Below are 144,179 nucleotides of genomic sequence, written 5' to 3' on the forward strand. Positions count from 1 at the left end.
TGAATAATACAATCACACAGACCCTTAGGAGGATTAATGCGATTCCTTCTCATCACTTTATCATCATAGGTGCTTAGTTCTGCCTTCACACCCGGATATTCTTCTACCTGGACATCTTGATGCAGCTCTTGCATCCACCCATGCTTTACATTGTTTTACACTTTCATCAACACCAAATATTCATCCATAGCAATACCCCATTCTTCCTTTTTCAATGCTATACCTTCCAGAATATCACACTTGTCAATCACATCAACCTCTTCACCCAACTCAGTCTCATTAGTAGGTAGCCTGGATAGGCAATCTGCCACCACATTTCGTAACCACTTCAAGTACTCCATTTAAAAATTAAATTCAAGAACAGATAACATCCACCTGGAAAACCTAGGTGTCACACCTCCTTCCAGACCCCAGTCACTTTTAAACAGATGCAAAAGAGGCTTATGGCCAGTCCTAATTTTAAAACGTAAACCCCACAGAAAGTATTTCAAATTCCTGATTCTCCAAAAACATGCTAGAGCTTCCCTCTCAATCACAGAGTAGGACTTTTCCGCACCCTGCAGTCTCCTGGAAGCAAATCCTACTATCCTTTCTTGATCTCTCTCCACGTGACTCAACACTGCTTCTAAGCCTACGTTGCTAGCATCAGTGGTTAAATAAGTTTTAGCTGTAACCTCAAAATGTCTAAGTGAAGGAGCTTGCATAATTTTTTCCTTAACTAGTTTGGAAGCACTTTTGCACATATCAGTCAACTCAAACACAACATTTTTCTTCATCAACATCCTCAAGGGCTCAACTACTTCAGTAAAATTCCTCAGAGATTTTGAGCAGTACTCTGCCAATCTAAGAAACAAATTCAATTTGTCCTTATTTTCAGGACACAGTGCATCACTTATCTCTTGTACAATGCTTTTCTTTAGTTGTGTTCCCTCACTTGATATTTCATTTCCAAGATAAGTGACATGTTTTTTCCTGAACTGACATTTTTCTCTCCTAATAGTCAAACCATGTACGTCGAGACGTCTTATCACCTGTTCAAGCAGCTCATCATGCAGCAACTCATCCATTTCCTGAAATCATCACATTATCTTAATTAAAAATACTACATATTTTCCAACCCTTCAAAAATCTGTTTCATCACTCTCTGAAACACTGCTGACGTCGATGCTGATCCAAATGGCATCCTTAAATAATGAAACACACCCAAGCGAGTAACAAAGATGTAAGGTGTCTGGAGTCTTTATGCAATTTGACCTGATGATTCGCTGCTGACATCTCAACTACACTGAACATCTTCCCTCCTGTCATTGCTGACAGCATTTCTGAAATGCTAGGAAGGGGTTGCCTATCAACCCATATGTTCTTATTGAGATTTCTTAACTTGCCACCTTCCTTAGGAGCAAATAAAATCTGAGCTAGCCATTCTGGTGACACTATGGGTTCAATTATCCCTTGCCTCAACAACTTATCCAATTCTTGTTGCAAAGGCTCCCTCATTAAGGGGCATATCAACAACAACCGGCGATAATTATCTCTAAGCGTACTTAGCGCTAGGATAATTATCGCCGGCTAGCGTGAATTTTTATCGCTGAGATAGCGTGCTATTGGCAACGCTTATCTCAATAGCGATAAAAATCCTCACGCTAACAGGCTAACGTGAGATTATCGCTGGAAACCCAGCGATAATCTCACGTTACCTTGTTGATAGGGACAGGCAAACTTAGCCATGATATCCTCCTTCCATAGGATATCATGGCTAAGTCTAAAAAATACCAGACGTAAAAAAGCAGCGTTATTCGCTGTTAGCGCTGCTTTTTTTGTCTCTAACAGGGTTAGCGACATTCTTGATAATAGGAGAAATGTCGCTAAGCGACATTTCTCCTATTATTTTACTCTGGAACGCCCCCTTTGCATCTCATTAGAGATGCAAGGGGAAGCGTAGAGTAAAAGGGTGCTAACATGCAAATTTGCATGTTAGCACCCTGTTGTTGATAGGGCGCTAGTTTTATCTCTCCTTTTTTGGCTTTTAAAGCCAAAAAAGCAGAGATAAAGCCCTTGTTGATATGCCCCCAAGAGAGGTATGTTCCTTACTTTATGCACACCCAGAATTGCTCCTTTCTTCAGGACAATCTTATGTGAAAATCCTTTGAGCAAACCCAAATCATTCTTAAACACATGAGGATACTTTTTCACTACCCAATCGTCACACGCATCTACTTGGCTCACACGTTGCCGCTCCTTAGTTATCAGCCTGACAGGATTTTCTACATTGGGATTTAAAAATATGCCCAAATCCTTTTGATGGAACCACCCTAATAAATTGGACCCAAAATCAGTTAAATACACTTGACCATACACCTCTTGCCCTTCAAAAGCTATCGTCATCTATCTTATTGCCAGGATCTCAATTTTCTTTCCTCCACATGCTACAGCCTTTATGTCCAGTTCGGACCAGTCTTTATATTAATCTTTAGATAAGATATCTTTGGACACCAAAGTGTACATACTTCGTGAATCCACCAGCATCTTTACTCGTAAATCATGTAAACACACAAGGCAATGTGGTTTCTCCAGCTTCCCACTGCTATCCTTCTTCATTCTGTCAATTCCTTTAATTGTCTCATGCGTGTTATTCTCAGACATCTCTCCAAACATACCTTCAGTTTCCTCATCATGAATAGTCAATACCATCTAAGTGATGTTTTAACATTCCTCTTCAATTTCTCTTACCTTTACTGGAGCAGTTCTTGCCATGCATATTTTAGCAGTGTCCTTTTTTACCACAATTACGTCCCACTATGCTCTTGCCTCACATTTAAAACTAGGGGCAATGCGGCCTGACCCACCAAATTAAAAAATCTTTATTTCCCTTCTTCCAGTTTCTTTTTTTACACCATTGCTGAACATGTCCTTTTTCACGCCACCAGATGTGTTTTTTTCCATGTTTCCATTGGAAGTTCATACCTCCAGAACTGGAGCACGTGCTTAATTGACATCTTGAATTACTTTTGCTGAAACATCCATCTCTTTCAACCATTTGGCAGCTTGTTCCATCCCTTTTACCACCTGGATAGCTTCCATCAAAGTAAGATCTTATGTCAGCACTTTTTCTCTTACCCTCTTGTTGTTAGTACATCTCACAAGCTGATTCCTGATGAGTGAGTCACATGCATTCTCAAACTTGCAAGTCAAAGATAAACCTTGTAAAGTTGTGACATGAGTATATGTTAGACCTGGCACCATCAGCGTGGGTCTCCCTTCAATTTTTTCGCTGTTGCCTCCTATGTTTTTGCTATGTTTTTGCTGGTCTTGATGCTTTGGGCACTTTGCCACTGCTGATCAGTGCCAAAGTGCAAGTGCTCTCTGAGTAAATTGTTGTTATGGATTAGTGACTCCATGATTGGTTATTTAATTTACTTGTCAGATCCTAGTACAGTTCACTATGTGTGCCCAGGCCTGTAAATCAAATGCTGCTGGTGGGCTTGCAGCACTGATTGTGTTACCCACAGAAGCAGCTTGTAAAATATGACTCAGGTCTGCCATTGCAGAGCCTGTGTGCAGTCTGGGACTGCCATGTCGACTTGGTCAGTGCACACACTTGCCAGTCCCTAAACCTTCCCTTTTCTACATGTTAGTCACCCTTACGGTAGGCCCTAGGTACCCATCTGGGCAGGGTGCATTGTATGTGAAAGGTAGGGCGTGTCTTGATGTGTGTGGCATGTCCTCCTGAAATACTGCAAGTTTTGTTTTTCACTATTGTAAGGCTATCTGTTTCCATAGGCCAGAATGGGCAGTTAGTTTATAACATCTTATAAACATAACTGGCCCTAGGAACAAGATAGGAAAATAACGTTTACTATGCCTGAACTCAGAATGTTAAAGTGCATCTTCTAGTGGGGGTGATTTTTACATTCTGTGTTTGAAAATACTACTTTTATAAAGTGAGTATTTTCTTGCCTAACCATCCAGTATGCCTCTGCTAGGTTTGTGTATTGCATGTCTGGCTTGTGAGTGACAGGAACTGGGGAGAGGGCTGCAGCTCCGGCTGTCTGATGAGTCAGGGCTGGGCTGAATGGGACCTGGGCTGAATTTAGAGTAGGGGGAGGAGATTCTCCTTCATCTGCCTGGGTCAGGTGTGCCATCAACAATGCTGTCTCCACCTCCTGCCAGGAAGCTTCACCAGTGGGGACAGAACTGGTTTTGGCTGGGTACAGATACTCTCTGCCTTCAGAGAACAAAGAATGTGTGTGTATAAATAGGGGGACCCAAACTTTTAGATCACTTCTGGGAATCAAGAGGAACCTTTGCCAAGGAGAAGAGCCGGAGAAGCTGAGGAGGAATACTGCGCCTGTGCTGTTTGCTGTCTGGGTTTGGCCTGCAGTGGCTGCTTGCTGACAAGGAAAGGAGAAGGAGGACTTTGTTGTTTGCTTTGTCACCTGCTTGAAACTGAGCTTTCCTCCTGTTCTGAAGTCTCAGGGACACAAAGACTTCACCACCAGCTTCCCTGAATTTCCTTGCTGGGAATCTAAACCTGCAAAGAGGTGCCTGCTGCTGTTTAGGACTACTAGAGACTGTTTGTCGCTGGGAGCTGGAAGATCGATGCAACGAGAAGAAGCGTGTCGCATCCACACCGATTCCCGGCGCATCACCGAGTCACAGGGAAGAAGGTTGCCGCAACTGCTCTTGGTTCGGATGCCTCGCCAAGCAACCAGAAAGAAGCGCACTGCATCCACACCGGGTCCTGACGCATCGCCGAGAAGACCGTCGCAACACCTGCCTTGCAGCTGCAAACGTGCATGCATTGTACCGGATCATCGCATCGCATCAAGCTGCCATTTTGTTACATCGCAACGATCGAGGCACCATCTTGTCGCATCATTACCGCAACACAGTAAGGAACCGGCTCATCACCTCTCCCGAAGCAAGGAACTGACGTATCACCTTTCCTGCGACCCTTTTGTTTGTTTTGTGTGACGCATCTAAGGTCCTTGGATGGAAAAGTGTCGCATTTACAACTGTCATTGAACTGAACTATTTCTACCATTTGAAAGTCTTATTTTTTACTGTATTGTGAATTTTTGTCATTTGGTCTTGTCTAGATAAAGATTACTTATTTTTCTAAACTGTTGTGGTGTCCATTTGTAGTGTTTTCACTGTGTTACTGTATGTGTTCATATATGCTTTACACACTGCCTCCGAGATAAGCCTATCTGCTCATGCCAAGCTACCAAGGGGGTGAGCAGGGCTTATTTTAGGAGTGTATCCCCCTTACCTTGACTAAAAGCAAGGGCCCTTATTTGTACAAAGGTACCTACCTCTGCCAACTAGAGACCCCCATTTCTAACATTGGTGGGCAGAGGCGAGGATCCTGGACTTGCATTTGTGATTTACATACAGTGATTTGTGTACACTACTAGTGAGTGCAGACCATTACGCAACCACATGCTTTTGGTAAAGTTTTTCCTTAGAATTGTTTGCATCTTGAGAACTGACAATTTTCACCATGAGCAAACAAGAATCCATTGCATCTGTTGATATTGAATTTGAAGAAGAGAGGGTCACAGCTTAAAACCATCTGCAAAAAGTTAAAAATCTCCATAAGAGGCCTCACCAGGAAGGAGGAGTTCCAAAAGGCACTGAGGGCCTGGTTGGAAACATGGCATGCCAGTGGACAGACCGAGGTTCCTATGGTGCAGGAGGAGAATTTAGAAGGGCAGCAGGATGGGTTAGTTGACCTAACTGGTGGGGGAGTGCCTCCCAGGAGGGCAGCAGTGTGTCTTCAAAAGGCCTGTCTCCAGAAGAGTTGGAAGACAGGGAGAAAAGCAGAGTGCATGAGATGGAGCTTGCTAAGCTCAAACTGGGGAGCCAGGGTGACATAGTAAAAAAGGTATTGGAGTTGGAGAAGAAGAGATTGGCCATAGAGAAAAAGAAGATGTTGAGGGAACTGTAGCTGAAGACAAAGAGCTTAGAGATCAATCTCTCTGGTGGCAGCACACCGTCAGTACTTGTAGAAAGAAAAGTATATATTCCCGAGGATGTGATTAAGGATTTCCAGAAGCATGAGGACATTGGGAAGTGGTTTAAGGCTTATGAGGTAGCCATGATGTCCCATAGAATCCCTGAAAAAGATTGGGGAGCGGGGTTGGGGGGCCGCTTCATTGGTGAATGAAGGAAAACCTTGCTAGCATTGCCCACTGAGGATCAGGTGTCCTATGCCCTCATGAAGGAAGCCTTAGTAGCCAGGTTTTGGTTGACCTCAGAGCTTTATAGGCAGAAATTTAGGAACTGCTAGAAGCTGGAGTTGTTGTTGTTTGTTGTTGTTGTTGTTGCAGAGTTTTATATAGTGCAAACTTGACCCGAATCCAATCAGGTATCAGAGCGCTTTACATTGCACCAGTTACATTACATTAGGACACACATTCATTCTTTGTTAGGCATGGGGAGATTAAGTGATTTGCCCAGAATCACAGAATGTTCAGCGTCATTACCGAGACACGAACTCAGTTCACCAGGTCCGAGGTCGAGCACCCTAGCCGTTAGGCCAACTCCTCTCTCACCTGGGTGGAATATGTGTCTTTTTTTGCAGAGCATTAGATGGTTGGGTGAAGGGTAGCAAGGCAAATGTTTTTCAGGCGCTCTGTGATTTGATTGCATGGGAGCACTTGTTCAGTAGTTGTTTTCCAGAGCTACATAGCACCTGATTGATAGTAAGCTAACTGATCCCAGGAAGCTTGCTGTGGAGGCGGACCGCAGGGTCAGTACTCGGTCCAGAAGGGTCGTGTGGGAGACTCTGCCAAAGGTGAGCAGGGTCCCCAGCAGAAGAGTGGGGGGACAAGAGTAAACAAAAGGAGTTCCAAAAAGGGCCCCAAAGTAATCCCCAAGGGAACCAAGGTAAGGGTTCCCAGCCTCCAGCTGACAAAAGACGATGGGTTCAGCCAGGTAAGCCTGTGCAGAAGGGTCCCAAAACCTATTTTAGCTGTGGTCAGGTGGTTCACTTCAGAGGAGATCCTAAGTGTCTCAAATCACTGACCACTGCACCCACTGGTACACCGACCCGGGAAATGGCTAGTGTAGCCTTGGGGGAGAAAGTGGGTGCCCAAGGTGGGTGGTGTCCCGTAGTGATGTCCCTGGTCTCTTTAGGAAACAGTGAGATGGTCCCTAGGGCTCATATGCCTGATAACACTATAAAGTACAGGCAGTGGGTGAACATCAATTGCCATAGTGTGGATCCTCTGAGAGACACTGGAGCCAGTGTGACAGCTGTCAGTTGTTGGATGGTGTCTGAAGAGCAGGTGGTCCCTGACACATTCTACCCTGTAGTTGCCGCTGACAACACAGAGTGCCTCTGCAAAGTGGCACAGGTTCCCTTTGAGTGGGGGGGTCTCAGGTACCTTGAAAGTAGCTGTGAGGCCAGCCATGCCTGTTGACTGTTTGCTAGGCAATGATTTGGAGAGCTCCCCTTGGGCTAAGGTGGAGAGAAGGTCTCATTTGGAGATGTTCGATCTGCCTGAGTGGGCATGTGTGACCACTTGGTCAATGGCAGCCGGTAATGGCATTCAAGAGGACCAGGAGCCTGAAAGAGTGGCCCAGGTGCCTGCATTAAAGCGAAGAGGCAGGGGGCGTGGGAAGCCGGCCCCCAAAGTTCCCTCGGGCAAACCTTGAGGGAGATGCCCTGGAACCTACAGGGGAACACGTGGCTGAACTGGGGGACCTGCCTGAGCTGACACATTGGCAGGAGGAAGGAGGCCCCTCCAGGGAAGAGTTCTGCGAGGACCAGAAGAAGTACACTTCTCTTGTGGGTTTGCCACAACAGGCTGCAAACCAGGCCACAGGTGATCAGTTTGGATCACATTGGATCTACTGGGAGAATGGTCTCCTGTATAGTGAGACTAAGGTTGCTGAGCCTGGGTTAGCCCGTGTGCTGGTGGTACCCCAGCGCTTCAGAGCCTTCCTACTGGGTCTGGTTCATGGTGTGCCTTTAGCAGGACATTTGGGGCAAGACAAGACCTTTGAAAGGCGTGTCACCCACTTTTACTGGCCCCAAATGCCAAGAGTTCAGATACTCATTGCAGGACCTGTCAGACTTGCCAGGCAAGTGGTAAGAGTGGAAGGAGGCACAAGGCTCTTCTCGAACCTTTCCTTGTGGTCAGCACCCCCTTTGAAAGGGTGGGCATTGGCATTGGGGGGCCTCTGGATCCCAAGACGGCCATGGGGAACAGGTGCATCCTGGTCTTGGTGGACCATGCCACCCGGTAATCGGAAGCCATCCATCTCCGGACTGTGACAACCCCCGTGGTGGGTCGTGCGTTGATGGGGATTTTCTCCCATGTGGGGTTTCCCAGAAAGGTGGTGTCAGACCATGGTACCAACTTCATATCTAAGTATATGAAGTCCCTGTGGCAGGAGTGTGGTGTAACTTATAAGTTCAAAGCAAAAACCAAAGGAAATGATGGACGGAGTGTTGAACATTGCAAGGACTCACCCCCAGTCAACTGATTTGGGTTTAATCCATCACCGTTCTTTAGCCCACTCTGCCACCCCAGTTCAGACATGGCCATATGCAAATAAGTCTGACCCTGTGCCTCATGGGAACAGTCCAGCCCGAACTGCCAAGCCATGTCTTCCCTGGACCGGAAACAAGCTTCCTAGGACCGGTTTCTGGCATTTCAGCCGTCTTCAGCCAGGCTTGCATGAATCCAGTGGCAAAGTGAGCAAGGGACTCACGTCTGAGCATACCCTGCCAACTTATGGCGAACAAAGCAAAAACCAAAGGAAATGATGTACGGAGTGTTGAACATTGCAAACACTCACCCCCAATCAACTGATCTGGGTTTAATCCATCACCGTTCTTTAGCCCACTCTGCCACCCCATTTCAGACATGGCCATATGCAAATCAGTCTGACCCTGTGCCTCATGGGAACAGTCCAGCCCAAACTGCCAAGCCATGTCTTCCCTGGACCGTAAACAAGCTTCCTAGGACCGGTTTCTGGCATTTCAACCATCTTCAGCCAGGCTTGCTTGAATCCAGTGGCAAAGTGAGCAAGGGACTCACGTCTGAGTTTACCCTGCCAACTTATGGCGAACAAAGCAAAAACCGAAGGAAATGATGAACAGAGTGTTGAACATTGCAAGCACTCACCCCCAGTCAACTGATCTGGGTTTAATCCATCACCGTTCTTTAGCCCACTCTGCCACCCCAGTTCAGACATGGCCATATGCAAATCAGTCTGACCCTGTGCCTCATGGGAACAGTCCAGCCCAAACTGCCAAGCCATGTCTTCCCTAGACCGGAAACAAGCTTCCTAGGACCGGTTTCTGGCATTTCAGCCGTCTTCAGCCAGACTTGCTTGAATCCAGTGGCAAAGTGAGCAAGGGACTCACGTCTGAGCATACCATGCCAACTTATGGCGAACAAAGCAAAAACCAAAGGAAATGATGGACGGACTGTTGAACATTGCAAGCACTCACCCCCAGTCAACTGATCTGAGTTTAATCCATCACTGTTCTTTAGCCCACTCTGCCACCCCAGTTCAGACATGGCCATATGCAAATCAGTCTGACCCTGTGCCTCATGGGAACAGTCCAGCCCGAACTGCCAAGCCATGTCTTCCCTGGACCGGAAACAAACTTCCTAGGACCGGTTTCTGGCATTTCAGCCGTCTTCAGCCAGGCTTGCTTGAATCCAGTGGCAAAGTGAGCAAGGGACTCACGTCTGAGCATACCCTGCCAACTTATGGCGAACAAAGCAAAAACCAAAGGAAATGATGGACGGAGTGTTGAACATTGCAAGCACTCACCCCCAGTCAACTGATCTTGGTTTAATCCATCACCGTTCTTTAGCCCACTCTGCCACACCAGTTCAGACATGGCCATATGCAAATCAGTCTGAACCTGTGTCTCATGGGAACAGTCCAGCCCGAACTGCCAAGCCATGTCTTCCCTGGACCGGAAACAAGCTTCCTAGGACCGGTTTCTGGCATTTCAGCCGTCTTCAGCCAGGCTTGCTTGAATCCAGTGGCAAAGTGAGCAAGGGACTCACGTCTGAGCATACCCTGCCAACTTATGGCGAACAAAGCAAAAACCAAAGGAAATGATGGACGGAGTGTTGAACATTGCAAGCACTCACCCCCAGTCAACTGATCTGGGTTTAATCCATCACCGTTCTTTAGCCCACTCTGCCACACCAGTTCAGACATGGCCATATGCAAATCAGTCTGACCCTGTGCCTCATGGGAACAGTCCAGCCCAAACTGCCAAGCCATGTCTTCCCTGGACCGTAAACAAGCTTCCTAGGACCGGTTTCTGGCATTTCAGCCGTCTTCAGCCAGGCTTGCTTGAATCCAGTGGCAAAGTGAGCAAGGGACTCACGTCTGAGTTTACCCTGCCAACTTATGGCGAACAAAGCAAAAACCAAAGGAAATGATGAACGGAGTGTTGAACATTGCAAGCACTCACCCCCAGTCAACTGATCTGGGTTTAATCCATCACCGTTGTTTAGCCCACTCTGCCACCCCAGTTCAGACATGGCCATATGCAAATCAGTCTGACCCTGTGCCTCATGGGAACAGTCCAGCCCAAACTGCCAAGCCATGTCTTCCCTGGACCGGAAACAAGCTTCCATGGACCGGTTTCTGGCATTTCAGCCGTCTTCAGCCAGGCTTGCTTGAATCCAGTGGCAAAGTGAGCAAGGGACTCACGTCTGAGCATACCCTGCCAACTTATGGCGAACAAAGCAAAAACCAAAGGAAATGATGGACGGAGTGTTGAACATTGCAAGCACTCATCCCCAGTCAACTGATCTGGGTTTAATCCATCACCGTTCTTTAGCCCACTCTGCCACACCAGTTCAGACATGGCCATATGCAAATCAGTCTGACCCTGTGCCTCATGGGAACAGTCCAGCCCGACCTGCCAAGCCATGTCTTCCCTGGACCGGAAACAAGCTTCCTAGGACCGGTTTCTGGCATTTCAGTCGTCTTCAGCCAGGCTTGCTTGAATCCAGTGGCAAAGTGAGCAAGGGACTCACGTCTGAGCATACCCTGCCAACTTATGGTGAACAAAGCAAAAACCAAAGGAAATGATGGACGGAGTGTTGAACATTGCAAGCACTCACCCCCAGTCAACTGATCTGGGTTTAATCCATCACCGTTCTTTAGCCCACTCTGCCACACCAGTTCAGATATGGCCATATGCAAATCAGTCTGACCCTGTGCCTCATGGGAACAGTCCAGCCCCAACTGCCAAGCCATGTCTTCCCTGGACCGGAAACAAGCTTCCTAGGACCGGTTTCTGGCATTTCAGCCGTCTTCAGCCAGGCTTGCATGAATCCAGTGGCAAAGTGAGCAAGGGACTCACGTCTGAGCATACCCTGCCAACTTATGGCGAACAAAGCAAAAACCAAAGGAAATGATGTACGGAGTGTTGAACATTGCAAGCACTCACCCCCAGTCAACTGATCTGGGTTTAATCCATCACCGCTCTTTAGCCCACTCTGCCACCCCATTTCAGACATGGCCATATGCAAATCAGTCTGACCCTGTGCCTCATGGGAACAGTCCAGCCCAAACTGCCAAGCCATGTCTTCCCTGGACCGGAAACAAGCTTCCTAGGACCGGTTTCTGGCATTTCAGCCATCTTCAGCCAGGCTTGCTTGAATCCAGTGGCAACGTGAGCAAGGGACTCACGTCTGAGCATACCCTGCCAACTTATGGCGAACAAAGCAAAAACCAAAGGAAATGATGGACGGAGTGTTGAACATTGCAAGCACTCACCCCCAGTCAACTGATCTGGGTTTAATCCATCACCGTTCTTTAGCCCACTCTGCCACACCAGTTCAGACATGGCCATATGCAAATCAGTCTGACCCTGTGCCTCATGGGAACAGTCCAGCCCGAACTGCCAAGCCATGTCTTCCCTGGACCGGAAACAAGCTTCCTAGGACAGGTTTCTGGCATTTCAGCCGTCTTCAGCCAGGCTTGCTTGAATCCAGTGGCAAAGTAAGCAAGGGACTCACGTCTGAGCATACCCTGCCAACTTATGGCAAACAAAGCAAAAACCAAAGGAAATGATGTACGGAGTGTTGAACATTGCAAGCACTCACCCCCAGTCAACTTATCTGGGTTTAATCCATCACCGTTCTTTAGCCCACTCTGCCACCCCATTTCAGACATGGCCATATGCAAATCAGTCTGACCCTGTGCCTCATGGGAACAGTCCAGCCCAAACTGCCAAGCCATGTCTTCCCTGGACCGTAAACAAGCTTCCTAGGACCGGTTTCTGGCATTTCAGCGGTCTTCAGCCAGGCTTGCTTGAATCCAGTGGCAAAGTGAGCAAGGGACTCACGTCTGAGCATACCATGCCAACTTATGGCGAACAAAGCAAAAACCAAAGGAAATGATGGACGGACTGTTGAACATTGCAAGCACTCACCCCCAGTCAACTGATCTGAGTTTAATCCATCACTGTTCTTTAGCCCACTCTGCCACCCCAGTTCAGACATGGCCATATGCAAATCAGTCTGACCCTGTGCCTCATGGGAACAGTCCAGCCCGAACTGCCAAGCCATGTCTTCCCTGGACCGGAAACAAACTTCCTAGGACCGGTTTCTGGCATTTCAGCCGTCTTCAGCCAGGCTTGCTTGAATCCAGTGGCAAAGTGAGCAAGGGACTCACGTCTGAGCATACCCTGCCAACTTATGGCGAACAAAGCAAAAACCAAAGGAAATGATTGACGGAGTGTTGAACATTGCAAGCACTCACCCCCAGTCAACTGATCTTGGTTTAATCCATCACCGTTCTTTAGCCCACTCTGCCACACCAGTTCAGACATGGCCATATGCAAATCAGTCTGAACCTGTGTCTCATGGGAACAGTCCAGCCCGAACTGCCAAGCCATGTCTTCCCTGGACCGGAAACAAGCTTCCTAGGACCGGTTTCTGGCATTTCAGCCGTCTTCAGCCAGGCTTGCTTGAATCCAGTGGCAAAGTGAGCAAGGGACTCACGTCTGAGCATACCCTGCCAACTTATGGCGAACAAAGCAAAAACCAAAGGAAATGATGGACGGAGTGTTGAACATTGCAAGCACTCACCCCCAGTCAACTGATCTGGGTTTAATCCATCACCGTTCTTTAGCCCACTCTGCCACACCAGTTCAGACATGGCCATATGCAAATCAGTCTGACCCTGTGCCTCATGGGAACAGTCCAGCCCCAACTGCCAAGCCATGTCTTCCCTGGACCGGAAACAAGCTTCCTAGGACCGGTTTCTGGCATTTCAGCCGTCTTCAGCCAGGCTTGCATGAATCCAGTGGCAAAGTGAGCAAGGGACTCACGTCTGAGCATACCCTGCCAACTTATGGCGAACAAAGCAAAAACCAAAGGAAATGATGTACGGAGTGTTGAACATTGCAAGCACTCACCCCCAGTCAACTGATCTGGGTTTAATCCATCACCGCTCTTTAGCCCACTCTGCCACCCCATTTCAGACATGGCCATATGCAAATCAGTCTGACCCTGTGCCTCATGGGAACAGTCCAGCCCAAACTGCCAAGCCATGTCTTCCCTGGACCGGAAACAAGCTTCCTAGGACCGGTTTCTGGCATTTCAGCCATCTTCAGCCAGGCTTGCTTGAATCCAGTGGCAACGTGAGCAAGGGACTCACGTCTGAGCATACCTTGCCAACTCATGGCGAACAAAGCAAAAACCAAAGGAAATGATGGACGGAGTGTTGAACATTGCAAGCACTCACCCCCAGTCAACTGATCTGGGTTTAATCCATCACCGTTCTTTAGCCCACTCTGCCACACCAGTTCAGACATGGCCATATGCAAATCAGTCTGACCCTGTGCCTCATGGGAACAGTCCAGCCCGAACTGCCAAGCCATGTCTTCCCTGGACCGGAAACAAGCTTCCTAGGACAGGTTTCTGGCATTTCAGCCGTCTTCAGCCAGGCTTGCTTGAATCCAGTGGCAAAGTAAGCAAGGGACTCACGTCTGAGCATACCCTGCCAACTTATGGCGAACAAAGCAAAAACCAAAGGAAATGATGTACGGAGTGTTGAACATTGCAAGCACTCACCCCCAGTCAACTGATCTGGGTTTAATCCATCACCGTTCTTTAGCCCATTCTGCCACCCCATTTCAGACATGGCCATATGCAAATCAGTCTGACCCTGTGCCTCATGGGAACAGTCCAGCCCAAACTGCCAAGCCATGTCTTCCCTGGACCGTAAACAAGCTTCCTAGGACCGGTTTCTGGCATTTCAGCCGTCTTCAGCCAGGCTTGCTTGAATCCAGTGGCAAAGTGAGCAAGGGACTCACGTCTGAGTTTACCCTGCCAACTTATGGCGAACAAAGCAAAAACCAAAGGAAATGATGAACGGAGTGTTGAACATTGCAAGCACTCACCCCCAGTCAACTGATCTGGGTTTAATCCATCACCGTTGTTTAGCCCACTCTGCCACCCCAGTTCAGACATGGCCATATGCAAATCAGTCTGACCCTGTGCCTCATGGGAACAGTCCAGCCCAAACTGCCAAGCCATGTCTTCCCTGGACCGGAAACAAGCTTCCATGGACCGGTTTCTGGCATTTCAGCCGTCTTCAGCCAGGCTTGCTTGAATCCAGTGGCAAAGTGAGCAAGGGACTCACGTCTGAGCATACCCTGCCAACTTATGGCGAACAAAGCAAAAACCAAAGGAAATGATGGACGGAGTGTTGAACATTGCAAGCACTCATCCCCAGTCAACTGATCTGGGTTTAATCCATCACCGTTCTTTAGCCCACTCTGCCACACCAGTTCAGACATGGCCATATGCAAATCAGTCTGACCCTGTGCCTCATGGGAACAGTCCAGCCCGACCTGCCAAGCCATGTCTTCCCTGGACCGGAAACAAGCTTCCTAGGACCGGTTTCTGGCATTTCAGTCGTCTTCAGCCAGGCTTGCTTGAATCCAGTGGCAAAGTGAGCAAGGGACTCACGTCTGAGCATACCCTGCCAACTTATGGTGAACAAAGCAAAAACCAAAGGAAATGATGGACGGAGTGTTGAACATTGCAAGCACTCACCCCCAGTCAACTGATCTGGGTTTAATCCATCACCGTTCTTTAGCCCACTCTGCCACACCAGTTCAGATATGGCCATATGCAAATCAGTCTGACCCTGTGCCTCATGGGAACAGTCCAGCCCCAACTGCCAAGCCATGTCTTCCCTGGACCGGAAACAAGCTTCCTAGGACCGGTTTCTGGCATTTCAGCCGTCTTCAGCCAGGCTTGCATGAATCCAGTGGCAAAGTGAGCAAGGGACTCACGTCTGAGCATACCCTGCCAACTTTTGGCGAACAAAGCAAAAACCAAAGGAAATGATGTACGGAGTGTTGAACATTGCAAGCACTCACCCCCAGTCAACTGATCTGGGTTTAATCCATCACCGCTCTTTAGCCCACTCTGCCACCCCATTTCAGACATGGCCATATGCAAATCAGTCTGACCCTGTGCCTCATGGGAACAGTCCAGCCCAAACTGCCAAGCCATGTCTTCCCTGGACCGGAAACAAGCTTCCTAGGACCGGTTTCTGGCATTTCAGCCATCTTCAGCCAGGCTTGCTTGAATCCAGTGGCAACGTGAGCAAGGGACTCACGTCTGAGCATACCTTGCCAACTCATGGCGAACAAAGCAAAAACCAAAGGAAATGATGGACGGAGTGTTGAACATTGCAAGCACTCACCCCCAGTCAACTGATCTGGGTTTAATCCATCACCGTTCTTTAGCCCACTCTGCCACACCAGTTCAGACATGGCCATATGCAAATCAGTCTGACCCTGTGCCTCATGGGAACAGTCCAGCCCGAACTGCCAAGCCATGTCTTCCCTGGACCGGAAACAAGCTTCCTAGGACAGGTTTCTGGCATTTCAGCCGTCTTCAGCCAGGCTTGCTTGAATCCAGTGGCAAAGTAAGCAAGGGACTCACGTCTGAGCATACCCTGCCAACTTATGGCGAACAAAGCAAAAACCAAAGGAAATGATGTACGGAGTGTTGAACATTGCAAGCACTCACCCCCAGTCAACTGATCTGGGTTTAATCCATCACCGTTCTTTAGCCCATTCTGCCACCCCATTTCAGACATGGCCATATGCAAATCAGTCTGACCCTGTGCCTCATGGGAACAGTCCAGCCCAAACTGCCAAGCCATGTCTTCCCTGGACCGTAAACAAGCTTCCTAGGACCGGTTTCTGGCATTTCAGCCGTCTTCAGCCAGGCTTGCTTGAATCCAGTGGCAAAGTGAGCAAGGGACTCACGTCTGAGTTTACCCTGCCAACTTATGGCGAACAAAGCAAAAACCAAAGGAAATGATGAACGGAGTGTTGAACATTGCAAGCACTCACCCCCAGTCAACTGATCTGGGTTTAATCCATCACCGTTGTTTAGCCCACTCTGCCACCCCAGTTCAGACATGGCCATATGCAAATCAGTCTGACCCTGTGCCTCATGGGAACAGTCCAGCCCAAACTGCCAAGCCATGTCTTCCCTGGACCGGAAACAAGCTTCCATGGACCGGTTTCTGGCATTTCAGCCGTCTTCAGCCAGGCTTGCTTGAATCCAGTGGCAAAGTGAGCAAGGGACTCACGTCTGAGCATACCCTGCCAACTTATGGCGAACAAAGCAAAAACCAAAGGAAATGATGGACGGAGTGTTGAACATTGCAAGCACTCATCCCCAGTCAACTGATCTGGGTTTAATCCATCACCGTTCTTTAGCCCACTCTGCCACACCAGTTCAGACATGGCCATATGCAAATCAGTCTGACCCTGTGCCTCATGGGAACAGTCCAGCCCGACCTGCCAAGCCATGTCTTCCCTGGACCGGAAACAAGCTTCCTAGGACCGGTTTCTGGCATTTCAGTCGTCTTCAGCCAGGCTTGCTTGAATCCAGTGGCAAAGTGAGCAAGGGACTCACGTCTGAGCATACCCTGCCAACTTATGGTGAACAAAGCAAAAACCAAAGGAAATGATGGACGGAGTGTTGAACATTGCAAGCACTCACCCCCAGTCAACTGATCTGGGTTTAATCCATCACCGTTCTTTAGCCCACTCTGCCACACCAGTTCAGATATGGCCATATGCAAATCAGTCTGACCCTGTGCCTCATGGGAACAGTCCAGCCCCAACTGCCAAGCCATGTCTTCCCTGGACCGGAAACAAGCTTCCTAGGACCGGTTTCTGGCATTTCAGCCGTCTTCAGCCAGGCTTGCATGAATCCAGTGGCAAAGTGAGCAAGGGACTCACGTCTGAGCATACCCTGCCAACTTTTGGCGAACAAAGCAAAAACCAAAGGAAATGATGTACGGAGTGTTGAACATTGCAAGCACTCACCCCCAGTCAACTGATCTGGGTTTAATCCATCACCGCTCTTTAGCCCACTCTGCCACCCCATTTCAGACATGGCCATATGCAAATCAGTCTGACCCTGTGCCTCATGGGAACAGTCCAGCCCAAACTGCCAAGCCATGTCTTCCCTGGACCGGAAACAAGCTTCCTAGGACCGGTTTCTGGCATTTCAGCCATCTTCAGCCAGGCTTGCTTGAATCCAGTGGCAACGTGAGCAAGGGACTCACGTCTGAGCATACCCTGCCAACTTATGGCGAACAAAGCAAAAACCAAAGGAAATGATGGACGGAGTGTTGAACATTGCAAGCACTCACCCCCAGTCAACTGATCTGGGTTTAATCCATCACCGTTCTTTAGCCCACTCTGCCACACCAGTTCAGACATGGCCATATGCAAATCAGTCTGACCCTGTGCCTCATGGGAACAGTCCAGCCCGAACTGCCAAGCCATGTCTTCCCTGGACCGGAAACAAGCTTCCTAGGACAGGTTTCTGGCATTTCAGCCGTCTTCAGCCAGGCTTGCTTGAATCCAGTGGCAAAGTAAGCAAGGGACTCACGTCTGAGCATACCCTGCCAACTTATGGCGAACAAAGCAAAAACCAAAGGAAATGATGTACGGAGTGTTGAACATTGCAAGCACTCACCCCCAGTCAACTGATCTGGGTTTAATCCATCACCGTTCTTTAGCCCACTCTGCCACCCCATTTCAGACATGGCCATATGCAAATCAGTCTGACCCTGTGCCTCATGGGAACAGTCCAGCCCAAACTGCCAAGCCATGTCTTCCCTGGACCGGAAACAAGCTTCCTAGGACCGGTTTCTGGCATTTCAGCCGTCTTCAGCCAGGCTTGCTTGAATCCAGTGGCAAAGTGAGCAAGGGACTCACGTCTGAGCATACCCTGCCAACTTATGGCGAACAAAGCAAAAACCAAAGGAAATGATGGACGGAGTGTTGAACATTGCAAGCACTCACCCCCAGTCAACTGATCTGGGTTTAATCCATCACCGTTCTTTAGCCCACTCTGCCACACCAGTTCAGACATGGCCATATGCAAATCAGTCTGACCCTGTGCCTCATGGGAACAGTCCAGCCCGACCTGCCAAGCCATGTCTTCCCTGGACCGGAAACAAGCTTCCTAGGACCGGTTTCTGGCATTTCAGTCGTCTTCAGCTAGGCTTGCTTGAATCCAGTGGCAAAGTGAGCAAGGGACTCACGTCTGAGCATACCCTGCCAATGACGGCTGATTAGCCAGAAACCGGTCCTAGGAAGCTTGTTTCCGGTCCAGGGAAGACATGGCTTGGCAGTTCGGGCTGGACTGTTCCCATGAGGCACAGGGTCAGACTGATTTGCATATATCCATGTCTGAACTGGGGTGGCAGAGTGGGCTAAAGAATGGTGATGGATTAAACCCAGATCAGTTGACTGGGGGTGAGTGCTTGCAATGTTCAACACTCCGTCCATCATTTCCTTTGGTTTTTGCTTTGTTCGCCATAAGTTGGCAGGGTATGCTCAGACGGGAGTCCCTTGCTCACTTTGCCACTGGATTCAAGCAAGCCTGGCTGAAGACGGCTGAAATGCCAGAAACCGGTTCTAGGAAGCTTGTTTCCGGTCCAGGGAAGACATGGCTTGGCAGTTCGGGCTGGGCTGTTGCCATGAGGCACAGGGTCAGACTGATTTGCATATGGCCATGTCTGAACTGGGGTGGCAGAGTGGGCTAAAGAACGGTGATGGATTAAACCCAGATCAGTTGACTGGGGGTGAGTGCTTGCAATGTTCAACACTCCGTCCATCATTTCCTTTGGTTTTAACTTATAAGTTCACCACTCCTTACTACCCCCAAGGTAATGGACTGGTTGAGAGATTCAACTGGATTCTGAAGGGCATTATTATGGGTCTTGAGGAACCCATGAGGCATAAGTGGGACGTCCTCTTGCCATGCCTTCTGTTTGCTTACAGATAGGTGCCACAGAAGTCCTTAGGGTTCAGTCCCTTTGAACTGCTGTATGGCCATCCTGTAAGAGTACCTCTGAGTCTGGTGAAAGAAGGCTGGGAGAAAGCTCCCAGAAAACCTCCCCAGGATGTATATAGCCACATGCTGGCCTTTAGAAACTAGACTAGGCGTTACAGAAAACTCGTTCAGGCAAATCTGGAATCCAGCCAGGAAGACATGAAATGGTGGTATGATCAGAATGCCAGTCTGATCGAGTTTCAGCCTGGACAGAAAGTTTGGGTCATGGCCCCAGTGGAGCCTTGTGTTATCCAGGATAAGTGGACCGGACCATTTGAGGTGGTGGAACCAAGAGTGACGTCACCTACTTGATGGACTTGCAGTCTCCTAGGAACCCCTTTCGGGTCCTGCATGTGAACCGCCTGAAGCGCCACTTGGAGAGGTCCGAAGTGGGTATGCTCCTAACAACTGATGCTGGGATGGAATATGTTGGACTTGGCCCTTTTTGCAGGGTCATCCCTGAACTTTTTGCCTTCCTCCTGTATTTTTTATGACCTTTTGTTGGCTGTTTTATGACTCTGGGCACTTTACCACTGCTGATCAGTGCTAAAGTGTATATGCTCTCCATTGTAAATTGATGTATGAATTTGTGATTCCATGATTGATTGGTTTGGTTTAACTGTCAGACCCTAGTACAGTGCACCAGGAGTGCCCTGGGCTTGTAAAACCAAATGCTGCTGGTGGGCTTGCAGCACTGGTTGTGCCACCCACAGAAGCGGCCTGTGAAAGTGTGTCTAAGGTCTGCCATTGCAGAGACTGCGTGCAGTCTGGTACTGTCATGCTGACTGGGCAAGTGCACCCACTTGCCAGTCGCTAAAAATTCCCTTTTCTTCATATCAGACACCCCTATGGTAGGCCCAAGGGCAGGGTGCATTGTAAGGATACGGTAGGACATGCCCTGGTGTGTGTGGCATGTTCTAATAGGGAATTACAGCCATTTTCGTTTTTCCCTATTGCAAGGCTAACTGTTCTCCATAGGTCAGAATGGGCAGTTTGATTATTACATCTTATAATCCTAACTGACTCAGGCAACTGAGAATGATAAAACACATCTTTTAGTGAAGTTAGTTTTAACATTCTGTGTTTGAAAATACCACTTTTATAAAGTAGGTATTTTCTTGTCTAACCATTCAAACCTGCCTCTGCTAGGCTGTGTATTCCTTGTCTGGAGTTTGAGTGACAGGGCTGGGGAATTGCCGGAGACAAGGTGAGTCAGCACAGGGCTGAATAGAGAGATCTCCATGTATTTGGATGGGAGGAGTTGCACCTGGGACCTGAATAGGGCTGTGCTTTCCCTCCACAATGCTGGCTCCACATCTTGTGGTGCGTCTGATGTATCTGCCCTACACTCTAAAAGGAAAGAAGGAGTCAGGTAAACAAAGTGCTCCAGGACTGACCCGAACCGGTTTGAACAAGGCAAAGGCCCCTCTGCCCTCAGAGGTCACAGGATTTTGGGGTAAAAGTATTGGGACCCTGATCCCAAGAATTTAGATCACTTTGGGAAACAAGAAGAAACCTCTGCTGAGGAGAGGAACAAGGAAGAAACTGAGGAGAGACTATCCCTGAAACTGGTGGATTGGCCTGTAGGGGTTGCCTACTGCCAAAGAGAGGAGAAAGGAACTTTCTGTGTACTTTTGACCAACTTGTGAAGGATCTCCAAGGGCTTGGAAAAGAGCTTGCCTCCTGCTGAAGTCTCAGGAACAACAGACTTCAACCACCAGCTCCCCAGAGTTCTTTGGAAGTGCCTGCTGCTGTTTTGGGGCCTTCTGAGGGACTGCGTGTCGCAAGGAGCTGGAAGCACGACTCAAGAAGGAGAAGCATGCCGCTGTCGGAGCTGTTGTCGTCGCATCGCGTAAAGGGGTGTCACCGCTACAGTTGTCGCATCGAGCGGAAGCGCCTCGCATCATCGAATAAGTGTCTCTCAACGCCAAAGAAGCGCGTCACCATCACAGCCATCGTAGCAGACGCATTGCACCACATCAAGAGAAGAGTCTTGCATCAAGGAAGAAGCGTGTCACAGTGGCAGCTGCTGCCGTTGCATCTTGGATGACGCCGCTGTAGCTGACACATTGCACCGCATCAAGGAAAGTGCCTCGCATCCACGGAGAAGCGTGCCGCCGTCGGAGCTGTTGTCATCGCATCGCGTAAAGGGTGTCACCGCTGCAGTTGTCGCATCGAGCGGAAGCGTCTTGCAACATCGGAGAAGAGTGTCGCAGCCAAAGCCGCTGTCGTCGCATCGCGTAAAAGGGTGTCACCGCTGCAGCTGACGCGTCGAATCGAGCCTTCTCACAACATCGGAGAACCGTGCCGCATCTGGAAGATCTTCACGTCTTCATCGCATCAACATCGTTGCAACACTTTCGTTGCCCTGCGTGTCGCATCTAAAGGTACATTAACTTAAAGTGTCGCATTTAAGAACTAAAGAGAACTAAGTTATTCTACCGTCTTAAAGTAACAGTATTGTGGATTTTTTTCATTTATGGTCTTGTGGTAAATCTATATAAAGAATACTTATTTTTGATATAAAACCTGTGTGGTGTCCATCTGTAGTTTGTCACTTGATTACTGTATGTGTTCACAAATGCTTTACACACTGCCTCTGAGATAAGCCTGTCTGCTCGTGCCAAGCTACCAAGGGGGTGGACAGGGGTTATTTTAGGAGTGTACCCCTTTACCCTGACTAGAGGCGAGGATCTCTATTTGTCACAAGTGCATACCTGTGCCACTTAGAGACCCCCAAGTCTAACATAGGTGGTCAGCGGTGAGAATTCTGGACTTGCATTTGTGACTCATGTACAGTGATTGGTGAACACTACTAGTGAGTGCAGACCAAAACGCGACCACATACTTGTTGGTAGATTTCTTTTTGGGACTTTCTATTTTTGAGTACTGCCAAGCTTAACCATGATGGAGAGAACAGAATCTGTAGTCTCTGTTGATAATGAGTGGGAATGGGAAGAAGAGAAACTGGAAAGCTACACTGTCAGACAGCTGAAGTTCTCCTGCAAGAAATTCAATGTTTCCACTACTGGATGTAGAAATAAGGCAGATTTCTTCAAGGGGCTGAAGTCCTGGGTAGAAGCAAGGAATGCCACTTATGATGATAATGCGGAGGAGCAGCTGGAAGGGCCAGTGGGCCCAAGAGGAAGGAGAACCCCTTCCCCTGCCAGTAGCAGTGTTTCTGTTAAGAGTCTGTCTCCAGCGGAGTTGGCAGATAGAAAGGAGTGTAGGATGCACGAAATGGAACTGACCAAGCTCAAGTTAAGTGGGCAGTTAGAAATTGAATTGCAAATTAGGAAGTTGGCCCTAGAAGAAAAGAAAATAGAAATGGAGCATGAGTTGAGAATGAGGGAGCTTGATTTAGAGCTTGAGAGGCTTGAGGCCATGAGTGTCTCAGCCCAGCAACAAGAAGTGTGTGTAGCTCAGACAGTGAGCTTTGCTGAGTTGGAGGTGGAATCCAGCTCAGATGGTGGCAGCAATATTGAGTTATCTAGTGCTGGGAGAGTTGTATACACACCTAGAGATTTGGCGCCTGACTTGAAGGAGGGGGTTAACATACACCAGGAGGTACACGGATATGAGGTAGCTCCAGTAGTGCGCAGTGTCCCTGGGATGGATTGGGGAACTGGCACAGGGGTTCATAGTCCTAGTAGTGGGATGGACACTCTACTGACTCTAGATGAGAGGTGCAGGGAGAGGGGTTCCCCCATGGTTGAAGTCCTGGTGTGTGAGTGTGAAGACTGCCCAGAAGAGTGTGGGTTGAAGGACAGAGACAGTCAGATACTGTCGCGCCAATCTCAGGAGAGTGGTGTGGAGTACGTGTGCAAGGCACTAGGTGGTGAGGTGAAGGATAGTTTGGTTAACCCTTGTGGGGGCTGTGTGATCCAATTGTGGGAGAGCATATTGTAAGTCCCTGTTTTCCAGAGCTATGCCAACACCTGTTGGAGAGTAAGTTCTCTGACCCCAGAGAGCTCCCATTGGAGGCAGACCTTTTGGTGGATTCCAGAGGGTCTGGAGAGGCATTGGGGAGTGACCCTGAGGGGAATGGCTTAGGTATCTTCCAACCCAGAGTGGTGGAAGTAGTTCAGAGTAGCCCAGCTAGGTCCCATTGTATTGGGGGGGATGTAGGGACTCACGTTCTGTCTCAGTGGAGAAGGACTGAGTGTGGGGCTGCGTGTCCCAAGGTGCCCGAAACCCAGTCTCAGGGCCTGGATGGTTCTTTAAGGGAACATAAGGTGGGGAGCCTAGTCTGTCCTGAGGGGCCGCCTGTTGAGGGGGATCCCCTGGTGTCTGGTGAACTGGGAGTGTCTGTAAGCAGGCCTCCATCCGTTCTGGTGTCTGGCAGTGCCACTTCTAAGTGGAGGGTACAGAAGTCCAGAATGAGGGCTGAGAGGGGGAAAGAGTCCCCAGTGGAAGAACCAGTGGGTCAGGGGCCAGCCAGAAGGGCTGCATCACCAGTGAATGACCATGGTGACACCACTTCTGTCCGGGGGATCTTCGCGCACTGTCAGATGAACAGGGGTCGGGAGATCTGCGCCAGGCAGACTGTTACACAACACAGGAGTTATGTGTTACCCTCAGGGGGGGCATGTGTGCTCCCAAGGAAGTCCTGGTGCACTAGGCAAGTGTTCAACCGCATGGGTTGGGCCCTGGGTTGGAGAGCCAGGTTCAGCTGTTGTCTGACCTGGAGGGAGGGACACCTGTAATCAGTCTCCTGACCGATGTAGCTTCTGGGGGTACCGATCCTGATGGGAGGGGGCAGTACTCTGGAAGGGGGTGCAGAGGGAGGGAGTCCTCGCCTCTGACCCCGGTGCAGCCTGAGGGTTTAGACCATAGGTTGGAGGGCCAGGTTCAGGGTGTCCCCCCTGACCTGGGCGCCCAGTTGCAGGATAGAACCCCTGAACTGGTGGGCGAATTGTGCAGGACACCTGCTAAAGCACCCTGACAATTCTGGAAGGGGTATCACTCCAAGTGATTGGGTTCAGAACCCCAAGGAGGAGGAGGACCGGGTGTGGGAAAGCCCACCCCAGTCTCCTGTCCAACCGTCGGGTAGAGGCCCGGGGTTAGTATTTCAGCATCAGGATTTTATACCTGACCTGACAGGATGGAGAGTGGACAAAGTGTGCCAAGTACCTTGGGCTACTGCCCCCCGCTCACTGATGCCGCCGAGGTTTGAGAGCCCTGAGAGGCATATGGCCTGGGTCTCATACCTGACCACTGTCAGTGGCCACTGTGACTTGCTGTCTGTCTGTTGGGACACACCTGTGAGCAGGTTAAGGTTAGGTGCTGCACAGATAGTGTCCACCAAGGAGGAGAAGGGTTCCACATGGGTTAGCTTGGTGGGCCCTGAGAGTATGGACAGAGGAAGTGAAATAGGTTCAGATTGGCGTAGAACTGGAGTCTGCCCCTACAGTTGCGGGCCAGGTCCAGGTTCTATCCCCCAAAGCAGGGAAGCCCATCAAGGTAGTGATTGGTCTACCATGCGTTTTGGCTGAAAGGGGGTTGTGTTGGACTTGGCCCTTTTTGCAGGGTCATCCCTGAACTTTTTGCCTTCCCTCCTGTATTTTTTCTGACCTTGCAAAGGAGCAAGATGAGTCAGTGGACAGTGTGAACCTCTCTACTGCCCTGACCCCTGAGCAGCAGGATGACTGTCATCAACCGTTGGTACAGTTTTCTGTCCTGTTCTCCCTGACCCCCAGTGTCACTCAGTGGTGCGTCCATGATGTGGACACTGGGGACAGTCCTCCAGTAAAACATAATATTTACAGAGTGACTGACAGGGTCAGAGCTTGCATCAAGGAAGAGGTCTCCAAGATGTTAGCGCTAGGGGTGATGGAGTCCTCAAACAGCCCTTGGGCCAGCCCAGTCGCCTTGGTCCCAAAGGCTGCCATAGCTGGTGCCACCCCAGAATTCCGGTTTTCTGTGGACTACTGAGGGCTCAATCCAGTCACCAGGACTGACGCGCAGCCCATCCTCAGAGCTGATGAGCTCATTGATCGGTTGGGGGCTGCCAGGTACTTCAGTATGTTTGAACGTCTGGGTACTGGCAGATCACCTTAACTGATGGGGCAAAAGAGAGGTCAGCATTCTCCACACCAGATGGGCACTACCAATTCCGGGTGATGCCCTTTGGGATGAAGAATGCCCCTGCCACCTTTCAGAGGTTGGTCAACCAGGTGTTGCCTGGACTGGAGGATTTCAGTCCTGCCTACCTGGATGATATTGCAGTGTTCAGTGCCATGTGAGAGGAACATCTGCACCACCTCTGCAAAGTGTTGAAGGCGCTGCGGAGGACAGGCCTCACGATCAAGGCGAGTAAGTGCCAGATCTTTTAGGGTTCCGTGGTGTACTTGGGACACCAGGTGGGAAGCGGCTAGGTGGTGCCCCTACAGCCAAAGATTGATAACATCCTGGCTTGGGAACCCCCCCCCAAGACCCAGACTGAGGTGAAAGCCTTTTTAGGACTCTCCGGGTATTACAGGAAGTTTGTCAAAGGGTATGGCAGCATTGTTGCACCCTTGACAGAGCTGACTCCCAGGAAGCAGCCCAAGAAAGTGAACTGGACTGATGCCTGCCAGAAAGCTTTTGATGCCCTAAATCTGCCATGTGCATGGTGCTCGTGCTTCAGGCGCCCAACTTCTCAAGGGAATTCATTGTGCAGACAGACGCTTCAGAGCATGGTGTGGGGGCTGTGCTCTCACAGTTGAATGAAGAGGGCCAAGACCAACCTGTAGCCTTCATTAGTAGGAGGTTACTTCCATGGGAACAGAGGTGGAGTGCGATTGAACGTGAGGCCTTTACTGTGGTCTGGGCACTGAGGAAGTTGAGACCATACTTGTTTGGGACTCACTTCCGGGTTCAGACAGACCACAGGTCCCTCAGATGGTTGATGCAGATGAGGGGTGCGAATCCAAAGCTGTTGAGGTGGTTCATTTCCCTACAGGGAATGGACTTCACGATGGAACACAGCCCTGGTACCGAACACGCCAATGCTGATGGTCTGTCCATATTTTTCCGCCTTAGTGAAGAGAACTCCCAAGTGGGTGGGTAGTTCTCCCCACATTTCAGCTGGAGGGGACACGGGTTAGACCTGGCACCATTGGCGTGGGTTTCCCTTCCATTTTTTTGCTGTTGCCTCCTATGTTTTTGCTGGTCTAGATGCTTTGGGCACTTTGCCACTGCTAATCAGTGCCAAAGAGCAAGTGCTCCCTGTGTAAATTGTTGTTATTAGTGACTCCATGATTTGGTTATATGATTTACTTGTCAGACACTAGTACAGTGCACTATGATTGCCCAGGGTCTGTAAATCAAATGCAGCTGGTGGACAAGCAAAACCAAAGGGGATGATGGACAGAGTGTTGAACATTGCAAGCACTCACCCCCAATCAACTGATCTGGGTTTAATCCATCATCATTCTTTAGCTCACTCCACCACCCCAGTTCAGACATGGCCATATGCAAATCAGTCTGACCCTGTGCCTCATGGGAACAGTCCAGCCCGGACTGCCAAGCCATGTCTTCCCTGGACCAGAAACAAGCATCCTGGAACCGGTTTCTGGCTAATCAGCCGTCATCAACCAGGCTAGCTTGAATCCAGTGGCAAAGTGAGCAAGGGACCCACGTCTGGGCATACACTGCCAACTGAGGGCAAACAAAGCAAAACCAAAGGGGATGATGGACGGAGTGTTGAACATTGGACTAGCAGCACTGATTGTGCCACCCACAGAAGCAGCTTGTAAAATGTGGCTCAGGCCTGCCATTGCAGAGCCTGTGTGCAGTCTGGGACTGCCATGCCGAGTCCGTAAACCTTTCCTTTTCTACATGTTAGTCACCCCTGTGGTAGGCCCAAGGTACCCCTGTGGGCAGGGTGCATTGTATGTGAATAGTAGGACATGTCCTGATGTGTGTGGCATGTCCTGATAGTGAAATAGTGCCAATTTCGTTTTTCACTATTGCAAGGCTATCTGTTCCCAGAATGGGCAGTTAGTTTATAACATCTTATAAACCTATCTGGGCCTAGGAACAAGATAGGAAAATAAAGTGTAGTATGCCTGAACTCAGAATGTTAAAGTGCATCTTTTAGTGGGGCTGATTTTTACATTCTGTGTTTAAAAATACCACTTTTAGAAAGTGGGTATTTGTTTGCCTAACCATCCAGTATGCCTCTGCTAGGTTTGTGTATTGCATGTCTGGCTTGTGAGTGACAGGAGCTGGGGAGAGGGTTGCGGCTCCAGCTGTCTGATGAGTCAGGGCTGGGCTGAATGGGACCTGGGTTGAATTTAGAGTAGGGGGAGGAGATTTCCTTTCACCTGCCTGGGCCAGGTCTGCCTTCAACAATGCTGTCTCCACCTCCTGCCAGGAAGCTGCACCAGTGAGGACAGAACTGGTTTTGGCTGGGTACAGATACTCTCTGCCTTCAGAGAACAAAGAATTTGTATGTATAAAAAGAGGGACCCAAACCCCAGACCTTCAGATCACTTCGGGGAATCAAGAGGAACCTTTGCCAATGAGAAGAGCCGGGAGGAATACTGCCCCTGTGTTGTTTGCTCTCTGGGGTTGGCCTGCAGTGGCTGTTTGCTGCCAAGGAAAGGAGAAGAAGGACTTTGCTGTTTGCTTAGTCACCTGCTTGAAGAAAAGATCTCCAAGGGCTTTAAACTGAGCTTGCCTCTTATTCTGAAGTCTCAGTGACACAAAGACTTCACCACCAGCTCCCCTGAATTTCATTGCTGGGAATGTTAACCTGCAAAGAGGTGCCTGCTGCTGTTTAGGACCTCTAGAGACTGTTTGTTGCTGGGAGCTGGAAAATCGATGCAACGAGAAGAAGCATGTCACATCCGCATCGATTCTCGGTGCATCACCATGTCAACTAGGAAGAAGGGCGCCACACCGGGTCCTGACGCATCGCCAAGTAGACCATCGCAGCAACTGCTGTGCGGCTGCAAACGTGCACGCATCATACCGGATCGTGGCATCGAATCAAGCCGCCATTTTGTCGCATCGCATTGCATCGGATCGTTGCATCGAGGCGCCATCTTGTCGCATCATAACCGGAACGTAGTAAGGAACCGATGCATCACCTCCCCCAAAGCAAGGAACTGACCCATCACCTTCCCTGCAACCCTTTTGTTTGCTTTTTGTGACGCATCTAAGGTACTTTGTTGGAAAAGTGTCGCTTTTACAACTGTCATTGAACTGAACGATTTCTACCATTTGAAAATCTTATTTTTTACTGTATTGTGGATTTTTGTCGTTTGGTCTTGTTTAGATAAAGATAACTTCCTTTTCTAAACTGGTGTGGTTTCCATTTGTAGTGCTTTCACTGTGTTACTGTATGTGTTCACAAATGCTTTACACACTGCCTCTGAGATAAGCCTGTCTGTCCTTGCCAAGCTACCAAGGGGGTGAGCAGGGGTTATATTAGGAGTGTATCCCCCTTACCCTGACTAGAAGCAAGGGCCCCTATTTGGACAAAGGTACGTACCTCTGCCAGGTACAGACCCCCATTTCTAACAGTACCTATATCTTTTTTACTATTTGTACCCTTGGAAAGAATTTGTGTCGTTCCATCACTACATTAATCTTTGTAATGAATCGTGCATCCAACATTTGTATTGACATCTCATAAACGTTAGTAGGATGACCATCCCCCATACCCCGAGAAATTTCACGAAGATTCTCATAGTCTCGTCTCCCCTGTACTCCTAAATGATATAGTAATATGGCTTGACGCCTGACAGGAACAAATCTGTCACCACCTATGGCCAGCATAAATTTAAAGAGCAATTTTTTCCATTGTTCCCAAGGAATCAGTGGATTACCAGGGTAGCAACAAAAGTTGGAGGTGATGCCATAGCCTGATCATCCCTTCTTATACCTGTAAGAAGAATATAAAACAAATAGCTAAAATAATTATTTAAAACAAGAAGTAACATAATGACATAAAATAACAAGCTAACAAAACTATCCTATAAATCTTTCTTTCTTTCCCCCTTTTTTTTGTTAACTTGAAAGAACTGCCTTCAGTACTTAAAACTGCAGAGTAATGTTGATGAACTGTGGAAGTTCACAGTCTAAAGTTCAAGGAGAGGCCCCCTTGTCTTTCTTCCATGTCTATCACCAAGAACAAATGGTGTTGCAGGGACCGACACACCCACAGAAGAAAATTATATCTACACCGGCATTAGATTAGTGTGCCCGATATTATTCCAATTGCTGATATCCTCCTTAACAGTAAGACAATCATATCTACAGGGGGGGGGGGGGGGGGGGGGCTCGAATAGTGTGCCTGATATTATTTCAATTGCTGATACCCTTCCTAACGGTGATGGGCCATGGTCACGCAGAAGGATATTCAGCTCTTACGTCAGTCATGTGTCTTACGAAGCAGCACGCGCTAGCCTCACACTGATCAACACCTAGCTCTTGTGCCGAATAAACGAATCTTACTTGCTCGCGCAGTAATGCAACCACAGTTTATAATTTCCACATTCAATCAGACAGCCAAATTTGGCCTTTTTTTTATCGTGGAACCAAATTGTTTTGTCCTTAAGCGAATTTCCAGGCAAAGCAAGTAGGAATTCAAAAAGTGTAATCTTACCTAATTCAGAAGATTTACACTACCACTTTTCTCTTTAGACCAGCGTTGAGGACATCACACAATCTGCCTCCTGTGCAGTCTTCAGCTCGTCACCACTTTATGTAGTAATAATGTATCCAATTCCTTCTTTAAGTGTGGTTATTAATTGATAGACGTCCTCAGCAGTTACAGCTGTTCATTTTGAGCTGTCTCACCAGTACTGGTCTTTTCCATTCCCTGACATTACATTGGAAGTTCAACATAAGCATTCCATGTATAGATTACCTCATCAACACTACACCCACCCCTCCCTAGACTGTATTTTGAAGTCCAGAGAGGGTTAGAAAGCCTGAACAAAGGCTGTTTTCCCTTATGCTTGAGAGTGTGATTTTCTAGTTTACTCTTAGAGCATATATGATCAGCTTTCCCTACCAATTTTGCTCTGTAGGCAAACTTATAGAAGTGGTATGTTTTGCGTTAATCACTGTTTTGAGAATCAGTTACGATAACCCATCCCACTATACCCTATTTTTAACACTTAACACTAAGAGCTTCATGTACTACAAAGATTCCTGTTAAGAATTTATAAAGTGCAACACTTAACAATTCACATTTTGTGATTTGTTATCAGGAATGCACAAAAATGGATGTGGTAAAAGCACACTGACTTTTACCAAATGCATTTGTATTTTGCGAGCCAATCTATGTACCAATAGGTCGGGTCTCAAAATACAGAATTGTAGTCACAATGTGAACTACCTCACTAACATGCATGAAAAAGGTGGCAAATTGTGACCCACAACGATTGGCTATATTCACATGCATGGTGGCCTGCTGGGGTCAGCAGACCACTAAGGGGCATATTTACAAGGCTGCGATAGAAAATTATCGCCTAATTAGCAAGGTCACGCTAACGCGTGAAACCTTGCATTAGCGCCCAAATTCTTAACGCCCAGCTTTGCATCTCTAATGAGATGCAAAGGGGGCGTTCCTGACCTGACATGACAGGAGAAATGTCGCTAAGCGACATTTCTCCTATCATCAAGCCCCACGCTATGAAGCATAGCGGCAGGCAAAGTAGCGATAACCCCTGTTATCGCTTCTTTCCTTACGCCTGCTTCAGGACTGACTTAGCCATGATATCCTATGGAAGGTGGATATCATGGCTAAGTTTGTGGGGCCCTATCAACAAGCTAACGCCACATTTCGTGAGATTATCGCTGGGTTTCCAGCGATAATCTCACGTTAGGCAGTTAGCGCTAGGATTTTTATTGCTTTTTAGATAAGCGTTGCTAATAGCACGCTATCTCAGCGATAAAAATCTAGCCTAGCCGGCGATAATTATCCTGGCGCTAAGTGCGCTTGGCGATAATTATCACCGGTTGTTGCTGATATGCCCCAAAGTTTGTGATACCTTTTACATAAATGAGTTCTTTTATTATTACATGCAGCATGTTTTCCAGGACAAAAATTAACCACAACCCTTTTTTTAGAAAGTGGGTCTGTAGTTAGCAGTGGTTTGGATACTGTCCAAGTAGGGACCCTCAATCTAGTCAGGATAAGGGAGTCACATAGCTAAGAAAACCCCTGCTTACCCCTTGGTAGTTTGGCACAAGCAGTTAGGCTTATTTCAGAGGCAATGTGTAAAACATTTGTACGTACACACACAGTAAAGCCGAGCTCAGGCTACAGAGCTCAGGCTACAACATTTTCGTAAGATCTTACCGTCAGATAAATTAAAAAAAGACCAGTTAGAAATGGGAGCATATTCAAGAGTATTTATAAGAGTAGGTGGTATCTTTGTTTTTATAAACATGTAATGAGTGTTTAAAATGGTTTCTTCCCATTGATTTATATAAAATTTGGAGAGCACCTGCGTGGGTCAAGGCTTTATTCCCTAGATTGGTGAAGTGCACCTTATGGAACATGTTGCTACAAAAGCTTCTGCTTAAATAGACACAGTTATCTACAACCTCTTGTTTTTCATGTTCCACAGGCCAATTATATGTAAAACCTATTTGAACTTTGGTTTTGCAATGCAAAAGCATGCCTTGCAGCATAATTACCTAGTCTTCACACGTTTCTTTAGATAGCCAATGGGATTAAATCAAGCAAGATGATATTGCCAGTGTGATGAGAGTATACAATGATTGGGACCCCAGTTGAGGTAAAACGTTATTCAGTTGGACCTATTGTTGTTTAAAATAGGACAAATCGAGTGCAAACAAAAGGGGAGCTAATAGACAACCCATTGTACATTGGAATGTCAGGGAAAGAAGTTTAGTGTAACCCCGGGCGGCGTACTCTGCTCCGCCAGCGGAGTTTGCGGAGTTTTACCAACTCTGTGCTCCCCTGGAAAACATGAAGTGGAGGCAAAACTCCGACTCTGTGGTGGAGTGGAGTACCTCCCCTAGCCCCAGTGCCACGGGCCCAAATAAAAGGGTAAAAAAAACACTTACTTTCTCTCTCGTGGATGCGGGCTGCAGGCGAGGTGGAGGGCGGCCGCAGACGCGAGAGAGGAGGTAAGTGGTTTTTTACTGTTTTTTAATGCATTTCGGTGGGACTGGGGCAGAGCAGAGTTCCACAGAGTTTTTTTTTTTAACTCCGTGGAACTCTGCGGAGTGCCACTACTCATACTCCGCCCAGGCTTACTTTAGTGCCCCCCAACAGGACTTTGGCCCAACTGGAGGAATGTGAAGAGATGAATAGTCGAAGTAAATTAATATTAATAGGTATACCCAGTGGCAACAATTTGAGCCATACATTCAATAAAGATAGACAACTTGTTGGTTTTTAACGACATATGTGCCTAAGATAGACTGTAGCACCCTGATGTTGTTAGTCACAGATCTGTTGGCTCTAAAGCCTGACTGTTCCAGAGGTATACTGTTCGCCTCTTGTGCCCATGTTTCCAGCTGATCCAGGACACCCCGACCAGAGACCTTTCCTCCGGCATCGAGCAGAGCAATGTTTCGATTATTTCCTGAGAATGTTTGACATCCCGTTTTTATGAAGTGATACAATGACGCTTCCTTTCCATGGTTTTGGGACAGAAAGAGAAACATAACAATGCAAGACTAGTGTCTTCAATATTTTGGCCCACAGTTGGACATTTATTTTGTAAACGCAATTGTTATTTAATTTGTACACCAGCTCTTGCTCCGTTTAAGTAGCCAACTATTTGCAAGGCTGCCCGGGGGGTGGCGCAGCAGCCCCCCTAACAGGGCGGCCGCCTTAGTGCCGCATGAAGGCACTGGGGGCAGCCGGTCTAGTCCCTGGGCTCAGCCAGGGAAGACGTCCGGCAAATGGATACTTCTGGTGGAGGGGGCAGGGGTATTTAGGCTGTCCCCGCCCCTTCCTCGCCCTCTTGTCCCTCTCGTCTCGCCTTGGTTGTCTGGCGTATGGATTTTCGTTGTGCGCCATGCATCGTCTCATTCCTGCTGGCCTTTTCGCGGTGAGTTTCCCCGCTATATGGGTGCCACTCTGCCTGTTGTCGGCAATTCAAATGACACCCTTTGTTCCCTTGGGGCATGCCACCCGGCTAGCTGCAGCCGTGCGTCGTTGTAGCTGGCGGCGGGTTGCACGGTGGGTGTGAGGGGGCCTGTCGAAGTCATTGGGAAGTCTTACGTAGTACTACAATAGCCTTTTGCCATTAATGGTAATAAAGGTGCGGGGTGTCCCTTTCGTTCGGAGCATCGGAGAAAAAAGTTTCACGTTGTAGGTGCAATGCTCAGATTTGGGGTTGGAGACTGTGGAGACTTGCGTTGTTTGTGGTGTAACTTTGCCATCTATGGTAATTTTAGTGCAGACCCCAGTGGTTATCAAAACAAACCAACTTTGTTTCTTGCATTCGTGATTAGTGATGTGTAGGTGCGATCGACGCTTGTGTGCCACAGGAGGCAGTGTACTGCGAATCTTTAGTAATGGAGGCATCACTTTTTTTGTTGAAATTGACTTCACTTGCATCTTTGTTCAGACAACGAATTCCTTTCACGGTTCAGCGCACGGCACGGAAGTCTCTCCTGTATGGGGGGAGGGGTAAGGGCTGCTCGCAGCTGGGGTATGGTATTCAGTACCCATTGGGTCTGCCCTGGTTACCACTTTAAACTTAAGGGAGTCCAAAATGGCTCGACTGGTGCGTGAGGCAAAACCCCAGGCAGCTCGGACCCTGCCCGCCTCACGCCGACTGCTAAGCTTGTCCACTATATGTAAGTGTGATCTATCCCTTTGCGAGCTCACACAAATCAGGCGGGATACAGCAGCCGATGGTAGCGGAAACTTGGTGTGAGCTGAGAACGGGAGGCGGGCACTTAAGAGCAGGTCTCTCTAGGGCAGTTCTCCTTGCCGTTGGAGGTTTCACACTTCACGGTTGGGAGTGGTGGGATGTGTGCTTTGTCCCCGGCCAGGCCTTGTATGTCTCTATGCTATTATATTTTGGTTGCGGTGAAATGAGCGTCGGGTTGCTGGGCTTGGGCGCGCTAAGCTCCTGCCCAGTGGTGGTTCATGATTTTTGGAACAGTTGGATGCTATTCCGCCGAATATTGTGCGGGAAACCAGGGATCGAGCCTCGTGGGCGCGTCCACATTCTGTGAGGCCGGGCAAAACACTTTTCCCCGTGCCGGATTGTGTAATTTACATACGGAGCTTAGGATAGCGCTCCTAGTCCGTGTAATGTATATACGGTGGCGGGCAGTAACCTTTGGGAGGCTCGCCTGGGGGTAGCAGCGGTGCTCAACATCGCCAGTCGCTTGCCCCCCCCATCACCACACGGAGCGGCACTGTTTTATTCTCGAGCGAGACGGGTGAGGCGAGAGTTAGTGGGGCAGGACAGTGAGTGAGACATACTTGTGTGTGGACTTTAGAGCCATCCTGATGCCCACTAATCACCTCGAGGGGGTTGAAGTATGTGAGTTGGGCACCTCATCTGTCAGACTACAACCCTCAGAGGAGATACATGGGATTATATGCAGGAGAGTCTTGTCTTGTTGAAATATTCATGTGTGACAGAGGGTATTTATATGTTCTATCATTCAAATTCTATTATTATATAGGATATGCAACATATTACTGTATGATGCAATATCTGTTTTTCAAGGAAGTGGTCTATTACTGTGGTAATAGGACCGAGTACAGTGGCTCAGTGAACTATACCCCCCCACCCTACAGGAACGGGTGTCCGACCTCAGGGTCACAGGTTCAATTGCTCAGCCTTTCATCCATCTGAGGTTGAAATAAATGAGTACCTCTGAGTTGGGTAACTTGAATCATCTGTTATTTAGTGCCTAGTTACCGATTTGCTCAGCCTTTCATCCATAGGAGATCGATAAAATGAGTACCATGGAGTCGGGTAACAAGTTCCAGCTGTTTAGTGCCAAGTTACCTAATTGCTCAGCCTTTCATCTATCTGAGGTCGATAAAATGAGTACCATTGAGTTGGGTAACAGGAACCATCTGTTATTGAGTGCCAAGTTATCGTACTGCTCAGCCTTTCATCCACCTGCGGCGATAGAATGAGTTCCATTGAATTGGGTAACAAGAACCATCTATTATTCAGCGCCAAGTTACCTACGGGTGAGCGCGCTCTCTTGTTGTTATGATTACTTGGGATTGGAGAGGTAGGGAGATTTGGTTAGGAAGTTCGAAACAGTTGAGAATAAGCCTGGATCTAGAAATAAGGAATCAGGATTTCCTCTTGAATTCTGCTGGCTCTGGATTGTACACAGGCGGGACTAGAACTACCCGCAGTTTTATAGGGCCTTCCTTCTCTGTCTGCTGGGGATTTTCCTCCTCAGCCGTTTGCGGTATCTTCGGCTTTTCTTTGTGCCGGGGGGCTGTTGGTGGTCCCGGGTTCCGTTTATAGCATTTATATGCCCAGAATCCTGTAAGCTTGTTGTTGGATAGTAGTGGGGGTCCGGTTTCGCGTCGAGTGCTCCCCCCGGCGGCCCCCTGGGTCCCTGGGCTGCGAGAGCACATCCGGACTCGACATGATCTCAGGCTGTCTGGTGCCCTGTCTCGGCAATATCAGGTTTGTTGCGGCCAAGTTGTCAGCTTTAGTATCCACAAGCCTCGTTGCTGCTTAATTTTCTTATGCAACGAACAACCATTGACGAAGTCTATAGTTCTAACGGGTAGGATTGAGGCCAGTGGTGTATTGGCCACCGGGTGTCACTGCCGCATTGTGTTCGTTCGGCCCATATCGTCCTATTGAATTATCGAGTCTCCACTATTTCCATGGGTGTGTTGCACATTGGTGACAAATGGTGCGATCGGCAGAGTTGGTTGTATTTTGGATGCTGATTTTATTTCCCTCCCTGGCATGAATTGAAGCCGTGTAGATGGCTGCAGCCTGCAGCTGTATTTGTGTTCATCAATCCCATTGTAAGAGCGTTTTTGGCCAGACATGATGTTCAGCAGCCAGACATGTAGGCGCATATCGGGTCTCCCGGGTTATTGTGGCCGGGGACACGCATGTCAGGGCCAGCGGAGTAGCTGAAATCGGGTGGTGTTCCAGATGCCAGGGCCGCCCAACCTAGGTGATGTGGGTACCACCTACTTCTGTGCATTCATGGGTTGCCTAGTTTCTTGTCAGAGGGGTGAGTTAGGCATGCATGCGCAATTTTGAAATGGTTTATTTGCTGCCACATAGCACCTACTTTCGGCATTGAACTGTCATGACTTTTCGCACGGGCGTGTTCATGTGTGGCACGGCGTGCATTCACACACAAGGTGTCTCGGCCTGCAAAGCAAGGCACGTTTCCCAGTAGAGGATCAGCTTTGTCCTAGGGGAGGCCTGGGTGCTTTTGGCAGTTACCCACTGGGAGAACACTAGTCATCATTCTGGTGTTCCCGATTCCCCTAAGAATGATATGCTCCTACCATGCACCCCGGGGATGTTTTTCTTTGCGGTTGAAATGTCTAAGGGTGCCTGGTCCCTCGGGAAGCCGTATGCGTTTCTCTTCTCAGTCTGCGGTTAATTCGATTATAATTTAGGGTGTTGAGGTTATGCCTGTCTTTTGGTTGCCAATCCCAAATTAATGCGATGGGGTGTGTGTTCCATATTGGGCAGGGTGCCAGTGCTGAGATCGTCAACTGTGTCCTCTGGGCAGCACAGCGGTATTAGACTGCCTGTGCAGCCCTCAGAGGTGAGGCGAGAGGTTTAATCTGCTCGGATCAGCACCCGCCTTGGGGGAATTTTGACATTAATGTGTCAGCTAAGATGTGGGCTCACCGTTAAAAGGATTTACCGTTCGTAATGAGCTTGGAGCCCCGTGTCCGAGCTACGGAAACGATCAGGCATAATCAAGTTGCTGTCACGTCGTCCAGGTTCCTTTTGCTCATTTCCAGCCTTCTCCGGTTTCCTGCTTTAGATATGGAAGACTGCAGGGGGAGGGGCTGTTAACCGTTCAACCTTGTCAACGAAGCCGCTGTGTTGCGCACTTTCCGGCTGTGCAGTAACGGCCAGCGCCCCAAGACCGTAAGGGTGTAAGGAAGGTCTGTGCTTCAGGGTCTCGTAGGCAATGAGCCTATTGAGCGGCAGCCGGCTAGAAGGTGGTCGGCTTCACCGCCAGCGCGAGGAGTGTACATCACCAGTCAGGCGGCATTTGGCTGTTGCTTTCCAGTGGGCCCACGGCACGTGCATGTGTGACCCTGTTTTAATCCGTTTCCGTTGGTTCAGCTGGTTAGCCAATAGATGGGCTTGTTGTAGGGAGTGCTTATTGGGTAGCTAATATAGGGATGCATGACATGTGCTCAGTATCGCACATAACATCATTTACATGTGTATAATTGAGATGTATTATCAATGCGCGTGAGATTAACGCCATGAATAGTGATCAGTCAGGCTTTTCAGTGCGCGGAACACCTAGTAAAGGCACGGTGTGCTGGTGGCCGGTCTGCTTGCCATAGTGATTGCCTGAGCAACCTGTGTAGCCCTGCAGATTAGTTAACTGTTAAACGATCCTTGAACCCTGCACAGGGCTCCCTCTGCTCCGTTGGTGTCTCTATGTTAGCCGTTCATTTGGGTGCCCGGTAATTTCATGAGTGAGGCAGTGGAACCTATACCACTAGGGCTATCATGACGGTCTTTTGTTGGATCCTGTTGAAGGTAGGAGTACCCATTTTCGCAGTAACTGTGTGCTCACCTGTGGTAGGATTTGGCTCATAGGTTGCATTCAGCTTTCCTCCTGCCCAAGCTATCCTTCTAGCCTTAGGGGGGGGGGGTTTGCCTCTTTTGGCCACTTGGAGTTCAAGGGAAATAGAGGCGTGTCAGCTCCCCAAGCTTGATTGCCACATTGCTGCGCTTCATGACAGATGTTTAATGTCTCCAGACAAGTGCTGCTTTCAATTTTAGTTTACATTGGTTTGGTGAACACATTATCCTTCACTTGCGGTCGGAGAACGTAGATTATGTGGTAGATTTAGCATTTCATGTCCTAGGACACTGAGCGGTAAGCTGGCTAGCATTAGGACTAATGCTCCGTTAGTAAGGGAACCCCCTGGGTTAGGTGTGCACGGCTAGGATCGGAGGGTAAACAGCAAAGGCTTGCTTCCAAGGTTTGTGAAGTGGATCAGATGGGCCAAGATGTGCTGCATAGCACCACACATATTCTATAGGTCGCAGTTTGAATACTAGGTCCTATGCACAGTCACTGTTAGGTTCTGGTTCCCACACGCTGGCACACCTTCGCGTATATTGTACAGTCGGGACACATGTTATACGTTCCACCGACCCCCCCCCCCCTACGAGAGGTGATCACACAATTTCAGCGTTTTAATTTCCAACGGGCCAAGAGGCGCGAGTTGTGGGGCAGCAAGATTCCTGCAGCAGGGAGCGCCGCCAGGCGGCAAGGACTTGGAGAGTATCTGGGATTTGAAGGTCCCGCTGGGTGCCTGCCACCTGGCCACTGCATGTTGTTGATGGTGATCTCCAAGGGCGTAGGAGGGGTCATGACAAAAATCACCGGGACTGATTCACAGGCGGGTGCGGTGGTCCCGACCTCATTTCGTATGATGCTCCCTGCCGGGTCTGTCTAATGTTCATCTATAAGGGTTTTATATCAACAGCCTCTCTTCTCAGCCAAACTGTGAGCAGTATGCAAGCGGTCTGTGGATCAGTAGGTTGGGGGGAGCACGTCCGTTCCAGTGGTTGTGACTGTGAGTTCTGGTGTGACGCTTTGAGTCCTAGTCCTGCTTGCTGCAGGGCCGGATGAGGGTTGATTCATATTGGTTACGATGGATGAGGAGGCAGAACCCGGCAGCACACTCTGCTAAGCTATGTTCTGGCGAATTGTTTTACCTAAGGCTGAAGCGGGCGCTTCTAGAGCAGGGCCAGATTGATTAGGCCAGGCAGCATGACAAAGGTCTTTTCGGCACTGGCAGAATGGCGCAGACTGCTAAGTAGTGCCATTGCAGAACTAAGATTTGTCCACTTTCTTCTAGGAAAGGATTATTAGCAGGAAGGTAATGAACCATGGTGAGCAGTTGGTTGTGGGTTCATGCTCAACAGGAGCAAGGAAATTGCATTCTGTTCCATCAGGCTACGTGTACCGTCGATAGCACGGGACTGGTGCTGCCAATGTCATCAAACTTTGCAGCCAGACACTGATTAGGCATAAGACATACTTGCGATGGTGCAATGGGCACTCAGCAGTAGAGTCAGCTGAGTGTCATCATACCCTGGTATACCGTCAGTGATAAACGTAAGGTTGTGGCTACACACGAACAGGCACGCTAGGGCAGCTGGGGCGGGAGTGTGCCAGTGCCAAGAGGGTGCGGGTTGCCTGGTTAGGGCTGCTTGTTGGGAGGGAGCACTAATACGGATAGCCACATGAGCACATCTTGCATTCATAGAAGGCTAAATAGATACTTTTATGGCATGGTGCCAGTTGCTTCAGTTATGCGCATGTTCCTTGGCAGTGTCAGGAACATTCAGAATGCAATGTTGGTGGTTAGCCTATTGTCATGCTTTTTAGAGGTGTTTTAGCTCAGGCATGGCCAAGCATGGGTTAGAGGCCGGTGGTCTGCCCTAGGATGCCTGTTAACAGGCAGGTGAAGCAGCAGAACTTAGAGGGGCTTGGGTCTGACGTCTGGTTCAAGGGCAGAGCCTGGTAAGCGCACTTAGTAGCCCGTCCTTGAGTTCGACGAAACAGGTACCATTGATGTGAGTAACTGTAACGGGTAATGTCTCCCGTCCTCCAGCACTGGCTGGCAGCTATGCAGGTTGTGGAAGTGGCCTTCCAACGGGGGCGATTTGGTCCATATGATTGGGGGAAACTCCTGGGAAACATATTTGGGCTACAAAGTAGCAGGAGAACTATTGGCATTCCCAGTTTTCTAACACAGAGAGGTATTTATGCTTTGGTTCCCCCCTGGGTCACGCTGTCCTGTTGGCTCCCTGGTATGCTAGCAGAAGTTTGGGAGGGCAAGGCTTCACATAGGGTGGTGACTGTCGGAAGGCGATGGTCATACTCCGACAAGTGCTAGACTCAGATAACTGAGGAAAGAGGAAGTAGAGCTGGCTTGTCAACTCTAACCTCCACCCGCATTGGCACTTCCTGGCAGGAGTGGCTTGTCATAGGTATTGTTCTTCAGCCATGCAAAGTTAACATTGGACCAACGCCTATTTATAGGTTTCAGGTCATATCCGTCAAAATACACGGGGAGTTTTGAAAGAATGGGGGCACCTGTCTTGATGGGGCATGCTGGCTCCAGTCCTGTATGGGCTAAGACTTGTTTTGGCTGGACCTGGGGAAGCCCGGTTATCAGCATGTTGTAAGTTAAAAGGCCTACCTTGGTGGGGGGCCCTGGTAGTGACGGTGGCCACTCCCAAGGCTGTGGAGGAGTTACAGGGCGATCCAGAGTCTGCAGATACCAAGGGGTACTTCATGCAGCAGCACAGCGTGGTGCTAAGCCAGGATACCCAGGGATGTCTAGCGTTGTCCCCTGGAAAAACTACGGCGCCCCGTTCGTCCTATGGGTGGTTGTGGGTCTGAGCAACCGGGGGCTGCCATAATACGCTCCGCCCACCTCTCACTGGGGGCGTGAGTAAGCAAGTGGACGGGTGGTCCACTGATGGGAGGGGGTGGCCCCTCCCAAGGTTTGGTATGCACCAATTGGCGACTGCCACGGTGTAATTTAGGCTTATCAGACGGGCAGGCTGCATAGGGGTTGGCCTGCCCTGGGATCAGATCGCCCGTAAGATAACCCACCATGTTTGCATATTGGTTATGCTAATAAACCTGCAGCAATATTTCTCCACTTACAAAAGTGTTGTGTGGTTTATTTATGTACTTACTATGTGTTATGTGACAACAGTTGCCCAATATTGGCACTATGATCATGGACTTTGGGGAGGACAACTGATTGCTAAACTCGGGTACCAGTTTATCCTGGTTACTCCTATAAAGGTTCGAAATGTAATCAACCCAATGTAGTCAATCAAGTATACAGAGGTTTGATAGAACGGCAATTACGGCTGCAATTTGCTAGATTGACCTTGAATTATTTTCTTGTGTGTCACGATGAAGACTGCACTAGTTCAGTTTCAAATGTTTTTTCCTTTGAGCACAGCTCCTGTTTCTTTTTTTTTCCTGAGAGATCTAATTATCTCCATACACTCGGCTGAAAATTAAAGAAACTGTTTACGTTTATTTATCTCCTTTGACAGTTGGACTTTTAAAATGCCTTTCCCTGGCTTATTGGGATGAACATTTTTCTTTCCTATGTCTTTTATATGTTGTGCTAGGGCACACATGAGTGATTCATAAGAACTAATTGGGTCTCCTGAGGGAGAACCAAATGGTGCAATGTCAAATGAGGTGACTACATTTTTGAGAAGTTTAACAACAAGGGTTTTTCAGTAGAGGCTAAAAATGTTCTTTTGCTATCAATTAAACAAGTACCTGTTTCTAGCGAACAGTCAGTGTTTTTTTGAAGCGGCTATTCCGTTACAATTCAAAAAGAGGCATGATCACTTTGTATTGTGATTGATACCTTCTTTTTCAGGATAATGTCAAATATCCTATAGGATATTATCATGTAGTCGATGATTGAAGATCCTTTTGGGCGCTCTCTAGTTGTGTTTCCTGAAATATCGGGGTCAACTCTTCCGTTTAGGATTATAGCACCTAAGGGCTTCAGCTCACCCAAGAGGAGATTTCCACGCTTGTCTGCTCTATTATTGCATGGGAACTGGGACTGCAGGACGTTCCAACTTTTCTCCAGTTCAATGTCCCGAAGAATTGCATTGACTTTTTGGAAACTTTAGCATTGTAGTCTCCCGTGATAATAACCCACTGGTTTTCTTTCTAGTTATTGTTTAATTTATAAACTCAAATACATTATTAAGTATGCTGTTATTATGCTGTCCCAGAGGTATATAAATATTAAACAGTGGCTTGTTACCTCATTAATCATTGAGAAGGCAATTCTTCTACTGAGGACAGATATTGCAATATGGAATGAGATGGGTATTCTGGTCAGAATCAGTCGAAAGTACAATGGCAGTACCACCTTTTGCATAATCACGATTAGAGTGGATGGCCAGGTGTAAGAAACTGAGTTTCTGGTTGGCAGAGGTGCACACCCTAGCCAAGCAGGAAAAAAATCATAGTCAGGGTAAGCCAGATACACACCCTAAATTAACCTGTGCTCACCCTCTGGTAGCTTGGCACAGAGCAGTCAGGCTCAAAAGAGGCAATGTGTATAAAGTATTTGTGCAACACTTAAAACAGTAAAACAGTTAAAAACCCACATAAAACATTACCAGACCTGGATAGCAAAAATAAAGCTTAATTTATTGAACAAAATAAGACCAAAATGTCAAAGATTCAATAAGTAGACCTGGGGTTATGCGTTTTTAAAGAATATCCTGAAATATAGTGCTGAAAAGCAGAAAGCACAAACCAGGGCTATCTGGTCGCGCTTGACTGGGACAAATCCAAAAAGTTCAGGCCGAGTTCGATGGAGCGCAAGTCTGATATAGGGACCAACCTTGTCCCCCTGCAAAGTACCTTGGTTGGACCATTGACAGACCCTTGGTATGTAAAGAAGTAGGAAATGCGTCAGCGCCGAAGTACAGCATTTGTAGGCGATGCATTGTCAATTCATCATTTAGCTGTGCAATCAGGGAAGTGTCATTATCGAACCCTGCTGTTGTAGGTGATGCATCATCGCCGATCTACACTTTTGGGGATGCAATGTTTCTGAAGCTGCAAAGTGTCGGCGTCAAAGGAGATGTGTCGCTTCCTACCAGTGCAACAACGGCGATGGGTGGATTTTTACAGTTGCAGCACTTTGCACTCACTTCCATAGGTCCATGACTGGATCGGCACCACTTGGTAGGGCAAGACACTCAGATGGCAGAGTCCAGGTGCTGTTGAAGAGTAGGGTTAAGTCTTTGATGTCCCTGAGACTTCTAACAGGAGGCAGACAGACAAGCCATTTGAGCAACTCTGTTTCAAGTGGTGGAGAGATACAGGTCCAGTCCTTCTCACTCCCAGGCAAGAGGTCAGCAGGTCAGCACAGCAGAGCAGAATCCAGCAGAGTGACAGTCCCTTCAGCAGCACAGCAGTCTTTCTTCCTGGCAGAGTATCCAATAGTGCAGAAGTGTACTGAGTAGGTGGTGTTGATGGCCCAGTACTTATTACCAGTTGTGCCTTCAAAGTGGGGGAAACTTCAAAGAGAGTCCCCTTTGTGTGGGGACAGTACACAGCCCTTTCAGGTGTCAGCTACTCCCTCCCATCTTGCGCAGGATGGCCCATCAGTATGTTATGGCCCATCAGTCACACCTAAGCTCACTTTGTGTGAGGCTGTCTGGAGGGAATGCATAAAACCTAGCTGTCACCCACCCACGTTGTGTATTCAGAGACAGCTAGAAGGCACCAAATGGATAAAGTAAGAGAATGTCAACTTTGTAAAAAGTGGCATTTTCAGAATTAAAACTTAAAATCTGACTGCACCATGAGTTAGGAATTGAAATTGTGATTCCAGAGACACCAAACTTGTGGATCCCATCTCTTCCTAATTGGAAATTGCACTTATTAGATCTATTAGGGTAATCACAATATTAAACTATTGGAGAGATAGGCCTTGCAGTAGTGACACATGATTATAAGAGTATTTCAATATGAGAACATGCAAAACTTAAAAGTCCACACCCTACCTTTTAAGAACACTGCCCCATGCCCTTAGGCTGTCCAGGGCCTACCTTAGGACTGACTTATGTATTAAAAAGGAAGGTGTGGGCCTGACAAGAGGGTTAACTTGCTAGGATGAAAGGTCAGTTTAAAACTGCAGATACAGGCTCTACAGTGGAAGCACTGGGACATTTTGAAAGGGTTACTAAAGTGGGTGGCACAATCAATGCTGCATGTCCACTAGTAGCACGTAATCTAAAGGCCTTGGGTACATGTAGCACACTTTACTAGGGTCTTATAACTACATTTAATATGCCAATTGTGGATAAGGCAATGTTACCATGTTTTAAGGACAGAGTACATGCCCTTTAGCACTGGTTAGCTGTGGTCTGGTGCCTAGAGTCATAGAAAGCCAGCAAAAATGAAGTTAGCAAAACAGGAGTTCAGAAGGCAAAACGTCAGGTAAAACCATGTTAAGGATGCCAGATCTAACACGGTGCTATTAAATACATTGTAGGACTTAAACATGAAAATAAGCAATGGACCAATTTTTCTTGAGACAGATGATGGTTGTTTTTTATTCCCTCAGATAGTCTATATTTCCTTTATCAAGATCATCCAATTTTCAGGATATATGCAAAATTTTATCTCTGTAGTTGGTTTTGAAATGTACTTTCTTTCAGTGGCACCAAGAGCAAGGACCACGAGAAATCAATATTTGATTGCTGGTACACTATTTGCCAAATACTGTGAGGTCCCCCACTAATTAGCGTGCCAAACTTGGAAGTGCCTGTGATCTTTCAGAGGGGTTACTACTTTCCAAATCAGAGATTTCTAGGTCAAAAATACCAATTGCCTCATTTTTCTCCTACATACTTTTATATGATTCCATTATTTGAAATACATCATATCTGTTCTTTCTAAAGAAGCCTTTTTTCCCCAGAATGATATCAGGGGCTAGTCCAGGCCAAATTTAATTCTGCTATAGGATACGTCATTTTTGTCAGGAAATGGCACTCTTCATTGCAGCTGAGCATAATGATTTCAAAAGTGGGAACAGGTGTAGTAGATTCAAGATTTTGACTCTGTTTAAGGGGTCAGCTACCCCTGAAAACAAAGTAGAGAAGTCAATTGTATTACCTGAATATTGAGATTGATCTAAATCCTTATACTTAATAAAAGAAATTATTAGAGGTCTAAATTATTAGTACATCATAGTTGTGGTCCCTCTTTGGTGCAATGCGGTATTTTGTGACCCTTTTCGATCTATGGTAAATAGCTGAAGGTTCTTCTCCTACAAAGAGTGCTTTACTTTTTACTTTTTTCCATTTCAATGAAACATGATTGAGATTGACTCAAGAGAGGGAGAGAGTTAGTATTCCTTGTGTTGGCTCTTTCCAACGCCATTACTTGTTATAGAAAGAACAACAGCAGATGGTGTTTCCAGCATGTGGCCGGAATTAAATGTTGTTTTTTCCAATAGTTTTAGGATTTAATCCAGGATGCCCTTTAACTCTTAACCAAACTTTATTCCGACCATAAAAATGCAAGTGCTAGCAGTACATAATTTTAACAATTAGAGAAAAATTACAATAGTACAATGTAAATAATTTGATCGAAAAAGTGCAAGTGCATTAATGTCGGAACTTTAAGTTTGAATACAAGCCAAGCGATCATTAAAAACAATTACACTAAATTTGTAGAAGAAATGTAACAATAAAAACTGGGCTAGTGTATTGATACAAAAAAATGTAACAAACAAAGCTGATCAAATTAAAGAAAAAAAAACGATTGAAAATGTAAAAACTTTAATAAAAATGGGGTGAGCCTCAAAGCTAAAAACACATTAAGAAGGGTAAGACGCTTCACTACTTTGCAGATAATTAATAATACTGCCTAGTTCTCTTTAGGGTGTTTGCGAGGATTAAGTGGAAACCATAGGGGCATCAATTCGCATCTTTAGTGTGTGCTTTCTGATTGAGTACCCAGCATCCTGCAAACTGGTGCCATCCATTTGCACCTTGGAGAGTTGTACAACTGACAAATCAAAAAAGAAGTGTGCAATGGACTCGGCAGAGCTGGGGCAGCCGGGGTAACGCAGCTGCTTAGTCGTATGCTGTTGCCACACAGATATGAAGGAATTAATAGGAAGAGATCCAAATCTAAATTGGAGATAGCGCTTTCTATCCTGAGGGATCGTAATACCTCTATATATTGCTCGTGTGCGCTTTGAATTTTAAAATCGAAGAATTCTAATGTGAGGCGGCCACCTAGTGGGTCTGTTACATTGGACTGGGCAACCCAGTTCCAGTATTGTAACTTAATAAGGCCCTTACTAGGTAGCAAGCAGGGATCTTTAACAACCCAGGAACTGCCTAGACCTATTAGTGTGAGTAAGGATTTGACTTTGGAAAACCATCCGATTTTTTTGAAATGATTAAGTTTACAAACATCATCAGCTGCTGCAGCATAATGGAAAAGCTCTGGGGTAAGTTTCAAACGTAACCAAAAGAGCAAGGGGTGAAGTCTTACTTTGTCAACGATGGATTGTGTGCTCATATCAAATCTCAAGGGGAGGAGCAGGATGCTCTGGGAAAGAGAACTGAGAGATCTCAGAAATGTGTTCTCCGTGGTGGGTAGACCCTCCATATTATCAAATCCCCCGAGTTCAGCCCCATACAAAGCGGAAATCACTACTTTATGATCATAGATCTGCACTGGTGCTGCTATAGGTCTTGACTGGGAGTGTCTGTGCTCCTTCAGCAGAGCCCCAGTTGACTACTTCTGCTGGAGAATCCGCTTTGTTGCATGGTGCTTCCAGACCATGTCATCAGAGAGAGTTATGCCCAGGTAGTCAAATATTCTTACTCTCTCAAGACGGAGCCCTCCAAGTGGTAACTGTCCTTTAAAGGATTTATGGGGGTTCATCAGTAGGAGTTTTGTTTAAGACGTATTAACCTCCAGGCCTCTCAGCCCACAAAAAGTATTGAAGTGGTCCAACAGCTGTCGGAGACCACTGGGGTCTTGGAGACCAGCAGTGTATCGTCTGCAAATAATAAAGTAGTTACTTTGTCACTCCCCAAAGAAGGGGCACCTGCTGGACCTTTTGCTAAATAATTCACCACCCCATTGATGAAAAGTGTAAACAATGTAGGGGCCAGCATGCAGCCCTGTCTGACCCCTCAGTCCGCTCTAATTGGGTCTGTCAACTGCCCTTGATCTCCCCAACAGACTCTTGCAAAATTATCCTCATGGAGGTGAATGATCAGCTCAAGTAGCGATGACGGAAGGCCCGGCTCATGGAGCACTTGTCATAGTTTGAATCTAGGGATGAGATCAAAGGCTGACTTCAAATCGATGAATGCTATATAGAGGCCACCCCTTTGTAATGTGACTGTTTTCCAGGCCAGTAATGAGAATCGAAAGACCTGGTTGATGGTGCTGACTTTTTCCTAAACCCCGCTTGAAAGGGGGATAGGATGTTGGCCTCCTCCATCCAGTCCATGATCTTTGTGAGAAGGGCACGGGAGAAGACCTTTTGTGCACCATCAGTCATTCTAATTGGCCTATAATTAGATGGTCGTGATTGATCACTTAGATGGTTGTGATCAATCGCCCTTTTTAAAAACCGGGATAACCTCAGCTTCCTTCCATGAGGCTGGTTTTGCAGGCCCAGCAGCAATGCCATTAGCAAGTGCCCAAATATATTTGGCCCAATTAGCTGTGTCAGACGGTAAAATGTCGCCAGGGATGCCATCAGGCCCGAGGACTTATTCCTAACCACAGAGTTTATACTTTGTAAGATTTCTTCTAAAGTAAAAACTGTAGGATTCTGGAAACTGATAGAAATAACAGATTGGCCTTCGGTAGCCAGGGCTCCAGTGTCAGTATATACTGCAGAAAAATGGTCATGCTAAGAGGAAATTGCAATGTTATTAGTAGGAGTGATAGGTCTGTCAGTGTCTCCTCATGTCACCAGAAGCCACAATTGTTGATAATCCCTGTTTCTGCAAGCATCCTTAATCTGGAGCCATCTATTCTCCTCCCAATCCTTTTTAGCTTTAGCCTGAGCTTTCTTGTATGATCTCCTTGCTTCCTTTAAGTCTACCACATTGTTTGCTCTAATGGCTGCAGCAAATTGAAGTCTTGCATTCCTGCATTCTTGGTTAAACCTTGAGGAATGTAGTCTGTTTTTTTAAAAGATTGCTCTGAGGTCTATAGGGTACGCTGAATAATTGTGCTAACTGGTTAAATAAATTGGTATGGCTTGACGTGATCTTGGAGTGCCCGTAATGCTGCTCAAGCAGGCTGAAATCTCATGTAGGCTTTCTAACAGTTTGCCCATTATTGCTTCTAGTTTTATTGTATCAGTGGCTATACATGCCCACTTGAGTCTCCTATTATTATTAGTCGGGTACACCTCCTTTGTTGTAAGACTTGTGTGTGTGCAACCATGATTGGTGTCCCACAAAGGAGACATGACGAGCTCAAGGGGGTTGTGATCACTATCTGTGGTCGATCCAACTTTCATGTCCAGAACCCTGTGCCATAATCTTAGATCCAATAAGATGTAATCGATACGACTTAGATTCGAGGTTTGATTGGATGAAGACAGGAGTAAGAGACCATGTTTCCTGCAAGATACAAATATCAAATTGCTCTATGTGATGGATCCAGTGCGGAAACACCAACTTAGGCCTCACTCCAGCAACATTCCACGATAGTATACGCAGAATGGGAGTTGTTCCTCCCGCGGCTGTGGGAGTGGGTTGAATCTCGTTCGATAATTCTTCTGTTTCTAGATCAACTAGCTGGTCAGTCCCAATTAAAGCCCCCCTACTGATTGTGATGGTAATGAACTGCTGTGTTTCAGGGGGCTTGTAATTAGTGGGCTTTGGAGCCGAGAGTGAAGGACCAGTTTGTTGCCTCAATGGAGATCCTAAATGCACAGCCTTTCTTATGGGGGGAAATGGTGGGTAGGTGGAGCCATCTCGGCTTACCAGTCAGCCGTTGGTAGCTAGGAAAGAGTCAGAAACCAAAAGGAGGCCTTGTTTATTGGTTGCTGACAACTGTAAGGTACTAAAAGGGTTGTATTTTAATGTAATGCTCGTTTGGGTAGGTGGGTATGATCTGGCTTCCAGGGCTATAAGATTGTGAACTAAGTTCTTGTCCCTAAGATGAATTTCTATGGTGTCAGTTTGGGAGGTGTAGCGTGATAGCCTCTTGGGCAAAAGACACACAATTGATGGATGGAATGCAGAACAAATCAAAACATTCATCCCCCAGTCAAGAGATCTGGGTTCAATCCATCATTCTTTAGCTCACCATGCCACCCCAGTTTAGACCTGGCCATATGCAATTCAGTCATGACCCTGTGCCTTATGGGAACACTCCAGCCCGAATTGCCAAGCCAGATCCTCCCTGGACCGGAAACAATCATCCTAGGACCGGTTTCAGGGTTTCAGCCCTCTTCAGCCAAGATAGCTTGATTCCAGTGGCACAGTGAGCCCAAGACCTAGGATGCTTGTTTCCAGTCCAGGGAGGACCTGGCCTGGCAGTTCGGGCTGGACTGTTCCCATTGGGCACAGGGTCAAGACTGATTTGCATATGGCTGGGTCCAAACTGGAATGGCATGGAGAGCGAAAAAACGATGGATTTAGGCCCAGATCTTTGTACTGGGGTGAATGTATGACATTGTTCTACATTCTGTCCATCAATAGTTCTTTTTGCATTTGTGATAGCCTCTTAGACCATAGGATGTCCTCCCTAATGACCGATCTGCAACCCCTCACCTTATGAATCCAATGAACGGCTTTATTTGTCAAAGAATCATTGCCCTCATGCATCGTCCATGAGACAATGTTGGGCACATTTGTCAGATAAATGGACCATGCAAAGTTTTGGGCCAGATCAATCCTGTTACTTATTTGGCAACCAGAGCCTCTTTGCGTACCAACACCACTTTGCATCTCAATGGGTTTGCTCGTATTGGTCAAAGTAGCAGGGAGGAAGGTGGGAATAGACATTAGAGGGACCATGTTAGTCAAAGGAAGGGGTAGTTCCTGTATTTGCCTCTTTGTTGGTTCCGGGCGGTGCTCTTCTGGAGAGCTCTATTTAACATGAGACTAACTTGGTCGTTGAGTGCTAGAACTAATATTTTAAGGAGCATACTTCCGGCCTCAGCTCCAAAATTATCCTAGCTGTGTCCACACACGGTGAGGTGGGCTCCCCAGGAGAGCACCCTAACCTTTGTCTATTTTAATCTTTCTCTAAGGACCCATTATTGGCCTGTGATGGGATAGAGTCTGCCTCCAGTTCCTGCACTTCCCCCTGCTGAGTGCTTGTCAGATCTTGGAGCGGTAAAAACCTATTAGACAACACAATGTTAGTAATGGACTCGGTGTCAGTGCCTACTAAAGATTTTGCTTCGACTGTGGCGGGAAGTGGAGGTGTGCCTGCCTCCATGTTACTAATGCTTTCAGTGGAATGTACATGGGAGCAAAGATTTATTACTCCGCGTATTGCACTTGGTGAACATTGTGGGAATATGCTTTATGGGATTGGATTTGGGACAGGGGTAGTGGGGTGGCTCAGCAGAGCGAGGAGAGTCTTCAATAGGGGCCTTACTGTTATCAGAAGTTAAAATACCCTGGCATTCCACTATTAGATCATCAATGCAATCAAGGACGCAATTGCTAGGTGCAGTCTTGTGAGTCAGCTTGCTTCTGCTCAGCTTGGAACGGGACCCATCCGACCCGCCCCCTCCTTAACAGGTGGACAATTTTCTTTTCCTCATGTCGAGTGCCCTGTGTGTAAGCAGTTACGGGAGCAATAAAGTTAGCAAATTTGGGGGTAGAAAGGATGATAGTCAGCAGTAAGATACAAAGCCTCACAAATGGATCAAATTGTTACAATTTAAGCAGCTCAGAAAGAACAAAGTAAATGCTTAGGTAAAAGCGTTTATTGTCAAAGTCTCAAGTTCTCATTGGAACGCTGTCAGTGAAGGGGAAACAATGACATGAAAAGCCAAGCCACAACAGAGTGTCAGATACCTAACGCTCAGACTGAAAATAGCTCCAGTTTGGAGAAGGTGGAGGGAAAACAAAATGTAGAAAAGCAACCCGACCCAGCACCTCCCTGGGCCTGGCAAAGGCTGCTACAAATGAAACTCCACTTCCTGCTGCTGAGGGCAAGCTAAGAGTAAAAGATAATCTCAGGCCTATAATGAACCAATGACAGCGACAGGGACAAGGGCTTGCCAATAGAAATGATAGCGCAAAGGGGAGTAGAAAGGACTCCCCAAAGGAGAGGGGCCTCCAAAGTTTCCAGGTGTTAGGGGGGGGCCCGGCCTAGCCTCTTCCGGGCTCCAACGTGGATGGGCCCGCCCTTGGCCTGGGCTTCGCCCAGGCACGGCCCGCACACTCCCATGTCACGGAAATGAAGGCGCGCTTTTGAGTGCGAGACTGCTGCCCTTGGCCCTCCTTCTGGGGCGATGAATCCTGGGACAGGAAGTCCCACTCTGGGTGGCACAACAAGGTTGGCGTACTGCAGATGTCCCACGGTGTTCTGCGTCACGGGAATGAAGGCGTGATTTTGAGTGCGAGACGGCTGCCCTTGGCCCCTCCTACTGGGGCGATGAATCCTGAGACAGGGAGTCTAACTCGGGCTGGCAAACCAAGGCTGGAGCACTGCAGATGTCCCGCAGCGTCCCGCGTCGCGGGATTGAAGGCGCGCTTTTGTGTCTGAGACTGCTGCCCTTGGCCCTTCTTCTGGGGCGATGAATCCTGGGACAGGAAGTCCCACTCTGGGTGGCACAACAAGGCTGGAGTACTGCAGATGTCCCACGGTGTTCCGCATCACGGGAATGAAGGCGTGATTTGGAGTGCAAGATGGCTGCCCTTGACCCCTCCTACTGGGGCGATGAATCCTGAGACAGGGAGTCTAACTCTGGCTGGCACACCAAGGCTGGAGAACTGCAGATGTCCCGCAGCGTCCGACGTCACAGGATTGGAGGCGCGCTTTTGTGTGCGAGACTGCTGCCCTTGGCTCCTTCTTCTGGGGCGATGAATCCTGGGACAGGGAGTCCCACTCTGGCTGACACAACAAGGCCTGAGTACTGCAGATGTCCTGCACCATCCTTTAACTCGTTTAGGAGTTCAGCGATGTGGACATAATCTCTTGATGAATACTTATTGGTATTTAAGAGCAGCTCCGGAGTGTTAGAAAGATTTTCCAAAGGGAGAGGACTGCGTTCAAAAAGTGCTAATATCTACTTAGTGGAAGCATATTTTCCAATTTCTTTGGAGCCTCCTTTGTTTCTTTCGCACGATTGTGGTATGTTTGATAGCCTAAATCAATATCCAGTGACTATAATCAAATTAAGTCAGGTCAGAAAGTAATTAGCTTCATTCATCATGCGTACTTCCTTTATTTTGTTCTGGTTACTTATCATTTCCGGTATAGGAGGGGCTGTTGAAAGGACCATTGAAGACTGCTTGTAACTTAATGGACTTTGAGGCTTAAAATTATTGTTCATGTAAAATGACTCAACTGGAGTTGTGGCCCGTTTTTCTTCTCTGAAAGAATGACAGAAATTGGGGCAAGCCAATCAATGCAGCAATATATCATGACTTTCTTCAAACCAAGGGGCATATTATCAACGGCCAGCGATAATTATCGCTGGCCGTGCTTAGCGATAATAATATTATCGCAGGATATCTCTGGAATTTATCGCCCTGGTAGTGCATTATTAACAACGCGTTTCTCCAGGGTGATAAAAATTCCAGAGATAGCGAGGTTATCGCCCTTTTGCAGGGATCATCACTGGTTTTCCAGCAATGTTCCCTGCAAAACGGCGATAACCTTGTGATACGACCCACTGGCTCGTATCAGCATAATCCACCCCCTATGTTAGGGATGGCTAAGTCAGGATTTTAGAAGACGTAAATCTAACATCTGCTAAAATCATGTGGGCAGCCTTGTAAATATCGCGATGTAAACATCAGCGAAATTTTCAAGGTAGTACTTTCGGGGTACGCCCAGTAACGCCCACTTTGCATCTCATTGGAGATGCAAAGGGAGGCATTGGGAAAAAGGGTGCTAACATGCGATTATGCATGTTAGCACCCTCTTGTAAATAGGGTGCTGGTTTTATCTCCGCTTTTTTGGTTTTGTAAGCCAAAAAAGCGGAGATAAAGCCCTTGTAAATATGCCCCCAAATTAGAGATTTTCGGGCCATTTGATAAGCGAGTTGATTTCAGGACTATGTTCCTGCTTCATAGATTTTTTGATAATTATGTTTGTGCTTTAATATTGCATTTAGCGTTTCTCGAGAGAAAGGTGTCGAAGCCTTTCTGGAACTGCCCCACGCACAATCTTCGCTCTCAGATCCTGGACGGGGTAGCCTCGAACTTGGCCTCTCCAGCTTGAGCCCTGATTTGGACATGAATATATATAGTTCTTATTCGATTCTTACTCAAAAGAAAATGTAAAACAAAATTCCACTGAGGTGACCAGCAGGGCCGAGCGCTTTCCATCTTCTTTCCCGATCGGTTAGCAGTGACAGGTCTCGAGACGCACTCTTGCGCACTCGTGCATCGGGGAAGGGGCTCCTTTTCTGGTATCTCATGTAGTTTATACATTCTGGTGACCCGTTTCTGTTAAGACACAAAGGGAATGTGCCGTATTGCAAGATCAAAATGGCTTTTCACTTACAAACTTCTATTAACCTGGAAAACAGAACACAGGTACGGCACATCCAACCAGAGAAGGTCTACAATGGGGTATGGAGCGATTCTTGTAAAATACACCACCCACCCTGCTAGAGTATACTGTGTGCTACTGCTACATAATTACCACCCTCATTATGGCCTATTGCGATGACAGCATGGCAACAAGTTCCTTTTCTTACTGACAGGGCTGGCCTGGCCATAGCGGGCACCTGGCGTTTCCCCGGTGGGCCGCCAGGGTGGCCGGCAATATCAGCCCCCTGTAACCAAATCTTCCAAAACTGGCCCTAAAAAACAGCCCACCCCTCTCCAGCCTCGCCCCCCCACTCGCCTCACACAGTGTGGCCGGTCGAGAAGTTTGCCAGGGCCGGTTTCGGTTCCCAGTCCGGCCCTGCTTACTGATCACACTTACAACAAGCCCCTTATCTTTCTCAGCCTGCTACAATGCTCTTGCAATCGGCTTCAAATGCTATTAAGGTACTATCAGCCCCACTTTCAACAATGACTAACATTTTTATTTTTCCTTCCCCTTTACCCATCCAAAACAGTATCCAAACATGTCCATCTGTCTCTGAATACATGGTTTTAAAAGTGAATTGAGTAAGTGGACCATTTCCACAGAGAACCTCAAAGGAATACTGTTCTTCTTGTGGCCCATCTAAGGATATAGTTAGAAGATGGAAGAAAATTTGTTGGAGGGTAGGTATAAAGATACTTAGCTGACACACAAGAATTCTTGTATAGTGTGCCTTCTGGGACAAGAGAAATATGGATGGATGCAGAACTACGTACAATAACCAGATGACTAAGAAATAAGAATGTGACTGTGAAGTGTTGTGACTCAAAAGCACCATTTATGATTCCATCATACCACACCCAGCAACCAAACATAAAAATGTGAATAACACTGCATCCTCTGTCCTGACAAACATCACCATAAATGCCATTTATGTGAGTTGAAATGCCCAGTCTTCGATGACCCATTAATTGCCCATACCTTTTCACAATCTATTAGATTTATTTCTGATTCAAGATCAATTCTGCATACTGTCAAAATTGGGTTGTTGGTTAACTGGGGTTTTAGTAAAAATAGTGTCAAAAAGCTCAATCTGGCAACTGTGGTTATCTGGTCGTGCCAAACTGGAACAAAGTCACAAGTTCAGGCTGACCACATTAGAGAATGGGCCAGCTAAAGGAACCTGCATAGATCTGCTGAACACAGTACCCTAAATCTCTGTGCACAGTACTTTGTGAAACTTTGTGTTGTCCAGCTTCAGTTCCAATAAATCTGTGCGGTGAGGCTTTGCGGGGATTTGCGTTGTTTTGCATTGGATCAAGTGAGCTGTGCGGCATAGCTTGGCAGGACTTTGCATAGCTTTGCATTGGTTCTGATGAGCTGGCAGCTGTGTGGTGAGACTTTGCAGGGCTTTGAACCACTCGGTGTCGATTCCAATGAGGCTGGTAGCTGTGCAGTAAGGCTTTGCAAGACTTCACATTGCTTTGCATTTGGTCCAATTGAGACCACTGCTGGACTTGGGCTTCAGGCTCACTTCCAAGGGTCCAGGACTGGGTGGCAACACTTGGGAGGGCATGACTCACAGATGGCAGCGTCCAGGTGCTGGGTTCAAGATTGTTGGAATCCTGTTGTGTCTTTGAGGCTTCTGATCAGGAGACCAGCCGACTGGCCCTTGGAGTCACTCCAGGGTCCTGGGTTCAGAGTTGCAGGTCCAGTCCTTCTCAACCAGTCAAGAGGGCAACAGGCAGCAGGTCAGCATAGCAGGCCAGTAGTCCTTTAGATCAGCAGTCCTTCAGAGCAGCAGTCCAGCAGATGGGCAGTCCTTTCAGCAGCAAAGCAGTCCTTCTTCCAGTCAGAGTATCTACAGGTCCAGATGTGCACTGAAGAGTTGGTGTCTGGGGTTTGATATTTATACCTATTGCCCTTCCTCTGGAAGTTGGGAGGAGCTTTTAGAAATTCCCTTTGAAGTCCCCAGGCATCCTGCCCTCCCTATCCTTGCTCCAGACTAACTACAGGGGGTATGCAGCAAGTTTTCTAGTGACAGTATACAGCCTATGTAAGTGTAAGTAGGGCTGTGTCCGGCTCTACCCTCCCTTCCTGCCAGTGATGGCCTATCCAGGCACACCTACGCTCTCTATTGTGTGTGGCTGCCTAGGAGGAATACACAAAGCTCCATTGTCAGTTATATCCAGTAATGTGACCCATAGACAGGCTGGAGCACCAAATGGCTGAGGCAGGACAATGACAACTATCTAAAAGAGGCATTTTTAAAATTGAAATTTACAATCCAACTTCACCATAAGTTAGGATTTTGTCATTACAATACCAAAGAAACCAGATATGAATTGGTTACCTGTTCCCAATTGGAAATTACATCTTATTAAAGGTAATAGGGTAACTCCAATGTTACACTATAGGAGACGTAGGTCTTGCAGTAGTTAAAAACAAATGTAAGATTTTTTCACTGCCAGGACAGTTAAAATTTTTAAAGTGCAATACCTACTTTTTAAATATATTGCATCCGTCTCGCTGGGCTGTCCGGGGCCTAACCTGTGGGGGGAGTTATATGTATTAAAAAGGAAAGTTTAGGCCTGGCAAAAAGGTTTACTTTGCAAAGTCGAAATGGCAGTGTAAACTGCACACACAGGCTCTTAAATTGAAGGACTGAGACATGTTGAAAGGGCTACTTAAGTGGGTGGCATAATCAGTGCAGCAGGCCCACAGGTGGCATTTATTTTACAGACCCTAGGTACCGGCAGTACCACTTTACTAGGGACTTACAGGTAAATTAAATGTGCCAATTGGGTGTACGCCAATTCTACCATGTCTTAAGGGGTGAGCACAAGCAGTTTAGCACTGCACAGCCAACAACAAGCATTGGCATAGCCATTAGGTCTCGCCTTTGGGACCTTATAAATGTTTAGCCAGAGTTATTGGCTTTGCCAATGTCTTTAAGCTATGTTGTAGAGCATTGTGGCTGCTGCGTAGCATCTTGAAAGGTTATAATAAAAAAGTGTTATAATCTTTTTGTTACCCTATATATAACCAGAAAGACATTATGTACAACTAAAAGACCCTATTGAAAAAATAATTAACATACAAAAATGATTTGTAGGTGTTTTTGCCTGCAATGCTGGCAACATCTTCCTCCCTGTGTTAATGCTTTGTTCTTTTAATATTTCGTCGTTGTTAAATGGGGTAGACATATACAACAGGAGGGTTGAGGTTGGGAAATAGTACCTGAACTACAACACAAACAGTGGATGGACAGTAGAGGAGAATCTACAGATGCTAGTTTAAGAAGGCAGACTGAGGCGGTGCTGAGTGATGCTGAGGTGGTGGTGTGCTGGTTCGTAGATAATGCTTAGGTGATGCTGACTGATATTCAGGTGGTGCTGAGTGATGCTGAAGTGGTGTGCTGGTGCGAAGGCGAAGCTGAGTGATACAAAGGTGGTGCTGAGTGATGCTGAGATGGTGGTGTGCTGGTGCGAAGGTGATGCTGAGTGATACTAAGGTGGTGCTGAGTGATGCTGAGGAGGCGTTGCTGCTCTGGTACGTTGAGAGCCCAAGTCTTAAAGGTGATGAGGGTTTAGAAGTAGGCAGAGTTAGAGGAGTGAAACAGTATTGAATTCGATAAGGTGTTTGTGTTTGTGTGTGTTTTGCTGAAATGGGGTACTTTTTATGAGATTGTGGACAGGTGATGTTCCATGACTGTGCTAAGGACTAAAGAGGTGAATGAGGGATAATGTGAGTTTAATGCCAAGAGTTTGTCACCAGGTATCATACTTAAATTGAGGTGCTGTGATGTGTATTTCTGAACCCAGATGAGGTAGGCTGGCCTAGCACATACAGCATATTTCCTTTTTGCAATGGGGGTGCTAGTAGAAGGGATTCTTACAATTATGCATATCAGGGCATGAGCAGAAGGTGAAGGATTTAAAGTACAAGATATGCAGTGCCTGGAACGGCCACTCCGTGTGCTGGTATCGGATTTACTGACATGTGATATTGTTATGTGTCATATAGGTACCCTAATATAGGCTCAGGTAGCAACTTCACCTTTCACCTATATTCTTCCCTACCATTACACTACATAACAGTTCTGGGGACTGACCTTTTACCTAGTTACGGTACTGCATACAGGACGTGGTGTTTTCCTTGTAAACTAGCCCCATCCATTATGTATGAGGATTCTTGGAAACTCAGCAGGACTATCAACTCCTGCATAATAACTATGTACTAGGTTCATTCCTTCCATCATCCTAAGTCTGAAATGACACAGCAAGGTAGAACCCCTGAGGGTACCACTTTGGATATATATACACCATATCTTGCTGAGGTAGTCAGAGGAGAAAAGGACTTCCATGACGACACACTGACGCAAGACACTGGGGTTCCTGCAAGCAGACACTCCAGCTCGCTGTGGTCTGACATCCCTTGCGGGGTGTCCATCTCAAAACCAAGACGGGATCCCACAGTCTCTCACTTCAGGTAATGTGGTTGAATTTATCCTAGAGGGATTCTTGGTTTTTACACCTACATACATACTAGGTACACTTAGGTACATCTAGTTAGGGTCGCATTGTAGGATTGCGCATTCTACAGTCATGTATTTTATATACTTGCCTGTTTTAGCACAATGGTAGAAATCTACCATCCTTTTACTCTGTTAGTGCTTATAATCATTTGTATATGTTACTGTCTAGTGGTTGTTTTCGAACACCTATTTACCACTAGAATGATGCTGGTTCAAGAAATGCTTGTTGAAAACGTCACCACCGTTTATTCTGTGTATATCTCTGAGACAAAGTAAGCATGAGTGACTGAGCGAAAAGTATAGCACTGTTTTCACGATCCCTAATGGGACAGGGTTGTTATGTTCGATAGTTGCCAAGAACTATTCTGTCCTTGGCACGATGTTTTTCTAGTGACACTGTGAGCTAGCTGGTATTCAAGCTAACATACCCGGTAGGGGTGTCTAGAATCAGGTTGACACCAATCCTACTGTGGATGTTCTCTAAACGTGCAGATCCTATATAGGTTTATAGAAACTAAACGAAAATATTGCATTATTAAAAACTGTTGGACACTATCTGGGATGAGCACTAGGGGGCAGTGTTAGCTTCCGGCACGGATGCATAAGAATAATAGACCCTAGTAACATGTTTTTGCTGTCTTATATAGCAAGAATGTGTCTCAAAGGCATGAGAGCACTTTATAGGGAGGCAGCTTGTATTCACATTGACACCTGTAGCAAGGACTGGACATGAACAAATGTGAATTCATTAATTCGATTCAGTATGGGTTGCATTGGAAATAGGCCTTGGCGGGAAATTCCTATCCACTCTTGGAGTTTGGAAAAACTCTGCTCCGTATTTCCTCACTCGCCAATGTTAAGTTGTCGAGAGCAAGCAAGGAAAATCTTACTCCAGACCCCCTCCTGGCGAAATATTTTAATGTTTGTGGTCGTGGATGGCTGCTGCTGCTCGCATTGAGAAAACTTCTGTTCACGATGAGGAAGCTGCAGCTCGAGTAGAACATCTACTCGAGTGGCAGAAAAAAGCATTGCCTCTTGTGCTGTTCATGGTGCTGTTCACACTGATTTTCCAGCAGATCAGAACGCCAATTTCTACTGATTAATATGTGCAAGAAACAACAAGATGTGCATTAACTGTTTGAAACAAAAACACATTTATTGCCTCAAACCATCAGTGCAAATGGTATGGTTCAAATCTCTTTTTTGGGGTTTCTACAAAAGAGAATACAATAAAAAAACAAAGCATTGTTGGGAGAGTACATCGCTCGAACATCTTGTCAAAGGTATCAAAACATACGAATAAACCATCAGCAGCCTTCTTATTGGCAGCAATGGAACTCTATCTGGTTTAGCCAAAGAGTAAATTCCACACTACCCACAATTGGTGTCAGTGGGAATGATGTTAATCCTTTACCTATGCGTACTCTATCCTAGGTGTCTAGAGTAGATTTAATGAGTGGTGGCAAAGAGAACCTGCTTGTCCCTTGACCATTCCAGCAGGAATCAGAGCTGTGTCCCTTGGTAATACTGCATGAGGTGGGGACACCCAACTCGCCCTCCCCTGGGGGTCTATAGCTCTGCTCTTTCTGCATTCGAGAACCACTGTCAGCCCAACCGAAGTGGTGTGTTTCAAATTTTGGATAGTTCCAGCAGGTGGTTCAACTGGTAAAGCCTGAAAAAGAAAGAGTATCTTAGGCAATATTGGCATTTTCATGGCAGCGACTCGGTCAAGCCCAGACAGCCGATATGGTCTCCACCTAGATAGGTCAGCCTTAATCTGCTGCCGTAGGGCTTTATAGTTGAAGGAAGCAGTCACCTTAGTTGTGAGGGCCAATTGGATACCTCGGTAAGAGATGGAGTTAGGTATCCATTGTATGGGGTAACTACTCATGAGGTTTGTCTTGGTGGTCGATGAGAGGGAAAGGTTAAAAGACAGGGATTTGTGAACGTTTGCTCTGAACCCTGCCACTCATCTGGAGGTTTCCAGTTCTCCAAGTAAAGCTCTCAATGATGTGCCTGGCTCCTCCAAAGCTACCAACACATTGTCTGGGTAGAGACTTACGGGGGCAAATTTACAAGCCCCTATCGCCACAGGAACCTCACTTTTTGTGACGTTTCTGTGGTAATAGGGGCTTTGCCTTTTTTACAAGACTGCATTAAGCCACTTATCATGGCTTAACACCGCTTTGGAAACAAGGCCCACTTTGGTACAATGCTTAGCGTGAAAGGGGTGGGCAGTGGGTGTTGTGGAGGGCGTTTCCCACTTCTGCCTCCCCGCAGTCTGTCACACTGGGCTGGAGGAGTAGGCAGCAGCATCTACTGACAGCCAGCATCAGGGACCCTGGATAAAGACATCTGTAGCCCAGGTTGGCTGCAGGCACTCCCAGGAGGTTCCTGGGTATTTTCAGGTGGGGGCCTGGTGATCAAGGTGGGCGCCAAGGGAGCTCCATCATGCAGGCAGAAGGCCAGAAGGGTCATGGAGGCGTTTGATTGGGGCTGGCTAGGTTCAGCAACACTCACTGCTCACAGGAGCGGTCCCCAGCAGGTATCATGTAGTCACTCCACGTGGCAGCTCTCCCCGCACGTAGCTGCCTCGGAGTTAAGCACAGATGAGCCTACTCTCTTGGGTGCATAGTCTTCGCTTCCCCCTGGAACAGATTGACTCTCTCCTGGGTGACCCGTAGCACTCCTCACTGAGGAGAGGGGGCAGTCAGCCACAGAGATAGTCACAGGAGGGAGCCGGGCAGTGAAGGGGTCTGTTTAAATCAGTCCCATCCGTGAGTGCTAGCAGTGTGTTACGAGTCTCCAGGCCTGGGCCGGCCACAGGAGTCAAGCCAAAAGGGCAAGCCGGTCATGGGTCACAAGCTGCATCTGCAATCCACCGCTCCAGATGAAGGGTCAGTAGGGTGTGGCCCCTGATGCACCCTGGTTGTAAGTGCTGAACTAGTAGGCCAGGGGTGTCTCGGTCTAGAGAAGCGTATATACTGCTGCACCATCATGGGTGGGCCGTGCCGCCTCACCATGCCTTTTACCTTAGGTAGCATAGCTCAGACCCTTGTGACTAGGAGTACAACTAGATGGGATGGCGGATTTGTTGTAGCCCTGGACCACCGGTGGAACTTGCACTGACCCCAGTGTAGGCAGTAGAAACGGTTGGATTGGCAGCGGGGTACAGAGAAACTGGGAAGCACGTCTTACCCACCCACCATCTTGGCCACGGCCAGTGCAAATGTTAGAGCAAAATTGCGTTTCTCCCTGCTTGTTTACTGTGCCTACTGGACTCAAAAAGCCAGGATTAACGCTCATTGCCAGCAGCACCAAGAATCAGAACAAATAAATGGGCTGTGACGGAAACCCTTGCTCTAGTGAGAGTCGTAATAAGTTAGATTTACCACCCTTTTGTTTTTAGAACATCTGCCGCCTTTGTTCCCAATGACCTTGCGAAATGTCCTCTTCAAAGGAGCTTTCCATCACTGCAGTTGGATAAATACCAATGAAGCACAATCTTATAGCTGTGATGTTTCTGTTGCAAAAAATATCTTCCCTCTAAAGAACACCTCTGCTCCATCAAGCTAGATCAACACTAAATCAAGTGCCCATAAATTAAAAACAAGTGCCTGGAGCTGTTAAAACAATCAAGTATTGATAAAGGGGTGTATATGCAAGCAAGGCTGGGGTATGGAGTGGGGCAAAAAAGCCTAAAAATATGTACTTATTCCCAGGTCGTCAAAGAGCCTCCCCACCCTATTGGATCAGACCACTCTCCCCCAGCTAAAAAAACACACCATGATGCAAGTGAAGCACTATAACATTTCAGTACCATGCAAAGGAGGTTATCATTGTCCAAAGTAGTCTCAACCTAAAAACTCCATGAGCCTGCACAAAGAAGGGAAGTACTGAGGTTACAGCAGATCGATAGCAGAGGGGCCGGCAGAATCTTTCCCCCATGGGTTCAGGTAAAAAGGTCAAGCACCCAGAGCTGAGCCAAAATGGCTAGTCACTTCAAGTTTTCAGAGCAATTTTGTTTTTTTGCAAGCAAACAATAAAGAAACGGTGAGTCTTCAAAACTAAAAGGGGACACTTTTTTTTTAGTCAGAAACTTTAAAAATCCTTGGCTTCTCTGGAGGTAAAAATACTCTTGGGATTTCAAAGTTTCAGACGTTTTTTGTTTAATCTGTTTAATAAATGGATTGCTCGTGAAAACATTCTGAAGCCCATTAGGATGGCCACCCTAGCGGTGCTGGGACCGGCCGCCAGTGGTGAGGCGGTCCCGCACCTGCAAGTAGGGTGCCACCGCCACCATGGCGGTGGCATCTTCCATTCCCAGCATTGTGGCAGGCGGTGCTCACAGCACCGCCCGCCACAATGCTGGGAATGCACTCTGTGCATTGTCATGCACAAGGTGACAGACACCGCGAGGTGCCTGCCACCATGTCCATGACAATGCAGGGGGGTACCATAGGTACCCCGCCTGTGCACCCCCCACCCCCCCAAACACCCTGGGGGCCCACAACGGACCCCAAAGCCAAAACTGCCTGCCTTTCCATGGCGGAGTCTCCGCCATGGAAAGGCAATTCCCCGCCATCATCCTAATATGGATGGCGGTGCCTGCAAGGCACCGCCACCATATTCCTGGGCTTTTCCAGCCGGTAGGATATCGGGCGGATTGCCTACCGGCGGACGGTCTTCCCATCCGCCGGGGTCCCCCCGCCATCGTAATGTGGCGGGGGTAAAGTCAAGCGGGCGGATCGCCACCGCCATACGGGCGGTGGCGACCCGCCCGCTATCGTAATGACTGCCTATGTGTTTATCCCGAGTGATTTTCTGTACATGTGTTATAATAGCACTGTGGCAATCCATGTTGAAACATACCTTTAAGCACTATTTCCGGCACAGTCTAACATAAGCTGCTTGACACAAAATGGGCTGCTTCACAAGTGTGCGGCACTTTAGAATCACACAAGGCCTGTGCTAGAGTTAATGATGTGGGCCGTGACCAATGAATTGTAAACAATGGTGCTGGTAATATTTGCTGTACAGCCCACAATACTGCCCAGTGTATGCACCCTGTTTAATAGTAACACGGGATCTGGGGTGGTGGCTGATTAGGCAGTAGAACCAACTGGGTCCTCTTGCATGCTGCGTGAGGTCCTGTAAATAAAGTACACAGAGACAGCGATGGCGTTGTATGGTGTCAGGCGCATGACTGATTCTTCAGCCACGCCTAGCACCTTTTTTTTTGCGAGACTTACGCAACGCCTAGGCAAATCTACGTGGGGAATGTTGGCAGTGGTGAACACAGATCACCCCTTTGCCTGAATAGGCAAAATGGGAAACATTACATTCGTCCTCAACCTTAATTAAATTTAACATCACCAAAACACAAATACTTATCTAATGCAAACATGTCAGCACTGCAGTCTCAAGTACCCTCGACCTCTTGACGCCAATGAGCTCCGGTGAAACAGACAGGTAATGAGATTCCAAAGGGCGGGGGAGGAGAAGGGGCTGCTGCAGTACCAAGGGAGCCTGAGATGGCAGGGGGAGGAAAGTGAGCATGTGAAAAATAAAGCGTTGAGCCAGCGATGCACTCCAAATTTTACTAAAATAGTACCAGAACAGAAAGTGAAAGCCTTCAAGTCCTGGGGCAATACTCAGAGGAGTGAACAATGTGGAAAAAAGGTGGGAGCAGGAAGCCAAAGTAACCAATAGCAAGCAAGATGTTTTGTAAGGCAACCATCTAGACAAATCCAAATCGATAGGAGGAGTCAAGCCCCACAAAGTACATACAACAGACCATCCGGCAGTGCTGGCACTGTGGGCTCGACCTAAAAAGGGTGCAGAAAACAGGAGGTTCAAGACAAAACTTTTGGCAATGACCCTGCAGAAAGGACCAAGTCCAACACATACACATACTATAACAAAACACAGTGTTCTGTTTTTCATATTTGTATCAAAAGGTCATAGCAGTAATTCACAGACTATAAACTCAACAACCTCAGTGAATCAGCTTCTAGCAGCAATGCACAATTTTGTCCCTCAAGATCTAAGTGCCTTTATCTCATAATCGATGATGACAGACTGACATTGACACAGCACCTTTTTGGTTCTTCTGGTCAACTTTCAAAAGGGCTGTGATTGCCTTCATTGGGATTATTGGTTCCTTTTGATTTATAAACTGAACCTATTTCTACACTTTATCTCTTATGTCACCTGCTCTACACCGGACCAATGGCACTGGTGCGAGTGAATAGAGTCAGACCCATTCCTTATAGTATGTGACACCCAACAAGTTTGCCCACTGTCACCATTGATTTTTGCACTCGCGATTGAGCCCCAATTATTTACTCATCTATCTTAGCTGCCCCAAACAATCTGGTCCCACAGCAGAAAAGGTATTGAATGAATTTGGAACCTTCTCAGAGCTTATTATCAAGTGGGGCAAGTCAAGTAAATTTCCAATCCTTGGTGCCTTGAATATTACTAATTGGACCATGTAAACCGGTATTAAGAATGAACTACTCAGCTTCAAATACCTGGGAATATTGGTTACCATCAATAGGACGAGGTTGAGAGGGCAAATATCTAACTGATTCACTTAAACCCTCTCCCAATCCTGCTGTCTCTAGTAGGCAGGCTAGGTATTAGCAAAATGATCACCCTGCCCAAATTTCTATAAATTCTTTAAAGCGGTTCATATCAAATCCCCTCCTCTTTTTCAAGCAAGTTAACACCTTTGTATGGTCTTTTAGGAGAAGAAGGGAATACATAGAACATCATTGGCCAAATGATGCAAATCCCCCTTTCATTGAGGCTTGAGAATGACAGACATTATTTAATATTTTCAAGCAGCACACTTCATCCTGAGAAATGAGTGGCTATACAGACCAAAGTCAGACCCTGCATTAAAGACTGAAAGTAGAGCACTCGGAGGATACATAATTGTGACAATTTATTTTGGAAGGTTGACTTCAGAATGAGATTCCCACCTACTACCATAATAGTCTTTCAGAAAGTGTTGGAACTCAGCTTCCTCAAGAGTCCACATTTTGAGGGTTTGATTGGTGGGACAGCCTGGGAACAGTCACACTTGTGGTGTGTTCATAAATAATAATATTAAATCCTTCAGTGAACTCTGTGAAGAGTTTGGCCACTTTTACACCACTTCTTTAGATACTTCTAATTAAATCATCCCTTTTCCCAAACTATGATGGAGTAGATGGACTATCTGTCAACAATCGTCTAGAGGCAAAACTGACTAAATCAGCATTATGTGTGAGGTAAACAAGTCTTGACACTACAGAAGACATTGGTCATTCATACTACTCCTGACACATTCCACACACTTGGACTGGCTTGAGAAGCAGATCTGGTTCTCACAATGGATATGGAGTGGCAAAAGGCATGTTTGTGGGCAAGGGAATTGTTATACCAACTATCAACTAGGCCTGGTGAAATTTATATTCCACTGTCAGAATTCATGTAGTTTTGGGAGTTATGCATTATACTTGATACACAAAATTCACAAAAGTATGCCATTATGCCATACTGTGCAATGACACCATCATTTGAGGCAAAATAATACGTGTGCTTGGATGAACAGCGTGATGTACAAACTACCAGAACAGTAGTGGCTGTTGTTTGAGGCAAAGGTGTTTTGTGTGCTAATATATAACTCTAAATGACCGATTTGCATTTCACATAACTTAGAATATTGTCGCATAATTTTCAAAAAATTTCACATAAGTATACTATAGCAAATTATGAAAATTTCACACACCATTAATATTGGCAAAACTGTGGCTCATATATTGTCATTTTTATATTTTATTCGCTTTTAATGAAGAATTTGTTAAATCATGCCAATTCAGATGTCAAAAGCGAATTAGGAAATGTATTAATGTTTATAAGGGCACCAGAAAGAGTGTGCCCTTATAAACAGAAAAAAGACTCATCTAATGTTTATAGTGATTGTTTGACTTCTTTGCCACTGAGCTGGATGTAAGGAGTACTGACATTATATTATTAAGACTTGTGAAATAAACGTAAGTTACAAAAACCATAATTGATTGTGGTGTGAGGACTAGCTTTCATTGACTGTAATAAGAAAACTATTCGGCAGACGCTGCAACAGGCATAAGTATGCCTTGCTTAAAACCCTGCTTAATAACATGATGGCTTGCACCCTCAAAACATCTCATTAGTGCAACAGGCATGCAGACAAGCGAACAAACATACACATGAACACTCGCACAGATGCATGCACGCACCTACACACACCTACACATACATGCACACACTGGGAGAAATAAATGCATGCCTCCACTGTAAACACAACCACTTATTTTTAATTGCATTTATATAGTCAATTGAAGAAACCTTACACTTGTTTCTACCCTTCATTATGTTGGTATTTGCTAGCACACGTAGTGCTCTACAGTCCATCAACAATTTGATTAAGTCAGCTCACGAGATTAGAATCGTGTTGGTGGAGAGAGATGAAGCGTGCTGTGAACCCTCACATATACAAGCAGTGTTTGATGCAATCACTTACAGATAAGCACAAACAGCAGAATAAAATGCTTGAATTCATCTCATACAATGGAATGTTCTCTCCCATATTCTAATCCAACCAGTGTTTGCTAATTGTGTCTCTACATACAAGGGCCAAACCATATGGGAAACTGACTTGGAACAAGCACATAGAAAAAAAAGCACTACACCGGGACTGTGCACACCACTTTCTTATCATTTTCCATGCATGCAACATCATGTGAATAGCCGAATTATCACCCACATGCACACACAATTTTGATTTTTTTAAGGTTTGGCACACTTCATAACTAAGGCTCTATGCTTTCTGTTTTAACAGATAAATTCACTCCGAAAATCATCTATTTTTTATCATCTGTATTTATTTTTTAAATATGGATAAAAACATAAATGAGGGATTTATCAGAGTAATTCCAAGTGTTGTCAGTCACAGGCCATAAACTGTCCAGATTGACTGTTAAGGGCGTTACAAGAGAAACCGTTTTCTAATCAGGCTTGAACAGCTATTGATGTACACAAGCCTGATACTAAAATATGCATGTCATCATATTAGTTCAATGAGTTATGATCTACGGGAGATCATGTCATTGAAACTTGTCAGGAACTCAAGTATGAGTGTACAATTTATTGGTTAAACAAATTGGAAATGTACTGGTTTCAACTTCAATTTTTACAGAACCCAAAAAGAATATGGATAAAGACAGGTCCATTTAACAAAAATAAATATGGAAAAATACAGAAGGAGGTGCAAAACAAAATCACAAAACGACAGCCCTATGCATATCCCTTCGTTCACATGGGTAGTAACCGCTTGCTTGTCAATAAAACTTGTCATCAGATTCTTGTGAAATCTGCAGTATGACAATGCTCTACTTTGGAGAAACGTTTCAAGAGGTCAGCGGACTTGGCAAGGGAGATTGTAGTCCTGTATCACCTGCTCCACCCAAATTCAATAATTTAAGTGTCTACATTTTGCATTCAAGATTAGGCCTGGGCGGGAAACTCCGCTCCGTTCGCGGAGTTTGCGGAGTTTTCTGCACTCTGCACTTCGCGGAGCTCGCGGAGTGCAGAAAACTCCACTTCGCGTAGTGCAGCGAAGTTTGTTTCCCCACTCGCGATCGCGAATGGTAAGTTCGCGAGTGCGAGTTGCTGCTCGGGTAGAATTTCTACCCGAGCAGCAGGAAAACCAGCACAAACTGCAGTTTGCACTGCACTCCACCACACGCGTAACTCCGCGGAGGTTTTTTTTGTAACTTCGCGGAGTTTTGCCTATTCAAGTTAGTTAGTTTTATGCAATTCTGATGCGTAGAAACTCAAAAGTCGCTGTTTTGTTTTTACCTGCAACTTAAAGTAAGCCATTTTAGTGCTTACAAATACCTGGCTTCTTGGAAGAAACGGGTATGCAAAAGGCAGCTGTCCTATATTAACTATATGGCCCTTATTCGGAGTGAGCTTTTTACAATTTGGGCATAAACAGGACTTTCCTTTGTAACCTATCTTACAAGCAATGCAGTCATTTTGTATGCGCTATTGCTTCATTCAAGATGAAAGCTGGTGTTTCCTAGGGCCAATGCGCCAAATCAGACATGAAGAAATTAGCCTCTGCAAAATGGCCTGGAATTCTGGAATGACAAGTGGAAATCAAAGTGGAAGTATGAATTTTGGAAGTTACTGCTCATTCCATATGGCATGCAAAGAGATTTTCCATAACCCTTTAGTAATTTCACATTTTAGGAATACTAATACACCTGACATTTTAACTGTGGGTGCAAAAAATACTGCATTTGAATGATTGATGCAGCAGTAATGAAAGTATCTGTGTGGCCAAAGTTTGGACATTGAGACCAAAGGTTTATTTAGTGCACGCATAGTTGCTTTTCTAGAAACAATTAAGGGATCACTGAGTCAGAGAACCTCATTCACAAAGCTATTATGGGCCTTATTGTCACTTTGAATTGCAAGAAATTGAATTTGCAGAGGGGCGTGGTCACGGCGCCGACAAGATGGCCACCTGACTCGGGACCTCTGGCGCACCGGAGCTTTCATTTCATCCCGGTCCCGACTTCCTACGCATGCTGAGCGCACCTGAGGATGGATTCAGTTACCGGAAGGCAGCGCACTTCTGGTGAGCGCTATTTTTTTAGTTTTTAGTGCCAGAATGACCCTATTTTGGCTGCGCTCGCTTTTCCCTCAGAGCGGCTGCCATTTTGTCTAGTGCGCATTGCTCGCGCTTGCTACTGGCTTACACCACCTGCTTCCTTCATCCTCAAACTGGCCTTTTGCAGATGCCTTTTTACCACCTGGAAACTAACTTTCAAGCTTTTTTGAGGCTGACTTACCTCTGTGGATGCCTTGGCGTTTATATTCCTACACATTACAGGAATGAGGTATTTTTTCATATTGTGGCTCTCCTGATATAATTCTATGGCTTTCCTCCAGCTACATTCAACTATACCTTGGCTTGGACATTCCTCAAGAGGTTGGCACCAATTTTTGCAGACTTCCTTTTAGTATAGTCCTTCACTTGTTTGCCTTCCATGCTTATTTAACTTTATTTACGTTTTTGGACATTTTTTCCTCATCCATCTCTTCACAATAGATGTCATTATTTCTTTTTCTAGGGTGCATGGACTGCCTCGTCTGTTCCTAAGTTGTTTTTCTAGCCACTCTCCCTGCTCTCCTATGGACATTGTTACTGCGTTGCATGTGAGTGGGCTCCTTCATATCCTGGACTTTCTTGCTCTACAGTCTCCTTACCTACTCCATGGTTGCAAACATCTAGTTTTCTATGAGCAAACTACGCAATCCAAAATTCATCTTTATTCCTTCAGGGAGCACTCCTGTGACAACAGCTTCACTTCCTTCAACTGTGGACTCTCCTCCCACGGCAGCCCTAATGGCGGGAGTGTCTCTCCCTCGCGCATCTTCGGCACAGCCGCTTTCCAATAAATCCTCGCCTCCATCAACTTCTTCTAAGCGTCTGAAACATGACTCCTCCTCAACAGATAAATCACCATCCCCTATTTCCATGGAGATGCTTTTGGAGGAAATTCGTGCTCTTCGCCCTTTTGTAGAGGAAACAAACAATAAAATGCAGTTTCTTGAAGAGAAATGGTCGTCCATGGATAATAGAGTGTGATCTGTGGAGCGACAGATTTCGGATCTTCAGTCTACATCTCAACGGGTTTCCTCTTTGGAAAAGTCTGTTTTGGCGCTCCAGCAACATACTGAGGAATTGGAAAACAGAAATTGGTTTGCAGGAATCTTTGGAAGGGGATGATCCTGTGCTTTTTTTCTCCTCTTTTCTTCCGAAGCTTTTGGATATGCCGTCCACCACCTCTCTTAACATTCAGAGAGCTCATCGACTCGGCGCTCGTTCATCCACTTCAGCCAAGCCAAGGGGAGTCATTATTCTTTTTTTGAAATTCACGGATCTTCTTTCCGTTCTTTCAGCAGCTAGATCCAAGCGTCAAGTCTCCTGGTTGGGGCAGAGAGTGTTTCTTTCTCAGGATGTTTCGAATGCTACTGCCTCTCGACGGAAGGAATTTTTGTCTCTGCGGGCCCCTCTAAGATCTCTTGGTGCTAGATATGGTTTGTTTCACCCATGTACTTTCAAGGTCACTCACCAAAATCAGACATGGACTTTTCAAGACCCTGCTGAACTCAAAAACTTCATTCATATTCGTTCTAATCCTGCTATGGAGACTTCCTCCTCTTCCAGTGGCTGATTGTTTTTTCTTCCTTGCAGGTTTCCTGATTATGTCTACCTTTTTCTTCCCCTACAGGTTATCTGTTTATGTTTCTATCTTTGTTTCAACATGTTAGTTTTTTAATATTAGATTGTAAGTCACAAATTTCCCTATTTCTCGTTTTGCTTTAATCTACTTCATTCCCTTGTCTAATAGTAGTGTATGTTTTTTGTTCTTCATTGACCCTTTTCGACTTCTTTGGTCTCCACGTCCTCATTTCTTGGCATTGTGTATCGTACCTAAATCCTCACCCTTTGTTCCTTTTTGGTATGTTTCTTTGATCTCAAATGTTATTTATTTATTTATCTAGATGGATGGATGTCCTCTCCGTTTGGTTTTCGGACATGTCCTTTGTCCGGTTGCGGTCCGGTCTGGCTTCCCGTTTCGGATGGTTTGTCTTGTTGAGTGTCGCCACTTCCCCTTTGTCCTATTTCGTATTCCCCTCAGGTAAGTTTATTTCAGTCATCCCTCTGGGATATGTACTGGTCTCTTTTTGTAACTTCTTCCCTTTTTTCCTGTTTCCTTTTTCCTTTTCTTTCCCTTTTACTTGTTGATCAAGTCCTGTTTTTCCTCATTTCTCTTTGTCATCGCTTTCTCTATTCTAACCTATTTTCTCGATATTTTTCCCATCCTTCTCTTTCTCGGCTTTTTTGCATATGCATCTTTTTTACTTTTTCTGTCCTATTTGACTCTATGTTTTTTGTAAATTCAAAGTTGTTACTTGGAATGTAAAAGGTTTTATTAATCCTATTAAGCGGCAGAGAATTCTTTCCCATTTAGCTTCTTACAATCCAGATGTGGTTCTTTCGCAAGAAATCTACCTTAATGATGTGGAGTCTCTTAAGTTAAAAAGGAGTTGGGTGGGTACAGTCTTATTTTCACCTTCCAACAATAAAAAGAATGGAGTTGCTATCCTTTGTCACAAAAGGCTTAAGTGTACGGTTCTGTCTCAGGAGACGGACACTGATGGACGATGGATATCAGCCAAACTACTACTTAACTCTATTCCTTTAACTGTCTTCAATGTTTATGGTCCTGTGCAACCGGATTGTTCTTTTTGGCATCTAATTACAAAGAAATGTATCCAATATAAGGATGATTCATTTATTTTAGGTGGGGATTGTAACCAAATTGTTGACCCATTCCTTGACCGTAAATCCACAGTTCGTTTCGCATCACACAAGTCTCACAATTTCTTAATACCATTTCGCAATCACATCTTATTGATTCTTGGCGCCTCACACACCCTGACACGCTGGACTATTCTTTCTTCTCTCCTCCCCACTCATCTTTTTCTCGCCTTGACTATATCTTTCTTTCTAAATCTCTATCTCAGAATGTATTGTCTTCTTCTGTTGAACCTATTGTCATTTCTGACCATGCTCCCATTGTAACAGATCTTGATCTGCTCCCTCCACGTCCTAAGCCCTCCCGTTGGCACTTTAACAGCGCACTTCTCACCGATCCCAATTTTTCCTCCTCTTTTCGTTCCTTTTGTTGAGGAGTTCTTTCTCTTTAACTCTGACCCTAGTGTTTCTCCTCACACTCTTTGGGACTCCTTTAAAGCCACGGCGAGGGGATTCGATATTGACTTTGTCTCCCGGAAAAAACAACTTTATCTTCAAAAGCGGAAAACTTCTCTGGCGCACATGAAAGTTTTGGAACATCAGTTTTACACCTCCTCAGACAAATTTATGTCACCGGATCTCTTGCGAGCAAAGCTGGAGTTCAATAAATTAACTACAGATAATGCCTCTTCGATCCTTCTTCGTAGTAGTGCCCGATACTATGGAGGCCGCAATAAGTCAGGTAAACTCTTAGCTAATTACCTCAAATCCCGTAAAGAACGCACTCTTATTGACTCTATTTACTCTTCTGACGGTGCTCTTCTTCATAAAGATAAGGAAATACTGGATCAATTTCAATTATTTTACCAACAGCCCTACACTCCAGAAAGTCCTCCCACTCCTTCTCTTATTCAGAAGTATTTTGAGAAACTTCCTAAGCCGTCTAACTCTCATTTTAATTTTCCGGATGTTGAACTTGACCTCTCACTGCATGAGTTTCTATAGCTTTGACCTCTCTTACTAAAGGTAAGACCCCTGGCCCTGATGGCTTTCCTGTGGAATTTTACTTGCACTTCTCAGACATTTTGTTGCCTAAACTTTTGACTCTTTTTCAATCATTTTACTCATCTGGCAAAGCAGAAGGTACATTTCAGGATGCTACCATTTGCCTGATCCCCAAAGAAGGTCGCGACCATCAGCTATGTAAAAATTACCGCCCGATCTCTTTAGTTAATGTGGACTATAAAATTTTTGCCAAATTACTGGCGATGCGCTTAGATCCCCTTATGCCTCATCTCATTGGCAAAGAACAATGTGGCTTCGTTAAAGGTAGACTTACATCGGACAATTCTCGCCTTTTTCTTAATGTTCTAAATAAAGCTCCCTCACTTTCGACTCCTCTTGCTGCCATTTCTGTTGATGCGGAAAAGGCCTTTGACAGGGTTGATTGGTCTTTTTTGTTTGCTTCATTACATTGGCATGGCTTTGGTCCCAAATTTATATCCCTGATCTCTCTGTTATATTCTGCTCCCAAGGCCTCGGTGCTTATGAATGGACAACTTTCTTCACCTTTTACTCTTCGGAGAGGTGTCCGCCAAGGTTGTCCTCTCTCCCCTCTTCTCTTTGTCTTGACTCTTGAACCCTTTTTAACTTCCATTCGCAATAACTCTTCTATTTCTGGTTTCCCATATGGTACTAATCAGTTGAAACTCTCTGCCTATGCAGATGATATTTTATTGTTTATTTCTGACCCAGAATCATCTATATCCCCTTTACTATCCGAATTTAACTCCTTCTCTTTGGTATCAGGCTACAAGATTAACTCAGATAAAACTGAAATTCTCCCTCTTACCTCGTCCTGTCTCCCTCATTTTTGTTCCTCTACCGGTTTTGCTTGGAATAGTTCGAAGATTAAATATCTTGGTATTTGGTTTTCCAACTCTATTTCATCCTCAGTTAAATTAAATATGTCTGCAGTTGTTTCTAGGATTGATCAATTGTTTTCGACCTGGAACCCTCTTTTTCTCTCCTGGTGGGGTCGACTGGATTCAATTAAAATGATGATAGCTCCTATTCTAATTTATACCTTCTCCATGCTACCAGTTCATATCCCGGCATTTGACTCTCTCCTTTCGCGATTTCTCTGGAAGAATAAGAAATCCAGAATCACTCTTGCAACTCTTCGTAAACCCAAATCTAATGGTGGAGTTAACTTTCCGGATTTCCGTCTTTATCATAGGTCTTTTTCTTTAAGACAGGCTTCGAGATGGATCTCATCAACTTTCTCCCCTTTCACTCCTCTTTGGCTCCTCATTGAACACTCATTAATATCACCTTTCTCCTTCGCCGAAGTGGTACGTTTTTCTGCCAGAAATCCCTACTCTCTGTTTTCCTTATTCAAAACACTTTTTCTCTTTTAAATTCTTTGGTTCTTCCTTCTGTTATTACACGTACATCTTTTTTAAATACCCCTATTTGGTATAATGCACTTATCCTTTTAAAGAATAGACCCTTTTTTGGGAAATCTTGGAGAGTGAGGGGCGTAATGTGGGTCAACCAACTCTTTGATGGTACCTCACCTTGTTCCTTTCCCCAATTTCAACTTTTGTTTCGTTGCCCTCGGTCCTTTTTGCAGAAATTCACAACCCTCATGGCAATTATCCTTGACCGCTTCTATTCTCTCCCTTCTTCGTCCTCATGAATACCTCCCTCTCCTCTTCTTACTATTCTTACTACACTCCCTAAAGCATCTCTCATCTATAAATTCTTCGTATCTCCTAACCCAAACCGTGTCAAAACTAAAGTGGAGCTTTCTTGGGAAGCAGATGTTTGTTGCACTTGGTCTGTTCCTCTTTGGGATAAGCTTTGGTCCAGATCTTTAACAATTTCCCGTTCTGCTTCTCTTACTCAATCCTTATTTTATCTGTATCATAGACTCTATCTCTCTCCTCTTTCTTTGTCTCGTTTTTCACCCTCTTCTGATTCTAAATGCTGGACTTGTGGTGCTTCTAATGCTGCCCTGTTTCATCTACTCTTTCTCTGCCCTGTCGTTTCTACCTTCTGGGGGAAGGTTTGGTCATGCCTTTCTCGCATCTTCCCTCTTCCTGCCTCTTTCTCAAATCCTTTTCTCTTCATGGGTAGTCTCTCTGAATCTCTAAACTTACCCGTACACCTACACGGTCTCTTTGACCTGGCGCTTGCTCTTGCTTTCCAACACATATCTTCTAACTGGAAATCTCTAACAAACATTTCCTTACAAGGCTGGTGGAACTCCTTATGTCATTTTTATAGATTGGATGTTTCCTTTGCCTCCGCTTGCAAACCTGTGCGTAATGTTGATCTTTTTTGGTTACCCCTCACCACGTACCTTGACCGCCTGGCCTTGAAGAAGCCGATACCTCTCAATGCAGAAAATTTTAAACCCCCTTGAATGACTTGAACTCTCTCCTTCTTGTTATCTCCTCTAGGTTTATCAAAATTTTATTGTGTGTTTATGCTGGTCATTTTGTATTGCTGACATATAACTCGATTGTATTCTGTATTTATCTGATAGTTTATGGTCTGTATTATTATCTTTATCCCTCCCCCTTCTTTCCCTTCCTATCTCTTCCCCTCTCTTCTTTCCTTTAGCTTTAAAATCCTCTTAAAATGCTTTTTGGTTTTGGTTTTCTTGCATTGATGTTAGCAGTATTAAGATTTCTTATTTGATTTATGTATGGTTTCTGTGTATGCCAACATCTCCATTTGTTACCAAATTCTTCAATAAAGCTTTCAAACATAAAAAAGAAATTGAATTTGCATTCATAAACGCCAAATCATGATTCACAAAATTAAGACTTATGGATTCTCACCAATTTTAATTCCATTGCTGATGTTGTTGATGAAGGAAATATTGATGCAGGGGTTCCTCCTGGTATTTTCCTGTGGAGAACAAAAATATTCACATAAAAGTGTAAAATTGCATTTTTTACTTTTCCCTAAATCTGGTAAGAGCGAGGTTTACCATCTTTGGGGCCTCTGCATGGAGATCATATTATGTCTTCGGTTTTCAGGTGTAACCCTGTGAAATTCTACTCATTAAAAATTAATAGTAAATCGTGGACAAATGAAGGGTCTGATTCTGAAATAACATTTTGAAGCTTCACAACCTCAATTGTGACTTGTGTCTAGTTCCAACACCCTCGGTCTTACAAAAATCCCCAAATATATTCATAGCAACATCTACAGTTATAGAATTCCATACCTATTCCCCTGCCTCTAAATTAATCTGTGAGGTCTGTCTACACAATAGGCAAGCCACAGGAGTAAAGGTCACAAAAATGTGCTTTAGTTCACTAAACTTTTTTCTGACATGGAAAACCTTTTGTCCTCTGGAAAAACTATGTTCAATCCCTAAAACCAAATGTGGATTTTGAGCACTCAAGTCTTCCCAAATACAAACTAGCTCAAATCATTTTTGAGGAACTTTCCAGAGGCAATATCATAATGGGCTTTTCTGGTTGCACCAAAGAGCCAAGATCCTGCTTTATGCGTTTGCATTGTGTAAAGTGAAACCCTTTAATCCAATATTTGGGTGAGTTAGAGCTTTCTTTTCAGATAGCACAGGTCAGAAACAGTGAGCAAGGTGTACCTCTTTTCTGTTTCTGAGGTGTGCTGTCTGAAAATAAAGTACTAACTCAAAGAAATATTAGGGGTTAAATGAATTCACTTTAAGTGCTTCAGGCACATAAAATAGGTGCTTGGTTCTGGGTCTTGCCATTAAAGCCCATCCTGTTTTGACCCCAGTTGTTAAGGGGTGAAAAAAACAATGTAGATGATCAAAGAAAAACGTATGACTTGGTGGATGCCATTTAATCAATCAATCAGTCAATCAATCAGGGGATTATAAGCGTGCTACTCACCCGTGAGGGTCTCAAGGCGCTGGGGGAGGGGGGTCCGCAGTTCCGTTTAGCCAAAGAGCCAGATCTTGAGGGTCTTCCTGAAGGTGTTCAGGGAGGGAGCGTGTCTGATGTCTGCCAGTAGCTCGTTCCAGGTCTTGGCTGCCATGTGAGAGAAGGATCTTCCGCCTGTTCTGGCTCTGTAGATGCGCAGAATTCGGCCAGTGTGAGGTTGCAAGATCGGAGGTTTCTTTTGGGTTCGTGGAAGTTGATTCTGTCGTTGATGTATTTGGGTCCACTGTTGTGTAGCCATTTGTAGGCATGAGTGAGGATTTTGAAGGTGACTCTTTTCTCCACGGGGAGCCAGTGGAACTTTTTCAGGTGTTGGCTGATGTGTTTGTGCTGGGGGATGCCAAAGACAAGTCTGGCGGTGGGGTTCTGTGTAGTCTGGAGTTTGCGGAGTAGGGATTTGTTGATGCCGGTGTAGAGGGCGTTTCCATAGTCTAGTTTGCTGGTGATGAGTGCATGGGTGACTGTCTTCCTTGACTCAGGGAGGATCCATTTGAAGGTCTTGCAGATTATGCGGAGGGTGTTGAAGAAGCTAGATGTGACGGTGTTGACTTGTCGTTCATGGTGAGTGATGAGTCGAGTATGATGCTGAGGTTCTTGGCATGGTCTGAGGGGGTAGGCGGGCTTCCGAGGGTGGTTGGCCACCAGGTGTTGTCCCATGCTGATGGGGTGGTTCCAAGGACAAGGACTTCTGTCTTCTCGGAGTTGAGTTTAAGGCAGCTGTTGGTCATTCAGACTGCTACGTCTTGCATTCCTTTCTGGAAATTGAGTTTGGCAGTAGTGGAGTCTCTGGTGAGAGAGAGGATGAGCTGGGTGTCGTCAGCGTAGGATACGATGTTGAGGCCATGGTGCCGGACGATGGCTGCAAGGGGGGCCATGTAGATATTGAAGAGGGTCGGGCTCAGTGATGACCCCTGTGGGACTCCGCAGGTCATTTCTGTAGGGTTGGAGAGGAAGGGTGGTAGTTTGATTCTCTGGCTTTTTCCAGTGAGGAACAATCGGATCCAATCCAGGTCTTTTCCTCGTATGCCGGCATCGTGCAGTCTGGCGACTAGTGTGCAGTGAGAGACTGTGTCGAAGGCTGCTGACAGGTCGAGTAGGATGAGGGCTGCGGAGTGGCCTTGGTCCAGGAGGGTGCGGATGTCATCTGTGGCAGTGAGTAGGGCGGTCTCGGTGCTGTGGTTGCTTCGGAATCCAGATTGGGTTGGGTCGAGGATGGCGTTCTCTTCGATGAATCATGTTAGTTCTCTGTTGACTGTTTTCTCTGCCACTTTCGCTGCGAAGGGGAGGAGCGAGATGGGTCATTAGTTCTTGAGGTGGGTGGGTCAGCAGTGGGTTTCTTGAGTAAGGGCCTGACTTCTGCGCGCTTCCAGTCATCTGGGAAGGTGCCTGTTTTGAAGGTGGTGTTGATGGTCTGTTGTAGCTCGGGTGCGATGGCTGCTGTGGCTCTGTGGTAGATGTGAGGAGGGCAGGGGTCGGTGGGGGCCCCCAAGTGGATGCCTTTCATGGTCAAGGCGGTGTCTTCGGTCATGATTGGGGTCCGGTTGGGGATGGTGGGTTGACTGGTGTCCTTGGGGGGGTGGCTGTGGCATCTGGATGATGGTCAACAAAGTTTTCGTAGAGGGTCTTGATCTTGAGGTGGAAGTAGGTTCCAAGCTTGTCGCAGAGGTCTTGGTGCGGGGTGATGTCTTTGGCTTCGCTGAGTGGGTTGGTGAACTCCTGAATGACACTGAAGAGTTCCATGGAGTTGGCCAGGATTTTGTTGTGGATGAAGTTCCTCTTGGTGGTTCTGATTTCGTTGTGGTAGTCTGTCATGGCGTCTTTGTAGATGGAATAGTTTTTTGTTGTTTTGGAGTTTCTCCAGTTCTTCTCCAGGTGTCTGCAGGTGTGCCTGGCTTCTTGGAGGGCGGTGGTGTACCAGGTGGCTTTCCTGGGGCGCTGTTTGTCGGTGTTGCGTAGCGGGGCAAGCTTATCTGCGCAGCTGGAGATCCAAGTGTGGAGGTCTCTGGCTGCGATGTTTGCATCTGGTGTCCAGGTGTGGTTGTCACGGGTGAGGGTGGAGTTAAGTTACTCGTCGGTGACCTTGCTCCAGTTCCTCAGTGGAGGGTGTGGGGCTGGTTTGGGGGCCTTGGGTTTGTGGATGGTGAAATGTACGTAGTGGTGGTTGGTCCATGGTGGTTGCATTGTGGGGCTGAAGCGGATGCTCTTTCCTGTAGCAAAGATGGGGTTGAGGGTGTGCCCGGCTCTATGGGTCGGTGTGGTGACGAGTTGTTTAAGTCCGATGTTGGCGAGGTTCTCACAAAGGATGGTGGAGTTGGGGTTGGTGGGGTTGTTGAGGTGGAAGTTTAGGTCTCCGATGAGTTTGTTGATGCAATGGCGTGGGGCGCGATGAAGCCGGTGATGGTGGTGGCGAAGGGTGTCCGAGGGCCGGGAGGTCTGTAGATAAGGGTTCCTTGGAGTGTGGCGTTGGGGGGAGGTCTGGCTCGGGAAGTGCAGGTGTTCGGCGGAGGGGAAGGTTTCGCTGGAGGTGACGAGGTGGAGGGTGCTCTTATAGGCGATGGCGAGGCCCCCTCCCGGGTGATTGGGGTGGTCTTTTCTCTGAATCTTGCATCCGTCCGGGATGGCGATGTTGTTGTCGGGGTAGAGGAGGCGATGGTCCACGTCTCCGTGAGGAAGGCGATGTCGGGCAAGTGGGAGTCAAGTAGGTTCCAGATTTCTATGGCATGCTTGTGTACGGAGCATACGTTGAGGAGGATGCACCTGAGGGTGTCACTGTAGCTGGTGTCGGCAGTGTTGGAAGCTGTTGTTGTGGTGAAGGTCTGGTGACAGTGGATGCAGGAGGAACTGGCCGTGGGTCATGTTTGGCGAGGCCTGTTGGCAGTCTCTGGGTCTTCTGGTATTGAGTGCGAGGAGGGTGTTGGTGTCGTAGCGATGGATGGTGGGAGAACCAGGCTTCCTGGTGCTGGTCGCAGTCGGGTCGCAGACGGGCGCAGACGGGCTTGCCTTACGTGCGGCAGCGGCGAGACCCACAGCGGCCACCATTAAGTAGGGGAGGGGGGAAGCAGCTGGGAGGCGGGGGCGGGGTCAACAGGAGCAGAGGATTCGGCGGGAAAAAAATGGGGAGGAACAGCTGATGGCAGTGCAGAGAAAACAGAGGGCACAAGCAAGTCAGGGGCACAATTCAGCGGGAAAACAGAATAAAAAACACCACAAGCAAAGAGAAAATAACAGAAATAAGCAATACAGCAGGGACAAAAATGAAAAAAAAAACAATACCAACACAGCGAAAAGGGCAAAACCAGGGGAAAACACAGAACAAAATCACCACAAAGGAAGGGCAGAGAACAGGAATATGCAATACAGCAATATAGCAGGGACAAAAATGAAAACGAAAGACAATACCAACACAGCGAGAAGGGTGAGAAGGCAGGTGCAGGACCGGACACCAGCAAGGTGTGTGAGGCACGGTGCAGCCTCAAACCCTGCCTGGGCAGGGTCAGAGGCAGCGCATGGCACAGCGGAGCTGCTGGGGAAGAGAAGGACTCAGACCAAGGGTCAGAGATCTTGCTCTGACGGTGAGTTGAGTGCCTTGGTTGAATGCCCAAGGGAACGGACTCCTCCCTGCAACTAAAGTGGCATCCTTGACTTAATAGTATGTGTGAAATGTGTCAAATGTCTTCTTAAGAGAGTGCCATAAAGGAAGAAAAAAACACAATGGGACTGATTACGATGCGGCGCACGTTATTTGGAGCCTTTCCTGGCCACATCTCGTTTTACTTTCTGACTGCTGCATTACAATGTTGGCAGTCGGAAACTAAACCGCCTGGTCATTTCTACTGGCTACTGATGGGCTCAAGGAGCCCGTAGGAAATTTGGAGGCCAGCCCATAGTCCCAAAGGGTAGTCTTTCCTGCCTTTGGGATTAGGATGCACAGTTTCTGGCAGAGTTTCCATGCTGGCCTTTCCGACATAAAAACACTGTCGAAAGCGTGTTTGGGGGCCCCTAGCAGGGAGCCTTGTGTGTGCAGCCTTTGGTTGGGAGATACAGGGGCACCTATGGTGCCCCCCTGTTAAACTGTGTACTCCGTGGCAGGCACCAGGGTGCAGGAATTAACACCACCTCCCATTTCCCTATGGGAGCATGTACTACGGCCAGTTTAGATCCGTAATACATGCTCCCATAAGGAAATGTCGGAATGCAGCAGAACAGTGTTCATTCGCATCCTAATCAGGAGGTCGGGACCAGTGACCAGAGGTCGTCGGTCCCAGTTCTGAGACGGTGTCCGTCCGAAATCGTAATAGGCCCCAATGTGTGACCATGTGAACATCTGCTGTCCAGCACTGAGAATTGCAAATGCTGTCTCTGCCTTTCATGTCTGGTGCTCCAACTAGCTAGTGGAACAGGCCTCCAGGTGACTGTGTATGCAGAGATGCAACGGTGGTCTAGGCAGTGAAGATGCTTAACCATGTGCGGAGTGTGGCTTAGAGTAACATGCTGCCTGAGAATATGAGGAGTGCTCCTTCTTCTCCTGGATGTGTAAAAGTCTTGTAAGCTCCTGCACAGTTGTGAGCACCAGCACAGTTCTCGGCACTGAAGTAATAGCAGTCAGTCTAGGGGCCAACATCCTGATGCTCCCTGGAAAAACCCATGTTGCTGCTACTTTCCATACTCTTAGTTCTGCAGGAACTCCACAATACAGTACAGGAAGATCTTTTGTGGCCCTCAACTGTAGCAGTAAATGTCTGCAGGTCACTTTTCTGCAAGTCAGATGGAATTACCCGCAGATATTCTATTTTGCACCTATGTTGAATTTGGCTGCACAAAAAAGTTTATGAGTCAGACATGGCGATAATGGGCCAATTCCCAAAGCTTTTAGAAAATTAAGGTGTCTTACTCAAAGTTTTGTGAGAGGTACACTTGAACTCTAAGGCCTGGTTCACAAAGCATTTTCTGTGAATAGTTTTCCAAAGAAAGTAATGCTTCTGGAATTGTGTGAGTAAGTCAAGCCTAAGTCTGGAGTATGACACTCTTCCTCATAGATATGGTTCATGAATCAGTTCTGAATATTATAATGTAACAGCCACCTAACCCTGGAGAAAAATACACCTCTCATAGAAAAATCATTGGGTGTGGTTCACAGAGACTTTGCTATGAGTCAGTATTATTTATACTAGCGGTACTCCTGGCTTTCTCCTGAACTCTAGAATAATCTAGTTCTCCTCCTGTCTTACTCCTGAAGTTCAGGAGTAAGCCATGAGTACTACACTCAAAAATGTTCATGAATCAGAACCCCTGTATATTTAGCTTTTAATATTCGTATTTACTATTTTTTTTGTCAATGAGCTACAGAGTGGTAAATGCTTCCTTGTTCTTCTTGAAGGTTTGTCTTTTTTTGCTTGTTTACATCCCTGAAAACTAACTCACATGATGCAAAATAGAGGCATGCTTCTTGACTTTTGATTTTTAAAGGCCTGGCTATGCGTTCCAACGTCAGTTTCAACACGCTTTCAGACCCATCCTTTTTTTTTAATCATTTTTATTAGTTTTCAGTTCAGTACATAAGTTATAAGAGGCACTGTTTCATGGGACGGCAAATCAGTTATTATCGGATAAGTAGCGCCTCCTCACTATGGGCCTGATTATGATGGTGGTCGGATGAGCATCTGACTGCCAGCGCCATGAGCAGGTGACCATCTGACAAAGTGTCAGTAGTCCCTCTCACCCTATTACGATATGACCCGTGTGCAGGCGGTAGTAAAATGCATTTTTCTAGTGCGGCTTGTGCTGTGGCCCAGGAAAAGGGCTGCAGCACAAGCCACACTAGAAAAAAACATTTTGTGCGCATCCATGCACTGTGTGCCAGGCATAGATATGGTGCCTGGCACATGTTGCATGGATGTGCTGGGGGCTCTACATGTGTCCCCCAGGCCACTAAGCAGTTGTTTTTATAGGGGCCCTGCTTGGGGCCACCAAAGTCCCTTTCTATCTGTCTATTCATGGCAGTGGGACCAGCATGAACAGGCAGTCAGAGAGGAAAATCCTAATCCCTACGGTTGTGCCTGCACAGGCACCGCCTCCATTGTAGGGATAAGTGTCCAACCACCACCCAAAGGGCTCCTTGAACCTGTCAGAGGCAGAGATCTTCCCCCAGACATAGGGGCTGCAAATGCCTTCAATGTAATCCAGCAGTTGGACCGATGGCCTGGATGTCTGGTAGTCCGCCACCGGTGGCCTGTTTGCAGCAGTCTGCCCGACATCGAAATGAGAGCCTAAGTTTCTATAATTGCAAAAACTGCTAGTGATTAGGTCGCTTCCTCTCTCTGCTTGACAGTATGAAGCTCCCAGATGTTTCCATAGGGGAGAAGGCCACCCCCTGCCGCCTATAAAGAGTCACTGGGGCCCGTAGCCGAATGAAAGGCAGTAACCAGCTAATTCAACGAGCCCATATTCAGAGTCCTTCAGAAACATCCTAATGGGAGTGTGAAAATATGCATCATGCCTTTTTATTAGAATTGGACCGACATATTGGGCAATCTGGCCGTGCCCAAAGGGCCGGTCTGACAGATCAGTGTATGGGCTGATATTTTGGCTATTTGAAGGCCTGTTTTATGCTGTGGTAGGTCGGTTTGAACAGTTGCTTTCTGTGATATTACCATAAAGATTGCCTGGAACAAGCACAAACATAGAAAGTCTCCCATATATTTAAAATCACCTACACAGCTTGTCTTTCCAAGTTCAAAACTGCGCTGATTTGCAAACGTGGGCCACATTTTTAGCTATCTGATTCGCTACTGAGAAGCACTACTAATTTGGTGCAAGCCTATTTTCCGTGTCAGTCCGACCCTGCCCTGCATAATATTTTAAACTTTTTCGGTGGCATATGGTGAAATATATTCCCATCTGTCTTGTCGAGTATGTACATTGATGCAAGACATTTTTCAGAAATGCATATTGATGGCACCTCTGACGTCTCCCGCAATCTTCTGTGATGATTTTCTACATGGATAATTATAGGTTGATGTGATGCTTCAACAGGAGGGCCTCTCTAGAAATTGAGGCGTAAATACATATACCAATTTATTCTCTGTGACAAAACATGAAACACTTAGATACACGAATTCAATGCATATGTTGATGAGCAGCACCGGGAGATGTAAGAGAATGAAATCAAAGGAATTTGAATAGCATGCATGTCAAAATACACGGGGCGTGAATTTGTAGCAGACTCAAAGCCTTATTTTCATAATGCAGGTCTCTTCTCAGCACAGGAGCATAGTGACAGATAGGGCTGGTAATTATACATTTAGAATGAAGCACACCACACATTTTGATATTTCAAAAATAAATTGTCAGTCTTAGGTTCGCATATGCCATGAAACACAAACAGTCAATTTGTTGCTCTTACGAAGAACAACTGTAAGATGTTCGCCTCAGTTATTTTTTTCATTGTTGCACAGCTGAGAAAAGAGCCATAGAGGAAAAAGTTGATAAGAGAGGTTTTAGAAAAGTGCTAAAAGGTACGGGCAGCTAGCCCTGAATTATTTTTTTTACCTAATTTAATTTTGTATAAGTCCCGTTTATTGGGTTTTGTGTAATTTGACAAGATTTTTTTTCTTTCAATGACGTTTTTTTTACGGGAGCTTGATTCAAGTAGAAGAAAACTACATACAGGTTTTTTCACGTGATTTTGTACCAAAAAGCATTCATCGAGTGTTGTCTAATATAGAGGGCAGGTGTTTCTCATGACTTTGCATGTAAGGGAATACTTCAACTGCACTTTATGCAGACAATCTTCTAAGCGTAATCCAAGCAACACATATAATATTTGTAAAACATATATAATGCCAGACAATTTTGCTCACTTCAGGATCTGGGCTGTGCACTATGAAAATGGTAATGGTAACAGAAAACCCAATATATGGCTTTGATGTCATCACCAATATTTAATTCAGGGGACGAATCTTAGATCTAAGCTTCCCCTGTTTGTGTACGTGGACTATCCTTACCAGGGGGTAACACTACACAATTTGCTGGAACGAAAAATCAGTTTGTGTTATGTCCCTGATATACATATTAATGGCCAAGCCATGTCTGGAAGTTTTTTATTTTACATTAGAGGACAATTATTGGTGCCTCTTAAGAATCACTACATTGTACGCAACAATCGCTTTTTTTAAATAATATGCAGCAAAGATACATAATTCTTTAGATATTTTTTTTGGGGGGGATCCCCCATATATAAGCAAACAGGTGGACGGCGCAGCTACTTCTCACGTTGATGCACTGAAACTGAATTAGGGTTTATTCATCACGGCTTAAACTTATATATTTTTTTTTCAAGTTTAAGAGAGAGTGTATTGATACAAGAAAAAATGCAATACAATATAATGAGAAAATGTTAACATGAGAAAGAATTTAGATGCAAACTGATAAGGCAAGAGAGATGAAAAGAGAAGAGGAAACAAAAAGAAGTAAAGGGCAGGGGTAATCAAATGGCAGTACATCTTAACTACTGTATACATTTTAGTAAGTAAGCTTCAAAGCAATAAAATGTAAAAGGTATTGGGAAGCTGAGTAAAATGGTTACATAGAGGAAATAACATGAAATATTAATGCATACACATTGAAAAATATTACTTATGGAGGTTTAGGAACTTCTTCAATTCGAGGGTCATGAGTTCGCGAGGTATGCAAAGATGCATCCAGAAAATGGGTAATAGGTAACCATAGAAGGTCTCTTTTAATGGCAAGGAAGATGGGAAGTACATATGCCCTGTCTAACCTGTGGTTATAGCAAACTCCATACCACCAAGCACAATAGGAGAGGTTGGAGTTATCTTTCTATACCCTGGTAATCTGTTGGAAGGCAACTGCAAGGAGTAGATCAATGATCTGGAAATCATGAGCCTCTGACTTCCAATCATCAAAAAGATGTTAACACAAGAAAAAGGGACTTGGATATGAAAAATGGTATTAATCTGTGTCCAGACTCGTTTCCAAAAATTATGCACTTGAGGACATAGAAAAAGCATATGCTTTAGGTCTGCCGGGTTTACATTACAAGACCAACAAGAGGTGGAAAGAGTAGGATTCATTTTGTGTAATGAGGTAGGAGTAAATAAAAGCCTGGTGTAGACATAGAACAAAGTTTGGGTTGTATTGGTATCCCAGGAAGATTTTCTAATTTTAATCCAAATCTTGTTCCACGTAGATGTAGAAAAAGAGGATTGAAGATCAGCTTCCCAGAGCAGTTCCACTTCAGTTTTATCCCTAATGGGTGAAAAAGGTGACAGGGATTGGTAGAGTTGTGATGCTGATGGGGAGAGGGACAGGATGGATAGAGCCTGTGGGTGTGCGGAGGAGGGATGGACTGTGGAAGTCATGGCTTGATAGGATGTTTGGATTAGAGAAAGCAAGGAGGTATATTTTGAGAGATATGATGAAGGAAAGGAAAAGAGTGATTGAGCGGAAGAGAAGGGTAGCCAAGTATCTTCATGACGGAGTTGATGAACCCAATGAAGACATAAGATACCAATCTTTCCAAAATAGAACTTTGCTATTTAATTTAATATCCTTATTATACCATATGGAGGATTGAAGACATTTGTCTGAAGGAGAAAGATGGTTGGTAAACAAAGGTTTAAGAAGTTTGCAAGCGTTATTAAGTATAGGGAAGGAAAAAGAGATGGGTCGTTGAGAAAAGGATACGGATTCTTGAAAAGAAAAAGGCTAAAAAAAAGGACCTTTCAACATCAATCCATAATGGTAGAGAACAAGAATCATCATCTTCTAATAAGAATAGCGAGGTTTTTCTGAGAGAGAATGCATTATGGTAGATCTGGAAGTCTGGGAAGTAAATGCCTCCTAAGAATTTAGGACGTTTAAGTTTATGCAAGGAGATGCAGAGAGTTTTGTTGTTCCATAAAAATTTAGATAATATGGAATATATAGCTTTAAAATGAGAATTGGCAATAGAGATTGGGATGTTGGAAAGATACAAAAAGAATACCAGGGACTAACATCATTTTAATTGTGTCAAGACGACCCCACCATGATAAAAACAAAGGATTCCACTTAGATGTAGCTGACTTCAAAAAGGATTGGAGTTCTTTTAAATTAACTAGAATATAATCTTTAATAGCGGTTTAAAACATAAACAGAGATTTTTTATTTTGTCAGTGTTCAATTTGAAGCCGGATGTAGTATAATCTGCAGAAAAGCACAATTTATTTAATGGAAGAATTTCACATTTGTCAATGTTTAACATGTAGCTAGAGACAGAGGCGAAGGAAACTACTTCTGATAAAAACGCTGGGAAAGATGATTGCGGATTGGATAAAAAGAGCAAAATATAATCTGCATAAACCGATGATTACAGCCATATTTAAAACCTGTGATTTGGGAATTTAAGAGGATCTTCATTAAGAAAGGCTCTAAGGCAAGTATAAAAAGGAGAGGAGAAAGGGGGCAACCTTGTTGTATCCACGGTGTAGTTGGAAGTTTGATGAAAGAAGACCAATTGATAGAACAGAAGAAACTGGGGAAGAGTAGAGTTAAGAAACATAATTTATAAATGTAGGACCAAAAGCAAACCAGGATAAAGTAGAGAAAATAAAAGGCCATCCCACTCTATCAAAGGCCTTCTCAGCATCTAGAGAGATAGCTGCCAATGAATCTTTATAGGATCTAACTTTAGTAATTACATTGAAAAAGAGTCTAGTATTATCAGAAAGATGTCTGCCTTTAATAAAACCACATTGTTCACGACCAATTAACGAGGGTAGCAATTACTCTAAGCGAAACGCTAGGATCTTAGCAAAAATCTTATAGTCAAGATTCATTAGAGAAATAGGAGGATAATTCTTAAACGAGTATGATCTTTGCCGTCTTTAGGTATTAGACATATTAGAGCTTCTTGGAAAGAGCCTCCAGAGTGTTTAGAAGAAATAAAGAAATGAAATAAGTGATATAATTTGCGAATAAGGAAGTGAGAAAAATGAGAATAAAATTCAATGGTGAAACCATCAGGTCCAGGGGCATTACCCGCTTAATAGTACAAATTGCATTGCTAATATCAGATTCCATAATGTTGTCATCTAATACCGAAAAGTCTAAATCTGGAGAGGAGGGAAGGGTAATAGAAGAGAGATATTGAGAGATTGCATCGGAAGAAACAGGATTGTCAGGTGTCTAAAGAGATTGAAAAAAGTGGGTGAATTCTGACAAAATATCCTCATTTAAATCATACGATTATTGAAGTCAGGGATAGAAATGATTTTAGTACGTTCTTTCTTAATTTTTAATAAATTGGCTAGAAGCTTCCCTGCCTTATTCAAACTGCCATAATACTTGCCTAAGGATTTAAGGAGAAATGAATTGGCATTGTCTGTGGAATGTTTGTTGAATTGAAATTTAGCGCGAACAAGATCCTCCAGACAAGACATAGAGCCAGAGATAGCGAAGGAGGATTCTAAACGCTTAATTTGCATCATAAGATGTTGTAATTTAGAGAGGGAAGATTTCTTGCAGCGGGATATAAAAGAAATAATAAAGTCTCCGGAGGCTGCCTTAAAAGAGTCCATAACAGTTTGAGGAGAGATAGAAGGGGATTCGTTTTCAGTAAAGAAAGCAGCAGCAAATGATTCAAATTGTTGGGTAAAATTAGGGTCTAGAAGAAGAGAGTTATTAAATCTTCACCTTCTGATGCCTTGTGTAGGAGAAGAGATATCAAGACTTATGATAACCGGTGCGTGATCAGAAATTAGAATAGAACCAATGTTAGATTGTAAGATATGTTGAGTGAGTGATTGTGAGGTAAAAAGGTAGTCAATGCGAGAATGTGAAAATGTGCTGTGGAAAAGAAAGTATATTCTAAAAGGGTAGGGTTACATAAGCGCCATGAATCTACTAATGACCTTTGTTGAATAGTGGATGTAAATTGGGAGAACATAGTGGATGGAATGAATTTAGGAGTGGATTTACAATCATTAATCGGATCTATAACCATATTGCAGTCACCTCCTGCTAATAAGTAATAATCTTGAAAATACATTAATTTGGATAAAATAGTGGGCCAAAAAGTGACATCTGGAGCAGTAGGAGCATAAAGGTTAAAGAGAGCCATGAGGATATTATTAAGTAAAAGTGAGACAGAAACCCATCTACCCGAGGTATCCGATTCTTGAGTAATACCCTTCAAATTAAGACGTTTATGACATAAAATGATAACACCTTTGCGATGACCTGTACCTGGGGATGCAAAAACGTTACCAACCCATAAACTTTTAGGTTTAGGATTTTCTTTCTCTACAACATTAGTCCCTTGTAACAAAGGTATATCATATTGTAAATTAGACAAATGGGAAAGAACTCTCTGACGTTTGATCGGGGAACCTAAAACTTTAACGTTCCATGAGACAACTTTTAACGCCATTTATAAGAAATGGAATGATAGAAACAATGCATAATAATCAATATATCTATTGAAGTTTGAAGAGCAGTGAAATATATCAATGAATAGTACAATAAATCTTCAACTATACCAGATAATACTAAATTGCTTAGGAAGAGAAACAGGAATGTAGTTATAAAACAGAGCATAAAGACGAAGGAGAAAAGGAAAGTAACAGAAAAAGGAAAAAAGAAAGAAGAGAAAGGAAAAGAAAGAAGAGAACGAGAAAGAGGGAAAGAAAGAGGAAAGCGAAGAAAAAGGCATAATTAAGCAACAAGGAGATTTAGAAGTAAGGGAAGAAAGATGAAGAAAATACAATGAAGAGAGAAAGATAAATACATCGAAGAAAGAGAGCAAGGTAGAAGAATTAAAAACATGCTGACTTACTACAAATAACATAAAAGGATGAGGGTGGTAAAGCCACATAGGGAAAATGGCACAGCTGACCGGACAACTCAGGGCGGATCAGGGAAGGAGGACATCATCCAGAACAGATCAGGGAGAACATAGATCACATACGCTAAATAACTGCCCCTAGCGGATAGAAAAGAAAGAGAACATGAATCGATGAGAAATACATATTATGGTATATTAACACAACATGAAAGAGGTTTAAAGATGAAATAACAAAATGTTTAGATGTGAAAAGCACAAAGAGACATATGAGGGCCACAATTAAACAAGGACAAAACGAGATGTATCCATATCATTTTCACGGCATTGGTCCAAGAATCGACGCCCCCCGCCTAAACTTATATTGGAGCAGATGTTGGTACGATTACATTTTTGTAAAATACACCTCAATGTGTCTTTAGGTGCTAAACATACATGAAAAGTCTGTGTGGAAAAAAGGGGTAAGTTAAAAAAATTTGCAAAACGTATCCAAGAACAAAATTAAGGGGCTACTCAGCAGAATAAAAAGCTATATGATTATGGAAGCACCATCTTTGTCTCTTCCTGCTGGTCGCATAGCAAGGAATTTCTTCCGATGTTCTACTGTTGTCTTGAGATAGTCCTGAGTAAAAAAGAGGGTGGAGTTCCACCAGGAGATACGATCTTTTGATTTAGCAGAGTGTGAGACCCTTAATAAGTCAGTATACTCTAAAAAATAAATAATGACTCCTGAGGTTTAAACGAAGAGGATGCTGTAGTTGGATTCCGACCCAAACGATGAGGTCGTTGGTTGTTCAAGGCAGGAGACAAAGGGAGAACGAGGACCTGTTGAAGAAAGGTTTTGAAGAAAGAGATGGCATCTGAACCCTCCAAACCTTCCGCCAGGCCATAAATGCGTAGATTATTGAGACGGCTGCGATTTTCTAAATATTCCACCTGTTTCTGGAGAAAGAGAACATCAGATTGTACAGCGGGTACTTGATGGACTACATCTTGGACAGAATCTATTTGTTGTTCCATCTGAATGATCCTATTGTCCATAGTAGACCATTTGTCATCTAAGGATTGAAGACGTCTGTTTGTCTCTTCCATATATGGACGAAGTGCACGTATCTCCTCAAGCAATACCTCCATAGTGTCTGTTGTAGGAGATGAGGCAGGCAACAGAGGATTCGTTTTAACTCATTTACTGGTAGTGGTAGGTACATTTGCAGCAAGAGTAGGCGGGGAGAGTGCGGTATGAGCTTACAATGCCAGAGCATCCACCTGAGGTGACGATGTAAGATTTTCAGTTTTGTCCATATTGGTTGAGAGAATAGAGTAGGGATTATAGTCTACCAAAGAGGAAAAAGGGACAGGAGGACCAACAGCACTGCGTCGAGATTTTGTTGCCCCCATACAATAGCAATTAGTAATGTAACGCTGTCTGCCTCAAGTAATTTATCTGCAAAGAAATCACAATGCACATATATTTGAGGAGAAAAAATTACTGAGAAAAAACAAGTAACTCACTGGCTAAGCGTAGATAATGTCAAGAGGAGGCAGTTCTGTGAAGAGGAGGACCAGCAGATATCACATTTCTCCCATAAAATGCCAGTGAGAACAGACAGGCTACAAATAGCTCATTTTCCAGAATGGGGGTCAAGTGAAGGCTTTAACATATCTCCAGCGTTAAAAACTGCATATTTGAAAAGTAAAATGCAGGGTTATATAGTACATAAATGCCCCTGAGAAAACACTCTTCATTGAGTGAGCGCTAAGGAAACTGGCGTCTTGAGACACAAAATGGCGGCCGCGAGATGAGGAAAAAATGCATCGATCGCGTTTATCTTCAAAAGTGCTCACCAACGCCGCAGAAAGGACTGAAATGGTGGCAGAGTGTGTCCCCTCATAATTCCAGTCCACAGGAAGCAGCAAAGAAAGAAAGTCTTCCAGGTGGGCCGCACTTCTCCCGAGTCACCACGGAGCTCCGTCAAGCAGCATCTTCTAGAGGAACAACAGTGGTAGCTCAAACAAATGGAGCACATAAAAGCAAGAAGAGGATAGCAAGGGGCCTGATTCACAATAAAAATGTTGTGACTTATGCATGGAGGACTCCAGGCCTACTAACTGAATTCCAGGAGTAAGCGAGGGCTCAGCAGCACACAGAGTAAATGACCGCTGCTCATTGTAAAATGTTTTTGAATCAGAGCCCAAACGAATTTGAACACTGAGGAAAATATCCTCATCCTGAGAGATCATGAAGAAACAATCCTCATCCTTAAAGAGTCCCAAAAATATAGCATTAACTGTATTTGCAGAAGGATTTCCTAATTTAGAGGCCTCACTGACATCTTGCCACAAGTGATTCTGTTTACCAACCTTAAGGACTTGCATTTTGTCGGAGGCAAATTTCAAAAGACCTAGGCTCATTTACTGTTGGATGGCATTCAGGCAGTCACTCCAGCTCCTATGTCCTATCATTGGGTGTTATTTTTGAATGTCACGGCAAGGCAGAAAAATATATTTACATATGCATTGAAAAGCTTGGAGGACCAAGAATAGCAAGGTTGTTGAATGGAAAAGGAGGCAAGGTTACTGTCAGGGAACAAACAGTTACAATTAAGTTATCATTCATGTAGTTCAGTACCTTTAGTTTTCCACAGGGAAAAACATAACAGATGAGCAGTTATACAATTTGCAATGTCATCAATGATGACATGAGTGTGGTCATGAGCAGTGCATGGCGGAGGCCCAAGTTATGGTTCATCTAAAGTAACATCACTGGCATATTTCAGCGGTATAGCAGTCCCTTTAATAGTGTGTTTTGTTGAGGGAATATATACAGAGAATTGATAAAGAAAGACCATCCACTTAAGTTCTATGGGATTACTTACTAAGACAAATCTGAACTACATGTAACTCTTCAAAAAGTAAATAAAAATAACTACATAGGACAAAGTACAAACATAAAAATAAGGCAATATTCAGAAACCTTGTGTGGAAAAGTAAGAACCACTTCCATGTCAGTTAAGAAGGTAATTAAAATCAGGTACTTCTAAACATGTACAAATGATTAATTTATCATCACGTGTATATACTATCATAAACTTTGTCCATTTGATATGAAGAATTCTGGTTTCTGATGAGACATCTTACACATATAAAAAATTATTTATAGCTGTCTCCAAGAAATAGTTGTGACTTATTGGACTTGGAGTGACTAAAAAGCCATTAACAAACAATGTGAAGTCCATCATTCCACTATGAAAAAAGTATTTACAAATGAAGGAAGTTCATGATGGTTCACAATCTTTCCAGGACTGGGCAACCTAGCACATTCAGCCTATGAGCAGAGTGTCTAATGCTACTATAAGTCACAAAAAAACCCACGATCACTGACACAATATCGAAATCAACAGCATCATGTAACACAAATATCGCATCAAAAATATAATTTACAAAAATATCATGGTTCTATCCTTATAATGACAAGTTCAAAAATATTTTAAAAAATAGAGTTTCACACTAATATTCTTACAACAATTAATATATATATATATATATAATTTTTTTTTTCACTGAAAAAAACATAGGTTTCAGGGACATTATAGTTAGTTGCACATTTCACTCGTACAACACCATAGAAATTCGGCCGTTATAGTTAGTAGAGCTAACTATAACTCACGCCCCGCAATGCACTGTTGATGACGTCACATATTAGATCACTCATGACATGGTCAGTGACATCACTGATGACATCACTGAGGACATCTCAAATGACATCACTGATGACATCATCCAGTGAATGTGTGTTTTTGTAAACTTTACATATATTTTATGTATGTTAATGCCAAGGTGTGTTGAAGAATGATTTGTTGTACAAGTGTCTGGGTGGAGGATTTAATAGGTGTGTGACTGACTGTAAAAGTTAGTGATTAAATGTTTTTTACTGAATGCATGGGTTAGTGACTAAACTGTGTGAACGTCTGTATCAGTTTCTCAGTTGTTGTATAAGCTGCTGCATGGGTTGATGATTAGGTACATGACTGTCTATATGGCTTACTTATTGGCAGCATAAGTATTAGTATGGGTGGCTCAGTTTTTGTGTGTGTCGGTGGGTGGGCGGTGTTAAACTTTCTGCCAACATGTGTGAGTGGTTAATTTACTAGGTGTATGAGTTCAATAGTGCATGTGGAAATACTTGTTTCGGTGGGTGCGTGTGTGTATCACTGTGTTGGAGAGTTAATGTATAGCTCACTGGTATATGTGTGAGTAACTACATATGTGAAAGGCAGTATATGTGAATGTTGGAGTATATAAATGACTTTATGTGATAGTGAGTAATTGTGAGAGTGGCTGTATAAATGAGTGTGTGCTTGTGTCAGTGATTGTATAAGAGAGTCAGTATATGTTACTATTTGTATGAATAGGTTAGATACTGAATGTATAACTGTATAGGTGAGTAAACGTCAGTGTTATAAATTCTTTACATGACTAGCTACTTGTGTCAATAACTCTATGGATGAGTGATGGTGTATGAGTGTTTGTATAGGAGTGACTGCATGTATGAGTTACTGTATGGGTGAATGAATGAATGTGTGTTTATAACTAGGAAGTAGTCAGTGGGTATATAGTAACTGCTATTGATTTGTCTATGGTTTAGAAAATGGTAGTCAGTATATATTAGGGTATGAAGAGGTGCGTCAAATTATCATGTGGATGATGTCATCAGTGATGTTCTAAGTGATGTCATTTGAGATGTCATCAGTGATGTCATCAGTGATGTCACTGACCATGTCATGAGTGATGTAATATGTGACGTCTTCAGCATTGCATTGCGGGGTGCTAGTTATTAGTTAGCTCTACTAACTATAACGGACGAATTTCAATGGTTTTGTACGAGTGAAATGTACAACTAACTATAACGTCCCTGAAACCTATGGTTTTTTTCAGTGAATTTCAAAGGTTTTTTTAAATGCTAATTTGTAACTATAACGTCCCTGAAACCTATGTTTTTTTTTGTGAATTTCAAAGATTTTTTGAATGCTAATTTCTAATCATAATGTTCATTAAACCTATGGTTTTTCAGCGATTTTTTAAATTATCATTCCATTTTCAACCTGGTGAAAGCAGGCGATATCGCCAGTATTCCAGCAACAGCTTCCGCAAAAACAATTGCCACAAATGAGAGCAACAACTAACGCAAACAATATGCAGAGTAGGCGTTCCTGTAAAAAAATAACATGAAAACACCACTTCCCGATATTTTCAATGAGCAGCCAGCTCTGTGGTGCGATCCAAAAACAGGCGATAAGCTGTGTTAGCAGTAGGAATGTACCATCTACCATTTACTGGTGTAAAGTAGGACGACAACCTACAGTGTGAAAGGGAGCTCAGCCTAGAATCACATCTGAAGACCAACACATGTCATAGAGCTACTGATCATGCACCTCTGACACCCAAGAAGGTCATAAAACCCAATGCCACCACCCACAGGGCTTCCCCCCGGACCACCCCGCCTAATACCACCGCAGCAGCGCACAACAGGACAGTGGACCTTTCAAAAATGGCATGTCCTCTCAGCCACACAATAGCTAAATGTTGCGAGATGTGGCAACTAAACATGTGTGAAGGACGCAAGTCACCCACCAATAATAATGCCCACAATACCAAGTGTAGCGGTGATGTGCTGGACAGACCTCACTATGCAGAGCACAAACCTCTCCATGTGTACATATACTACTGGTGCTTGTAGTGTTGTAGACAGTGAACGCAACCATGTTACCTCAGGCAGTGGGGAAGGTCTCGGTCATGTGCCTGTATCGTCGTCCCCTGTAAGCGGAAGCGCAGTGTGCTGGTCCAACATATGGCACTCCAGTGTAGATGTGTGAATAAATAGGCTGGGACTCTGGGTGTGGTTCACTTGTGTGAAGGCCAACACGTCTGCCAGAGCAGCGGCCCTCACCCTGCCACGTGGCTGCCGCCCTGACCGCGGGCCTCCTTGACACAGGCTCCCTGCGAACACAGCGGCACAGCACCTCAGACTTATGTCTATACAGACAACTGCCTTCGATCTACACTGCGGCCAGCAGGGATCACAATTCAGATGGAGTGGCTTTGGCAGATGACACAGTCCAGTAGGCAAGACACATTGCTCCCAGTGCGGCCCGCCCGAACCATGCATCATCTCAGGCTGCGTACACGTTGAGCACCAGAGGTACCACTAAATCAGTGCACCACAGGTCAACGCCACATGGCCTTATTAAGGGAGAATTTATTAGACAAAAGACATTGCTATCAGTGTGGCCCACCCGGACCACGCATCATCGCAAGAGTCCAGTAAGCAACTAACTACAGCGTCCCTGAAACCTACACAATATCCTTTTAGTATCCTTGCTTCAAGAACTTCTTTTATATCAGTTATAGCTTTACTACAATGACCAAATTCATCTTGCAAGTCCAAATGAACACTGAATGGCAGTCTACACTGCAGACAGCAGAGCTCATATTTTAAGTTCAGTTTTGATTTATTAATTGCAGAGTGAACTGTACTCTATGTCCTCTGATTTTGTCAGGAGGAAGTGACAAAAAGTATTCCTCGATGTCTGAGCTGACTACTGCCTTCGATTTACACTTTGGACAGCAGGGCTCCCAATTCAGATCCAGTCGCGATTGCAGATGACACAGTCCAGTAGGCAAGAGACATTGCTCCCAGTGCGGCCTGCCTGCGTCACGCATCATCGCTGGCTGCGCACATGCTGAATGCTTCTGATGCCCCTACCTCAGTGCACCACAACTCATGGACCCTTTATGATAGAATCTTTTGTGTATGATTTCAGATCTGCTCCCACAACCTCAGTGCACCACAAGTCATGGACCCTTTATGATAGAATCTTTTGTGTGCTATTTCAGATCTGGTGCCCCTACCTTAGTGCAGCACAAATCATGGACCCTTTATGATTGAATCTCTGTGTGTGATCCAATGATTACTGTTGTACTTGTTGCCAGCACCAACCATTCCCAAAGGGCTGGCTTACACTCACCCCACACGCATCCAACACCACTGGACATGTGACCCTGGTAATAAAAAGGAGTCGAGCGCACATGCCCGTACCCAGTTCCACTATCTATCTTTGTCCGTGTGTTCATTATGCAACATGCTGCCCCTAGGCCCTACCACATTACGTAGTGCTCTGGACAGCATATGCAACCATCTTACCTTTGACAGTGGGGGAAAACTTTAGGTATGTAACTTTGTCTCGGTCATTATAATGACTGAAATGAATGAAATGAAATGAAAGAGACATTTATAAAGCGCATGGCTACCCATAGGCCTCCCAGCGCTAAGAACCAAATCAAAAGAAGAGAACACTGATTAATCAGTTGGGAATAGATAGGTCTTCAAAAGTCTCCGAAAGGAAAGATGGTCCTCCTCCAAGCGGATGGCTTCTGGGAGGGCATTCCAAGCTCTGGAGGCTACATAGGAGAAACAACGGCCTCCGCTTTTGGACCTGAAAATTCTCGGGACCGTGGCCAGGCGTTTATTTCCGGAGCGAAGAGCCCTTCTGGGACAGTATGGAGAAACAATCCTCTGAAGAATTGGAGGACCCTTGGTGGCCATGATCTTGTGAGTAACACAAAGGGTCTTAAATTTGATCCTCTCTGCAATGGGAAGCCAATGCAGCTGTTTAATTGCTCCTCTCGCTGATTCTCTCCGCGGAATTTGCAGGAGAATTCTTGCTGCACAGTTCTGGGCTTTCTGGAGTATGCTTAATGTTGATTGAGGGACTCCCAGATAGAGGGCATTAGCATAATCCAGCCGCGACAGAATTAATGCCTGGAGAAGCAGTTTTTTTTGCCTTGAACGGAAGAAGGGGCAGAATTTTCCGAGCTTTTTTGAGTATTCCAAAACAGCATCCCGCTACCTTTCTAGCCTGGGTCTTCATATCAAGTTTGGTTTCCAGCCAAACTCCTAGACTCTTGATGTGATTTTTTGGGGTAGGAGCGTTTCCCATACAACCAGGCCATGCAAGAGGCAGGCCTAGAGGCAGGGTCCTACCCAGCAGCATGAGGTCAGTTTTAGTTCCATTTAACTGAAGGCAAGATTGTTTCATCCACACTGAGATTTCTTCCAGACATCTGGAAAGGTTACTTCCAGGCTGTCCAGGATCTTTGAGGGAGACTATCAGCTGGGTGTCATCGGCATATGTAACAATTTGTATGCCAAACACCTCCACTATATTTGCCAACTGGCTCATATAAATATTAAAAAGAGTGGGGCTTAGTGAGGAGCCCTGAGGCACTCCTCTCTTCAAAGGCACAATCTTGGAAATCACATTATCCTCAAAGCCCTGGAATGTACGGCCTTCCAAAAAGGAAACTATCCACCTCAACGCGGTTCCCGTCACCCCCATCTCATGACATCTAGAGATGAGAGTTTGATGGTTAACGGTATCAAAAGCCGCACTGAGGTCAAGGAGAATTATTGCCGCTGATCCTCCTGAGTCCATGATTTTTCTTGCCTCCTCCACAACCGTGATCAGGGCCGTTTCAGTGCCCTGAAGTGTTCTAAAACCGGTCTGTGTCTGATGTAAGCAATCGTGCTCCTCCAAATAGGAGGAGAGAATAGTGTTGACGTATTTCTCCGCTATTTTGGCTATTCCCGGTAGCAAGGAAATCGGCCGATAATTGGCCATTACTTCTGGGTCTGATCCTGGCTTTTTCAGCAGGGCTTTAACCATCGCTTGCTTCCATAATGAGGGGACCCTACCGGCTAGCAGTGAGGAATTAATAAGTGTTGCGATGACAGGGGCTACTTCTAGAGCAACTTTACACAACACCGTAGGGGGTGCCTGATCTTTAGGGGAGCCTGATTTAAGTGTGTTAAGTAGGGAGGCGGCTTTAACGGAGTCCAGGGGAGGAAAAGATTCCAAACTCCGATCTAAGGGGCATCTTTTTTCTTCCATCTGAGGATCATAGGAGGAATTGTCGACTGATGGAAAGGATGAATAAATGGCCAGAACTTTAGCATGAAAAAACTCTGCTATATCGTTACAGCGTCCTTGTAAGTCAGAGGGACTAGCTGCCGTAAGTGGAGGGGTGATCAAAGATTTGAATATTTTAAAAATTTCTCGTGGGGCATTAGGTGCTGATAAAATTTTTGCTTCATAGTACTTAGATTGTACTTTGATAATCTCTGCTTTATACAGTTTTAGCGCGTCGCGATAGACCTGTTTTTTCCCAGGTGAATAATCTTTCCTCCACTGTCTCTCTAGTTGCTTACAGTTCTGTTTTTGCTCTCTAAGCTCCGTGGTGTACCAGGCCACATTTTTAGGGCCCTTTTTAATGTCCCTAAGTTTTTTAGGGGCTAGCAAATTCAATGTATTTTCAATCCAGCCATTAAATTGCAAGTTTGCCAGTTCAGGGTCGGCGTCTAACCGGGGGCAGGTGTCTTTAAGAATAGCGGCCCATTCTCCCATAGAAATGTTAGACCAGTTCCGGCTCAAAATTTTGGTATGATTTTCTACCATCCTGGTTGTGGGGGAGGACCAGGAGAATGAAATCAAATAGTGGTCACTCCAGGGGAGTGGTTGGGAACCCTCCACCCGGATGTGAGTATTGGTGAAGATAGGGTCCAACAAATGTCCCTTAATGTGAGTCGGACCCATCACCTTCTGGGTAAGAAGTAACGCCCCTAGGGTGTCAAACAATTCCTCCACGTTGGCGGAGGAGTGTATTTCAGCATGCAGGTTAAGATCTCCCAGGACTGTGAAATTCGGCAAAGAGCTGACCAATAAAGATATATTGTCAGCCAAATCATTGATAAAAGATCCTATCGCTCCTGGGGGTCGATAAATTAACATGCCTGAAAATGTACAGGTAGACGTAAAACTGATAGAGAAGGAACAACTTTCACAGTCACGGATCAACCCATCCGAAATTCGACAACTGAAAGAATCCCTATGAATAATGGCAAGCCCTCCGCCTCTAATCAGGCCTCGATCTTGCCTCTGAATGGTGTATCCTTGGGGGAGTGCCTGGATCACTGCTGGATTTGACCAGTCCGTCAGCCATGTCTCGGTAAGAAACAGTACATCCGGATTGGTATCTTCCAGAAGCAGCCGTGTTTCTATTGAATGTTTAGACAGCGAACGGCAGTTAAGCAACTCCATTGCAAAGTCCGGGATTTGAGGGCATATCTTACCCACCTGACCCTCTGTCTCCAGGATAAAAGGACATTGAGAGCAGTGGGTCTGGTGTAAGGGGGGGCCCAGACAATGATGGCACCTGTGTAAACCGTGAAGCTGTTTTAGCTGGGCGGCCGTGTAGGGGCATGGTGCTAATGCTGCGGGGTCGAGGGTCCTGGCCCCTGGTCTCGGTCGGGCACGGACGGTCGCAGACGGGCTTGCCTTTGGCGCGCCTGAACACAACTCCGTCCCCACAGGTAAATACAAAGCAGCTTTCTCACCCTGGTATAACTATCCCCAAGCGCGATGTGCAAATAGCAAGTTTTAAAATGTGATTGTTTTTTAAAAAGAAAGCAAGATAGCGCGCCAGGCCGCGAATACACAGCTTGCTCCTCTGACGATCAAGTTCCAACGCGCGCTCGCCACATCTGCCCCTTTTGATCCAGGGTGCGCGAATTCCCTGTGGCAGCTGTACCGCTGACCCTCTCCTCCCAAGATGTCAGCCGCCCCCGGAGTATTGAACACAGCTCCGTCCCAACAGGTAAATACAAAGCAGCTTTCTCACCCTGGTATAACTATCCCCAAGCGCGATGTGCAAATAGCAAGTTTTAAAATTTGATTGTTTTTTAAAAAGAAAGCAAGATAGCGCGCTAGGCGGCGAATACACAGCTTGCTCCTCTGACGATCAAGTTCCAACGCGCGCTCGCCACATCCGCCCCTTTTGATCCAGGGTGCGCGAATTCCCTGTGGTAGCTGTACCGCTGACCCTCTCCTCCCAAGATGTCAGCCGCCCCCGGAGTAGTGAACACAACTCCGTCCCCACAGGTAAATACAAAGCAGCTTTCTCACCCTGGTATAACTATCCCCAAGCGCGATGTGCAAATAGCAAGTTTTAAAATGTGATTGTTTTTTAAAAAGAAAGCAAGATAGCGCGCTAGGCGGCGAATACACAGCTTGCTCCTCTGACGATCAAGTTCCAACGCGCGCTCGCCACATCCGCCCCTTTTGATCCAGGGTGCGCGAATTCCCTGTGGCAGCTGTACCGCTGACCCTCTCCTCCCAAGATGTCAGCCGCCCCCGGAGTATTGAACACAACTCCGTCCCCACAGGTAAATACAAAGCAGCTTTCTCACCCTGCTATAACTATCCCCAAGTTTTATACAAGTACGTACGTAGAGACTGCACCATTAGAGTACTGCAAGGAGAGTGTATACTGAATATATAAGTACGTGAGGATCATCGGAGTGATTGTATAAGTGCATATGTTGGCCTAACTCCGACAACGACCTTGTCTCTAATTGGCTGCCCTCCATGTGCCAAAAACTGAAACTTCAACGTGCACTATGCCATTTTAGAGTTTGAGTACATGGCCTTACTTCTCACTGAGTTAGTAGCACCGCAAGCACTGAGCGGGTGTAAAACCGCCGATGATGATAGGTGCACTAGTATGTTCTCTGCCATGGCCATATCAAGACTCAGTACCCAATGTGAGACCTATTACCTTCCAGAATGGAGCTGCATGATGTGGAGGGTGCCGTGACCTCGAAAAGGTGAGCAGTGAGGCCTGGGTGCGCAGCGGTGGGCAGATACCTCTGGGCGGTGGGAATGGATGGGGTGCAGCAGCCTGAATGCAGAAAGGCCGAACAGTGATTTAGGTGTACGCATTACCCTTTCTTATTGCATTTTGAACAAGTTTTCCAATAGCAGGACAGTTTTTACAGTCGGCCAAATGTCCGTCGCTCCCATATCTGTAGTAAAGTAGTTGAGTATTTCTTTTTTCATACCTTATACCCTTAAATTTACCATCAAATTTTGACAAACTTTCCTTTCTCAGTTTTTTTAAAGAGGTAAAGTGTGTTGGGAGCATCAAAGCATGCAGACACAAGTGTGACATTCTTCTTACAGCTGGTGGCTGCCTCGCGTCGCTTTGGGAATGTTATGTTTTGAATGTGAGAAGGTTGGGAGGTAGAAGTTAATGGGGGTTCAGTAATTATTGCTTTATACTTGCTCCTTACAAAACATGTTCTGAGGATTAAACCACATCAAGAGAATTACCGTCTCTGTCTTTTCATTCCTGCATACTGGTCTTTCCTACAATTACTAATTCTGTACTATCTTTCAGATGTGGGAGCTTGAGGGTGCACTATGTTCCGGCCCGTGGTTGGAGACACACTGGTGACACAAAGGTGAGCTGCGCAGATTTTCTCCAGTGTCACTCTCTCACTCTTTCTCTCTCTCTCCCTCTCTTCCTCTCTCCTTTGATGGACGTATGATGCACAATCTTATCTTGCTTTTTATTTAACAGACTCTGATTCACAAATTGACATCCCCCCAACACCACCAGAGCTGAACACGTGTAGAAGCTGCGATGATGCGTGGCCATCCTGGCAATCAACACCTATTTTGAAATGTGAGATCCGTTGACCGCTTGTACTGAGGCTGAGGAGGTTCCTTTGGCACGTGGTCGACTCTCTTCGACACACACCGGTGGTGGAAGGTGAGCACAGAGGCTTGTTTGCGCAGCAGCGGGCACTCACCTCCGGCCATTGGGAGTGGATGGGGTGAAGCAGCCTGGATGCGCAGCGGCAGGCAATCAGCTCCGGATAGTGTCAGTGCATGGGGTGCAGCAGCCTGGGTGCGCAGCGACTGTTATACACCTCTGGGCAGTGCAAGTGTATGGGCTACAGCAGACTGGGGACCATAATATCAAGAACGGCGATAACATTATCACCAACTTAGCAGCAGGAAACTGCCGCTAAAGCAGTGATAAGTGGCTTGATAATATGCCCTTGAGAATTCCCATTGATGCCTAGGTTCTGGTGTGAAGGACATCAAACCTGGGCTTCTGTGGGAATTCACAAGGGCATATTATCAGGCCCCTTATCGCCGCTTTTGCGGCGCTTTCCTGCCGCTAAAGCGGCGCTAATGTTATCGCTGTTATTGATAATATGGCCCTGGATGCGCAGCGGCTGTTAGACACCTCTGAGCAGTGGAAGTGGATGGGATGCAGCAGCCTTGGTGCGCAGAGCCGAAACAGAGAATTTTGCGTCTGCAGTTGTATATAGTCTGCAATTACTAATCTTATACTATCTTTCAGATAACTAAACTTGAGGGTGCAGTATGTCCTGGCACGTGGTTGGAAACACACCGGTGACACAAAGGTGAGCTGCAAACATTTTCTCCAGTGTCAACATTCCCTCTCGATCTCTTCATTTCTCTCACTCTCACACTTTCTCTGTCTCTTCCTCTCTCTCTCATTCTTTCTTTCTCTCACTTCCTCTCTCTCACACTGTTTGTTTCTTTTCCTCTCTCTCACACTGTTTCTCTCGTTTTTCCTTGTATCTCACTCTTTCTTTCTTTCTTTCTTTCTTTCTTTCTTTCTTTCTTTCTTTCTTTCTTTCTTTCTTTCTTTCTTTCTTTCTTTCTGTCTTTCTTTCTTTCTTAATATGTCTCTCTTCTTCTCTCTTATTCTTTGTCTCTCTCTCTTCCTCTCTCTCCCTCTTTCTCCCTCTCTCTTCCTCTCTCTCTCTTCTCTCTCTCTTTCTCTCACACTGTTTCACTCTTTTTCTCTTCCTCTCTTCCACTCTTTCTCTCTCTCTCCTCTCTTTCTCTCTGTCTTCCTCTCTCTCTCTCTCTCTCTTGTCTCTCATACTGTTTCTCTCTTGCTCTCTTCCTTGTATCTCACTCTTTCTCTCTCTCACTCTCTCACTCTTTCTCTGTCTTCCTCTCTGTCTTTCTCTTTCACTCTCTCTCTTCCTCCCTCTCTCATTCTTTCTCTCTCTTCCTCTCTCTCACACTGTTTATCTCTTTCTATCTTCCTTCTATCTCACTCTTCCTCTCTTTCTCTCTCCTTTGCTGGACGCATAACGCACCATCTTATTTTTCTTTTTGTCTTGCAGGCTGTGATTCACAAATTGTTGAGGGATGACACGCGATAGTTTTATTTGTTTTTGTTTTCTTTTAATAAAATATTTTACACACATAGTTTTATTTGTTGTTGTTTTGTTGTAATTAAAATGCTTTATATGTACATCAAATCATGACTAAGATTCTTATTTGTCCAACCTCTCAAGCATCTTTTCTATTAAAACTGCAACACCAGCTGATTTGTTAGGCCCCACATTTAAAAACGTTCCTGTCACATTTGTTTGTGGGGGGTAAGCGGGGATGGTGGAAATGCAGCTGCTGCTGGGGGATGTCAGAGTACTGTTGGGTATCTGACCTGCATCATCGTTGCCTCCATTGCATCTCTTCTCAGAGACCTGCAAAGCAGCGGCCTTGCTCGTAAAAGTGCGGGTCAGAGAAGTCGCACCGGAAGAGCTGCGAGCCCACCAGTGGTTCGCAGACGGAGACTTGTGGGCCCAAGAACGTTGTTGACGGTATGCTAGTGATGTGGGAAGAGGGTGCGTTACCTTATAATGTGGGGAGAGGCAGGGTGAAAGGGGTATCTCTCCCAAACAGAGCTCCAGTATGTTTTCAGAAATGCCTCGGACAGATGCCAACTGACGGACTGAATCACAAAATGGCTTTTCAATGCACAGTAAGACTTATGAACAGTTCGACCCAGGCTCTCAGAGGGACAACTGTGGCCCGTCCGCTTGACTCACAGAGGCAGAACTACGAGCCGTCCGCTCCCAAAGGAACAGCAGCGTAGTAGCTTGCAGAGGTACAGGCACAGCAGCGTACTAGCTCGCAAAGGTAGACAGCTGCGAGTCGACAGACTGGCTTCTAAAGGCGTACCTCCGAAGTGGTGATGTTGGGCACAGGGAGCGTGTAAGGGTTATCTTCCTACCAGTGTCCTGGAGTGGAAGTCGTGCTGCCTGGTGCTCATCTGTTTCTCCTTTATTGTTAATAAATCTTAAACCTTCACTGCGTCCAACTCATCATTTCACAGAGCTCCGCTATATTAAATTGCCCCCGGAACCTTTGTTTTATATTTTCACTCGATGCGAGGCACGAGATGGCTGCTAACACTTCCTGGTTAGCAGCCAATCAGAGGACGCTTCCTGCTTTGAAAAGTTAGCAGCCAATCAGAGGTAAGCTCGTGCTCGGGAGTAAGGCACCAACCAGATATATATATTTTTTCCCTTTAATATCTCAAAAACTACTGAACAAATTTACACCATTTCAACAAAACCGCGCTTTCTGGACCAAGACCTTTCTCCCTGCCAAATTTGGCGTTATTCCATTCAGCAGTTTGACCGTAGCGTTGTCTAAAGTTTCCTATGGAAAATCCATTGAGAAAACACATTTTCACCCCCCTTTTTCTAAGCCCCCCCTTGACCAATCATCCCTAAACTTTTAAGATAGGAGCTGATCAAAAAAGAGAAACTTTTTGGAAACTGTCGTAAAGAATCGTCAAACGACGCCAAAGTTATAAGCAGAAGGAGAGCTCCAGGAGGGGGGCCGCGCAACCCCCCTCCCAACATGAGTGAAGCTCCAAGACTACGGGTACCCCAGCGGGCACCCGCAGCCCCAGCATGCCCATGCTATTATTTTTAAAGAAATGCCCCCAGGACCTTGCCCACCCAGGGGTCTCATTAAAATAAAACACGGAAACCCGCGACCCCAGCGCGAATTACGCTGAGTTAAAAAATATAATAATAATAATTTGGGGCCCTGGGGGTCCTTCTGGGACCCCCTGACCAGGCCTAGGGGGAAAGGGTGTTTCTACTCTGCCCCCTTCTCTTGTTTTCTACCTTTGTTTCTCTGTTTTATAGCGACTCGCTTCTACCGAGCCACAAGATGGCTGCCAACACTTCCTGGTTTGGAGTGTTGGCAGCCAATCACAGTGAAGCCCATGCACGGGATTTAGGCTCCGCCCAGATATCGAAACTTTTATGTTTCGAATTTCTCAGCAACTACTGAACGGACTTACACCATTTATAAAAATGGTCGCTTTCTGAACCAAGCTCTACCTTTCTGCCAAATTTTGGGTAATTCAGTTCAGCAGTTCGGGCTGTAGCTCGTCGCAAAATTTTCTAAGAAAATTAACATGGGGGAAACGCATTTTGGGACCCCCTTTTTTCTCAACCCCTGCTTGACGAATCACCCCCAAACTTTCAAGATAGGAGCTGACCTAAAAAGTGCAATTTTTTGGAAAATTTCTTAAAGATTCGTTAAACGATGCCAAAGTTATTAGCAAATCAATTTCAAAGCAGTGATTGATGGAGACAGTGCTGCCTCGCAGAAAGAAATCTACACACAAGAGGCGTGGCTCACCAAGCTTGGTGCTCTAGTGTTGATGTTTAATTGCGGCCTGCCAGGGTCGCGGTGAGCCCCCCCACGCATGCAGTGGTGTCCATCGGGTCATTATACCCTTGATACGGAGCCTTGTGTTTTCTGCCAACAGAGGGAGAAATACAGCACTACCACATCTGTTACTGACGGAGAAACCTACAAAGGTGATTGAACTTTTTAACATGAAAGCAGCAACCGCTACGAGACAGTACTTACTTGATGAGAGAACTCGGAGTTCCAAGATGCACTTGGCCGACACGCCCACTTGGAAAAACTAGAAATTGTGGCTCCGAGTCCCTGCGGAAGTATGCTGCTTCATGCTTTGCCCCACACCTGTGATCAAGAGGGCGGGACCCTCGAAACGCGTAAGGACTTTGAATTGGGCAGACGAATTTCAAAGCAGTGATTGATGGAGACAGTGCTGCCTCGCAGAAAGAAATCTACACACAAGACGCGTGGCTCACCAAGCTTGGTGCTCTAGTGTTGATGTTTAATTGCGGCCTGCCAGGGTCGCGGTGAGCCCCCCCACGCATGCAGTGGTGTCCATCGGGTCATTATACCCTTGATACGGAGCCTTGTGTTTTCTGCCAACAGAGGGAGAAATACAGCACTACCACATCCGTTACTGACGGAGAAACCTACAAAGGTGATTGAACTTTTTAACATGAAAGCAGCAACCGCTACGATACAGTACTTACTTGATGAGAGAACTCGGAGTTCCAAGATGCACTTGGCCGACACGCCCACTTGGAAAAACTAGAAATTGTGGCTCCGAGTCCCTGCGGAAGTATGCTGCTTCATGCTTTGCCCCACACCTGTGATCAAGAGGGCGGGACCCTCGAAACGCGTAAGGACTTTGAATTGGGCAGACGAATTTCAAAGCAGTGATTGATGGAGACAGTGCTGCCTCGCAGAAAGAAATCTACACACAAGAAGCGTGGCTCACCAAGCTTGGTGCTCTAGTGTTGATATATATATATATATATATATATATATATATATATATATATTTCTACCTAAATTTGCCCAGAGATGAAGCCGCACTCCGCATCAGGTAAGTGACACACTTTATTGATTCAAGGCATACAGCTTCTCATCCCGTTTATCGTCTTTGGCCCTACGCGTTTCATAGCCTCTTCGCTTCTTCGTCAGGGCCCATGTCAGAGATCCATTATCACTGCTGCTGCATTGTCCCACGTGTGCCTTTCGAATTTATGGCTTCCGGTGCGCCTTTGAGACGGTCTCCATTTTCTGTTGCACCTTGGGAAATGCAGTCCATTGCATGCTCATACCCTCCTGTGGGCTGGAACTCTGGCACATGCTGAAAAGACAAATTAACCCTCCATTAGGCTCCCGGATGGGACTCTGCACGCTTAAATTATTGTCCTGTTGTGCCCATATTCAAGTGAACAATTCACCATCAAGGACCCTTTCGCTGATGTGTAGGCGGTGCATCGCTTCCGCGGCCTGGAGCCGCCGCAATTGTATTTCTACCTAACTTTGCCCAGAGATGAAGCCGCACTCCGCATCAGGTAAGTGACACACTTTATTGATTCAAGGCATACAGCTTCTCATCCCGTTTATCGTCTTTGGCCCTACGCATTTCAAAGCCTCTTCGCTTCTTCATCAGGGGCCGTGTCAGAGATCCATTATCACTGCTGCTGCATTTTCCCACGTGTGCCTTTCGAATTTATGGCTTCCGGTGCGCCTTTGATATATATATATTACTGCTCCTCTGCACCTTTGACTGGGGATCACTCGTATTTCGGGTGCTGTCTAAACCGTGGTGCCCCGTGTTACATGCAAGTTCCTAAACTCCTCTCCTATCTGGAAAGAAGATAATAGCACTCACGGTCTTAGACTTTAGCAATCTTTTTTAATTTTCAGCGCTACAAAACAAACGCGTTTCGGAAAGTTCCTTTGTCAGTGTTTGCGTTTCACACTGAGAGGCGTCATTTTAACTATTGTGACAATGGGTCATAAACACAAAGAAGAAAAGTGCATGGCCTGCGCTTTCAGTAAGAAAGTACTGCCCTGAGAGGTTAAGGGGATGAAAGCACGTAAGGTCATTTACAAATTCATGACATGCCAAACCACCCACTCTGTCTACTGCCTGGTGTGCCCTTGTGCCCTCAGGTATGTAGGCAGCACGATACACAGTGTGAAGATTAGGGTATTGGAGCATATGCGTGCAATAGCAAACAAGGATTTAAGTTATCCAGTCACCAGACATTTTGCTATCAAACATCGAAGCAACAGAGATTTATTACAGTACTTCAGTTTGGATCAGGTGCCTCCAAATATCAGAGGAGGAGACAGTGTTTAAATTAAGGAGACTGGAGTCACGGTTTATTATAGATGTGCAAACAAAGACTCCAAATGGACTAAACAGTGGGGAGGAGTTGATAGTACATCTAGGTACTTATGGTGCGTGCACATGTAAGATGAATATTTGCATTGTTTTTATGATGAATACTCAAATTGGTTCTTAATGGTTCTTCTTCCTGGAATATGTATCGACAAATGGGTATTATGAACTAGCCGATACACGGCTTGATTGAGAAATGATATGACGTAAAAGTGACACAGTGAAATCTTGTAGATTTCACTGCGTCACTTTTATGGGGCTTCCTTGCGACGGAACGCCCACCCTGCATACATTATAGCTGACGTAGGTATAATGTAGTGCAGAGCTTTGCAACGTGACGCATCTCAGTAGATGTGTCACGTTGTAAATCTGTTGCATGGAAGCGCATTGTTTACGACGCTGCTGCATCACAGAAGTGACGCAACGGTGTCGTAAACATGTCGCAAGGGGTTTGTAAATCTGCCCCTATGTCTTTTAAGATAGTGATTGGATTTTTCTATTTGTATCATGTTGAAGTGCATGTGATTATTGATTTTGGCAGCAAACGTATATATTTCTATATATAATGTAACACAATTATTACAAATATATATTTTACATTCTATACATTTTTTGTTTAATTCTTTTAAACTTACTACTATAAAAAGCACAATATATATTTAAATAGAAGGATGCCGCACTCCAGATATTGTAGTTGACAAAATGTATTCACACCACTAACACCAACGCGTTTCGACACATGGTCTTGATCACAGTTGTATATATGTCATTTTTGTTATGAAACATAAAAAATATTAACAATTTAATTCCAAAGCATTAAGTAAATTACCAAACAATTAAAATATAAAAAATGTTTTAAAAAACGAAAAAGACGTTTACAAAAATATTTAAAAAATGTAAAACCTAATAAAAAAATAAACAAATATTATAAAACTAAAATTATTAACAAATATTGACAATAAATACTAGCAACCACTGCAACAGTAGGGAAAGTGTTGGACTCTTAAGGGATTCAATTTACTATTCCCATTCCAAACAGCACAACAGTAGGGAAAGACTTGAACTTTGGAGGGGTTAGAATTAGTATTCCAACTCCAAACAGCGCAATAGTTGGGGAAGGGTTGGATTTCAGAGGGGTAATATTTACTATTCCCACTCTTGTCTGTGAAACAGTAGGGTAAGCATTGGACTTCAGAGGTGTAAGATTTTCTATTCCCACATAAATCTGTGCAACATTTGGGAAAGCGTTGGACTTCAGAGGGATGGTAAGATTTATTATTCCTACTTCAGTCTATGAAACATTTGGGATAGTGTTGTACTTCGTAGGAGGAAGATTTACCATTCCGACTCCAGTCTGTGTATCACTAGGAAAAGCTCTGGATTTCAGAGGGGTAAGATTTACTATTCTCACTCCAGTCTGTGCAGCAGGTAGGGAAAGCACTTAATTTTGAAGGGGTTAAAATTAATATTCCCATTTCAGTCTAAGCAACAGTAGATAAACTACTTCACTTCAAACACATAAGACATTTGAATAACCCTATCAATTTGAAAACATGTAAAATGCTTCATATTCACATTCTTACTTAACATAAATTATTTATTGAGATAGTATATATATATTAAAAAACGATTAACCAATTTACAAAATTCATTAACAATGTAATAATTAATTTTAATTAAAAATATTTAAATATTGCTTTATTAACTTCCCACTCTTCACCCTCCACAAGCCTAGCAACCCACACCTAAAATATAACTAAAATAAATAAGTATAACACAAATTACATAGTTTATAATCAATTAATAATTAATTTTTAATTATTGCTTATGTCTTAATTATGAGTCTTGCGGGCCACGGCTGCCATTGATGTTTCTATGAAGCAGTTGGGGGACAAAATATATGTCCTTTCCATTGACCTGGGTCTTATTCAAGAAGATTCATGGAAGATTTCGGAGAAGGTCACTGCCCTGGAGACCCCGGCACAGACCCTAACGCCAGCGGTTCAGTTAGCAGCTCATGGCATCTCTGCTCTTGAGGAGCAGACTCACCACCTGGCTCCCTGCCTGGATGTCCATGAGAGCCAGGCTTGGCGTGTTAACACCCGAATTGTGGGACTACCTGAGCATGCAGAGGGAGGTTCACTATTGGCTTTTCTTGAAGCTTATCTCCAGGTGGTTTTGGCCCGAGGGTCTCTCTACCTTCTGTGCATTGGAACATTTGCAGAGGTTGCGGGTCCGGAGGTATCACCCTGGGGTCCCACCATGACCTGTGGTGGCTCACCTCCTGCATTTCAGGGGCGGGGATCATATCCTGCAGCAGACCCATTTGTGGTGGAGAAAGCCAAGATGTCCCTATATCCTGACTTTACTCTCCATGTTCAAATGCAGAGAGCATCCTTTCTGCCAGTAAAGAAGAAGGCGCATGACTTGGGGCTGCTGTTTTCCTTGCTTATCTCTGGTCACCTGTGGGTCCTGTCTGAGGATAAAGTAAATTTCTTTACCGATCTATTCTCAGTGTGGGACTGGATTGAACTCTAGGATAAGGGTACAGTGTGCCCTGAGACATTTGGCTCTACTCGTTCTTCGTGGCTCAAGTGCCAACATTCTCAGTGGTGAGGGGTGACCTACCCTTACAAGACGCAGGTTGCACTGGAACAGCCCAAGGCAGTAGAAGTTACTGTTACCATGGGTTCTGGCTGCGACTCCTAGCAACCCACTTCTCCAGAGTGCCAATCTTCCATCTTAGACTTTGAGGATTCCACAACTCCTTCTTCCTGGGGTCAGCCAAGGGTCCGTGGATGAATTGGTTTGAAGCACTCCTCTGGGATTCTCCTGAGTGTTTTCCTTTGTTCATAAGTACAATGTTTGTGAAGCGGGTTGGTTTACTGGCTGTTTATTAATATATGCTTTCTTTACTACTTCCTGAGGGAGCTTGGGTGGAAACAGATTGGGGGGCGGCTTGCACGTGGCAATATTTTACATTGTTGCCTCTCTTGAGTCGTTTTCCACTTATCCTTTGTGCTACTTTTCATTATGGATCTAATTAGGCATTTGGCCTTTAGTTGGGTCCTCTTCAAGGTCCTTGTGTGGTGGTGTTTGGACAGGAAGGTTGTATGTCTCATTTCATGAGGGGTTGGGGGAACTGTTCGGGTATTGTTTTTTGTTTTGTTATGTATTTGTTTATTTTCCAGCTGGGGTCCATATGGGGCAGTGGCGCAGTGTGCTTGGGGCAGTGGGGCTTGTTTGGATTTGTGTGGTTCTCTGCTGGTAGGATCACTGGGTGGTCCTGTTTTTTCCCTGTCTCCCTCTTATGGCTACACAAATTAAGTTGCTTAAGCGTTATAATGTGTTATCTTACTTGAAACATCAGGGATCCATGTTGCATTTTTCCAGCAGACTCACCTTAAGAAGACTGAGGATCACACCCTTCAGGGTGGCTGGTGAGGCCAGCTCTATGCTACTTCTTACTTTGTGGAGTGCCCTTATTTGGATTAGGTTAGAAGTAACTTCAGGCCTGACCCTCTACACCTGCTTCCTTAAATGCTTTCATTTGTTGTTACTGTTTCTGTTCATATGGTTTTGTTTAGAAAAGCTGTTATGCTGTTATGCTCCTATGGGGTTGGGCCAACTCCTCCTCATATGTATTAATAGAAAAAGTGTTGAGCATCCATTCTCCCAATGTCAAATTAATTAAATTCAAAATTTACTTTTGAATGTGTATCAGGGCTTGCTTTATTGTGAATTCACATATTTTCGCACAAGTGGCTCGCAATGGTAACAATCTTAGAACCTTGACAATCATTGGCCAACACGTATTTCACCCCATACAAAGCCTGAAAGGCTGGGGCTTTTACAATGCAGAGAAATCAGCATGCATTATATTACACATCTGCATTATCAAGAAACAGTCATGCTCCTATAGATTTTTTGTTAATTTGTGAGACGTGCTAAAACATGAAAGTTAAAAAGTAAAAAGGGAGAAAGAGAGACCATTCTTCGTGGTTGAGACAAGACCCACAAAAGCTAGGAAGGCATTATAGCAGGCAGAGAACTGTGTACATTATTTTAAATCTGTGCTTTAATTTAAAAAATGTGTGTCAGTTGACTACATAAGAGTAGTAAGAAAAAACAAGGGTTTTTTATTTGCTAATGCAAGGACAGGTCCATGCCTTGATCTCAAACTTTCTATAAAATAAAGCAACGTAGGTACACATAACGACTGACACTGGCACGTAGTATATAGTTTAGTATTCACAATTAGTTACCTTGTCCTATGTAATGTATTTCAATAAAAAATCTGTGAAGAAAGAGGAATATAAGGAACAAAATGGAGCTTCTGGTTTTAAGATCAACCCCACTGATACAAGTTAGTCTATGTTTATGAGGCGACATTGGGTCCAAAATTGTGTTAAGATCACCTCTGTGATAACCGCCGTGAGTCATTATTGCAGGAATATGTAATACAGTAGGCGGTCTAGATGGAACGTCTGGTCTTTTAATCTTTCTTAGTTGGTCAAGGCAATTAATTGGTACTGTGCTGTGGCTTATATTACGATTGCTGATACCCATATTGGGGGGATACTTAGGCTTTATGTTGTTAATATCACACTGTTGATGCAGTCACCCCTTTAGGTATATGCGATGACTCATTGTTGCTGATATCTAAGAGCATGGAATAGCATGAGCATGGTGCGGTTTAAGCCAAATCCCGCTCACAGTAAGTGGATGTTGCACATAATAAGGACTACTATGTAGTTTACCCTAGTAAAGGCTGCAATGTGACTGTGCAGTTAAAGTCAAACAACATATGTGGTAAAAGGAGGTTACACAAGGTGAGGGGTGCATTGTGATTAAGTTGTCACCAACTGTCCAAACATTATTTACTGTGAGATACGGCATTAAGACAGTGCAGTTTGGGCCAGGTGCATCCTGTGTTAAAAACCATTTGTACACAGTAAAGGCCATGTGTGCCTGTATCTTATGGAGCAAAATACGCCAGGAAAACTGTGCAGTTTAAGCCAGACACCTGTTTTCAGTGATAAACAAGGATGCATTTAGTTTACAAGGACTATATATCAAATCATTGTATCCTACTTTATATCAGAGGAAACTAACGTAGTCTCTGTGGTCCTATGCTGGTTCTCTATGCTATCATTCTGTTCACGTTCATCATGAGCATCATTTTTTAAAAGGGCATGGAACGCATAGTCCTTCTACAGTGAATAATGTATAGACAAATGGTTCCAACTTAACCACACTACAACCCTCACCTTGCATAACCCCCTTTTACCATATATGTTCGGCTTTCACTGCACAGTCACATTGTCATCTTATGCTATAAACATTTATTGAGCACATGAATCTTCACAAAAGGGGTCTCTTGGCGCTTAAGCAGTCAACGAAGGTCATTATTTGATTACATTAAGGCTGTCTCTATGCTATAAAATGCACAGAACCCTGACTGGGAGGGGTCTAATATGGAATGGGTCTTTAGAAAAGAAACAAGTTGTTGGTTGGCCAGAGTCTCTGAGACCTTTTCAAGAAAGGGAAGCAACAAAATTGGTGTGTAATTGACCAGATATGTAGGGTCAGCCGTAGGTTTTTTGAGAATCGGTCCATTTGGTTGGAAGAGAATCCAATTTAATGAGAGATTACAAAGGTCTGTGATTGGACTGAGAAATGTTGTCATCTTATGCTATACACATTTATTGAGCACATGAATCATCACCAAAGGGGTCTCTCGGCGCTTAAGCGGTCAGCGAAGGTCATTATTTGATTACATTAAAGATTAAACAGCCAATTTGTGTGTTATCAGCATACGAGATAACATCAAAGTCATGTGACTGAATAATCTTGGCCAGGGGAGTCACATATATGATAAAGAGGGTGGGACTCAAGATGGTCCCTGTGGAACCCTTTGATCATCCAAGGCCGTAATTCTACAGTTGAAGGCTCCTGCTGTACCAAATGTGTCCGCTCCAACAGAAAGTTTTCTAACCATCCTAATGCTTTGCCTCTGATAGTAATCTCCCCCATTCTCTGTATTAGGGTTACATGAGAGATGGTATCAAAGGCTGCTGATAGATCCAGGAGAAACAGCACAGCTGAGTTCCCATGCTCTAAGGCAAGCCTGACTTCATCAAGGCTTTCTCTATGCTATAAAATGCATAGGAACCTGACTGGGAGGGGTCTAATATGGAATGGGTCTTTAGAAAAGAAAACAAATTGTTGGTTGGCCAGAGTCTCTGAGACCTTTTCAAGAAAGGGAAGCAGCAAAATTGGTGTGTAATTGACCAGATATGATATATCGGCCATAGTTTTTTTGAGAATTGGTCTATTTGGTTGGAAGATATTCCAATTAAAAGAGAGATTACAAAGGTCTGTGATTGGAGTGAGAAATATTGGGGCTTGAGCAGTCATAATTAAGGAGGGGCATTATTGTCTGGAGATCCAGATTTGATCCGGTTAAGGACCAGCACTTGCTGTGGAGAGGCAGGAATAAAGGTTTCCAGAGTTGTGGAAGGAAAACTGGCCATAGGTAACGGTGGGGATTGCCTTACCAATCCTGATTTTTTGGGAAAGGATTGATAAACATGATCAATTTTTTGTACAAATTGAGCAGTAAGATCATCACAGAATTTCTGAGATACTGAAATAGTGGGAATACATTTAGCTGGTTTAGTAAATTCCTTTAAGATTTTAAAAAATCTCTTTAGAAGAATTTCATGCATTATTAACTCTATCAACTATGTTAATCTTTCTTGCCACGTTAATATGTTTATGATACTTTCCTAATGCAGATTTATAGATAAGTTTGTTCTCCATGTTTTAGAAGATCTCCACTTCCGCTCAGATTTTCTACAAGTTGCTTTATCCCTTTTTAGGGATTCAGAGTGCCAAGGCTCAGAAACGTTCTTTGTTTTAACACTACTAGATTTGAGGGAGAAGCAATGGTCTAAAGCCTGCATAAAGGCTTCCTCAAAATAATTTGAGGCTGTGTTAATATCTCCCTAATCAATCAAACTTGGAGGGGTGAAGCCTGGATAAAAAGCTGAGGGTACTACTTTCCCTCCTTGTCTTGTTAGTTTTGAGACACTAGCATTGGCATCTCTTAGTTTCTTCATATCAAAATGGAGGTTGATCGTAATGCAATCTGTCCACACCTGAGCAACAGGAAGATCTACCTCTAAGTTGAGAGCATTGGAAAACTCTAAACCCAGCATGTGTCCTGCAATATGAGTTGAACCTACAACTTTTTGGTGGAGTCCCAAGGACTTGAGATCCGAAAGAAGGCGAATAGTGTCACGGTCTGAGCTGTTATCTGTGTGATGATTGAAATCGCCTATCAGTAGAAAATTGTCCGCCAATAAGATATGTGAGGCGAGCCATTCCATTAGCTTAAAGCTAAAGTCTTTTCTTTTACCCCTGGTTGGCAGTAGATTAGAGACCCTCTCCAGGAAGCAGCAGAGTGGATCCATGTTTCAGTTATGAAACAGATATCTGATTTGTCAGAGTCCTAAAGATCCCAGAGCTCAGAAGCATGTTTCAGGATAGAACGTGCATTCAGGTAAAGGCCATGCAGTTGAAAATAGGGCCTAAGAACACACTAATCTCATTTATGAAAGGTTATTGTCCCTTTGCACAGGAGAGCTTGCAATTTATTTTGGAGGGCTAGGGAAAGCAAAAAAAATTACAAAAGCTACATTACTTATGATCATTCCTGATCCAGAGATATAGACCCCATACAAAGGGGACTTGGAATTGCTTGCCTTATATTTGTGAGGTCAACGCTGGTATAAGATAGACAAGACATGTTAGTAATTTAGCTTAAAAGATGCAGCATCCCTGAAGGCATCTAGGCGCGGAAGGGCGCAGACGGGCTAGTCTTTGGGGTGCATTTGGCACGTCGGTGGTATGCCCGCTGCACATCCGCATCGGGTCTATACTTAAATAGTCATAGGGCTGCCCAAAAATAGGACCTAGATGTACAACACTAGAACATCAACCATTGATGCTGATGATGAGATCGAATTGGCAAGCTTAGGATTTGATCCCTCCATACAATCTGCACATGCCGTGACAGGCACCTGAAGGAGGCATGTATGTTTCTACAGATTGAAAATACAGATTTAAAATACTATCAGGTGCTCCAGCACTTGGGTGAATTTCAAAAGTGAACAAACAGCTGAAAAATGATTTTAAAACCCTCCACCACTTGATTAAAATTATATATGACAGTTAGCAGCAGAAGTTAGCAGAAATTAGCAGCAATGTTTGGCAGTAAATGAGAAAGTCAAACGGCGACCTGTGAACTGCTGCGCGTCCGCATTGGGACTCGTTTTAAATAGACATTGGGCTGCCCAAAAACATTAGAGATTTACAACACTAGACCGTCAACGATCTAAAAATGGCAGACGGTGACGATCAGACCGAATGGGCAAGTTCAGGATTTGTTCCCTCCTTACAATCAGCACACGCTGTGATGGACCAGGGAGCCAGCATCTGAAGGAGGCAAGTGCATCTGTACAGATTTAAAATGGTGTAATCTGTTGAGTAGTTTCTGAGAAAATCAAAATCACATATATATCTGTGGCTGCGCTGGATCCGCGCACCCTGAGCGCACCCTGAGCGCACCTTCCCGATCGCGAGCTGCATACTAATTGGCTGTCAACTGTCTGTCAACACTGCAAACCAGGAAGTGTTGGCAGCCACTTTGTGCCTCGGTAAAAGCAAGGCTGAAGAAATCAGTGGAACCAGTGTGTAAAACTCATAAAGGGGGCAGGATAGAAATACTCTGACCCTTTAAACCTGCTTAGGGGGTCCCACAAGGACGTAAATGATTTTTTTTTGTTGAAAAAATACCGAATGCGTGCAGGGTGCCCGTATCCTGCCGTAAAAAAAAAACGAAGCGCTGGCTTTAATAATTAGCCCCCGGGTGGGCCAAATCCCGGGGGCAAAAGTTTTACATTTTATAGGGGGCCCAGAGGGGCTCCCCAGCCCTGGGAACCGCCACCCCCCGGGGCTACAACATTAATGGGTGGGGAGGCTCAACCGCCACCCCCCCAGCAAAATAGATGGGTGGGGGGCTCAAAGGCCCCCCCAGCCCCAGGGACCGCTACCCCCTGGGGCTTTCTCAAAAATGGTTAGGGGCGCTCAAAGGCCCCACCCAAGCCCCGGGGACCACCACCCCCAGGGCTTTATATGTTGTTGGGGGGCCACGTGCCCCCCTCTTGGAGCCCTCGAGGGCCCTGGGGACCGCCACCCCCCAGGGCCGGCTCCTGCAGTGTCCCAGGGTGCCCACCCCCGGGACACTGCTGTTTGCTATGGCAGGGCAAGAACCGAGGCTCCCTCCCTGTCATAGCAAACTTGGTTTGGATTTTGAAAGAGAGAGCAGGGAAACCTGCTCTTTCTTTCAAAATCCAAACTATTTTGCTTTTCCACATGGGGAGCATGTTAGCAGCTCCCCATGCGAAAAAACAATGCAGGCTCCTGAAGGACTTGGGGAGCCGGCTGTAACTGTGGGGGCATTGGGGCTCCCCCCACGGTCCCCAACTTTATATATGAGGAGAATTGAAATAAGTGATAGGTGCTCATTTTTTTTTTATGGTAAAATTAGGAGTCGCGCCTCCAGCGCGGAGCTCAGCGCGGCCCCCTGGTGTGCATGACTCCAAACATGTAGGGTGCGCGACTCCAGCGCGTCGGCTGCACGATTTATCTCGCGTTGGGTGCGTGACTTCTAACGCGTTGGGAGCGCGACTTCAAGCAAAAACAAAAAAAATATTTTTCAGATATACATGAAGCTTATGTCTTTAGATCTTGGGTGGCTCTAAAAAGAGCCGTTGTGTTTATTGACAGATTTTGGTACCTACAAGTAAGTACCGATGCAGAGTCTAAAGTTCATGAGGAAGACTCAGTTACCCTCATCTGTAAAATGTACACCATCTCTCCTATAGATGCCATCCATATTGAAACGTAGATTGTTGTGGTAAATGGACCCCATCCTATAATCTCGGAGAAAAGCAGAAACAGATTTATTGACATGTTTCCTAGCTTTCTCAATCTGTGGACAAAATTGATTGGATCAGTTCCGTTTCTGCCTTTGGCATATGTTAGAATAGACAAAGCCAGTTTGGGGGAAAAGTGACATCAATTCTCCAAAGGTGTCCTTCTTAAGCATTTCCAGACCTACCCCAGTCAAAGTGCCTAGGTCATTGCCACCACAGTGCACAATTATGAGGTCAGGGTGTTGGAGATGTAAAAAGGATTTAACCAATGGCATCAATTGGTGCCACTTTAACCCTCTCTGTCCAATCCATTTAATTCTACATTTGGCAAAGCTTGGTCTTTGTCAATGCCTCTGTTTATGCATACCTTTGGCTCCAGAAAATATAGCTGTGTCCCACAATCCACACTCTAAGCATCATGAAAGGAGGTCTGGATGCACTCAGATGGTCTCTGTAAATGAAATGGCAGTTTGAAAACTAAGGTTTTTCTAAAATGGTGGATACGATGCAGTTTTGAAAAAAGAAAAGAAAAGATTGGTTGTTTGAGAACATTCTAGACTGAAATCGAGGGTGCATGTTTCTGTTTTTTTAAAAGCATGTTTCTTATTGGTTAAAAAAAACTGTTTGTGAAAGGAACATTACATAGGATAAGCTGATATATTGAAAAGTCACGCACACTTGCTGTTTTGATTAGCAACGCTGTGTGCTGAACTTGTGACCTGTGTGCTATGTTGAGTGTTCCATGAACTGTTACTATGGTAACAGGCAGAAGGCATATTGGGTGTAGGGTTCAAACTTATGTCAATTGGAAAGGGTTGAAATCTGTAACCAATAGAAATGTGTGTTTGCTTTTGAATTAATGTGGGAAGCAATGTGATTTGATATTTAATGTATATGTGTGCAGAATGAGAGGGAAACTTTGGCATTCTTTGGTTTTCTTGAAAGCAGTACAATACAGAGATTCTGTGTAAGAAACTCTGATGTGTGACTGACATACTTCTTAATCTACAAAACAATTTGAAAGGTGAGTTAATAATTTGTGAGGGGATGTATGTGGTTCATTTTGTTTTTAATAAGAGTAATGTGTTTCTCCTGCTAAAGTGCAGGGAGTAGTTTTTCTCGTCTAGAATCACATGGTGAGTCTGTGTGCATTTGGGAACCATTGTGACCGACAAATGTGGGTAGTTCATGTGTTTGCATAAACACAACTGCTTAAAAACCTATCCTGTTCTCACGTTTTGGTAGAATTAGAAACCTGTCATTGCTTATGTATTTGCAAAATGAGTGAGGCTTCTACACTAATGTGCAGAAGTAAAATATGTGGAATGTGTGCAGTCACCTTACCTCTTCTAGACTAGTAAATGTGTTTTGAAAAAATGCAAGGGATAGTGTCTCTTGTCTAGAATCACGCTGTGAGGCTGTGTGCATTTAGGAACCATTGTGAGAGAAGCATTTGGGTATTTCATGTGTTTGAGACACAAAACTGCCTAAAAACCTATCTTGTTCTCACGTTTTGGTTGAATTAGAAACCAGGTATTGTTTATGTATTTGCAAAATGAGTCAGGCTTACACACTAATGTGCAGTAGTAAAATATGTGGATTGTGTGCAGTCCGCTTACCCCTTCCAGACTAGTAAATGTGTTTTCGTAAAATGCAAGGAATAGTGTTTGTTGTCTAGAATCACACTGTGAGTCTGTTTGCATTTAGGAACCAACCATTCTGAGAGAAGCATTTGGGTATTTCATGTGTTTGCATACACATAACTGCTTAAAAACCTATCCTGTTCTCACGTTTTGCTAGAATTAGAAACCAGAAATTGCTTATGTATTTATAAAATGAGTCAGGCTCCTACACTAAAATGCAGTACTAAAATATGTGGAATGTGTGCAGTCACCTTACCCCTTGTAGACTAGTAAATGTGTTTTGGTAAAATGCAAGGGATAGTGTTGCTTGTCTAGAATCACACTATAAGTCTATGTGCATTTAGAAATCATTCTGAGAGAAGCATTTGGGAATTTCATGTGTTTGCAGACACATAACTGCTTAAAAACCTATCCTGTTCTCAAGTTTTGGTAGAATTACAAACCAGTTAACTCTTACCACCTTCACACTTGTGTTTCAGGCCTACAATTCCCCAGTCATTATCCATACACTCCAGCAAACATCCTGTCATTGCTATTGCAACCCCATAGTGACCCTGTCAGCACCATGTACTAATCCATTCACTGCGCAAAAACCCAAACACTTAAAAATTCACCTACGCTCTCTCCTTGCAGTACTCTAATCATTCAGTCAGTACCCAAGTACTCATGCACTGAGCCAGGCATTAGCACATGGACTACTTCAAACACCATTCCACTATGTATGCAGTCCTCTAACCATCTACACAATTGTCTTTCAGACCTTCATTTCCCCATCAGTATCCATACACTTCCGGCAAACACCCTGTCACTCCCCTTGCACTCCTCTAGTGACCCATTCAGCACCATGTACTAATCCATTCACTGCGCCAAAACCCAACCATTTATAAATTCACCCAGGCACTCTCCTTACAGTACTCTAATCATTCAGTCAGTACCTAAGTAGTCATGCAGTGACCCAGGCCTTAACACATGGACTGCTACAAACCCCTATTCACTATGCATGCAGTCCTCTAACCACCTACACACTTGTCTTTCACACCTTCAATTCCCCAGTCAGTATCCATATACTTCCAGCAAACACCCTGTCACTCCCCTTGCACTCCTCTAGTGACCCATTCAGCACCATGTACTAATCCATTCACTGCGCCAAAACCCAACCATTTATAAATTCACCCAGGCACTCTCCTTACAGTACTCTAATCATTCAGTCAGTACCTAAGTAGTCATGCAGTGACCCAGGCCTTAACACATGGACTGCTACAAACCCCTATCCACTATGCATGCAGTCCTCTAACCACCTACACACTTGTCTTTCACACCTTCAATTCCCCAGTCAGTATCAATACACTTCAGCAAACACCCTGTCAATCCCCTTGCACTCCTACAGTGACCCATTCAGCACCATGTACTAATCCATTCACTCTGCCAAAACCCAGCCACATATTATTATCACCCTGGCACTCTCCTTGCAGTAGTTGAATCATTCACTCAGTACCCAAGTACTGATGTAGTGAGCCAGGCCTTAGCACATGGACTGCTTCAAATGCCTATGCACTATGCATTCAGTCCTTTAACTACCTACACACTTGTCTTTCACACGTTCATTTCCTCAGTCATTATTCCTACACTTCCAGCAAATGCCCTGTCACTCCCCTTGCACTCCTCTAGTGACCCATTCAGCACCATGTACTAATCCATTTACTGCGCCAAAACCCAAACACTTATAAATTCACCTAGGCACTCTCCTTGCAGTACTCTAATCATTCAGTCAGTACCCAAGTACTCATGCACTGAGCCAGGCCTTAGCACGGACTGCTTCAAACGCCTATCCACTATACATGCAGTGCTCTAACCATCTACACACTTGTCTTTCACACCTTCAATTCCCCGTCAGTATCCATACACTTCCAGCAAACACCCTGTCACTCCCCTGGAACTCCTCTAGTGACCCATTCAGCACCATGTACTAATCCATTCACTGTGCCAAAACCCAAACTCTTATAAATTCACCCAGGCACTCTCCTTGCAGTACTCTAATCAGTCAGTCAATACCTAAGTACTCATGCAGTGACCCAGGCCTTAACTCATGGACTGCTACAAACCCATATCCACTATGCATGCAGTCTTCTAACCACCTACACTCTTGCCTTTCACACCTTCAATTCCCCAGTCAGTATCCATATACTTCCAGCAATCACCCTGTCACTCCTCTAGTGACCCATTCAGCACCATGTACTAATTCATTCATTGCGCCAAAATCCAAACACTTATAAATTCACCCAGGCACTCTCCTTGCAGTAGTCTAATCATTCAGTCAGTACCCAAGTACTCATGCACTGAGCCAGGCCTTAGCACATGAACTGCTTCAAACCCCTATCCACTATGCATGCAGACCTCTAAACACCTACACACTTGTCTTTCACACCTTTATTTCCCCAGTCAGTATTCCTACACTTCCAACAAACATCCTGTCACTCCCCTTGCCCTCCTCTAGTGACAAATTCAGCACCATGCACTAATCCATTCACTGCGCCAAAACCCAAACACTTATACATTCTCCCAGACATTCTCTGTGCAGGACTGTAATCATTCAGTCAGTGAGTAAGTACTCATATAATGTCCCACGGCTTTACACAAACACTGGTACAAACCTTTGTCCATTACACATGCAGACCTGTAATCACCTATACAGTTATGTATACACCTTGAATTACAATTTCAATTAGTGAAGAGAAAATAAAGTGGTTAAATGGTTTTTATATAGAATGTGTTTGTATAATAATTGAAAAGTATAATTTATCGCCTGAAAAATCAAGAAAGAGAAAAGGACAGATAAAGGACAATTATTCGAAGAAAATTCAACTACAAGTATTGGATGACCAACATCATGTGGCTAAAAAGAAGAAGTCTTCTGGTAAGACAACCAAGGAATTCATTTAAAAACTTTCAAAACCTACAAACAGTGTGCAGAATGTGCAAACTACATGACAATGATTGGAGTAGACAACAGAAAATCAATAACAGGAAAAGAAAAAAGAAAAAAAGAAAATTTACATGCAAAAGATTTGAAGTATGGTAAAAGAAGTCAAAATCAGTACAAAGAAATACGTAAAAACTTTTTTTACAAAAGAGTTGTTCTTAATTTGCTGAAAGATGTGAAAAAATATAGAAAAAGAGCACTATTTTATCAAAAGAAGAAGCATATTGAATCCATTGTTGAAAAGGCTTTTGAAGTAAAAAGGAAACTATTTATTTTAGTTTTAAACAGAATTCGATCACTAGATAAACCAATCCATTTAATGAAGGCCAAAAGTAAGAGTAAAGAGTAATTAACAGAACACATTTTTGTGACGTTGTTTTGGATGAATGGAATCACAGTTCAAGTTCTGAGCCTTTCTTTAACGTAGAGAGTTATATACAGACCAATGATTTGTTGAATGCAATTGATACCAGTGGTCGAGCTTATGAGGTTAGAAATGGTTCTTCAATGGAGAAAGAGAAAATGGATCCCAGTAATGCAGAAGAAGTGATAGCTGATGAAGTTCTAGGCAGACGTCCTAAAGCCCCAGTGTACACTTGGGATTGCAGTAGTATTAGTAGTGTACAACAAGAATCTTTTGATATTTTACGCGATTTCTTACGAGCATATAGTAAAAAATATGTTAAACAAAAGATTAAGATATTGCAAGGACTAGACCATTGCAGAGTGAGAAAAAATACTGGTTTGCAAGGTCATTCTCTGGCTTGTCTTTCTAGGAAAGTGTGTCAAAGTGTGTTTCACCATTTCAGGATGTTAGCAGTACACCATACTCAAATGCGGAAATTAGTCAGAAGATTGTATTATGCAAAAAGTCCAGCACTAATGTTAAATGAGTTGAACAGTGCTCTTTTGCGTGGATCAGTATCAGATGTGAAGAAAGTTTGTGATGAAATTGAGTTTTGTTACTTTGGTCCTGAACAAGAGAGTGCAGAAACTGATACATTAATAGTAGAAAATGTTGAAGAGAATGTTGAACATAGTAGTACAAAAGATTTTGGGGATCAAATTACAAAGTTTAAGGGGATTTCAGGTGAAAGGCCAAATTATTCTTGTATTTGTTGCCGGCGAACTCACTATAAAAATCAGACTAGGACTGTTGATCTGTATTTAAAAAGTGAAAGAGAAAATAATGATAAGTGGAAGGAATTTGCAACTTATGTGTTGGTAGAGAATTGTTTTGATTTGGGTTCTGACCAGCGTATTTGCAAATATTGTTATAACAATTTAGATGAGAATAAAATGCCCGCTAGAGCTGTTCATAATAATCTAGAGTTGGTTGCTATTCCTCCAGAACTGATAGATTTAAATACCTATGAGTCTATTCTCATACAATGTGTGCACCCGTTTCAGGCTATCGTTCGTATGGAGCCTAAAACAGGTAAATTGCCTCCGCCAGATATACAGAGAGGATTAAAAGGAAGAGTTGTATATTTACCTCTAGATTTAAAGAAAAATATTGAAACTATTGGTGTAGAAAGTGTAGAAAATTAACCACTAGTTATTCTAGTTAATGGCGTTCCTACTAAGTATAAGAAAATCTGGCAAGAGTTAGTGGATGTTAGGAAAGTGCAAAAGATAACATTGTATCTGATAAAAAACAATGAGTACTATAGAAATGTGTATGTAGGAGAAGAAGAAATAGATTTAGCAGAATATACTGAAACGGCAAGTGGACAAATTGAAAAAGTAGATCTGTCCTGATGTGAAGAAATCTATGAACATTACAGTGTACATCCACTTCATTCCAAAGAAGTGATGGGGATAACTGTTGAGTTATTCCAAATGAAAAAAGCAAAGGGAAGTCCCATGAGTGTATGGGAAGAAAGCTTCGAAGCTCGTTGTTTTCCGCAGTTGTTCCCAACAGGAAAAGGAGGACGATATGATGAACGACCTGTGCAGATTCCTGCATCTGAATATCAGACAACAAGATTGTATGTAGAAGATCCAACATTTCGACAATGTATTCCATATATATTTCATCCAAACAGGAGTACATCTGCAAAATGTTTCTGCAAAGGAATTTATGGATAAAGTACATCAGGGAGATGATCATTTAGAATCTCAGCTGATTAATCTGATGGCATGTCAGCGTGGTACTAATGAGTATTGGTACCGTCGTCATGGAGAACTTAAATGTATGCTAAGGAACTTAGGAACTCCTACATGGTTCCTTACCCTAAGCTGTGCTGAATACGCTTGGGATGATTTACTTGAATTTCTTCAAGAGGCAAAAATCGAAAATAAAAAATATTGAATACAAGACACCTGGAGAATTGTGCTCTTTGGATCCAGTTAATGGATGCAGGTATTTCAATCATAGATTTGAAGCTATGATGTCTTTTATCTACAATTAAAAAAATCCTCCTCTTGAAGAAGTTGTGGATTTCTTTTGGAGAAAGAAGTAGCAAGCAAGAGGTGCTCCTTATATACATATGCTGATATGGATCAAGGATGCCCCTAAATTCGGAAAAGATTCAGATGATACTGTTTTGTCTTTTATTCAACAATATGCTACATGTGCTATACCCAAAAGCACAGAAGAAAACAACTTAAGACAACAAGTCTTACGATTCCAAAGCCATCGTTGTGAAAAATACTGTCGACGAAAGTACAAGTAAAGGAAAAGTTTTGTACAAAATGTTGTTTTGGATCTCCACGTCCTGTAATATCAAAGGGAAGAGTAAACAGTTTTATGTCAGATATGCGACATACCAAAACAAGAAAGTCTCTAAAAAATACCGACAATTTAAGAAGAAGCAAAGAGTCAAAATACATAAATGATTACAATCCGGTTATTCTGTCCATGTGGAATGCTAACATGGATATTCAGTATTTTGCGGACAATTCCATTGCTGTTGCTCGTTATGTAACACCCTACATTACAAAATCAGAATAGAAAGAAATGTGGGAAGAGATTTCTCACGAGAAGAGTCTAAGTAAGAAATGATACAGGTCCAGTTTGAAGATGTTATCCCATCGAGAAATCAGAGCGTATGAATGCTCAGATCGGTTATCATCTGCAAGTCAATACTCCAAATCTAGAAGAATCATTTGGGTGAGTCTAGGTCTTGCTGCAACGCAAAATCGAGTACTTAAATCTGTACAGGAAATCGAATATTTAGCAGAAAAGGATCCGGAAAGTACAGATATTGTGAAAACAAATATGTTGGACACATATTATCCAAATAGAAGTCATCATCTTTAGAACATATGTCTCTATGAAGTGCTGCAAAACTACACTTTTAAACGGAATACTACAGAAAACATCAATGAAGAAAAATATGCAGTGATTGGTTCCGAAGGATGTTTGGTGAAACAAAGGAAAGGAAATTTAATTAATCACAGGAAACTATATGCAACAGGCAAATGATGTTAATTATGGAACTATTCTTCAAGATATAAGAATTGGAGTACTGACAGAACATGGCAAACAAGCTTTGCAGAGTCGGTTACTTTCCAATTTGTTTCCAAATGAAAATATAGTTCCTGTGAAAACATATATGAAAATTGCAGAAAACAAATCTGTAATCTGATAAATGCGTGAGTGTTCTATATTCAACAAACAACTTTTGAAGCTGGAAATTGAAGAAATAATAAAAATGGAAGCCATTGACAGCATGAAGGAATCACTATTATTATGACAGAAAGGTTGAAAACAAAATTGGATTCTTTAGAAAAATCAATATCTAAAACTGCTGGTTTAGAAAAGAATCTATATGCATGTACAAACTGTCGGGTAATTTTGAGGCGTAATTTGGATGTAGAAAAGGGTTTAGTTAATGGAGCAATGGTCACTTTGCCTGTTTGCCCCTGCTGGAACTTTGTGCCTACCTTTTTGGCTTTCCTTGTTTGGCGTCATTGCTGCTGCTCCCGTTGGCTTTACCCTCCCGCCGCTGCGTTTGTGACTCTCGCGGCCGCAGTGAGGAGGGAGGGAGACAACTACTACTCCCAGGCTCCCCGGCTGTCCAACACCGGAAGCAGTGTCACCACCTCCCGTGCTTGGAGGCGCTTTAAAACCGGATCCATTCCCCGCGTCGCGGGCCCGCGCGCGGATGACGCCGGGCTAAGCCCGGGCAAAGGGCGGGCCCTCTGTGGCCCTCAGAGGCCTGAGGAGCTTGGGCTGGGTCAGAGACCTTGGTTGTGCAGGGAATGTTCACATGTTGCGATCTGTGAGCTTATATTTTAACAGTTATGTGGGTAAAAAGTGCTGACTGTTGTAGGACTGTACCACCGTAGCAATTTTTAGACAATTTTTAGACAGTGGGTAGAAATAAGTTAACTTGATGACTAAAGGAAAAAGTGATAAAATTTTGTCTGGGGTGGGCACAATGGATAATTATCTGATCAGGAAGGTAAATCAGATCAATAACGATAGTAGGGCATCCCTAGGACAGGAGACCCCTATAACGATACATGAAGAGGCGCCTCTCTTAGTGGTGGATACACTTGTGCCCAGTAACCCCATTACTTGCGTAAGGAAAGTTGTAACGGCTATAGCCCAGGTGTATGATGAGAGGTATGAAGATCGGCCAGACAACTCTAGGGCTGAAATAGAGCATGCTTTGTCGCCCTTAAGATTGGTAAGAAAATATAAAAAAGTACAACGGAGATGTAGGGGGAAGTATAATCAAAAAAGAGTAGCCACATCCAATCATAAAAGGGGCTTTTTCCTGGAGTCATTAACGGGAAAAAGTTCTGCTCTGGGGCAAATAGGGACTGTGCCATCGCCAACGACAAATCCAACAAACATCTTAGTAGAACATACTGGGTTATTAAATACTGGAGATACAGAGGATAAAGGAGAAGTGCCGATTAGTCTCTGCACTGATGATTCTCTGTTAAGCACGCCTGTTAATACTTGTGAGTCTTTGCCGAGTTTCTATAGTAGCAATGATGATGAAGGGTTATTATATTTCCCCAGATTCTCCTCTGTATCTCCCTCAAACTCAAATGATATGTTATCACCTAAGGTTAAAAGCAAAAAAAGAGGGGGTGGTCCATTAAAAAAGCGGCAAGCTGAAATACAAAAGAGGAGTTCAACCTCAATTTTGAGGGATGTGGTTGATCCACTGGCTCCTCCCACGGTCCCCTTAAAGGCAACCCACTGTTCTATTAGTGAGGGTGGTTTGTTGGAAAAAATTGAAAACTTGGTAAAATTATTATTGCAGCCCCTTTTAGAAAAGACGATGTTGATCAACACGCACTTGGACCTGATCGAGAAAAAGGTAGAAGTCAATACACTCTTACTATCTGACCTGGCAAAAGGGTTAATTAATATAAGCCCCAGTAAAATACCTGTAAAAATGACGACAGCAATAACACAAGCCCCACTATGTCCTACTTCCTCTTCAAAATTTAACCAGGTCGGAAAAAAGCCAACTTGTCCTCCCCCAATTAAAGTACAGACACCTCCTTTGCTGAAGAAGAAGCCTGCTTCTAAGGTGCAACTCCAAAGTAAAGTAGGTGACCAAACGGGGGATAACTTGATCTTAGAAGAAAAAGCAGTACCATCGCAAAACAAGGTCAATAAGGATAATGGGGCCGGGAATTTTAATAACAAAAATTGGCAATCACACAGAATAGTAGATTTACTGCCAGAAGCTGCTCCTTATGCGATTGTCATGGCGGGTGTCCCCGAGCTGCCTTTTGGGAATAGGGAAGATCACCAAGCCCTAAGGAACAAAGTCATTCATTGGCTTTGTAACAATAGACCCTTGCCTGCCTACATAAATGGGGAAATCTTAAATGTTAGGCGTTCTAATTGGGTGGGGTCACGACCTAAAGATAAGAAAGGGGATGTAATCATCGTAAACTTTAAAGACCATAGAGCTGTTAGGCATATTGGGGATTGGTATGACTCAAGTAGCAGTGACTCCATCTCTACACATTATCTTAGTTACTTCTATTCATACTCTCCAGCTCAACATCCTATAAATCAGGAGGTAAGAAGGCAGACTGTAAATAGGCTTGGTTTTAACCATCATGGATATAGTCGGACTCCTTTCTCGCAACCACAGAGTTCGTTTAATTTCCATCCTAGGCAGTTTTATCCTTCCACCCCAGGCCATAATTATGGAAATAATTATTTGTGGGACAATAGAGGCATGGCTCTACCTGCTTATAACATACTAACTCACAATCGGTTTGATGCTCTTTCAGGCCTTGGATATGTGGATTGACACAAGAAGGATACTCGTTATAGTAAAATATTAGGACTAGGTGGGCACACTGACGAAAATTATTGGGGATGTAAAAGAAAAGAGGCTTTGGGATGGTAATGAGGATATCATACAAGTACAATCTGCCCAAAGAGTGATTCATGCTGATATTGGGGAGGACAGTTGCAAGATCTTGAGCAACCTTGACTTAAAATTGGGGGGAAATAATGGAGGAGTTAGTTACCTGTGATATGAAAAGGTGTTGGGCAATGCCTCCTTGGGTGATTTTGGAGCAAACGAAACAAGGAAATCCTGTACACTCCTATTTTGGAATGTGGCAGGATTAAGGGAGAGAATTAAAAATCCATCTTGGGAAACTGTCATAGATGGACATGACATTTTAGCCCTCCAAGAAACCTGGTCTATTGAACCAGTGTATATAAGTGGCTATAGAAGTTTTTTTACTCCGGCCGTGGGGGGCCAATATGGGAGAGCAAAGGGAGGTTTAATCACGTTTCTCTCAAACCAGCTCAAATGTGAGCAGGTTTGTTTTACGCCAAAATCTAGTTTTTATCAATTAATAACCTTAAGCAACAAGAAGGGAGTTAATGTTGTTGTTATACATTTTTATAATAATTTTCTGAGAAAAGAAATTCCTAGCATCTTAAAAATGCTGAGGGAGGATATACAACATGAAATAGATAAAACTGACAGGGAATTAATAATTTTATGGGGGTGGGATTTTAATTGCCCACTCTGTACAAAGGGCAAACAGGGTATCTGTGGCTTAATGTTAGAGCAGGAGATAAACCTAACCCATTTTGATCATTCTCTGACCGGGGACCTATTAAATGATATATTGTTCATGTCAAGTCAAGTCAATAATCTTTATTCCGATAAAAAAAGATATCCATAAAAGATGCAATTCATGCTACAATCGTACAATCCATTAAGAGTAATATAAATCATTTATACACATTCCCTGTAAAATCAATGATATAAAATCCCTATATACAAACAAGTTAAGAGTAAAAACAAGGCAATCGAATACAGTAAGCCTTTGTGTACGACAGTCATTTATATAAAAAAAAGTAAAATGTATCTATATGCGTCCAATCAATCCCAAACGATTTTCCACTGTCTACTTCAGTGTGCCTCTCCTTTGGTCAATCTTAATTTAACTGCGAGTCGCAAAAAGTGCACAGTGCTAAATAAGACAAAAGGATCGATCGACATTTTCAGAAACAAGAGGGCCACTTTGGCCTGTCTAATTTTAGCTCATTTTAAGACAGTTTTTAGAAACCGAGACCTTGGGAGTGCGTAAAAGGGACAGAGTAGGACGAAGTGTAGGGTGTCTTGCGGAGATCGTAGATCGCAGCCGCAGCACCCTTTTGTCCTAGCATCGCTTACAAAACCGGCGGGGACTGACAGAATGTGGTGCAGGAGATTTAACCTAAATCTAGTCATCAGGAATCTATCCTGTTTGTTATATGTGTTAGACAAGTAGAATTCCATCCCCACAGAGGTTTTTGTGAGCTGATAGTCACAGACACTACATTTTCGCCCTTCTATTTCTTCTCTGGCCCTGGCTATATATCGTAGGTGGTCAGCCTTTGCAAGGGCCAGGTCCTTTTTGGCCAGTGTGGATGGGTTATTAAAAAAGGGTACGTGGCCCAATAAATCTAGTGCATCCCTGACGTATTTAAGCCAGGGTATTAGCAGGCCCTTGTCCCCCCTCATACAATCCTCCAAGATTTGTCTAGTTAACAATGCCTCGGGATTTATCCAGATCTTGATCCAGCAAATTATGGGGTTGAGCTGAATCCTGTCGCTGAGGTGGGGAATGCCCAGTTCCTCATGGGCGATATATGAGGGGATACATTGGGGCACTTGCAGGAGTCTCCTTAGGAACTTATTTTCTTCCACTTGGATTTTACTTACATCTATGAAACCCCATAACTCACTTCCATATAGAGTCTTAGCACAGCAAACTGACCTATATAACTTTACTATTTCATTAGGCGACCACCGTCCAAGTCTACTTGCGTAGTTCATGATTGACCCTACTGCTCTCGGGTATTGACTACATTTAAGCTTTACAAGGGGTTTAAAGGAGAGGTCCTTGTCAAACATAATCCCCAGATAGTTAAAGGTTTTTACCTTCTCAAGTTTATGGGTGCCTATAGAGAAGGTACAATTCCTTGAAGGGGTTTTGCCTGCTTCCATGACATAAGACTTTGAAAGCTTGGGAACTAAGTCTAAATCTGCCATAAAGCGTACAAAGCCGCTGATGAGACTCTGCAAGCTCCCTCCTGTGCGCGCCAGGAGTACCGCGTCATCTGCATAAAGGAGGACTGGTATACTTCTCCTTCCGATGCAGGGACAGTCGGCCTCCAGCTCTCTAAGTGCCTTATCAAGCCCATGAATATAGAGCGAGAACAAAAAAGGGGCAAGGATACACCCTTGTCTCACCCCTCCACTGTACCCAAAGTCCTCTGTGACTTCCCCCCTCTCGCCAAATCTGACCCGTGCCGTGGTGTTTAAGTGGAGTGTTCGTAAGATATGGATCAGGCCCGGATCAACGCCCAGCACATCCAGGATCTCCCACAGCCTTCTTCTGTTCACACAGTCGAATGCTGCTGAGAGATCCATAAAAGCCAGGTAAACAGTGCCTTCCCTGGCCACAGTGTACTTTGCTACCAGGAGGTACAGATTGAGGCACTGATCAGTGGTAGAACGCCCATTTCTAAACCCGTACTGCACATCCGTGATGATGTTATTATCATCGGCCCAAGTCAACAGACGATTTAAAACAACTCTCCCCAGAATTTTTGCCGAGACATCGATGAGGGAGATTGGGCGATAACACTGCGGGTCGTTTCTATTGCCCTTTTTAAATATAGGTACGATAGTGGCCGTGGACCAGGATCTGGGCATGCCTGCTTCAATAGCTGTGTTCAGCACCCTGGTCAGTATCGGGGCCCAGAGGTCTACCTGGCTTTTGAAGAGGTCGGGGGGTATCCCATCTGGCCCTGGGGCCTTCCTCACCACCAAGCCCTCGATTCCCAGTTTAACCTCCTGGACCGTAAAGTGTGACCAATCACCACCAAGGGATTCTGTGCCGATAGTTGGCAGCTCCTCAGGCTCGCCACGATTGTATAGGCCACTGAAGTGCGCCATCCATTCATCTGGCAAGATGTGGGAAGCGACCTGAGGCTTATTCGGGGGTTGAAAGCAAGGCGCATTTATAATCCTCCAAAAGCTGGTCATATCATGGAGCTCCGCGGCCTCTCTCAAGGATTCCCAGGCCTCTGTTTGTAGGAGTATTTTTCGCGCCTTAATTGCCTTTTTGTACCGGGCCCTACAGTCAGCAATCACTCCTCTGTTTCTAGGGGCAGTTGATAGTGCCAATTTTAGGTCCCTATGGGCTCTGGAGCAGTTCTTGTCGAACCATCTAGGGCAGAAATCTACCTGGGGCCTTGGTTTGCTTCTTAAGAGAGTGTCTATATGCTGTGCGGTGCCCTCAAACGCTGCAATCAGCATATATTGTTCATGTATGATTTGGGTTATGCAAATGAAATAGCCCAAAAACCTACTACCTTTGTGCCCACATTTATTGGTAGAGGAGCATTGTCTACCATTGACTTCATCATTGCCTCAAATAGTTGCAGCCATAAGATTAATAGGATAAAAATTATAGAGCTGCCATTAAGTGACCATCTGCCTCAAATAATGGAGGTCGAAAACCCATTTTTTGATTGGCATGAGGATGTGCCCTCTATGTGCACAGTTCCTGATGTGGCCCTTGGGAGACAGAACGGGTACACTTTAAAATGGGGTAAGGTTGTCCCAGAAATGTTTTTAGGTAAATTGTTGAATGTTAGCTCAAATAGTTTTGATATCTGCCTGGAAGAAAAGTCTAACAATGAGCTGAAAATAGAGCATTTTAATATAATAGCTTCCACAATTAAGAAGAGTCTGTGGGTGGAGGTAAAGAATAGGGCAAAGGGTAATAAAAGTTGGTTTGACAATGCCTGCACAAGGGCATTGACTGACTTGAAACATGCTATTCATAGGACACCCCGAGATCTTATAGAAATAAGAGGTTTTAGGAAAAAATATAATGAGATTTTAAAAAATAGAAAAAATGCCATAAAAAAGGAGGCCCTAGAAGTTCTATGTGAAGCATCACAGCTTAAGGATGCAGCTGCATTCTGGAGGGCTGTAAATACCCCGTTCCTCTATGACAAGTCTAAAGCGCGCATAGAGATTGCAATTGCTGAGGAGGACTGGGTGGAGCATTTCTCAAACCTTTATAGGTCTCAAGATGAAAGCCATAATATAGATTCTGTTACAAGGAGTAATATAGGTGCAGGGGCTGAAAAACTGGTAATAACTCTGGAGGAAGTTACGATGGGTCTGAAAGCAATGAAGGGTGGCAAGGCCGCAGGGCCTGATGGGATCCCAGCAGACTTGTACAAAGCAAACATAGAGATCTGGGGACCCATGCTGGTACAATTCTTTAATGCAGCACTGGCAAGGGGTTTAAACCCGTCTTGGTTTACCTCGGTCATTGTACCTATATATAAGAAGGGAGATAGACAAAGCTGTGTATGTTATAGACCAATCTCCCTTCTAGACTCATCTGTAAAAATCCTTGGGAGAATCATCCTGGCAAGACTACAAAGCTGGGCTGAGGAGAATGAGATAATGAGTGACCTACAGTATGGATTTCAAAAGGGCATTGGTACTGTCAAACAATGTTTAAATTTAATGATCGTGCAATCTAAGTACACGAGGATAAAAGGTGAACGTCTGTATCTCACGTTTGTTGATCTCACGTCGGCGTTCGATTGTGTGTCACATGTTAAATTAAGGGCAATCCTGAGAGAGCTGGGTGTGGAAGATTCCATTATTTGCTTTCTGAGAGAATTATACTCAGGAGCCACAGCATCGGTCCGTTATGGTAGGGGGGGGCCAATGTACCAGAAAATTTGGGGTGGGTCGTGGTGTACGCCAAGGGTGCGTCCTGGCCCCATTCTTATTTTTGGTGTACATAAATGGACTTGAGCATCGCCTGCTGCAGGAGTGCAGGGATATGCCTAGGGTTGGGAAGAGATCTATCCCTGCACTCTTGTATGCGGACGATGCAGTCCTAATGGCCCGCACTCCCTTGGCCCTACAAAACTTGATAATATCTTTTGAGAAGTTCATGTCAAGTTTAGACTTAAAAGTTAATTGTAGTAAAACCTTCTCCATGAACTGTGGCACAAGACCTGGAAAGCAGACAAAAAGAATGTTTATAAATAATGTCCCATTGGAAAATACTTCTACTTTCCCTTATCTTGGTATTTTGTTCCATGAATCTGGGGTGTGGACTAGTGCTGTAAAGGCCAGAACCCTTTTGTTCCTAAAAACCATAATGGCCTTAAAGAATTTTATTAAAAGCTGGGCAAGAAACCGATAAAAGAAATTTTAACAATATATAAAGCCACGTGTACATCGGTAGCTTTGTATGGCTCGGGTCTTTGGGGTATTCCAATATAGACTCAATTCAAATAGCCGAGAATACGTTTTTGAGGGATGTCCTGACAGTACCACAAAGTGTTGCGACTTACATCTGCCATACTGAATTTGGACAACCTCATATATCAGACTTAATTAGAATACAACCCATCCTCTTGTGGCATAGGGTATGGATAACAAATGAGTGTGTCATGAACCGGGCTATATTGCAGGATGTATTAAAACTGGAAAATGTGGGTAGATCTGATTGGCTAAATTATGTTAAACATTTCCTTATTGAAATTGGCTGCCAACAATATTTTGATGGCCCACTTTCAATGGGTAATATATCCAGAAAACTGCTGAAAAAGCTATGTATGGAATACCTCGAGGAAAAGAGAAGGCGAGAGGAAATGAAGAAAAAGACAGTAACCTCGCATCTCTTGTTGTTAACTGGCAATAAAGTACAGCCATACTTAACCCTGCCGATGTCAAATTATGATCGATTTCTTTTGACCCGTTTTAGATTAAATATTGTTTTTAGACTCTTGTCCTTCCCAGAAATGAATTCATGGTTGCGAAATTTGCCTATGTGCCCGTGTGATGACTCCTCGTCCCAATCTGACATCCATATTTTATTTTTTTGTAAATCTTATATTTTACCACGTAGGAAATTCATCATCCCACTCCTCAATGAATTGAAAATAAATAAATGTCGCCCAGCTTTTTTAGAATTTCAGAGAATGGACACTGTTTTAACTGTTACTGTAGTTTTAAGCTTTTTTAAAAATGTTTTTAAATTATGGAAAATAACGGGTATTGATGAAATATAATAGATCTGTTCTTTTTATATTTTCCCTGTGTAAACTGTAAATTGATGTTGTTGCTTTCATGGTTATTGTCTTTTAACCGAATAAAGTACTTTTTGAATTTGAATTTGGAGCAATGGGCAAAGTTGTGGATTTTGTTAATTATCAGAATAAAGATGGTATTGAATTTTTAAAAATTAAATTTGATCAGATTGAAGAAGTGAAACAAATTGCTCGTTGTTCAGTTCGTTTTTTGCTTGTTAAAGATTTAAATGTCCGTAGAAAACAGTTTCCAGTTTCTCTGGCATATGCAGTGACTATTCATAAATCTCAAGGTTTAACTGTAGACAGTGCTTTGGTGAACATTGGAAGTACCGTGTTTAAAGAGGGTATCGCATATGTTGCTTTGTCCCGAATCAGAACTTTATCTGGTTTGTTTTTGATTGATTTTGATGACATAAAGGTTACTGCAGATGCAAACTGTGTAAAAGAGTACAATAGGTTAAGAAGAGTGTATGCTCCCAATTTAGGTCAATATCCTGTATTTGAAAAGCGTGTGATAGGTCAAAAAAGAAGGTATGAGAATATCTGTAGTGAAGGTATAGAGAAGAGAAATAAACAAGATAATGTTGTGATTGCAAGCAAAAAGAAAAAGGACACTGTTGAAGAGATTGTTGGTTATCAGTTTGAAAATAGTTCAGGTGTCAACTGCTATGCTAATGTAGTGGTCAATGTTGTTTTTTTCTTGAAGGTTTGCAACAGCAAATTATGGAGAATCGGGAAAACATATTTTGTTCCTTGTTGCATTGTGTTTATGAAAAATTGAGAACTGATCAAAGTAAAATACAAAGCGTTTGTGATATTCGTTATCTTTTGGATGTATGTTCTGGTTCTACACAATTTACGCAGAATATCCAACAAGATGCTCAGGAATTTCGAATGGATATGCTTACCATATTGGAAAATGAAGGCATAGAAATTGAAAATCTTTTTGGCCTTTGTTATAAATGGGAACATTATTGTGAAAAGTGTATGTTTACATGTAGCACTGACATAGACACTGAAAGATTTATATATTTGACATTACCAGACTGTAAATCAGTGTCTTTCAACATACTAGTTAAAGCAGCAAATCAGAACATGGAGTGTAGCCAATGCAATTCAGAAATGTTATCAACATTATTTATACAAAGATATGGACAATATATAATTTTAATGATGCAACGTTGTACAGCTGATGGAGGAAAATTGTACACTTTAATAAAACATTTTGTAGCAAGTCAACTATCAATATCAGGAAGGACTTTTGTAGAAGTAGCAATACATTTCCATGATGGTCCTTCCACAACATCTGGACATTACACTGCCTATTTAAAATGTGATAAAGGCTGGACATATTGTAATGATGCTCAATTGGTTTTTAAACAAAGTTTGCCATGCGAATTACCAAATTCCTCCCTAATATTTTTAAAGCCAAAGTTTTAGGAACATAATTTGGCCACTCAGGAATTTATTAATATGTATTAATACGATTACTGTTGGACAATTTAAATAAAAAGGATTTTAATAATACCATTTGGCCTCGAGGAAAGGTGTATCTTTGAATAACGGACTTTTTCTTGCACATTCTCTCAGCGTATATTTTTAAGTAACAACATTTACAGTGTTTATAAATGTAAGTTAGAAAATTTTCTTAGTAGTAAGTATTTTATATATGTGTGATTTGTATTATATGGTATGTTATTGAGGCTGTAGTCTTGTTTTTTTTTAAACAATCTTATTGATTGATTTTCTTTTGCCCGCTGTTATGTGATGAGTATGATTGAAATCACTGTTTCTAATGATATATTCTGAGAACAGCAAAAAAGGCAAAGAAAATAATTTGTAAACTGTTAAAATTATTCTGTGTTGTAAAAAATATATAGTTATATATCATAGCTATATGTTTTCTGCTCTTTCACAGATCCTAATTCTAAAATATGAAATGTTCAGAAATTTAGATTATAAAAAACAACTGAAAAAAATGTGTTGCATTTTTTTATTTCTATTACTGTGAAGGTAAGTTTAACTAAGTATTAAAATGCACAATGGCCTGTGTTTGCACACAGGTAAAGAAAGGGGAGATGAACGGAGTAGATATGTGTGGAAAGATGCTCTGTGGACGTTTTAAGTTTCAGGATAAAGTTAACATGAATACTGAGTATCACTGGGGGCCAGTAATCCACCAGATATGTGCAGAAAGTGCCGGAGAGTTGCATTGCAGAGAGGTATAAAATAGGACATGGCTTCAGAGCACCTCTCTGCAACGCACCTGTATGGTATTCAATAGAGAGACATGGTGAGCTAGTAGGGCCCAGGGACTTTCAGGATTAAAACAGACAAAATTCCTTAACTTAAAACACGTCACAGAGTGTGTTTGCACATGTCACATCAGACCCCATCCCTTCCTTTCACTAATTTATAAACATGTCCTATCAGTTTTCCAAAACTCACATAGTTAAGGATTGGCCTAGCCATTAGCCCGAGTACAAATTCATTTCTTTATATACTATGCAAGCAGATCTGCAAGAAGCTAGAAAGTATGAATCCAGTGTTGAAAACACACAGTTTATACCTATGTAGTTTTGGAATATCACTGTCATAGGCTATCGTTTGACCTGAAAAAAAAAGATTTGATAAGTTCATAATATTTCCCATTGTACCTATTGAAGAACCGCAATCATTTCAATCATTCTTTTTGGGCCTCTTTGGAGACATAACTCTGTGCTTACCTCCTATCACTCTCATGCAATTTTTCAAACAATGAACTAGTAATATGTTCTTATTGTAACAGTCTTCCAATACCTAAGCACTTATGGGGCAAATTTAGAAGCATCCAGTGCCAACAATATGTCACATTTTGTAACATAGTTATAGCGCAAGACACTCTTACATAGTTACAAAGAGAGCAAAAGGCAGTCTGTGTACCTTTTCTTCTCCATTTAAACGTGACCTCATCATACATACCACTTTGCGTTGAAAGGGCGTTCTATAGGTGTTGCTGTGTGTGTTTGCACAGAACACTCATAGAACAAGACACATCTCCAGATTTACCAGACATTGTAAATCTGCACATGTGTGTGAATACTGCAGCATCCTCCAATTGGTGTAGCAAGGCACAACAAGGAGAATTATTTTCATTTCTCCTCTTTTTTCTCTTTCAATGCATGCTGCATTCCACAGCATATATTGAAAGAGGAAAATGCCTTTACTGATTGTTTTGTGCAGAAAGGTGTCCCTTCCTGCACAAAAACAATCTCCACACGACACAGACATCCTTGCACCATGGTGCAAGGGTGCCTGTATCAAAGCATGCCTGCAGTTTGTGCAGCAGTGCAGAGGGAAGAACAGAGTTGCAACATATTCATGTACATATGTTGCATCCCTATGCTTCGGAAGAACCACAGCACACTGTAGCTAAAGAGCTTACAGTGTCATGCTGCAGCACTTCCTTATAGTTCGGCACTTATACATTCACCATACACTACAAATGCATTAATTCAGTCAATTATGCACTACACATACATTCATCTAAACTTTCACACACTGGCATACAAATTTAGCTCTTTTTTTAACCAGAGTAGTTAGTTCTATAAAGAACTTTAGTAGTTTAATATATATTTTTTTGATTTTTTGAATGTTTTTTTGTTGATTTTTTTGTTTTTTTTAAAAGGAAAAAAATCAACTGGTCGAACAAAACCAAGAACTTCAAGAAAAAAAAAGAAAAATCTCTAGCACGGATGATTGTCAATTGCTCGGCAAACCAAATCAACAGATTGCTCCCCATAGCAGAGCAATCTATTACACTTAGTGCAGTGTATTTTTGCTTTGGCAAATTGGAGACGTATGTCCGGGTGTTGGTTAGATGGAGACATCCACGATGTGCTTGGTACTGCCGGCGTTGGTGGTGGGTTCTCCCGGAGTCTTCTGCACTCCTTATGTGCTAGGTTCACAGGATGTAGTCATTTTAAATGCTTTAACATACTTGCGGTCGTGCAAAAATATTTCTTTTTAGGATCTCCACGTGAGAGTACAGCCTTACAGATTTTGCAAGTGACCTTGGTAGCATTCACTTTCTTCTGTCCTTCAGGAAATATAAAAAATTTCCAGACGATGGAAGAATACCTCTGAGGGCGTGGAGGTACCTGTAGAAATTCTTCAGTGTTTGAATGTTCAGAATCAGATTATTCTTGTTATCTAGAAGCCATTGTTTTTCAATCCAAATCCAAAATAGGTGTGCAATCACCCAAAAATGAGGTTCTTCTTAGTAGAGTTGTTGCTCCAAAGAAAGTCTAAGAAGAATGATTGAAATGGGTGGGGTCCTTCAATAGTTACAATAGGAAGTGTTATGAACCAATCAAATCTCTTTTTCTCAGGTCACATGGGGTCCGCGTAGGTTACGCACAGGCAGCACACACCCAGCACGACTTCGCGAAATTGCATTTCAAAGTAATATAAGTGTATTAAAACTAAAAGAATATTATTTTTATAATTAACTCAAATAATGTCTTGCCTTAGTATTTACATTAAATACATATATATATCTTTTTAGACATTCAAATTTGTTGACGGATTCGTGCACCCAGTGCGTTGAGTACGTATATGACGTTACGCGGAAGCGTGCGAATGTCGCGTAACGTAATACGTATATGTCACGTATGCACTTCAAGTCGCCTATCAGTCGCATAGCAATGTCGCAGGATAATGCGCACCCATCGCGGATCCTACACAACAATCCTAAAATGGCAGCTAGGGTTCCGCGCAGTGATCGAGAAAGGTACGCTTTGGGTGCGCGACTCCCCAAAAAAATAATAATAATATTAATAAATTAAATAAATAGATTAAAAAAATAGAATTTCAATATTTTTTAAAACGTTTTTTTTCAATTTATATTAAAAATATGTAATGTAATTGAAAAAATTAAATATCTAAAATTAAATAGTTTAAAAAAATTTAGTAAATCAGTATAAAAAAATATAACAATTAATACATTTAAAAATTGTAATTTAAAAAACCTTTGAAATTCAATGAACAAACCATAGGTTTCAGGCACGTTATAGTTAGGAATTGGCATTTTAAAAAACCTTAGAAATTCACTGAAAAAACCATAGGTTTCAGGGGTGTTATAGTTAGTTGGACAGTTCCCTCGTACAAAACCCGTGAACTTCCCTCGTTATAGTTAGTTCAGCTAACTATAACTCGCGCGCCCGCAATGCACTTCTGATGACGTCACATATTACATCACTCATAACATGGTCAGTGACATCTCTCTTGACATCACTCATGACATCTCAAATTACATCACTGATGACATCATCCTTGTGACAGAGTAGCAGACCCCTCTCACCCTAATATAACCTTTGATACACACACTCAAAAATAGAAACTAACATTTTCTAAACAATGGAAACACCAAAACCAGTTACAATACACCTATTCAGTAATTCCAAGATCTACACACACATCCACTCATTCAGCAACAGTCCTATACAGTCACTCATACATGTACTTACTCATCATATGTACTCATAAACCTATACATCCTGTTACACACCGCCACTCAGCCATACAGTTACTCACACCCATTGGGGTCCATTAGGATGTAGGGTGGTGGGACCACCGCTGCGCTGGCGGTGCGGAAAAATGCCGTTTTCTGCCCGCTAGCAGCGGACATCACGTCTGCCATATTAGTATGGTCAAACATAGGCCAATTCCCGACCGCCGCGGTGCGACACGCACCTCCATCAAAGTGCGCCCGCCACCGCGGCGGTGGGAGCCAATGGAGACCCTCCGCTGTGCGGAACGACGTCCGCAGTGGAGACACCACCCTACCAGAGAAGGCGGAAACTCGACAGCGGACCGCAAAACCAGAGTCCCGGTCCACACCACCTGGAAACGACCGCAATGGATCCAGCTCTACACGTCTTTCCGGTGTTGTACCTGCTACATCACCAAGAACTCATGGACCGCCACGGACGCCGCCGCAGGTACGCAATAACACAACACACAACACACAACACACAACACACAACACACAACCCACGGCCTGACACAGGGTCCAAATCCACATCAGACACCCTAGGGGGGATAGGGACACAACCCCAAGGGCACCCACCCATCACCCACCTGCCACAAATTCACCCCGCTGCATCCTGGACACACAGCTACCACTACCATGCAGCAATATCCCGGTCACGTCACCGCAGCGTCAAAAACAAGCAAATACATGCACAATGCAGAAGGCAGGGCCAGTGCCAGGCATGGGCAGGGCACAAAAACCACAGGGCCACATCCACACACTAGCACACCCCATGAAGGCACATGCCATGTGCCCCCCCTGTGCACCCCATGCACAACAACAAGCCAGGGCAATACATACCCTGCACCACACAACCAACAATCATGGAGACACACAATGCAGGAGTGGCTGCACAGGAACACACAACACACAGCACAGTAGCACAGGGCCAGGCAAACACACACTACACCACACTCAGGGAAAAAGCAATGAGGACAAGCAACAAATGAACACACGCAAGGAAGCAACATCAAAATGGACACACAGCCTGCACAGTCACACATACATATCACAGACTGACACACACACACACATACACACCCCACATGCCAACAACAATGGAGCACAACAAATAGAGAAACCAAAGTGGGCTGCACACAAATGGAAGGTCATGGAGACACACAACAAGCATGTGTACATCACATTAACACAAGGAACAGAGCACAACACCCACACACCATCAAAGCACACATGGCTGGCACAGTCAGTGAAATCAAACCACAGACAGCTCAGTGCAACCACACAGGGAGACAGCAAGGCAAACCGTGTATAGGCGCAAGCATGAAAGGATGAAAGGAAGGCCCTGAACTCAAACTGGGAACAGCCACACATACATACAACTACTTCACCACAGGAGTACACAAGCAGCACTACACACAGGGACCATCTACACACCTCAGGACTGACAAACACCAGTAAGAACCTACACACATACCCCCTCACACCAGCAGCACACAACACCAGTGCCAAACACACTGGAGGCTGCCAATATTTGACAGGCAATACACACACAAACAACCACACACCCTGGGCTCAGCCACAAACATCACACATGCACACACAGGGATGCCACCACAAATGTGGAAACAAACACAACAAACACATCACCCAACTGAAACACCCACAGAGCCACAACAACAACAACAGACATGCCATGTGCAGCAAAACTGGGGAAAGGCAATGGGAGCACAGCCACAACAGGAGTGCACAACCTCATCACCCAGGAACAATGCACAGACAACATTCCACAACACACACAAGAAGTGCACCATCACAGAACAACACAGCCACAGCAAACAAACAACAGATGCACAGGCAGAACAATCACATAGCAAACATAGCATGACATCAGGGGATGCAGAACAGGCAATCACAAGGCAACATACACACAACACAACAAGCTGTATGTACACACCAAGCATACCAGACACACCCAGACATCAGTGACAGAACAGCAACCCACACAACACCATACAGCACAGTACAAAGACAACAGCAAACCCAGGAAGTGAAGCAATAACACAAACAACACGCATACATCCAACACAACACCCAATAGATGCACAAGTCTGGGACACAAAGGTGGAAACAACTTGACCACAGGACTGGGCAGCACACACAGTTGAACTGCATAGCAGCAACCATGACTGACAGACAGCACCAGTAAATCACACATGACCCATTGGGGAAATGCACTGAGTGCCACATTGACCCTGGACAAAGAACTGCACTACAAAGCACAGTGGCACAGATGAAGTCATGGGGAGGCACACACATATACAAACCAAGGGGACAGCTCACACCAAAGTAAAGTGTACTGCATGTCAGTAGGGGACATGGCAGGAGTGTGCCATACACAAAGAGAGGGAGTGCAGACCCACAATGGGTAGGCAGGTGAAGCACAGATAGGGGATGGCATGACAACACACACAACATGGCACACTGGAGGCAAGAAGGCACCATGGGACAGCAAGGCATGAGAAAACACAACCACAATGGCAGTGGGGAGCGGCAGGTCTGCACAGACCCCACAAATAGCCACCATACACAGGGATGTGCAACAAAACACAACACTGAATTGCCAGTAACACCCTCTGCATACTCACAAGTGACAAAAACAACAAGTAGGAGGCAGACAGAACTGCAAGGACACACCAACACACTGCACAGTGCACAACATACAACTCAAACATGGGCATACAACCACATCCACAGGGATGAACAATCAAAACAACAGGCACACAACTCCTGGATGATACATGTGTGTCGTTGACATTGCAGAGGCATGCACACATCAACACTCCCCACAAGCTCACCCCCTTCACACTGCACAATACATGGTCATTCAAGAGCACACATGGAAAGCAAGCCATGGGACTAGGATGACTGGCCATCACAAGATGACCACACATATAACACACACTAGCTTTCTTTTTTTGTCAGTCACAAAAGCGGATGCAGTTGCGAGCGCTGCACAGTAGTCTCCTGAGAATTGAGCTGGGAGGTAGTGTACTTGCTCATTGTTTTTCTAAGCGCGTGCCACTTATTACACTGTGTTTACAGTATTTTACTTTTAAAGTGTTTTTA

The 144,179-nt window shown here is 44.5% G+C and overlaps 1 long non-coding RNA gene across 1 annotated transcript; it reads left to right on the plus strand.

The window, feature by feature from the left end:
• The first annotated feature begins 33,275 nt into the window (after positions 1–33,275).
• LOC146802409 (uncharacterized) lies at positions 33,276–103,743 on the plus strand. The gene is made up of 6 exons (XR_014967385.1): positions 33,276–33,418; positions 70,993–71,129; positions 101,831–101,894; positions 102,014–102,205; positions 102,806–102,869; positions 103,608–103,743. It is a non-coding gene; the product is annotated as an uncharacterized LOC146802409 (long non-coding RNA).
• The last annotated feature ends 40,436 nt before the right edge of the window (positions 103,744–144,179 follow it).

This window comes from Triturus cristatus, chromosome 8 (genome assembly GCF_964204655.1).
Source record: "Triturus cristatus chromosome 8, aTriCri1.1, whole genome shotgun sequence".
Lineage (NCBI taxonomy): Eukaryota > Metazoa > Chordata > Amphibia > Caudata > Salamandridae > Triturus > Triturus cristatus.